This window comes from Rhododendron vialii, chromosome 2a (genome assembly GCF_030253575.1).
Source record: "Rhododendron vialii isolate Sample 1 chromosome 2a, ASM3025357v1".
Lineage (NCBI taxonomy): Eukaryota > Viridiplantae > Streptophyta > Magnoliopsida > Ericales > Ericaceae > Rhododendron > Rhododendron vialii.
Genome location: NC_080558.1, coordinates 25,620,827 through 25,765,005, shown reverse-complemented (window position 1 = coordinate 25,765,005; position 144,179 = coordinate 25,620,827). Strand labels below are relative to the sequence as shown.

General features: G+C 40.6%; 5 protein-coding genes, 3 long non-coding RNA genes and 2 pseudogenes across 13 annotated transcripts; 7 read left to right on the top strand and 3 right to left on the bottom strand.

Moving 5' to 3' along the window:
* The first annotated feature begins 49,853 nt into the window (after positions 1-49,853).
* Positions 49,854-51,768, top strand: LOC131316144 (putative G-type lectin S-receptor-like serine/threonine-protein kinase At1g61610; annotated as a pseudogene).
* On the top strand, positions 51,095-53,125 carry LOC131317360 (putative G-type lectin S-receptor-like serine/threonine-protein kinase At1g61610; annotated as a pseudogene).
* Positions 53,126-54,248: 1,123 nt separating this feature from the next.
* On the top strand, positions 54,249-57,332 carry LOC131316096 (uncharacterized). The gene is made up of 3 exons (XM_058345374.1): positions 54,249-54,445; positions 56,742-56,857; positions 56,971-57,332. Exons 1-3 carry the CDS (start codon positions 54,310-54,312, stop codon positions 57,322-57,324), a joined length of 606 nt encoding a protein of 201 aa, XP_058201357.1. The 5' UTR covers positions 54,249-54,309; the 3' UTR covers positions 57,325-57,332.
* A 7,748-nt stretch (positions 57,333-65,080) lies between these two features.
* On the top strand, positions 65,081-68,257 carry LOC131317359 (uncharacterized). Its single transcript, XM_058346917.1, has one exon. The coding sequence runs from the start codon at positions 65,081-65,083 to the stop codon at positions 68,255-68,257; it is 3,177 nt and encodes a 1,058-aa protein (XP_058202900.1).
* Positions 68,258-69,452: 1,195 nt separating this feature from the next.
* LOC131317358 (uncharacterized) lies at positions 69,453-69,910 on the top strand. The gene is made up of 2 exons (XM_058346916.1): positions 69,453-69,527; positions 69,599-69,910. Exons 1-2 carry the CDS (start codon positions 69,453-69,455, stop codon positions 69,908-69,910), a joined length of 387 nt encoding a protein of 128 aa, XP_058202899.1.
* A 9,962-nt stretch (positions 69,911-79,872) lies between these two features.
* On the top strand, positions 79,873-81,985 carry LOC131316528 (uncharacterized). The gene is made up of 2 exons (XR_009197155.1): positions 79,873-80,363; positions 81,235-81,985. It is a non-coding gene; the product is annotated as an uncharacterized LOC131316528 (long non-coding RNA).
* A 12,183-nt stretch (positions 81,986-94,168) lies between these two features.
* On the top strand, positions 94,169-95,208 carry LOC131316527 (uncharacterized). Of its 2 annotated transcripts, none has more exons than XR_009197154.1 (3): positions 94,169-94,294; positions 94,435-94,541; positions 94,630-95,208. It is a non-coding gene; the product is annotated as an uncharacterized LOC131316527 (long non-coding RNA). The 2 variants fall into 2 exon arrangements; XR_009197153.1 differs by having other exon boundaries at positions 94,435-94,706; positions 94,813-95,208.
* Positions 95,209-95,406: 198 nt separating this feature from the next.
* On the bottom strand, positions 95,407-97,103 carry LOC131316526 (transcription repressor OFP5). The gene has a single exon (XM_058345928.1). It carries the CDS (start codon positions 97,067-97,069, stop codon positions 95,657-95,659), a length of 1,413 nt encoding a protein of 470 aa, XP_058201911.1. The 5' UTR covers positions 97,070-97,103; the 3' UTR covers positions 95,407-95,656.
* Positions 97,104-123,219: 26,116 nt separating this feature from the next.
* LOC131316710 (uncharacterized) lies at positions 123,220-128,729 on the bottom strand. Of its 5 annotated transcripts, XR_009197243.1 has the most exons (5): positions 128,504-128,729; positions 127,387-127,600; positions 127,220-127,294; positions 125,500-125,577; positions 123,221-123,656 (listed from the first exon to the last, which is right to left on the bottom strand). It is a non-coding gene; the product is annotated as an uncharacterized LOC131316710 (long non-coding RNA). The 5 variants fall into 5 exon arrangements; XR_009197240.1 differs by having other exon boundaries at positions 123,220-123,656; positions 127,220-127,600; XR_009197242.1 differs by lacking the exon at positions 125,500-125,577 and having other exon boundaries at positions 123,224-123,656.
* A 2,348-nt stretch (positions 128,730-131,077) lies between these two features.
* On the bottom strand, positions 131,078-132,574 carry LOC131316070 (uncharacterized). The gene is made up of 3 exons (XM_058345346.1): positions 132,182-132,574; positions 132,004-132,099; positions 131,078-131,920 (listed from the first exon to the last, which is right to left on the bottom strand). The coding sequence occupies exons 1-3, from the start codon at positions 132,542-132,544 to the stop codon at positions 131,336-131,338; spliced, it is 1,044 nt and encodes a 347-aa protein (XP_058201329.1). The 5' UTR covers positions 132,545-132,574; the 3' UTR covers positions 131,078-131,335.
* Positions 132,575-144,179: the final 11,605 nt, after the last annotated feature.

Sequence of the window (144,179 nt, the reverse complement as noted above, 5' to 3'; positions counted from 1 at the left end):
CGCCTTGCTTCAATCCGAAGATTGTTTTTGACAGAATTCCACCCAATTTGGGACGGTAAACTTAAACTCAATTCACGTTTGTGCAACGGTCAAACTATCTCATGGTTCTACCCATTCTACCCATGGCCGAGGTTTTGAACCTAAAGCTTTGATACCAAGTTGTAACGCCCCGAATTTTGGGTACGTTAAAAAGACTTTTTATTCATAAAATCAAATGGAGTCTGGCGTTAAATAAGTAATTTTATTGAAAATAAACTGAGTCAAGCTCTTTATTACAACAGAAACTTAAAAGGAGTACTTTTATTACAAACGGAAGGGAACTAAGGTTCCTAACTACAGCTCCGCCTGCTCCTCCATCTGAGCCAGCTTTTCAGCACCAAATGCCTCCAAGGTGTAACGTTCACCCTGTTCATCTACAAAGTCTGACACATTATACCAGCGTCGCCACCGATATAATATGTCAGGGTCACCGAAAAGGCAACACCGTGAGCTACGAAAGCTCAATAGAAAAATCCTATACCCGCTAACCCATAACTAACAAACAACAGGTTATAACGTCACATCGATTTCCACATGATATGTGTATACACAGCTACAAAAGATAACATTAATAACACATCCGCAATTACTATATCACTATCGTTGGTGTCCAAGATTCTCTGAGTTTCTCCTACGCAACTCATCGTAGACCGTGTCAACATTTTCACATACCAATTCATCTTTTAAAAAAAACCATTTGTTTAACTCACACAATTTGCATTGGCTCCGTACCGCGGATAACCAAGCTACACACCCAACCTCGGTTCCGCCGCGCCGGTCTCCCGAGTATCCTCACAATGGTTCCGCCGCGCCGAGTTCCCATTGGCACACAAAACTTGCATTGGCTCCTCTCCGCGGATAACCAAGCCATATTACCAATGAGGCTACCACGTCCGGCCGCATTGGCAATCTTCACAATGGGCTACCAAGTCCGGCCACATTGTGGTTTTCACAATCCACGCAATGGGCTACCAAGTCCGGCCACATTACGAGTTTTCATACACACAACGGGCTACCAAGTCCGGCCACGTTGCGGTTTTCACAATCCACACGATGGGCTACCACGTCCGGCCGCGTTGTGGGTTTCCATACACACAATGGGCTACCAAGTCCGGCCACATTGCGGTTTCAAAACACATCTCATCATTATCCACACCCTAGGTGTCATGTTTCTACTTTCTTGATTTTCATGTCTCGTTTCTCATGCATAGACTCCGCGGTGAGACTTTTCACATACGATATCATTCATTATACTATTCCAACTAACAAGATCATCCATTTTAAAACTACTTGACATGCTTGAATCACTTAATAACAAACATCATGCATTTCATATACTTTCAACAAAAGATAACATTATCTACTTTAAATGACATTATTAAAGTTTCTTCCTAACGAACTTATAATTGGGTACAAGACTATATTTGGGAGAATAGGTAAAGATAACTACTTGGGATGGAAGATAAGGATATCCTACCTTGCTTCTTGGCGGTAGTCGGCTACGGAAAGTTAGTCGGCGGTCGGACGGAGTAACTTCCTACGGTATGCCTTCGGGAGCTTCGAAAGAGAAAGGTTTCTCTCGAAACTTCTACTTGACTATTACTACTACTACTACTACTTTTGGATCGAGGGGGTGGTCGAGTGGCGGTTTAGTGGCGGCCTAGGTTGAGTTTCTTGAAAAACTCAAGAACTACTCAAGAACATGAAGAACAAAAAGAAAGAACAAGAAAGAACACAATTTTTCTAGAGAGAGAAGTTGCTAGGTGAAGGTGTGAGTTGAATGAGAAGTATGGGGTGCTATTTATAGGCAAAACTTGGGCTCTCCCTCTCTCTCTAAGGCCGGCCCTCTCTCTCTCCAAATCCTCCATGGATTTGTTCCATTAAGTTGTCAAACCACATCACATGTCATGCCATGCTTTGTCCAAACATATCTTAGGCAAAATCTTAGGTGTAAGGCTAAGAAATCAAATAAGATCATTAGGCTTTTTAGGTGAATCTAGGTAATGAAAACCTAGGTCTAGCTTGTAGTCAAATCTTAGGCTAATAAAGGCTAGGATTATGGCCCATCATAGGTTGTCATTAGGCAAAATAGACTTGGGTCTAATGTGGTAGCTTACAAGGCTAGTTTAGTCCTTGGATTGGACTCTTGGAAGATTTGTTGCAATGGAGGAGACATGGGTACAAGATTCTTGGTTTAAACAAATGAAATTGGTACAAAGGAGGACATTGAAGGAAGATATGGAAGATATACATCTTCAATTTTTGAAAAGATGAAGAATCACCAAGTACAAGTCCCATCTTTCTTCTCCTTCCTTCTTCTTTCCTTCTCTCTCTCTCCCTCTCCCTCTTTCTCTCTCTCGGCCTCTCTCCTCTCTCTCCCTCATGGCTCTCTCTCTCTCTCTCTCTCTCTCTCTCTCTCATGTACTATCTATATATATATATGTACTACTAATGCAAGGCAAAAATAAATTAATAGGTACTTTTGTACAAATGATCAAACTAGCCTTTAAGGGTCAAGATTCTACTTAATAAACTAACAAATGGGTACAAGTGTACTAAGGCAATTTACATCATCCAAGTACTTATATACATACATACATATGTACAAATATATACTAGGGCTAAAAGGGTCAAGATTCTCCCAATAAACAATTAAAACGTACAAGTACTTTAATTAATATAATAATGTACTTTTGTACTCCCGGGAATCTTAACAAAATATTATTTTAATGGGATAAGTACTTTGTTTGAAAGATGAGCCTATTACCCAATGGTTAATAGAATCCCTAATGGTTATTATCCAAAGGATAATAAGGTACGGGTACTTAAATACTAAACTAATTTTTTGAAAATGACTACATGTCCTTTTTATTACACATGTGATATATATATATATATATATATATATATATGTACATATATATATATATATATATATGTACTTACCAAATAAAATAAAGAAAAGGCTTTTGTCCAATGGGTAAAAACTACCCTAATGGTTATTATCCAATGGTCCATAGTTACTTGGGTACTTTTATTAGTAATTTAATCGAAAAGTACTTTTCAAAAATAATTATAAATGTCAATCATAGTACTTTGTTTAAATCTTTCAAAAATCCTTTTAATATAAAGAAATGGGTTTCTTTTATCCAATGGGTAATAATTCCCCTAACATTTATTGTCCAATGGATAAAGAATAAAACTAAAACAATAAAAGAAAACAATTAAACCATTTCTAGTCTAGGGTTCAAAAGGTTCAAAAGGTTCAAGATGGGCAAAATGGTCCATCTTCGATTAGGGAAACGTAACTAGGTGACTTCCTAGTTTGGTTTCACCAACAAGTCGGTTAGAAGCTAACTAGGCTTGCTAGGTAGGGCTTAAAGTTCAAGAAACGATCCTTGAGGGGCTAAAGTGCAATTAGAGTTTCTAGTCGAGGAATACGGTGATACGGTGTTCAATTGCTTGAATACGAACTACTAGGAATCAAATAAGAAAATCATCGAGAAATTAAGAAATTTCGAATAACGACGAGATTTTTATTGAATGAAAAATCAGAGTTGTTACACTAAAAAGTCTAACTAGCAAGAAATCAAATAGCCACTCAAGAGAAAATAAGTAATTTAAATAAAATTCAAATATTTAACGAAAATTTTTATTGACCAAAATTGAGGGGCGTTACAATCTATCCCCCTTAAAACAATTTCGTCCCCGAAATTGGCGCGCGCTAGGTTTCGAATAGGCGAGGGGTAAGGTTAAGGAACGAATAAAACACCAAGGACAATTTGGCACTATACAGCTACTGCTTAGAGGTTTTGGCAAGTACTATAAGTACAACGTTTCAGGCATGATCCTTCTTTCTTCTTCACGAACAGCGTAGGCGCTCCCTCCTGATGACGTATTTGGCTTGATAAACACTTCATCCAATAGTTCTTGCAATTGAGTCTTTTAGTTCCACAAGGGCCATTTGGTATGGTGTCATAGAGATTGGTGCTGCTCCCAGTTGGAGTTCTATAGAGAAGTCTATCTCTCATTGGGTGTCAAGTCAGGAAGTTCTTCAGGGAAAATATCGGCGTACTCGCAAACGATATGTGGAAATCCCACTTCCATTCTATCGGCTTCTTCCAATTTAAGACTAGCGAGCCATCCAAATAGTTGATTCTACCACTCGGATCTTCTCGCCGTCGGGCTCACCGTTCGTCTATCCCCCTTAAAAGGAATCGAGTCCCTTCTAGGGTATAGGTTGTCATTATCCTTTGATGGTAGTCTATGACTGCTCGACGTGCAGATTGCCAATCCAATCCTAGAATTACGTCGAATTTCTCCATGCCGATCACTCTAAGATTGCGAGTTAGGCACAAGTTAGCTACCTTGAGTTCGCACTCTCCACACACTAGACTAACAGTTATACTCCCCCCAGATGGTGATGTTACTTTCGTATACGTACTTAGGGGTTCTGTTTCTAGTGCTAGTGCAGTTATGCAGGCAGTAGATGTAAATGAATGCGATGCTCAAGCTTGTACGCAGGTACTATACAATAGTAGCGTACCTTGGATCACAAAGGGATCCTGCTCCTGTGCCTCAGTTTGTAGCGCAAAGATACGCCCTCCAGTGCTTTGCTGGTATCCCATGGGCTGTTTTCCCTTGTTTTGCCCATTCTGCTGCTGTGATGAGCCTCCAGGGTTTTGCTTCACAAAACCTGTCTGTCCCAAGCCCCCATTATCCTCCTTCTGAGGTTGCGGGCATTGGCGACTGTAGTGGCCCATAGTGTAACGCCCCGAATTTTGGGTACGTTAAAAAGACAATTTCATTTAAAACCTCAAAATAGAGTCATAATTTATTGATAACCTCAAAATAGAGTCTGGCTCTTCTTACAACAAATACTCTCACAAGAGTTCAATATTTACACAAATGAAGGGGGTTCTAAGATTCCTATCTACAGCTCCTCCTTCTTCTCCATCCTAGCCAGCTCCTCAGCTCCAAAAGTCTCCACGGTGATCTGCTTACCCTGATCATCTACGAAATCTGACACATTATACCGGCGTCGCCACCCATATAATATGTCAGGGTCACCAAAAAGGCAACACCGTGAGCTACAAAGCTCAGCAGAGAAATCCTTACCCACTAACCCATAACTTAAAACAACAGGAAATAATAACACATCGATTTCCACATGATACATATATACGCAGTTAATCATTTACACATCCACATTCATTAATCATCTATCGTTGGTGTCCAAGATTTCAGAGTTTTCTCCTACGCAACTCCTCGTAGACCGTGTCAACATTTTTACTTACAAAACAATTTTTAAAAAATCATTTGTTTAACTCACACAATATTGCATTGGCTCCGTACCGCGGATAACCAAGCTACACACCCAATCTTTTTAAAATTGTTTGCATTGGCTCCGTACCGCGGATAACCAAGCTACACACCCAACCTTGGTTCCGCCGCGCCGGGTTCCCAAGTATCCTCACAATGGTTCCGCCGCGCCGGGTTCCCATTGGCACACAAAAATATTTGCATTGGCTCCGTACCGCGGATAACCAAGCTACACACCCAACCTCACAATGGTTCCGTTTTTTTCCCGGATCCCATTGGAACACACACAAAACACACTCCACACAATGGGCTACCACGTCCGGCCACATTGCGGTTTCCAAAATTTGTTTTTAACACACCCAACCTCGGTTCCGCCGCGCCGGTCTCCCGAGTATCCTCACAATGGTTCCGCCGCGCCGGGTTCCCATTGGCACACAATTGCATTGGCTCCTCTCCGCGGATAACCAAGCCATACCTCACCATGGTTCCGCCGGTCCGGGTTCCCATGGGAACGCACACAACCTCACAATGGTTCCGCTATTTCCGGATTCCCATTGGAACACACACAACCTCACAATGGTTCCGCTATTCCGGATCTCCATTGGAACACACACAACCTCACAATGGTTCCGCTATTCCGGATCTCCATTGGAACACAGGATCTCCATTGGAACACACACAACCTCACAATGGTTCCGCTATTCCGGATCTCCATTGGAACACACACAACCTCACAATGGTTCCGCTTTTCCCGGATTCCCATTGGAACGCACACAAAACACACACCACACAATGGACTACCACGTCCGGCCACATTGTGGTTTTCACAATCCACGCAATGGGCTACCAAGTCCGGCCACATTACGAGTTTTCATACACACAACGGGCTACCAAGTCCGGCCACGTTGCGGTTTTCAAAATCCACACGATGGGCTACCACGTCCGGCCACATCGCGGTTTCCAAAACATTTCAACCTTTTCAAATGTTTCTTTTACGCACGCACACAACTCACATAATGCCACCCAAAACCGGTCATTATGTTGTTTCAAAATATTTCCTTCCTCGGAAAACATTTCCTTTCATTAATCACACCCTATGTGTCATGTTTCTACATTCTCGGTTCTCGTGTCTCGTTTACATTCAAAGACTCCGCGGTAGGACACGTATCTTTCTAACAAGATCATCCAATTCTATATTACTTTAACACGCTCAATCACTACTTATAGCATAACGCCACATATACGGACGCCTTTGGAGTGTATCACTTATGCTTTATTCAAAGCACAACGCCACATGTACGGACGTCTTTGGAGTGAAATCACTTATGCTTTATCACATACCACAAGTAATACAAGCAACTCATATACGCATGTTCATAACTATCTTAAAGATCAAAATACGATTACTTCTAATCAAACGATAAGTACGTAAGGATGAACTACATATAATTAGGAGTAGTAGATAGGGATAATCTACCGTTCTTCTTGGCGGTAGTCGGCTACGGAAAGTACGTCGGTGGTCGGGCGGAGTAACTTCCTACGGTAGGCCTCCGGTAGCTTCGAAAGAGAAAGGTTTCTCTCGAAACTTCTACTTGACTATTACTACTACTACTTTTGGATCGAGAGGGTGGTCGAGTGGCGGCTTAGTGGCGGCCTAGGTTGAGTTTCTTGAAGAACTCAAGAAGGACTCAAGAACAAGAAGAACAAAAGGAAGAACAAAGAAAGAACAAGGAAATTTTAGAGAGAGAAGTTGTAGAATGGGAGGTGTGTGTTCAATGCTTGGAATGGGGTCCTATTTATAGGAAAAATCTTGGCTCCCTCTCCTCTCTCAAGGCCAGCCCCCCTCTCTCTCACCATACCTCACACTTTGACACTTGTCAAGCACTCATGGAAGGTCAAAGTCTAAACCCTAGGTTTGCATGGCTAGGTTAGGTTAAAAGGTAGGCTTGCATGGCTAGATTGTACCAAGGATGAGATTTATGGAAGATTTGTTTGGAGATTTGGAGACAAGAGTACAAGATTTTGTGCTAAACAAATATAGAAGTACAATGGAGGTTAATGGAGGGCTAGTTCCTTAGCTAGGAAGGAAGATTCACCAAGGATTTGAAAGATGTAGGAAAGTCAAGTCAAGGTACAACCCATCTTCTTCTCTCCTTCCTCTCTCTCTCTCTCTCTCTCTCTCTCTCTCTCGGGTCTCTCTCCCTCTCTCTCTCGGCAATTTCTCTCTCTCTCTCTCTCTCTCTCTCTCTCTCTCTCCTTAGTACATACACACACACACATATATATAGATATATAACAAGAAAGAATAAGAAAGTACAAAGTACAAAGATTCTCAAAATCAAATACCCAATAAAGAAATCCAATTAGGCACATGCCACAAAAAAATAAATAAACTAGGGTACTTTGTAATCTAGGAAGATCAACTCCCCAATAAATAAATCCAATTGGGTACAAAACCCCAATACAAAATAATAACAAAGTACTTAGGAGAATATTAGGCTTTTAAGGCTACAAGGCTACTAAGTACTTTTGTACTAAAATAAAAATACTTCATCACATGGGTTTTTAAGAAAAAGACTAGTTTAATAGATTCATGTACTTGGTTGAAAGTATAAGGCTATTACCCAATGGATAATAAAATCCCTAACGGTTAATAACCAAAGGATAATAAGGTAAGAGTACTTTAAATATTAAACTAAGTCTTTGAAAAAGACTACATGTCCTTTTTATTATTACACATGCTTATATATAAATGTACTTACCAAATAAAATAAAGGAAAGGCTTTTGTCTAATGGGTAAAGATTACCCTAACAATCATTGTCCAATGGACAATAGTTACTAGGGTACTTTTATTGGAAAAAATAATCAAAAGTACTTTTCAAAATAATTATAAAAGTCTATTCAAGTACTTTGCTCAAAACCCCTTTAATATAAAGAATTGGGTTTCTATTATCCAATGGATAATAGTTCCCCTAACTTTTATTGTCCAATGGACAAAGAATAAAACCAAATTAATAAAAAGAAATAAATAAGTAATTTCTAGGGTTTGAAAAGTTTGACTAGTCACATCAACTTTATTGGAAGGTTCCCTAGTCACATCGGTACTTTATTTGGTCAAAAGTCTCTATTATCCAATGGTCACTAACTTCCCTAATGGTTATTACCCAATGGATAATAGTTTCCCTTGCGGTTAATAACCATTGGACAAAAGAGTACAAGTACCTTTTATAAAAATAAAATTTTGAAAAGACTACATGTACTTTTATAATAAAAAGTTTTATTATCCAATGGACAAAATTTACCCTTGCGGTTATTAACCAATGGATAATGGAGGGGTGGAAGAATCCCCAATAAACAAAGAATAAATGTACTTTGCACATGTTTTTATAAACCATTAAAATACTATATCTTGTACTTTACCAAAATATTTAAATGGAAGCCTATTGTCCAATGGATAAAGATTACCCTAACCATTATGGACCAATGGGTAATGGCAAAGGTTCAAAAGGTCCAAAGGGTTCAAAAGGTCCCACTAGTAACTAGGTAAGTTGGTTGCTCGGTTCCTCCAAGTAGTCGGTTGGAAATTAACTAAATTGGTCACGTTGGATTTCTAGTCGAGAGCAAAATTTTAACTACGACGAAAATTAACAAGCAATCATATAGCAACTCAAGAGAAAATAAGTAATTCAAATAAAATTCAAATATTTAACGAAATTTTTTTACAGACCAAAATTCAGGGTCGTTACACATAGCCTGACAATTGTAGCACCGAACTGTCGTTAAGTCTCGACCATCTCTCTTCTGCTCGCCACTTCCGGAGATTGCAGTCTTCCAGGGTTGGTTGCTTTGAGACGGGGTAAAGGGTTTGGTGGAGTAGGGTCCACGGTTGCCATTGGATGGTTGGGTTCGGATTGGCCCGCCAGTGTTGCCCATTGCCTTCCTCCATCGGGTTTTGAAGTCAGCCTCCTCACTTTCCAAGCGAAGAGCACACTGGACCACACCATTATAGGTGGTAAAGGCCTGTGCCACTACGGCCCTTCGAGCGGTAGTCAGCCCCCACTCGAATCTTCTTGCCTTACTGCCTTCGGTTGCCACAGCGGTTGGGGCGTAACAGGATAGCTCTTCAAATTTGGCCTCGTACTGGGTCACGGTCATCGTCCCTTGTTTCAGGTTCATAAATTCCTACTCCTTGGCTAGGCGAAGGGGTGTAGGGAAGTATTTGTCGAGGAACAGAGTCTCGAACCCAGCAAAGGTCATGGTGGTAATATCATGGGTCGCCTCCATCAGATCCCACCAGTAACGGGCTTCTCCTTTCAGCTGGTAAGTGGCTAAGGCCACGCGGTCTCCGTTCCGGGTGATCTCCAAGGTGTCCAGGATCACCTTGGTTTCTTTCAGCCAAGCTTCAGCCACGGTGGGGTTAGTATCTCCATTGAAGGTTGGGGGTCGACGTTTGCAGAACTCGTTCATTGCTCGAGTTCGGGTCATAGGCTCGTTGTCGTGGTTTTGGTTTTGGCGGTTGGCGTTCAAGGCGGTTACGAGTGCTTGCATGATTTGTGCTAGGTCGGGGTTGGGATTAGGGTTAGAGGAGTCACCGGTCTCATATCCTATTCCGCTGCGTCGGTTCACCATCTACGAGTGGAAATTGAAAAAGGGGGAGGTTTAGTCTACCGAATCGATTTCCTTTTAGAAAAAAGGCGCTTCCTACTAAGGGTCAAAAAGTAGTTTAACAAATAGTATGCAACGGTGCTCTTTAAAAATAAAACAGGTTTTTCATAGATAAGAACATCATACAACATAGGCATAGATTTGCAAACATAAACATAGAGTTCTACTATAAACAAGTAGACTTAAAACAAGATTCCTAATACAAGTTGAAAACAATCCTAATCCTTAGCATCCTACATCCCGAAGGATTACAATCGGCCTAAGATATGCTTAATTGGCATCGTTGGTTTCGGGTCTTGCCCATCCTCGAGATTCTCTACCATCTCTCATCCAAAGCTTGGCGCAAACGGCGTTCATACTCCTTTATGGCTGCGGCGAGTGCGACGGTCACGGCGAGAGCCCAGTACCAAAAGGTGTTGAGACGGTTGTTCTCGGCGAACCACCGTGGCATGCCTATTGTGAGTACCGCACAAAACAAGACGAGGCCGAAGAGTTGCAACCATAGGGTTTGGATTGATATGGCTATTTCGGCTCGCTCGATTTCTCGGAATATGGCGTCTTCCGGAAATCCTCGTCGTCGGGTTGCCATGGCTCGGCTTGGTAGGATAGGATGGAGATTTTGGGGGAGTTATGATGGTGAGAGAGATGAAAAAAAATGGAAGTGGTGGTGGGGTATATATAGGGGCCGAAAAGGTGGGTGGAGGAGGGAAAAGGTTTGAAGTTTGAAATTTGAACTTTTGGAGGTTAAAATTTAAAATTTGAAGTTTAGGGGGGAGTGTGGGTTGCCGGCCTAGTGGGGCTATGCCCGGCACCCACTCGGTGCAAGGCTCCCACTCTCGTCCCTTAAAATATTTATTCAAGAACGGCTCCTCCACGAACTAGTAAATAAAATTTGCTCAATTAGCAACGTTTTTAGGCAAAGGTTTAATTACCAAATATATATATATATATATATATATATATATATATATATATATATATATATATATATTTTTTTTTTTTGAATTTCTAAATTCCACATTCGATCTTTGATTTAAGTCATCATCCAATTGTTCGGAAATTCCCAGCTCAGCGGTACTGCCAATTTCCGCGCCTTGCTTCAATCCGAAGATTGTTTTTGACAGAATTCCACCCAATTTGGGACGGTAAACTTAAACTCAATTCACGTTTGTGCAACGGTCAAACTATCTCATGGTTCTACCCATTCTACCCATGGCCGAGGTTTTGAACCTAAAGCTTTGATACCAAGTTGTAACGCCCCGAATTTTGGGTACGTTAAAAAGACTTTTTATTCATAAAATCAAATGGAGTCTGGCGTTAAATAAGTAATTTTATTGAAAATAAACTGAGTCAAGCTCTTTATTACAACAGAAACTTAAAAGGAGTACTTTTATTACAAACGGAAGGGAACTAAGGTTCCTAACTACAGCTCCGCCTGCTCCTCCATCTGAGCCAGCTTTTCAGCACCAAATGCCTCCAAGGTGTAACGTTCACCCTGTTCATCTACAAAGTCTGACACATTATACCAGCGTCGCCACCGATATAATATGTCAGGGTCACCGAAAAGGCAACACCGTGAGCTACGAAAGCTCAATAGAAAAATCCTATACCCGCTAACCCATAACTAACAAACAACAGGTTATAACGTCACATCGATTTCCACATGATATGTGTATACACAGCTACAAAAGATAACATTAATAACACATCCGCAATTACTATATCACTATCGTTGGTGTCCAAGATTCTCTGAGTTTCTCCTACGCAACTCATCGTAGACCGTGTCAACATTTTCACATACCAATTCATCTTTTAAAAAAAACCATTTGTTTAACTCACACAATTTGCATTGGCTCCGTACCGCGGATAACCAAGCTACACACCCAACCTCGGTTCCGCCGCGCCGGTCTCCCGAGTATCCTCACAATGGTTCCGCCGCGCCGAGTTCCCATTGGCACACAAAACTTGCATTGGCTCCTCTCCGCGGATAACCAAGCCATATTACCAATGAGGCTACCACGTCCGGCCGCATTGGCAATCTTCACAATGGGCTACCAAGTCCGGCCACATTGTGGTTTTCACAATCCACGCAATGGGCTACCAAGTCCGGCCACATTACGAGTTTTCATACACACAACGGGCTACCAAGTCCGGCCACGTTGCGGTTTTCACAATCCACACGATGGGCTACCACGTCCGGCCGCGTTGTGGGTTTCCATACACACAATGGGCTACCAAGTCCGGCCACATTGCGGTTTCAAAACACATCTCATCATTATCCACACCCTAGGTGTCATGTTTCTACTTTCTTGATTTTCATGTCTCGTTTCTCATGCATAGACTCCGCGGTGAGACTTTTCACATACGATATCATTCATTATACTATTCCAACTAACAAGATCATCCATTTTAAAACTACTTGACATGCTTGAATCACTTAATAACAAACATCATGCATTTCATATACTTTCAACAAAAGATAACATTATCTACTTTAAATGACATTATTAAAGTTTCTTCCTAACGAACTTATAATTGGGTACAAGACTATATTTGGGAGAATAGGTAAAGATAACTACTTGGGATGGAAGATAAGGATATCCTACCTTGCTTCTTGGCGGTAGTCGGCTACGGAAAGTTAGTCGGCGGTCGGACGGAGTAACTTCCTACGGTATGCCTTCGGGAGCTTCGAAAGAGAAAGGTTTCTCTCGAAACTTCTACTTGACTATTACTACTACTACTACTACTTTTGGATCGAGGGGGTGGTCGAGTGGCGGTTTAGTGGCGGCCTAGGTTGAGTTTCTTGAAAAACTCAAGAACTACTCAAGAACATGAAGAACAAAAAGAAAGAACAAGAAAGAACACAATTTTTCTAGAGAGAGAAGTTGCTAGGTGAAGGTGTGAGTTGAATGAGAAGTATGGGGTGCTATTTATAGGCAAAACTTGGGCTCTCCCTCTCTCTCTAAGGCCGGCCCTCTCTCTCTCCAAATCCTCCATGGATTTGTTCCATTAAGTTGTCAAACCACATCACATGTCATGCCATGCTTTGTCCAAACATATCTTAGGCAAAATCTTAGGTGTAAGGCTAAGAAATCAAATAAGATCATTAGGCTTTTTAGGTGAATCTAGGTAATGAAAACCTAGGTCTAGCTTGTAGTCAAATCTTAGGCTAATAAAGGCTAGGATTATGGCCCATCATAGGTTGTCATTAGGCAAAATAGACTTGGGTCTAATGTGGTAGCTTACAAGGCTAGTTTAGTCCTTGGATTGGACTCTTGGAAGATTTGTTGCAATGGAGGAGACATGGGTACAAGATTCTTGGTTTAAACAAATGAAATTGGTACAAAGGAGGACATTGAAGGAAGATATGGAAGATATACATCTTCAATTTTTGAAAAGATGAAGAATCACCAAGTACAAGTCCCATCTTTCTTCTCCTTCCTTCTTCTTTCCTTCTCTCTCTCTCCCTCTCCCTCTTTCTCTCTCTCGGCCTCTCTCCTCTCTCTCCCTCATGGCTCTCTCTCTCTCTCTCTCTCTCTCTCTCTCTCATGTACTATCTATATATATATATGTACTACTAATGCAAGGCAAAAATAAATTAATAGGTACTTTTGTACAAATGATCAAACTAGCCTTTAAGGGTCAAGATTCTACTTAATAAACTAACAAATGGGTACAAGTGTACTAAGGCAATTTACATCATCCAAGTACTTATATACATACATACATATGTACAAATATATACTAGGGCTAAAAGGGTCAAGATTCTCCCAATAAACAATTAAAACGTACAAGTACTTTAATTAATATAATAATGTACTTTTGTACTCCCGGGAATCTTAACAAAATATTATTTTAATGGGATAAGTACTTTGTTTGAAAGATGAGCCTATTACCCAATGGTTAATAGAATCCCTAATGGTTATTATCCAAAGGATAATAAGGTACGGGTACTTAAATACTAAACTAATTTTTTGAAAATGACTACATGTCCTTTTTATTACACATGTGATATATATATATATATATATATATATATATGTACATATATATATATATATATATATATGTACTTACCAAATAAAATAAAGAAAAGGCTTTTGTCCAATGGGTAAAAACTACCCTAATGGTTATTATCCAATGGTCCATAGTTACTTGGGTACTTTTATTAGTAATTTAATCGAAAAGTACTTTTCAAAAATAATTATAAATGTCAATCATAGTACTTTGTTTAAATCTTTCAAAAATCCTTTTAATATAAAGAAATGGGTTTCTTTTATCCAATGGGTAATAATTCCCCTAACATTTATTGTCCAATGGATAAAGAATAAAACTAAAACAATAAAAGAAAACAATTAAACCATTTCTAGTCTAGGGTTCAAAAGGTTCAAAAGGTTCAAGATGGGCAAAATGGTCCATCTTCGATTAGGGAAACGTAACTAGGTGACTTCCTAGTTTGGTTTCACCAACAAGTCGGTTAGAAGCTAACTAGGCTTGCTAGGTAGGGCTTAAAGTTCAAGAAACGATCCTTGAGGGGCTAAAGTGCAATTAGAGTTTCTAGTCGAGGAATACGGTGATACGGTGTTCAATTGCTTGAATACGAACTACTAGGAATCAAATAAGAAAATCATCGAGAAATTAAGAAATTTCGAATAACGACGAGATTTTTATTGAATGAAAAATCAGAGTTGTTACACTAAAAAGTCTAACTAGCAAGAAATCAAATAGCCACTCAAGAGAAAATAAGTAATTTAAATAAAATTCAAATATTTAACGAAAATTTTTATTGACCAAAATTGAGGGGCGTTACAATCTATCCCCCTTAAAACAATTTCGTCCCCGAAATTGGCGCGCGCTAGGTTTCGAATAGGCGAGGGGTAAGGTTAAGGAACGAATAAAACACCAAGGACAATTTGGCACTATACAGCTACTGCTTAGAGGTTTTGGCAAGTACTATAAGTACAACGTTTCAGGCATGATCCTTCTTTCTTCTTCACGAACAGCGTAGGCGCTCCCTCCTGATGACGTATTTGGCTTGATAAACACTTCATCCAATAGTTCTTGCAATTGAGTCTTTTAGTTCCACAAGGGCCATTTGGTATGGTGTCATAGAGATTGGTGCTGCTCCCAGTTGGAGTTCTATAGAGAAGTCTATCTCTCATTGGGTGTCAAGTCAGGAAGTTCTTCAGGGAAAATATCGGCGTACTCGCAAACGATATGTGGAAATCCCACTTCCATTCTATCGGCTTCTTCCAATTTAAGACTAGCGAGCCATCCAAATAGTTGATTCTACCACTCGGATCTTCTCGCCGTCGGGCTCACCGTTCGTCTATCCCCCTTAAAAGGAATCGAGTCCCTTCTAGGGTATAGGTTGTCATTATCCTTTGATGGTAGTCTATGACTGCTCGACGTGCAGATTGCCAATCCAATCCTAGAATTACGTCGAATTTCTCCATGCCGATCACTCTAAGATTGCGAGTTAGGCACAAGTTAGCTACCTTGAGTTCGCACTCTCCACACACTAGACTAACAGTTATACTCCCCCCAGATGGTGATGTTACTTTCGTATACGTACTTAGGGGTTCTGTTTCTAGTGCTAGTGCAGTTATGCAGGCAGTAGATGTAAATGAATGCGATGCTCAAGCTTGTACGCAGGTACTATACAATAGTAGCGTACCTTGGATCACAAAGGGATCCTGCTCCTGTGCCTCAGTTTGTAGCGCAAAGATACGCCCTCCAGTGCTTTGCTGGTATCCCATGGGCTGTTTTCCCTTGTTTTGCCCATTCTGCTGCTGTGATGAGCCTCCAGGGTTTTGCTTCACAAAACCTGTCTGTCCCAAGCCCCCATTATCCTCCTTCTGAGGTTGCGGGCATTGGCGACTGTAGTGGCCCATAGTGTAACGCCCCGAATTTTGGGTACGTTAAAAAGACAATTTCATTTAAAACCTCAAAATAGAGTCATAATTTATTGATAACCTCAAAATAGAGTCTGGCTCTTCTTACAACAAATACTCTCACAAGAGTTCAATATTTACACAAATGAAGGGGGTTCTAAGATTCCTATCTACAGCTCCTCCTTCTTCTCCATCCTAGCCAGCTCCTCAGCTCCAAAAGTCTCCACGGTGATCTGCTTACCCTGATCATCTACGAAATCTGACACATTATACCGGCGTCGCCACCCATATAATATGTCAGGGTCACCAAAAAGGCAACACCGTGAGCTACAAAGCTCAGCAGAGAAATCCTTACCCACTAACCCATAACTTAAAACAACAGGAAATAATAACACATCGATTTCCACATGATACATATATACGCAGTTAATCATTTACACATCCACATTCATTAATCATCTATCGTTGGTGTCCAAGATTTCAGAGTTTTCTCCTACGCAACTCCTCGTAGACCGTGTCAACATTTTTACTTACAAAACAATTTTTAAAAAATCATTTGTTTAACTCACACAATATTGCATTGGCTCCGTACCGCGGATAACCAAGCTACACACCCAATCTTTTTAAAATTGTTTGCATTGGCTCCGTACCGCGGATAACCAAGCTACACACCCAACCTTGGTTCCGCCGCGCCGGGTTCCCAAGTATCCTCACAATGGTTCCGCCGCGCCGGGTTCCCATTGGCACACAAAAATATTTGCATTGGCTCCGTACCGCGGATAACCAAGCTACACACCCAACCTCACAATGGTTCCGTTTTTTTCCCGGATCCCATTGGAACACACACAAAACACACTCCACACAATGGGCTACCACGTCCGGCCACATTGCGGTTTCCAAAATTTGTTTTTAACACACCCAACCTCGGTTCCGCCGCGCCGGTCTCCCGAGTATCCTCACAATGGTTCCGCCGCGCCGGGTTCCCATTGGCACACAATTGCATTGGCTCCTCTCCGCGGATAACCAAGCCATACCTCACCATGGTTCCGCCGGTCCGGGTTCCCATGGGAACGCACACAACCTCACAATGGTTCCGCTATTTCCGGATTCCCATTGGAACACACACAACCTCACAATGGTTCCGCTATTCCGGATCTCCATTGGAACACACACAACCTCACAATGGTTCCGCTATTCCGGATCTCCATTGGAACACAGGATCTCCATTGGAACACACACAACCTCACAATGGTTCCGCTATTCCGGATCTCCATTGGAACACACACAACCTCACAATGGTTCCGCTTTTCCCGGATTCCCATTGGAACGCACACAAAACACACACCACACAATGGACTACCACGTCCGGCCACATTGTGGTTTTCACAATCCACGCAATGGGCTACCAAGTCCGGCCACATTACGAGTTTTCATACACACAACGGGCTACCAAGTCCGGCCACGTTGCGGTTTTCAAAATCCACACGATGGGCTACCACGTCCGGCCACATCGCGGTTTCCAAAACATTTCAACCTTTTCAAATGTTTCTTTTACGCACGCACACAACTCACATAATGCCACCCAAAACCGGTCATTATGTTGTTTCAAAATATTTCCTTCCTCGGAAAACATTTCCTTTCATTAATCACACCCTATGTGTCATGTTTCTACATTCTCGGTTCTCGTGTCTCGTTTACATTCAAAGACTCCGCGGTAGGACACGTATCTTTCTAACAAGATCATCCAATTCTATATTACTTTAACACGCTCAATCACTACTTATAGCATAACGCCACATATACGGACGCCTTTGGAGTGTATCACTTATGCTTTATTCAAAGCACAACGCCACATGTACGGACGTCTTTGGAGTGAAATCACTTATGCTTTATCACATACCACAAGTAATACAAGCAACTCATATACGCATGTTCATAACTATCTTAAAGATCAAAATACGATTACTTCTAATCAAACGATAAGTACGTAAGGATGAACTACATATAATTAGGAGTAGTAGATAGGGATAATCTACCGTTCTTCTTGGCGGTAGTCGGCTACGGAAAGTACGTCGGTGGTCGGGCGGAGTAACTTCCTACGGTAGGCCTCCGGTAGCTTCGAAAGAGAAAGGTTTCTCTCGAAACTTCTACTTGACTATTACTACTACTACTTTTGGATCGAGAGGGTGGTCGAGTGGCGGCTTAGTGGCGGCCTAGGTTGAGTTTCTTGAAGAACTCAAGAAGGACTCAAGAACAAGAAGAACAAAAGGAAGAACAAAGAAAGAACAAGGAAATTTTAGAGAGAGAAGTTGTAGAATGGGAGGTGTGTGTTCAATGCTTGGAATGGGGTCCTATTTATAGGAAAAATCTTGGCTCCCTCTCCTCTCTCAAGGCCAGCCCCCCTCTCTCTCACCATACCTCACACTTTGACACTTGTCAAGCACTCATGGAAGGTCAAAGTCTAAACCCTAGGTTTGCATGGCTAGGTTAGGTTAAAAGGTAGGCTTGCATGGCTAGATTGTACCAAGGATGAGATTTATGGAAGATTTGTTTGGAGATTTGGAGACAAGAGTACAAGATTTTGTGCTAAACAAATATAGAAGTACAATGGAGGTTAATGGAGGGCTAGTTCCTTAGCTAGGAAGGAAGATTCACCAAGGATTTGAAAGATGTAGGAAAGTCAAGTCAAGGTACAACCCATCTTCTTCTCTCCTTCCTCTCTCTCTCTCTCTCTCTCTCTCTCTCTCTCGGGTCTCTCTCCCTCTCTCTCTCGGCAATTTCTCTCTCTCTCTCTCTCTCTCTCTCTCTCTCTCTCCTTAGTACATACACACACACACATATATATAGATATATAACAAGAAAGAATAAGAAAGTACAAAGTACAAAGATTCTCAAAATCAAATACCCAATAAAGAAATCCAATTAGGCACATGCCACAAAAAAATAAATAAACTAGGGTACTTTGTAATCTAGGAAGATCAACTCCCCAATAAATAAATCCAATTGGGTACAAAACCCCAATACAAAATAATAACAAAGTACTTAGGAGAATATTAGGCTTTTAAGGCTACAAGGCTACTAAGTACTTTTGTACTAAAATAAAAATACTTCATCACATGGGTTTTTAAGAAAAAGACTAGTTTAATAGATTCATGTACTTGGTTGAAAGTATAAGGCTATTACCCAATGGATAATAAAATCCCTAACGGTTAATAACCAAAGGATAATAAGGTAAGAGTACTTTAAATATTAAACTAAGTCTTTGAAAAAGACTACATGTCCTTTTTATTATTACACATGCTTATATATAAATGTACTTACCAAATAAAATAAAGGAAAGGCTTTTGTCTAATGGGTAAAGATTACCCTAACAATCATTGTCCAATGGACAATAGTTACTAGGGTACTTTTATTGGAAAAAATAATCAAAAGTACTTTTCAAAATAATTATAAAAGTCTATTCAAGTACTTTGCTCAAAACCCCTTTAATATAAAGAATTGGGTTTCTATTATCCAATGGATAATAGTTCCCCTAACTTTTATTGTCCAATGGACAAAGAATAAAACCAAATTAATAAAAAGAAATAAATAAGTAATTTCTAGGGTTTGAAAAGTTTGACTAGTCACATCAACTTTATTGGAAGGTTCCCTAGTCACATCGGTACTTTATTTGGTCAAAAGTCTCTATTATCCAATGGTCACTAACTTCCCTAATGGTTATTACCCAATGGATAATAGTTTCCCTTGCGGTTAATAACCATTGGACAAAAGAGTACAAGTACCTTTTATAAAAATAAAATTTTGAAAAGACTACATGTACTTTTATAATAAAAAGTTTTATTATCCAATGGACAAAATTTACCCTTGCGGTTATTAACCAATGGATAATGGAGGGGTGGAAGAATCCCCAATAAACAAAGAATAAATGTACTTTGCACATGTTTTTATAAACCATTAAAATACTATATCTTGTACTTTACCAAAATATTTAAATGGAAGCCTATTGTCCAATGGATAAAGATTACCCTAACCATTATGGACCAATGGGTAATGGCAAAGGTTCAAAAGGTCCAAAGGGTTCAAAAGGTCCCACTAGTAACTAGGTAAGTTGGTTGCTCGGTTCCTCCAAGTAGTCGGTTGGAAATTAACTAAATTGGTCACGTTGGATTTCTAGTCGAGAGCAAAATTTTAACTACGACGAAAATTAACAAGCAATCATATAGCAACTCAAGAGAAAATAAGTAATTCAAATAAAATTCAAATATTTAACGAAATTTTTTTACAGACCAAAATTCAGGGTCGTTACACATAGCCTGACAATTGTAGCACCGAACTGTCGTTAAGTCTCGACCATCTCTCTTCTGCTCGCCACTTCCGGAGATTGCAGTCTTCCAGGGTTGGTTGCTTTGAGACGGGGTAAAGGGTTTGGTGGAGTAGGGTCCACGGTTGCCATTGGATGGTTGGGTTCGGATTGGCCCGCCAGTGTTGCCCATTGCCTTCCTCCATCGGGTTTTGAAGTCAGCCTCCTCACTTTCCAAGCGAAGAGCACACTGGACCACACCATTATAGGTGGTAAAGGCCTGTGCCACTACGGCCCTTCGAGCGGTAGTCAGCCCCCACTCGAATCTTCTTGCCTTACTGCCTTCGGTTGCCACAGCGGTTGGGGCGTAACAGGATAGCTCTTCAAATTTGGCCTCGTACTGGGTCACGGTCATCGTCCCTTGTTTCAGGTTCATAAATTCCTACTCCTTGGCTAGGCGAAGGGGTGTAGGGAAGTATTTGTCGAGGAACAGAGTCTCGAACCCAGCAAAGGTCATGGTGGTAATATCATGGGTCGCCTCCATCAGATCCCACCAGTAACGGGCTTCTCCTTTCAGCTGGTAAGTGGCTAAGGCCACGCGGTCTCCGTTCCGGGTGATCTCCAAGGTGTCCAGGATCACCTTGGTTTCTTTCAGCCAAGCTTCAGCCACGGTGGGGTTAGTATCTCCATTGAAGGTTGGGGGTCGACGTTTGCAGAACTCGTTCATTGCTCGAGTTCGGGTCATAGGCTCGTTGTCGTGGTTTTGGTTTTGGCGGTTGGCGTTCAAGGCGGTTACGAGTGCTTGCATGATTTGTGCTAGGTCGGGGTTGGGATTAGGGTTAGAGGAGTCACCGGTCTCATATCCTATTCCGCTGCGTCGGTTCACCATCTACGAGTGGAAATTGAAAAAGGGGGAGGTTTAGTCTACCGAATCGATTTCCTTTTAGAAAAAAGGCGCTTCCTACTAAGGGTCAAAAAGTAGTTTAACAAATAGTATGCAACGGTGCTCTTTAAAAATAAAACAGGTTTTTCATAGATAATAACATCATACAACATAGGCATAGATTTGCAAACATAAACATAGAGTTCTACTATAAACAAGTAGACTTAAAACAAGATTCCTAATACAAGTTGAAAACAATCCTAATCCTTAGCATCCTACATCCCGAAGGATTACAATCGGCCTAAGATATGCTTAATTGGCATCGTTGGTTTCGGGTCTTGCCCATCCTCGAGATTCTCTACCATCTCTCATCCAAAGCTTGGCGCAAACGGCGTTCATACTCCTTTATGGCTGCGGCGAGTGCGACGGTCACGGCGAGAGCCCAGTACCAAAAGGTGTTGAGACGGTTGTTCTCGGCGAACCACCGTGGCATGCCTATTGTGAGTACCGCACAAAACAAGACGAGGCCGAAGAGTTGCAACCATAGGGTTTGGATTGATATGGCTATTTCGGCTCGCTCGATTTCTCGGAATATGGCGTCTTCCGGAAATCCTCGTCGTCGGGTTGCCATGGCTCGGCTCGGTAGGATAGGATGGAGATTTTGGGGGAGTTATGATGGTGAGAGAGATGAAAAAAAATGGAAGTGGTGGTGGGGTATATATAGGGGCCGAAAAGGTGGGTGGAGGAGGGAAAAGGTTTGAAGTTTGAAATTTGAACTTTTGGAGGTTAAAATTTAAAATTTGAAGTTTAGGGGGGAGTGTGGGTTGCCGGCCTAGTGGGGCTATGCCCGGCACCCACTCGGTGCAAGGCTCCCACTCTCGTCCCTTAAAATATTTATTCAAGAACGGCTCCTCCACGAACTAGTAAATAAAATTTGCTCAATTAGCAACGTTTTTAGGCAAAGGTTTAATTACCAAATATATATATATATATATATTTTTTTTTTTTTTGAATTTCTAAATTCCACATTCGATCCTTGATTTAAGTCATCATCCAATTGTTCGGAAATTCCCAGCTCAGCGGTACTGCCAATTTCCGCGCCTTGCTTCAATCCGAAGATTGTTTTTGACAGAATTCCACCCAATTTGGGACGGTAAACTTAAACTCAATTCACGTTTGTGCAACGGTCAAACTATCTCATGGTTCTACCCATTCTACCCATGGCCGAGGTTTTGAACCTAAAGCTTTGATACCAAGTTGTAACGCCCCGAATTTTGGGTACGTTAAAAAGACATTTTATTCATAAAATCAAATGGAGTCTGGCGTTAAATAAGTAATTTTATTGAAAATAAACTGAGTCAAGCTCTTTATTACAACAGAAACTTAAAAGGAGTACTTTTATTACAAACGGAAGGGAACTAAGGTTCCTAACTACAGCTCCGCCTGCTCCTCCATCTGAGCCAGCTTTTCAGCTCCAAATGCCTCCAAGGTGTAACGTTCACCCTGTTCATCTACAAAGTCTGACACATTATACCAGCGTCGCCACCGATATAATATGTCAGGGTCACCGAAAAGGCAACACCGTGAGCTACGAAAGCTCAATAGAAAAATCCTATACCCGCTAACCCATAACTAACAAACAACAGGTTATAACGTCACATCGATTTCCACATGATATGTGTATACACAGCTACAAAAGATAACATTAATAACACATCCGCAATTACTATATCACTATCGTTGGTGTCCAAGATTCTCTGAGTTTCTCCTACGCAACTCATCGTAGACCGTGTCAACATTTTCACATACCAATTCATCTTTTAAAAAAAACCATTTGTTTAACTCACACAATTTGCATTGGCTCCGTACCGCGGATAACCAAGCTACACACCCAACCTCGGTTCCGCCGCGCCGGTCTCCCGAGTATCCTCACAATGGTTCCGCCGCGCCGAGTTCCCATTGGCACACAAAACTTGCATTGGCTCCTCTCCGCGGATAACCAAGCCATATTACCAATGAGGCTACCACGTCCGGCCGCATTGGCAATCTTCACAATGGGCTACCAAGTCCGGCCACATTGTGGTTTTCACAATCCACGCAATGGGCTACCAAGTCCGGCCACATTACGAGTTTTCATACACACAACGGGCTACCAAGTCCGGCCACGTTGCGGTTTTCACAATCCACACGATGGGCTACCACGTCCGGCCGCGTTGTGGGTTTCCATACACACAATGGGCTACCAAGTCCGGCCACATTGCGGTTTCAAAACACATCTCATCATTATCCACACCCTAGGTGTCATGTTTCTACTTTCTTGATTTTCATGTCTCGTTTCTCATGCATAGACTCCGCGGTGAGACTTTTCACATACGATATCATTCATTATACTATTCCAACTAACAAGATCATCCATTTTAAAACTACTTGACATGCTTGAATCACTTAATAACAAACATCATGCATTTCATATACTTTCAACAAAAGATAACATTATCTACTTTAAATGACATTATTAAAGTTTCTTCCTAACGAACTTATAATTGGGTACAAGACTATATTTGGGAGAATAGGTAAAGATAACTACTTGGGATGGAAGATAAGGATATCCTACCTTGCTTCTTGGCGGTAGTCGGCTACGGAAAGTTAGTCGGCGGTCGGACGGAGTAACTTCCTACGGTATGCCTTCGGGAGCTTCGAAAGAGAAAGGTTTCTCTCGAAACTTCTACTTGACTATTACTACTACTACTACTACTTTTGGATCGAGGGGGTGGTCGAGTGGCGGTTTAGTGGCGGCCTAGGTTGAGTTTCTTGAAAAACTCAAGAACTACTCAAGAACATGAAGAACAAAAAGAAAGAACAAGAAAGAACACAATTTTTCTAGAGAGAGAAGTTGCTAGGTGAAGGTGTGAGTTGAATGAGAAGTATGGGGTGCTATTTATAGGCAAAACTTGGGCTCTCCCTCTCTCTCTAAGGCCGGCCCTCTCTCTCTCCAAATCCTCCATGGATTTGTTCCATTAAGTTGTCAAACCACATCACATGTCATGCCATGCTTTGTCCAAACATATCTTAGGCAAAATCTTAGGTGTAAGGCTAAGAAATCAAATAAGATCATTAGGCTTTTTAGGTGAATCTAGGTAATGAAAACCTAGGTCTAGCTTGTAGTCAAATCTTAGGCTAATAAAGGCTAGGATTATGGCCCATCATAGGTTGTCATTAGGCAAAATAGACTTGGGTCTAATGTGGTAGCTTACAAGGCTAGTTTAGTCCTTGGATTGGACTCTTGGAAGATTTGTTGCAATGGAGGAGACATGGGTACAAGATTCTTGGTTTAAACAAATGAAATTGGTACAAAGGAGGACATTGAAGGAAGATATGGAAGATATACATCTTCAATTTTTGAAAAGATGAAGAATCACCAAGTACAAGTCCCATCTTTCTTCTCCTTCCTTCTTCTTTCCTTCTCTCTCTCTCCCTCTCCCTCTTTCTCTCTCTCGGCCTCTCTCCTCTCTCTCCCTCATGGCTCTCTCTCTCTCTCTCTCTCTCTCTCTCTCTCATGTACTATCTATATATATATATGTACTACTAATGCAAGGCAAAAATAAATTAATAGGTACTTTTGTACAAATGATCAAACTAGCCTTTAAGGGTCAAGATTCTACTTAATAAACTAACAAATGGGTACAAGTGTACTAAGGCAATTTACATCATCCAAGTACTTATATACATACATACATATGTACAAATATATACTAGGGCTAAAAGGGTCAAGATTCTCCCAATAAACAATTAAAAGGTACAAGTACTTTAATTAATATAATAATGTACTTTTGTACTCCCGGGAATCTTAACAAAATATTATTTTAATGGGATAAGTACTTTGTTTGAAAGATGAGCCTATTACCCAATGGTTAATAGAATCCCTAATGGTTATTATCCAAAGGATAATAAGGTACGGGTACTTTAAATACTAAACTAATTTTTTGAAAATGACTACATGTCCTTTTTATTACACATGTGATATATATATATATATATATATATATATATATATATATATATATATATATATATATATATATATATACATATATATATATATATATGTACATATATATATATATATATATATATGTACATATATATATATATATATATATGTACTTACCAAATAAAATAAAGAAAAGGCTTTTGTCCAATGGGTAAAAACTACCCTAATGGTTATTATCCAATGGTCCATAGTTACTTGGGTACTTTTATTAGTAATTTAATCGAAAAGTACTTTTCAAAAATAATTATAAATGTCAATCATAGTACTTTGTTTAAATCTTTCAAAAATCCTTTTAATATAAAGAAATGGGTTTCTTTTATCCAATGGGTAATAATTCCCCTAACATTTATTGTCCAATGGATAAAGAATAAAACTAAAACAATAAAAGAAAACAATTAAACCATTTCTAGTCTAGGGTTCAAAAGGTTCAAAAGGTTCAAGATGGGCAAAATGGTCCATCTTCGATTAGGGAAACGTAACTAGGTGACTTCCTAGTTTGGTTTCACCAACAAGTCGGTTAGAAGCTAACTAGGCTTGCTAGGTAGGGCTTAAAGTTCAAGAAACGATCCTTGAGGGGCTAAAGTGCAATTAGAGTTTCTAGTCGAGGAATACGGTGATACGGTGTTCAATTGCTTGAATACGAACTACTAGGAATCAAATAAGAAAATCATCGAGAAATTAAGAAATTTCGAATAACGACGAGATTTTTATTGAATGAAAAATCAGAGTTGTTACACTAAAAAGTCTAACTAGCAAGAAATCAAATGGCCACTCAAGAGAAAATAAGTAATTTAAATAAAATTCAAATATTTAACGAAAATTTTTATTGACCAAAATTGAGGGGCGTTACAATCTATCCCCCTTAAAACAATTTCGTCCCCGAAATTGGCGCGCGCTAGGTTTCGAATAGGCGAGGGGTAAGGTTAAGGAACGAATAAAACACCAAGGACAATTTGGCACTATACAGCTACTGCTTAGAGGTTTTGGCAAGTACTATAAGTACAACGTTTCAGGCATGATCCTTCTTTCTTCTTCACGAACAGCGTAGGCGCTCCCTCCTGATGACGTATTTGGCTTGATAAACACTTCATCCAATAGTTCTTGCAATTGAGTCTTTTAGTTCCACAAGGGCCATTTGGTATGGTGTCATAGAGATTGGTGCTGCTCCCAGTTGGAGTTCTATAGAGAAGTCTATCTCTCATTGGGTGTCAAGTCAGGAAGTTCTTCAGGGAAAATATCGGCGTACTCGCAAACGATATGTGGAAATCCCACTTCCATTCTATCGGCTTCTTCCAATTTAAGACTAGCGAGCCATCCAAATAGTTGATTCTACCACTCGGATCTTCTCGCCGTCGGGCTCACCGTTCGTCTATCCCCCTTAAAAGGAATCGAGTCCCTTCTAGGGTATAGGTTGTCATTATCCTTTGATGGTAGTCTATGACTGCTCGACGTGCAGATTGCCAATCCAATCCTAGAATTACGTCGAATTTCTCCATGCCGATCACTCTAAGATTGCGAGTTAGGCACAAGTTAGCTACCTTGAGTTCGCACTCTCCACACACTAGACTAACAGTTATACTCCCCCCAGATGGTGATGTTACTTTCGTATACGTACTTAGGGGTTCTGTTTCTAGTGCTAGTGCAGTTATGCAGGCAGTAGATGTAAATGAATGCGATGCTCAAGCTTGTACGCAGGTACTATACAATAGTAGCGTACCTTGGATCACAAAGGGATCCTGCTCCTGTGCCTCAGTTTGTAGCGCAAAGATACGCCCTCCAGTGCTTTGCTGGTATCCCATGGGCTGTTTTCCCTTGTTTTGCCCATTCTGCTGCTGTGATGAGCCTCCAGGGTTTTGCTTCACAAAACCTGTCTGTCCCAAGCCCCCATTATCCTCCTTCTGAGGTTGCGGGCATTGGCGACTGTAGTGGCCCATAGTGTAACGCCCCGAATTTTGGGTACGTTAAAAAGACAATTTCATTTAAAACCTCAAAATAGAGTCATAATTTATTGATAACCTCAAAATAGAGTCTGGCTCTTCTTACAACAAATACTCTCACAAGAGTTCAATATTTACACAAATGAAGGGGGTTCTAAGATTCCTATCTACAGCTCCTCCTTCTTCTCCATCCTAGCCAGCTCCTCAGCTCCAAAAGTCTCCACGGTGATCTGCTTACCCTGATCATCTACGAAATCTGACACATTATACCGGCGTCGCCACCCATATAATATGTCAGGGTCACCAAAAAGGCAACACCGTGAGCTACAAAGCTCAGCAGAGAAATCCTTACCCACTAACCCATAACTTAAAACAACAGGAAATAATAACACATCGATTTCCACATGATACATATATACGCAGTTAATCATTTACACATCCACATTCATTAATCATCTATCGTTGGTGTCCAAGATTTCAGAGTTTTCTCCTACGCAACTCCTCGTAGACCGTGTCAACATTTTTACTTACAAAACAATTTTTAAAAAATCATTTGTTTAACTCACACAATATTGCATTGGCTCCGTACCGCGGATAACCAAGCTACACACCCAATCTTTTTAAAATTGTTTGCATTGGCTCCGTACCGCGGATAACCAAGCTACACACCCAACCTTGGTTCCGCCGCGCCGGGTTCCCAAGTATCCTCACAATGGTTCCGCCGCGCCGGGTTCCCATTGGCACACAAAAATATTTGCATTGGCTCCGTACCGCGGATAACCAAGCTACACACCCAACCTCACAATGGTTCCGTTTTTTTCCCGGATCCCATTGGAACACACACAAAACACACTCCACACAATGGGCTACCACGTCCGGCCACATTGCGGTTTCCAAAATTTGTTTTTAACACACCCAACCTCGGTTCCGCCGCGCCGGTCTCCCGAGTATCCTCACAATGGTTCCGCCGCGCCGGGTTCCCATTGGCACACAATTGCATTGGCTCCTCTCCGCGGATAACCAAGCCATACCTCACCATGGTTCCGCCGGTCCGGGTTCCCATGGGAACGCACACAACCTCACAATGGTTCCGCTATTTCCGGATTCCCATTGGAACACACACAACCTCACAATGGTTCCGCTATTCCGGATCTCCATTGGAACACACACAACCTCACAATGGTTCCGCTATTCCGGATCTCCATTGGAACACAGGATCTCCATTGGAACACACACAACCTCACAATGGTTCCGCTATTCCGGATCTCCATTGGAACACACACAACCTCACAATGGTTCCGCTTTTCCCGGATTCCCATTGGAACGCACACAAAACACACACCACACAATGGACTACCACGTCCGGCCACATTGTGGTTTTCACAATCCACGCAATGGGCTACCAAGTCCGGCCACATTACGAGTTTTCATACACACAACGGGCTACCAAGTCCGGCCACGTTGCGGTTTTCAAAATCCACACGATGGGCTACCACGTCCGGCCACATCGCGGTTTCCAAAACATTTCAACCTTTTCAAATGTTTCTTTTACGCACGCACACAACTCACATAATGCCACCCAAAACCGGTCATTATGTTGTTTCAAAATATTTCCTTCCTCGGAAAACATTTCCTTTCATTAATCACACCCTATGTGTCATGTTTCTACATTCTCGGTTCTCGTGTCTCGTTTACATTCAAAGACTCCGCGGTAGGACACGTATCTTTCTAACAAGATCATCCAATTCTATATTACTTTAACACGCTCAATCACTACTTATAGCATAACGCCACATATACGGACGCCTTTGGAGTGTATCACTTATGCTTTATTCAAAGCACAACGCCACATGTACGGACGTCTTTGGAGTGAAATCACTTATGCTTTATCACATACCACAAGTAATACAAGCAACTCATATACGCATGTTCATAACTATCTTAAAGATCAAAATACGATTACTTCTAATCAAACGATAAGTACGTAAGGATGAACTACATATAATTAGGAGTAGTAGATAGGGATAATCTACCGTTCTTCTTGGCGGTAGTCGGCTACGGAAAGTACGTCGGTGGTCGGGCGGAGTAACTTCCTACGGTAGGCCTCCGGTAGCTTCGAAAGAGAAAGGTTTCTCTCGAAACTTCTACTTGACTATTACTACTACTACTTTTGGATCGAGAGGGTGGTCGAGTGGCGGCTTAGTGGCGGCCTAGGTTGAGTTTCTTGAAGAACTCAAGAAGGACTCAAGAACAAGAAGAACAAAAGGAAGAACAAAGAAAGAACAAGGAAATTTTAGAGAGAGAAGTTGTAGAATGGGAGGTGTGTGTTCAATGCTTGGAATGGGGTCCTATTTATAGGAAAAATCTTGGCTCCCTCTCCTCTCTCAAGGCCAGCCCCCCTCTCTCTCACCATACCTCACACTTTGACACTTGTCAAGCACTCATGGAAGGTCAAAGTCTAAACCCTAGGTTTGCATGGCTAGGTTAGGTTAAAAGGTAGGCTTGCATGGCTAGATTGTACCAAGGATGAGATTTATGGAAGATTTGTTTGGAGATTTGGAGACAAGAGTACAAGATTTTGTGCTAAACAAATATAGAAGTACAATGGAGGTTAATGGAGGGCTAGTTCCTTAGCTAGGAAGGAAGATTCACCAAGGATTTGAAAGATGTAGGAAAGTCAAGTCAAGGTACAACCCATCTTCTTCTCTCCTTCCTCTCTCTCTCTCTCTCTCTCTCTCTCTCTCGGGTCTCTCTCCCTCTCTCTCTCGGCAATCTCTCTCTCTCTCTCTCTCTCTCTCTCTCTCCCTAGTACATACACACACACACATATATATAGATATATAACAAGAAAGAATAAGAAAGTACAAAGTACAAAGATTCTCAAAATCAAATACCCAATAAAGAAATCCAATTAGGCACATGCCACAAAAAAATAAATAAACTAGGGTACTTTGTAATCTAGGAAGATCAACTCCCCAATAAATAAATCCAATTGGGTACAAAACCCCAATACAAAATAATAACAAAGTACTTAGGAGAATATTAGGCTTTTAAGGCTACAAGGCTACTAAGTACTTTTGTACTAAAATAAAAATACTTCATCACATGGGTTTTTAAGAAAAAGACTAGTTTAATAGATTCATGTACTTGGTTGAAAGTATAAGGCTATTACCCAATGGATAATAAAATCCCTAACGGTTAATAACCAAAGGATAATAAGGTAAGAGTACTTTAAATATTAAACTAAGTCTTTGAAAAAGACTACATGTCCTTTTTATTATTACACATGCTTATATATAAATGTACTTACCAAATAAAATAAAGGAAAGGCTTTTGTCTAATGGGTAAAGATTACCCTAACAATCATTGTCCAATGGACAATAGTTACTAGGGTACTTTTATTGGAAAAAATAATCAAAAGTACTTTTCAAAATAATTATAAAAGTCTATTCAAGTACTTTGCTCAAAACCCCTTTAATATAAAGAATTGGGTTTCTATTATCCAATGGATAATAGTTCCCCTAACTTTTATTGTCCAATGGACAAAGAATAAAACCAAATTAATAAAAAGAAATAAATAAGTAATTTCTAGGGTTTGAAAAGTTTGACTAGTCACATCAACTTTATTGGAAGGTTCCCTAGTCACATCGGTACTTTATTTGGTCAAAAGTCTCTATTATCCAATGATCACTAACTTCCCTAATGGTTATTACCCAATGGATAATAGTTTCCCTTGCGGTTAATAACCATTGGACAAAAGAGTACAAGTACCTTTTATAAAAATAAAATTTTGAAAAGACTACATGTACTTTTATAATAAAAAGTTTTATTATCCAATGGACAAAATTTACCCTTGCGGTTATTAACCAATGGATAATGGAGGGGTGGAAGAATCCCCAATAAACAAAGAATAAATGTACTTTGCACATGTTTTTATAAACCATTAAAATACTATATCTTGTACTTTACCAAAATATTTAAATGGAAGCCTATTGTCCAATGGATAAAGATTACCCTAACCATTATGGACCAATGGGTAATGGCAAAGGTTCAAAAGGTCCAAAGGGTTCAAAAGGTCCCACTAGTAACTAGGTAAGTTGGTTGCTCGGTTCCTCCAAGTAGTCGGTTGGAAATTAACTAAATTGGTCACGTTGGATTTCTAGTCGAGAGCAAAATTTTAACTACGACGAAAATTAACAAGCAATCATATAGCAACTCAAGAGAAAATAAGTAATTCAAATAAAATTCAAATATTTAACGAAATTTTTTTACAGACCAAAATTCAGGGTCGTTACACATAGCCTGACAATTGTAGCACCGAACTGTCGTTAAGTCTCGACCATCTCTCTTCTGCTCGCCACTTCCGGAGATTGCAGTCTTCCAGGGTTGGTTGCTTTGAGACGGGGTAAAGGGTTTGGTGGAGTAGGGTCCACGGTTGCCATTGGATGGTTGGGTTCAGATTGGCCCGCCAGTGTTGCCCATTGCCTTCCTCCATCGGGTTTTGAAGTCAGCCTCCTCACTTTCCAAGCGAAGAGCACACTGGACCACACCATTATAGGTGGTAAAGGCCTGTGCCACTACGGCCCTTCGAGCGGTAGTCAGCCCCCACTCGAATCTTCTTGCCTTACTGCCTTCGGTTGCCACAGCGGTTGGGGCGTAACAGGATAGCTCTTCAAATTTGGCCTCGTACTGGGTCACGGTCATCGTCCCTTGTTTCAGGTTCATAAATTCCTACTCCTTGGCTAGGCGAAGGGGTGTAGGGAAGTATTTGTCGAGGAACAGAGTCTCGAACCCAGCAAAGGTCATGGTGGTAATATCATGGGTCGCCTCCATCAGATCCCACCAGTAACGGGCTTCTCCTTTCAGCTGGTAAGTGGCTAAGGCCACGCGGTCTCCGTTCCGGGTGATCTCCAAGGTGTCCAGGATCACCTTGGTTTCTTTCAGCCAAGCTTCAGCCACGGTGGGGTTAGTATCTCCATTGAAGGTTGGGGGTCGACGTTTGCAGAACTCGTTCATTGCTCGAGTTCGGGTCATAGGCTCGTTGTCGTGGTTTTGGTTTTGGCGGTTGGCGTTCAAGGCGGTTACGAGTGCTTGCATGATTTGTGCTAGGTCGGGGTTGGGATTAGGGTTAGAGGAGTCACCGGTCTCATATCCTATTCCGCTGCGTCGGTTCACCATCTACGAGTGGAAATTGAAAAAGGGGGAGGTTTAGTCTACCGAATCGATTTCCTTTTAGAAAAAAGGCGCTTCCTACTAAGGGTCAAAAAGTAGTTTAACAAATAGTATGCAACGGTGCTCTTTAAAAATAAAACAGGTTTTTCATAGATAATAACATCATACAACATAGGCATAGATTTGCAAACATAAACATAGAGTTCTACTATAAACAAGTAGACTTAAAACAAGATTCCTAATACAAGTTGAAAACAATCCTAATCCTTAGCATCCTACATCCCGAAGGATTACAATCGGCCTAAGATATGCTTAATTGGCATCGTTGGTTTCGGGTCTTGCCCATCCTCGAGATTCTCTACCATCTCTCATCCAAAGCTTGGCGCAAACGGCGTTCATACTCCTTTATGGCTGCGGCGAGTGCGACGGTCACGGCGAGAGCCCAGTACCAAAAGGTGTTGAGACGGTTGTTCTCGGCGAACCACCGTGGCATGCCTATTGTGAGTACCGCACAAAACAAGACGAGGCCGAAGAGTTGCAACCATAGGGTTTGGATTGATATGGCTATTTCGGCTCGCTCGATTTCTCGGAATATGGCGTCTTCCGGAAATCCTCGTCGTCGGGTTGCCATGGCTCGGCTCGGTAGGATAGGATGGAGATTTTGGGGGAGTTATGATGGTGAGAGAGATGAAAAAAAATGGAAGTGGTGGTGGGGTATATATAGGGGCCGAAAAGGTGGGTGGAGGAGGGAAAAGGTTTGAAGTTTGAAATTTGAACTTTTGGAGGTTAAAATTTAAAATTTGAAGTTTAGGGGGGAGTGTGGGTTGCCGGCCTAGTGGGGCTATGCCCGGCACCCACTCAGTGCAAGGCTCCCACTCTCGTCCCTTAAAATATTTATTCAAGAACGGCTCCTCCACGAACTAGTAAATAAAATTTGCTCAATTAGCAACGTTTTTAGGCAAAGGTTTAATTACCAAATATATATATATATATATATATATATATATATATATATATATATATTTTTTTTTTTTTTTGAATTTCTAAATTCCACATTCGATCCTTGATTTAAGTCATCATCCAATTGTTCGGAAATTCCCAGCTCAGCGGTACTGCCAATTTCCGCGCCTTGCTTCAATCCGAAGATTGTTTTTGACAGAATTCCACCCAATTTGGGACGGTAAACTTAAACTCAATTCACGTTTGTGCAACGGTCAAACTATCTCATGGTTCTACCCATTCTACCCATGGCCGAGGTTTTGAACCTAAAGCTTTGATACCAAGTTGTAACGCCCCGAATTTTGGGTACGTTAAAAAGACATTTTATTCATAAAATCAAATGGAGTCTGGCGTTAAATAAGTAATTTTATTGAAAATAAACTGAGTCAAGCTCTTTATTACAACAGAAACTTAAAAGGAGTACTTTTATTACAAACGGAAGGGAACTAAGGTTCCTAACTACAGCTCCGCCTGCTCCTCCATTTGAGCCAGCTTTTCAGCTCCAAATGCCTCCAAGGTGTAACGTTCACCCTGTTCATCTACAAAGTCTGACACATTATACCAGCGTCGCCACCGATATAATATGTCAGGGTCACCGAAAAGGCAACACCGTGAGCTACGAAAGCTCAATAGAAAAATCCTATACCCGCTAACCCATAACTAACAAACAACAGGTTATAACGTCACATCGATTTCCACATGATATGTGTATACACAGCTACAAAAGATAACATTAATAACACATCCGCAATTACTATATCACTATCGTTGGTGTCCAAGATTCTCTGAGTTTCTCCTACGCAACTCATCGTAGACCGTGTCAACATTTTCACATACCAATTCATCTTTTAAAAAAAACCATTTGTTTAACTCACACAATTTGCATTGGCTCCGTACCGCGGATAACCAAGCTACACACCCAACCTCGGTTCCGCCGCGCCGGTCTCCCGAGTATCCTCACAATGGTTCCGCCGCGCCGAGTTCCCATTGGCACACAAAACTTGCATTGGCTCCTCTCCGCGGATAACCAAGCCATATTACCAATGAGGCTACCACGTCCGGCCGCATTGGCAATCTTCACAATGGGCTACCAAGTCCGGCCACATTGTGGTTTTCACAATCCACGCAATGGGCTACCAAGTCCGGCCACATTACGAGTTTTCATACACACAACGGGCTACCAAGTCCGGCCACGTTGCGGTTTTCACAATCCACACGATGGGCTACCACGTCCGGCCGCGTTGTGGGTTTCCATACACACAATGGGCTACCAAGTCCGGCCACATTGCGGTTTCAAAACACATCTCATCATTATCCACACCCTAGGTGTCATGTTTCTACTTTCTTGATTTTCATGTCTCGTTTCTCATGCATAGACTCCGCGGTGAGACTTTTCACATACGATATCATTCATTATACTATTCCAACTAACAAGATCATCCATTTTAAAACTACTTGACATGCTTGAATCACTTAATAACAAACATCATGCATTTCATATACTTTCAACAAAAGATAACATTATCTACTTTAAATGACATTATTAAAGTTTCTTCCTAACGAACTTATAATTGGGTACAAGACTATATTTGGGAGAATAGGTAAAGATAACTACTTGGGATGGAAGATAAGGATATCCTACCTTGCTTCTTGGCGGTAGTCGGCTACGGAAAGTTAGTCGGCGGTCGGACGGAGTAACTTCCTACGGTATGCCTTCGGGAGCTTCGAAAGAGAAAGGTTTCTCTCGAAACTTCTACTTGACTATTACTACTACTACTACTACTTTTGGATCGAGGGGGTGGTCGAGTGGCGGTTTAGTGGCGGCCTAGGTTGAGTTTCTTGAAAAACTCAAGAACTACTCAAGAACATGAAGAACAAAAAGAAAGAACAAGAAAGAACACAATTTTTCTAGAGAGAGAAGTTGCTAGGTGAAGGTGTGAGTTGAATGAGAAGTATGGGGTGCTATTTATAGGCAAAACTTGGGCTCTCCCTCTCTCTCTAAGGCCGGCCCTCTCTCTCTCCAAATCCTCCATGGATTTGTTCCATTAAGTTGTCAAACCACATCACATGTCATGCCATGCTTTGTCCAAACATATCTTAGGCAAAATCTTAGGTGTAAGGCTAAGAAATCAAATAAGATCATTAGGCTTTTTAGGTGAATCTAGGTAATGAAAACCTAGGTCTAGCTTGTAGTCAAATCTTAGGCTAATAAAGGCTAGGATTATGGCCCATCATAGGTTGTCATTAGGCAAAATAGACTTGGGTCTAATGTGGTAGCTTACAAGGCTAGTTTAGTCCTTGGATTGGACTCTTGGAAGATTTGTTGCAATGGAGGAGACATGGGTACAAGATTCTTGGTTTAAACAAATGAAATTGGTACAAAGGAGGACATTGAAGGAAGATATGGAAGATATACATCTTCAATTTTTGAAAAGATGAAGAATCACCAAGTACAAGTCCCATCTTTCTTCTCCTTCCTTCTTCTTTCCTTCTCTCTCTCTCCCTCTCCCTCTTTCTCTCTCTCGGCCTCTCTCCTCTCTCTCCCTCATGGCTCTCTCTCTCTCTCTCTCTCTCTCTCTCATGTACTATCTATATATATATATGTACTACTAATGCAAGGCAAAAATAAATTAATAGGTACTTTTGTACAAATGATCAAACTAGCCTTTAAGGGTCAAGATTCTACTTAATAAACTAACAAATGGGTACAAGTGTACTAAGGCAATTTACATCATCCAAGTACTTATATACATACATACATATGTACAAATATATACTAGGGCTAAAAGGGTCAAGATTCTCCCAATAAACAATTAAAAGGTACAAGTACTTTAATTAATATAATAATGTACTTTTGTACTCCCGGGAATCTTAACAAAATATTATTTTAATGGGATAAGTACTTTGTTTGAAAGATGAGCCTATTACCCAATGGTTAATAGAATCCCTAATGGTTATTATCCAAAGGATAATAAGGTACGGGTACTTTAAATACTAAACTAATTTTTTGAAAATGACTACATGTCCTTTTTATTACACATGTGATATATATATATATATATATATATGTACATATATATATATATATGTATATATATATATATGTACATATATATATATATATATATGTACATATATATATATATATATATGTACTTACCAAATAAAATAAAGAAAAGGCTTTTGTCCAATGGGTAAAAACTACCCTAATGGTTATTATCCAATGGTCCATAGTTACTTGGGTACTTTTATTAGTAATTTAATCGAAAAGTACTTTTCAAAAATAATTATAAATGTCAATCATAGTACTTTGTTTAAATCTTTCAAAAATCCTTTTAATATAAAGAAATGGGTTTCTTTTATCCAATGGGTAATAATTCCCCTAACATTTATTGTCCAATGGATAAAGAATAAAACTAAAACAATAAAAGAAAACAATTAAACCATTTCTAGTCTAGGGTTCAAAAGGTTCAAAAGGTTCAAGATGGGCAAAATGGTCCATCTTCGATTAGGGAAACGTAACTAGGTGACTTCCTAGTTTGGTTTCACCAACAAGTCGGTTAGAAGCTAACTAGGCTTGCTAGGTAGGGCTTAAAGTTCAAGAAACGATCCTTGAGGGGCTAAAGTGCAATTAGAGTTTCTAGTCGAGGAATACGGTGATACGGTGTTCAATTGCTTGAATACGAACTACTAGGAATCAAATAAGAAAATCATCGAGAAATTAAGAAATTTCGAATAACGACGAGATTTTTATTGAATGAAAAATCAGAGTTGTTACACTAAAAAGTCTAACTAGCAAGAAATCAAATAGCCACTCAAGAGAAAATAAGTAATTTAAATAAAATTCAAATATTTAACGAAAATTTTTATTGACCAAAATTGAGGGGCGTTACAATCTATCCCCCTTAAAACAATTTCGTCCCCGAAATTGGCGCGCGCTAGGTTTCGAATAGGCGAGGGGTAAGGTTAAGGAACGAATAAAACACCAAGGACAATTTGGCACTATACAGCTACTGCTTAGAGGTTTTGGCAAGTACTATAAGTACAACGTTTCAGGCATGATCCTTCTTTCTTCTTCACGAACAGCGTAGGCGCTCCCTCCTGATGACGTATTTGGCTTGATAAACACTTCATCCAATAGTTCTTGCAATTGAGTCTTTTAGTTCCACAAGGGCCATTTGGTATGGTGTCATAGAGATTGGTGCTGCTCCCAGTTGGAGTTCTATAGAGAAGTCTATCTCTCATTGGGTGTCAAGTCAGGAAGTTCTTCAGGGAAAATATCGGCGTACTCGCAAACGATATGTGGAAATCCCACTTCCATTCTATCGGCTTCTTCCAATTTAAGACTAGCGAGCCATCCAAATAGTTGATTCTACCACTCGGATCTTCTCGCCGTCGGGCTCACCGTTCGTCTATCCCCCTTAAAAGGAATCGAGTCCCTTCTAGGGTATAGGTTGTCATTATCCTTTGATGGTAGTCTATGACTGCTCGACGTGCAGATTGCCAATCCAATCCTAGAATTACGTCGAATTTCTCCATGCCGATCACTCTAAGATTGCGAGTTAGGCACAAGTTAGCTACCTTGAGTTCGCACTCTCCACACACTAGACTAACAGTTATACTCCCCCCAGATGGTGATGTTACTTTCGTATACGTACTTAGGGGTTCTGTTTCTAGTGCTAGTGCAGTTATGCAGGCAGTAGATGTAAATGAATGCGATGCTCAAGCTTGTACGCAGGTACTATACAATAGTAGCGTACCTTGGATCACAAAGGGATCCTGCTCCTGTGCCTCAGTTTGTAGCGCAAAGATACGCCCTCCAGTGCTTTGCTGGTATCCCATGGGCTGTTTTCCCTTGTTTTGCCCATTCTGCTGCTGTGATGAGCCTCCAGGGTTTTGCTTCACAAAACCTGTCTGTCCCAAGCCCCCATTATCCTCCTTCTGAGGTTGCGGGCATTGGCGACTGTAGTGGCCCATAGTGTAACGCCCCGAATTTTGGGTACGTTAAAAAGACAATTTCATTTAAAACCTCAAAATAGAGTCATAATTTATTGATAACCTCAAAATAGAGTCTGGCTCTTCTTACAACAAATACTCTCACAAGAGTTCAATATTTACACAAATGAAGGGGGTTCTAAGATTCCTATCTACAGCTCCTCCTTCTTCTCCATCCTAGCCAGCTCCTCAGCTCCAAAAGTCTCCACGGTGATCTGCTTACCCTGATCATCTACGAAATCTGACACATTATACCGGCGTCGCCACCCATATAATATGTCAGGGTCACCAAAAAGGCAACACCGTGAGCTACAAAGCTCAGCAGAGAAATCCTTACCCACTAACCCATAACTTAAAACAACAGGAAATAATAACACATCGATTTCCACATGATACATATATACGCAGTTAATCATTTACACATCCACATTCATTAATCATCTATCGTTGGTGTCCAAGATTTCAGAGTTTTCTCCTACGCAACTCCTCGTAGACCGTGTCAACATTTTTACTTACAAAACAATTTTTAAAAAATCATTTGTTTAACTCACACAATATTGCATTGGCTCCGTACCGCGGATAACCAAGCTACACACCCAATCTTTTTAAAATTGTTTGCATTGGCTCCGTACCGCGGATAACCAAGCTACACACCCAACCTTGGTTCCGCCGCGCCGGGTTCCCAAGTATCCTCACAATGGTTCCGCCGCGAGTTAGGCACAAGTTAGCCACCCAGTTTATAAAAAAAACTAGGAAAAACAAATAGAGATTCTAGGTACGGGAGCTAAAGGTACAATAAGGGGAAGGTGTTAGGCACCCCTCTTTGCCCAGCCATGAGATTGGCTCATAATTGTTCAACATACGATTAACACATGCCTTATTTAATTCTAACACATAGATTTGATTAATTAGCCTTTACACAGTTAATGGTGAGCCGAGACGATAATTGAAACGTGCATCGGAAAGACAAAATAAGACAAGATGTCCTAAGGAGATGGATCTCGCGGTCGGTGAATTGATGTCACGGCCAAGAGATCCTCTTGGTTCAATGTACCGGCCAATGGATCGAAGATCTAGCCGATGTTCTTCCTCACACCAGACTAAATTATTAATAGAGAATCAAAACGCTACAGTTAGTATGCATAAACTGTAAATAAAATGAACCAAAGGCCCCTGAGCCTCACCACCTTGATCCCTCAATGGCTTGATTGCTTCAGATTTGGTGGGATTGACTGATTTGCTTCACGAAAATCCTAGGGTTAGGGTTTGTACTTCGGGATTTGATCGTCGAATCGCGGCTGCCTTCGGGAGGTTAGGGCTTTTGTAGATGGGATATGAGAGAGTATATTGGCAGGGTTTCGTGGCTAGAGAGGGTGTATGAGCATATTAATTTCTGAACCCTAAGGGCTCTTTATATAGGCAATTAGTGACTCACTCTAGCCAATCAAATGGCGTGAATCAATAAGGAATTCTAGGGCAATCCGATCTCTAGACGATTCTGCTTTCGTAGCCCGAACGCATCGGAGAAAGGCTGCTAAGGTTTTGATGATCAGATCAAACGTATGACAAAATAGATCTGGCGGCCGAGCAATGGATCTGGTGGCCGAAGGATAGATATGGCGGCCGAAGAATAGATCTGGCTGCCGTGGAATCAATCTCTCAGGGAGATTTTCAAGCAACATGTTTCACGGGTGAAAGAATGAAGTTGAGGCCGTAAGATCAATGTTATGGCCGAAAGATAGATTTTCCTAGGATACTATATTTTTGTCTGAAAAGCTATTTGGCTCTGGATTGGGTCCTCTAAGTGGCTAAAAGTATTCACCATAAGTCCATGGGTTCACGAGAAGTCAATCAGCAATCACTATATCCATTCATCATCGGGATGGTCCCAAAGTGGGACTTGAAATAATCGTTAGGCCAAATTGGGGTATCTACACATGTGGTTTTCTAAACTGTTCAAATATGAATTATGGGCTGTTGGACAGGCTTTTATTCCTCACAATCATTCCAGCCTAGAGAATGTTCTTTGAGTATGAACTGTGGACCGCATCAAGCTATTCATGACCAATGGAGCCAAGTCGAAGAAGCTGGAAGGAAAGCCTCATTCTGAGCAGATTCTACAACACGAGGCAAATGCACGTCAACATTTCAAGTGGTAGCTAATGTTTTACAGTTTTAGTTTAACGCTCGCAGTAGCACCATACCAGCGGCTCCAAGTTTGCATCTTAAGAGGTTTCAGTAGCCCCTTACACATACAGCTTTGCGCTCAGCAATTCAATTCCCTTAGAAGACTACAGCCTCCACTCAATGCACTGAGCAAGCATTTCTAAAGTTTTGGGGCAACAATTATCAAGAAGCGAAGCCTTAAGCAGAAAATCTAAAATACTAGGTGAGGAACCCAGTGTTTAATATGGGGTACACACATCATTGTGATTCTGGCTAAGCGGAGAAGGAGTTTTGGCCTCAATAGGTTGTTCTTGTCATCAACAAGCAAGCTCAGTGTTGTGGTCCGAGTAAGTCAACTCTTTTGGCTTCTTGGTTTTAAAAAGCTCATACCCGTGGAAACCACATCATGCCTCGGGCACTTTAACCCACAAATGGAAAAGCATGCTCCATGCACAAGCTGTTGGATATTTCTCGGTCGCTTTATTGAGGAGAATGCAAGGCGTGAGGCGTTAAAATAAGGACCATCCTGTGGGCCCCTTCTCGTTCAAATGCCATCCGCTTCGTCTTAGCAGCTCCATGCCATGCTCAGGTCTTGCGGTGTTCATAGCCCGATGCTTTCATAAGCTATCTCTTGATTCATTAGGTCTCTCGACCACTATGCCTCTTGGCATTACATCTCTCAATGTATTGGGTCTCTTGACCACTATGCTTCTTGGCATTACATCTCTTGATGTACTAGGTCTCTTGACCTATTCACATCAAACTGTTGCTCTTCAGCAATGTTGTTCTTACATCTAAGTATAGCCATGCGCATACTCCGGCAGCTTTGTGCCCCTGTTCTTTGTTCTTATCCGACAAACTTTGAGTGGATCATTTGAAGCTTCACCCCGAGTTTAGAAGCGCTCTAAGAATCCAAGCCCTAAAAGGCTCAGACCCATACCAATGAAGCAAGATCAGTTCGTTGAATTCTGGCAAGTTCGTGATCGACCTGAGGAGAAAGGGAGAGGAATGGGAGAAGAGATGGCAATCAAAGTCAACAGTGGCCACCAACAGTGGCAAGGGGAATAACTAATCAAGAAAAGGAGGGATGAGGAATGAAGTCTTTGAGAATCATGTGGAGTACTGCTGATAGGTGGATGCTGCTAGTTGTTATCTGTTTGAGAATCAACAAACGAATTTGCTACTGCTACTGCTATGATTGATGCCAAGTCCAATGCAACTATCCAGTACATATACTCATCCCGTAATGAAGCTTTCTACCATTTGATATTGTCTTTTGAATGTAAAGTGCTGAAGGCGCATGGATTCAGTTGCTGCAAGTTGGCTTTCAATTCGTGTGATCTTTAGTTGGACTATTAGTTGTTAATGCTCGATGTAATCAGGTCTGCAATTATCATTTTGTCGTGTGTTTCCTTTCCCTCTACCTAGAGGGAATTGAAACATTCGTTAAGTAGATTTTTAGTGCTATGATTGCCTTTTGGCCTTTGCATAATCAATTTAAATGTAAATTTTATTTATTTTGTTTCCTCTTGGGGTATGCCCTTTGTAGGCTGTATATTTGCTTAGCCTCTTTTCTATTTCAAGCTGGTTTATCCAAAAAAAAAGTCTCTGAGGAAGAGAGTCATAACCTAGAGAATCGAAACCCTCAGTTTTAGGTCTATAATGGCTGGTGCTTCTATCAACCAGCCAACAGATCCATTCCTAAAAGCTGTGATAGATTTCACTCGATCTACTGCTTGCAAGCAATTATGATGTTCTGGGTTCGTGACCGATAAAACCAATAACGGAGGATGATCAAAATAGCCTTGGGGGCATCCATAAGCATGAGGAATTTCAAACACTAGTATTGGACGCACTTCGGGTTCCTCTTTATAGTCTCCATGTTGAAAAATTTACAACGGCCCTGCGCCCCACCTTTGAGGATTTTTGAACTCCGAATCCACATTCAACCTAAGGATCTTTTGGCACCCCACATTCAGGCTTTGTGCCTCAATCATTGTATTTCGGAAGTACGACAGCTATCACAACTCAACATTGTAGGTCCAAGGCCCCATGCATCATAATGGAAGATGGAAAGTGGAAAGAAGAAGATGGAAGCTGAAAAGGCCATCAAATGTTAGCAGCCCTGCTCTCTTATCTCAAGTCACTCTGTAGCTCGATGCTCACTATCTTGGTCACTTAGCAGCCCGACACTCACTTTGTAGCTTCGTGCTTCTATAAATCAAGACTAGCCTTGGGGGATCCCGAGCACATGAAATCTAGCCTTGGGGACACTTCTGAGCAAGTGGAATATGGGGACATCCTGAGCATGTGGAAAATAGCCTTGGGGGCATCCCTGAGCATATGGAATGTCAAGCACCAATGTTGAACCCACTTCAGAACTTCTTCTGAGCTCTCAGCAGCAAGCTCACCAGTTAACTGTTCGCTTGACCATCAAGGATTGTTAATTCTGAGCTCTTGATCGCAAACCCAAGAACCCTCGATATCTCATATTCAAGCTTCCTGCGCCCTAATTACTATACTCCGAAAGTATGATATCCGTCGCATCATATGCTAAAGCTCCATGCTATCCAGTGGCTCCACGCCTGCAAATTCACTATTTCAAGCTCCGTAACTCCATGCTTATCATCACTCGGCAACCCTAGGCTCATCACTATTTAGCAGCTCCACGCTCTCCGTATTGACCACTTAGTAGCTCTGTGCTTCAATCATTCAACAAGCTCCATGCTCAACAGCTCCGTACTCACTATCATCAAGCTACTCACCGGCTACACGCCCATAAGCTCACTACCATCAAGCTACTAAGCTGCTCCATGCCCATAAGCTCACAACCGTCAAGCTACTCAGTAGCTCTACGCCCATAAACTCAGTGGCTCCACGCCTATAAACCCAGCAACTCTGCGCCCACAAGTTCAATGGCTCTATGAGCAGCTCTACGCCCATGCTCACTATCTCAGCGGCTCTACGCCCATGCTCACTATCTCAGTGGCTCTAAGCCCACTACTCAGCGGCTCTATGCCCACTTTCTCAACTGGCTCTATGCCGCAATATCCAACAAGATATCATATGTTCTCAAGCTCTATGCTTGAATGCTCAAAGTCCAACACTTTGAATGCTCGAAGCTCTTTGAATGCCCAACCACTGTGTACTGGATGCTCAAGTTCTACACTTGAATGCCCAAGCTTTACACTTGAATGCCCAACCACTGTGTACTAGATGCTCGAACTCTATGTTCGAATGCTTAAGGTTTATACTTTAAATGCTCGAGCTCTACGCTCTGAATGCTCGAGTCCAGAACTTGAAAGAAGCTCTACGCTTAAAACAAACACACACGCACGGGCCCGTGCACATAAGCATCAATTGCATCACCATTGTCATCATCGAGTCTGCATTACCATCATATCTAACCAGCATCATCATATACTATGTCCTGCATCTTTCTCTCACTCATGAAACAGGTCATTCTTGCATGCAACCGGCTCTGCGCCTCGGTTCTATCACTTCAAGCTCTATGCTTTGACTCTCAACCGACTCTATGCCCCAGTTCTTCCACTTCAAGCTCCAAGCTCTTAGCCGGTTTCGCGCCTCGGTTCTATCACCTCAAGCTCAAAGCTCTGACCCTTAGGCTCTTGCCTTATGACTGCAATCGGCTTCGTGCCTCGAATCTCTCATCTCAACCTCCATGCTTCAGTCATTGGCCTTGTGCCACCATGTCTTACACCGGCGTCCGATCGTCTCCAGAAGATGGTTTGGATTCCACCCAATTACATCAATTCCATCAAACTCATTCGCAAGGAAACACTACCCAACCAAGCTCCCCTCAGTTAAAGTAAGGATGATCATGAAAAGCAATCGACTCACCCGTTGTGTACTAATCTACCCCAAAATACTGAGGATGCTCTCCGCAAAACTTCCCCAGCAGCTTTGCGCTTCTTCAACTACTCTCTGCCAAAATCCTAGCATAGCTCAGGTACATCGCTTGAAAGCTTGGTATGGCCCGATGGCAAATTTCTCCTCTAAAGCTTCGCGCTTTTGTTTTTGGTTGCCTCAAACTACGATTGGTCTGAATTTCCCTTGTGGAATACATAGGCAGCATCCCGGCCTGACCATAACTAAAACCTTTTTCAAAAACCCTTGGAATAGTTGTTCGACCAAATTGAAGTTGTTTTACAGCTTTGACTTTTACTTGAATACTCCTCGCTGTCTATCCAAGTTTAGTCAAAGAGGGGTATCTGTAGACACCCCAATTTGGCTCAACGATTATTACAATTCCCACCTTGGGGACCATCCCGATGATGAATAGGACATATGGTTGTTGTGGTTGACTTCATGAAAGCCTTAGAAACTTTGTGGAACTCTTAAGGAATTAAGGAACACTTTGGAATAGGTGATAGGAGTGCCAAACGACGCTTAGAATGGATAGAAATGTGTTGACACATGTTTTAGCCTTGGTAGCATTGTCGATCTTCAATTAAATCTACTTTCAGCCCATTTTTCATAAATTAAACTTCCTTATTTTTGTGGTTGGATTCCACCATCTTGTAGTACTTTCAAAACCCTCTTTATAGATACTCCCTCCATCCCGGTTTGTTTGTCCCCTTTTTGACTTTTTTTTTTTGACTTTTTGAGAGCATTTGACCTCTCAAAGAATTGGCTATAATTTTCAATTCGTAATGTTTTTAATAGGCAATATGGATCTTGTTTGATAGATCTCATTAGTTTTATTATACAAAATCTCCAAAAAAAAAATTATAAAATGTAAGATATAAGTATATTTTTGAAAGACACGTATTTCAATAATTAGACTAACAAATTGGGACGGAGGGAGTATATAATAAGCCTTAAACCAATTTGAAACGAGGGAGATACGAGAATTTTACAAAAAACAATCCGTTTTCTGACCCACTAAGGGTAAAATCATCATATCTTTTGATGTACTAAATATATTTGATCCAAACTACTTGGGTTAGAAAGTAGACTTAACAAGCTTTCCAACGGTTCAAAGAACACGCAAAACCGAGTTTTGGGAGTGTTTGAAGCGAGCCCGCGAAGTTTGGCCTTTTGCTGAAGAATCCTTTTTACGGCCGCGACATCCATTAAGCAGCCGAGACATCCATTTGGCGGCCAGCAGATCGTTGTTTTTCAAATTCTGGAATGTTCAACAGCTTTTCGATCTGTTCGCCCAAACCCTAGCAGCCACGAACCATTACTTTGGGGCTACGAATACACTTACCATAGAGGTCTTGAAGCACTAAACTTCCATATCAATTGGGTTAATCTCGTCCGTTTGATCGGTCCTTTGAAACCCTATATATAGGGGTCCTCTAGAGCTTCGAAATACACATCTCTCCACTCCATGATCTACCCCTAAACTCTACAGAAATTGTCTCCTATCAATCTTCTCCAAAAGCCCTAAGCTCTCATGAGTAGCCGCATCCAAGAGTGAAAACCCCCAAAGAACTCACTTTGTTCTAGGGTTTTGTGATGTTGACCACCACAATCAACCACTATTATCTACAATCGATCACAATCCGAGCAATCAATTTCTGAGGGATCAAGGTGGTGAGGCCCAGGGGCCTATGGTTTGATTGTATTTCTATTTTTCTGCTTTAAATCGTAGTTTTTCTGCTATCTATTCGTATTCTGGTGCGAGGAAGAACATCGGCTGAGACTTTGTTTCGTCGGCCGGTACATTAATCCAGCAGGATACCACAGCCGTGACATCCATTCACCGGCCGTGGAATCTATCGACTGGAACAATCTGCTATTTTGTTTTATTCTGATGCATAAGGTTTACTTATTTGTCCTACCTCACCGTATTAACTGTTTAAAGGCTTAAATAACCGATTTATTTGTATGGGATTAAATAAAGCAGATATTGGTCTTATGTTGAATGATTATGGGCCAGTCTCAGGACTAGGTGAAGAGGGGTGCCTAACACCTTCCTCTTATAATACTTTTGGCTCCCGTACCCGGAATCTCTACCTGTTTTTCCTAGTTTTTATAAACTAGGTGGCGACTCTATTTTGATGATAACCGCTATCGTGTGGTGATGTTTCTAGCCATGGGAATGTCCACGATCTTGGTTTATGAAGTGGAATTAGCAAAGAGGATATCTGTATGGCGATACCCTGCTTGGGAGGTGTCTACAAGCTTGCTTGAGGGCCCCTTTTGCCGAGCTTGGTATCTGGGCGATCGAGTGACTAGTTAGCGGCGCCCACACGCTGAGGCTCTTCAGTTTGTTCCTCCCCTACCTTCGACGTCGATGAGTTCTACTTCCTCAATGTCTAAGGAAGACTTAAGGAATGCTCGGATTAAAGATTGGGCAGGCTTGCTTCTTCAAGCAGGTGACTACATGGAGTATTGCCGCCTTTTCTTGACTCCACCTTTATGTTCCTTCAGTTGCTCCTGTTTGGCTACGAGCCCCTTCCTTCGTCCCCTTCCACTCTACTGATGGAGAGGAGGAGCGTTTGGCGCTTACTCCTTGCTCGACTCAGCTCTACACATTGTCGGCCGAGGTTATTTAGGTATTTCAATTTCCACTGCTTTATCATTGCACCCTATGTTCAAATGCTTGAAATGTTGATTATCCCACAGGTACCTGCTGAGATAGTGCAAGAATGGCTGCATGCTTATCAGAGTGCGGAGGCTTTGGTTCGGAGGCAACGCCGTCGAATCCTTGAGGTATGGCTTTCCCATACATTCCTTTGCTTTGTGTTCTTTCTTGAATCTGAAAGCCTGTATCCTTTTTTACAGCTTGAGGCTGAACGGGCTCCTGCTGCTAGTGGGGAGGATATAGGGACTAGTGAGCAATCCCCTTCTTCATCTCAGAGACGCTGTCATGACTAGCTTTAGGATTTTCCTTTTTCTTTCCTGTCCATAGTTAGAAAAAAGATAGGCAGAAACTATATTTATGTAGTGAAAGCAACCACAGTGATGATTTTGTAATCAAGATTTTGTTCATGAAATGAGAAATGCTTTCTATGCCCCTAAATGTCTTGAGTTTGCATGTAGTAGTGTAAACATGGCTTTTTTAAATCTATTGTGCAATAGGTATGAAACTAAATAGCGGCCGTGAAATTGATAAAGAGGTTGAGGAACCGATATCTCGGCCGTTACTTCCATTTTCCAATAGAAGCTAGATTTTGTTTTAGACACGTGGCATCCTCTTTTCTCTTCCTTCTTATGCTTGTCTTTGATTTGTGTCTTTCATTTACGTTTGCTATGTTCCATAATCTCTTTGCCAAATTCGGGAATTTTCGAGGCATCCTGTCTATTGCATCGATGACCATCAGGTTAGAGGGATGAACAATAATTCTCGTGTCCTTTGTTGTTGTCAATTCCTTGAGAAAAGCATACTCATCTTTTACGAGCTCAATACGCAAGGTTAGCTATACCTATCATTGAGTACAAACCTCTTGATATTTCTTCTTCTCTCCACATGTTTGGGCAGCATCTCAATGTGAGATTGCCTACGTATCCCAATCAGGGAATCAGACCTTTTACGTAATTACAAAGTCATAACCTTTGAGGTTAGATTTCCACTCTTGGTTTTTCTCCTCACATGCTCTAAATTTTGCCTAGGGCGAGCTTTTCTTCGAATGCCTTAACTTTTGCCTAAGTTTTGCTTTTGCAGTTTCTTGTCCTAGCAGGCTTTGCTCTTACTTTTGCTTGGGTTCTTGGGTTACCCAACGAGCATTTCTCACAAGAGGGTTTCTGTATTTTGGAGAGGAATTTGGTGGAGATATTTTTCTGAATCTTCCTTGTGTTTGTACTTTCATAATGAGCAAGCTAACTCTTAAGTGTTCTCGCGGAGATAGCATCTTCTTTCTAAGTTTTGACAAAAACCTAGTTTCTTAAGCAACTAAAGTTCATCCTTACTTTCTCTTCTGTCAGCGACACAAAGAACTTGATTCCTTAAAGTTTCCCTTGTTTGGCAAAGAGACTGTAGTGTATGGCAATTGCAATATAAGAACCAAATCATTGGATAAGCATAGTTTTAGAAGATAAAATAGGAATTCATTCAGCGGAAATAAAATGCCCAAACAAGGACCCAAATATGTCTTAGCTTGATTTAGAAAATAAAAGTAATGTTCTATCGCTTTTTGCCAAGTTATGACTTCTCAGCTACTATAGCATTTCGGAGCTATCTTCTTTTCCTTTGCCTTTCACAGTTTTATACTCTTTTCCACCCTCTTCTTTGCCAAACAGAACCTTTGAATCGGATCCATCTTCCAAGCTTGCCTAGTGACATCTTCGAGACATGGTCACATGAGTAGTCCCCAAATAAAAATATCAGCCTGGATTTCCACCTCATCTTTCTTAGTTTCTACCCCTTGATTATCAAGAAAATAGTTGCACCAGTGGGTTCGCTGCAAGTTCATTATATTAATGATAATGAATTTCTTGCCATATTCTAAAATAATGGTGCTATTGACATTGACAATGCACGCACAGTTCTGCACAGATTTCAATGTGGGACCCACCACGGGTCCCACACAAACGATCCAAATCGTTCATTAAATGTAAAACATTTTTTCAAAGGATCTGGCAAAAAATCAGCTCAATCCGATACCTATAGGTGCTCGATCCAATCATTTAACTTTTCATTCAAATTTCATGATAATGAAAAGTTAAATGATTGGATCGAGCACCTATAAATATCGGATTGAGCTGGTTTTTTAAGAGAGCCCTTCAAAAAATATTTTACATTTAATGAACGGCTCGAATCGTTTCTTTGGGACCTGTAGTGGGTCCCCACATTGAAATCTGTGCAGAATTAATGTGTGCATTGTCTGTGTAAACAGACTTAGTGATTCTAAAAACAAGTAGTCAATCATCATTTCCTTAGTTTGAAACGGTTCAAAGCCATCGAAATGTCAATGTCACATTGAACCACTAAAGGAGATTAACTAGTATTACAATGATCTAACTGGGATTTCCCATTTACTACTAACCTCCATCGTAAAGTTAGGTACAAATGATTTTTATTGTTCCAGCTCATTATTCACGTTGGGTGGCATTATCATGTCATAAATGCCAAGTCAACTAAACTTGCAAAGACAATCTGACCTAAAATCAACCAAAATTAAATTGATATCTATCTCCAAGTGCTACAGATTACACTGAGTTGCCAAGCATATGAGAACCAGTATTATTTCAAATCAACCAGTATTATTTTCTTCCAAATTCAGTAAAATATTATTTCCACCTACATTCGAAAAATTAAATGCTTTCAGACTATGCTAATAACATATGAGAACCAGTATTCTTTTCTGGACCCATCAAAGTCAGCCTCTCATTTTGTTTCTATTGGTTTCATTTTCCTTTTTAAATAAGAGACAAGAAATGCAACAATGACAAAGTGGGGCTAGTCAAATGGAGTAAGAATCTTCAACACAAAATCCAAGTCATTTTTTTAGTCTTTGAATTAAATTCACTGAAAACGATGCCCCCTTCAAATTCATTTCTGTTTTCCAGATGAAATGTCTAGAAATCCAGTGTTTGGGAAAATGGGAATTGGACCCAGAAGTACCCATAACAATGTCTTTTTCTACTCTTTGATTTCTGTTTTCTATTCTTTTTCATCGTTCTGTTATGGGGCTAACAGTATAACACGGGGCCTGATTATTAGAGATGGTGAAACAATTACCTCTCCAAGCCAAAAATTTGTGCTTGGTTTCTTTAGTCCTGGGAATTCGATAACCCGGTATGCTAGAATTTGGTATAACGAAACTGAAATCCAATCAGTTGTTTGGGTGGCAAACAGAAAAAGTCCCATTTCGAGCGAGTTTGGAATTTTAATGGTTGGAAACGCCGGTAATCTAATGGTTCTAGACGGATATGGGAATCAAATATGGTCTACAAAATTCCCGGCTGTACCAGGGAATTCAACTTCCACTGCGATTCTCATGGACATTGGGAACCTAATTCTCTCGAGCAGCGAAATCGTCGGTGATCAAGGAAAGGCCATTTGGCAGAGTTTTGATGATCCAACGGATACGTTTCTCCCTGATATGAAAGTCTACATCGATGTCCAATCGGATGAGGGTGTTTTCACTTCTTGGAAAAGTGAAAATGATCCTTCGATTGAAAAATACTCAATGGGGATCGATCCACGTGGGTCGCCACAGATAGTGATATGGGACGGTTTAAACCGGCATTGGAGAAGCGGCCACTGGAATGGAATAACTTTCACCGGTGTTCCAACGGAGGACTCTCTATTCATATGGTTTTAAGCTTATTAAGGAAAGCAGCGGTACGTTCTATTTCAAATACACATTGCCGAACGCCTCTGATCTAACGAGGTTTCGAATATGTCAAGATGGGATTGAAGAGCAGTTGAGGTGGGATGAAGGTACAAGCAAATGGAGCATTGTGCAATTGCAGCCGAGTAACGATTGCGAAGTGTACAATAGGTGTGGTGCATACGGGATGTGTAATGTGATGGAAAAACCCATATGCAGCTGCCTAAAAGGGTTTGTACCTAAGTATGAGAGTGAATGGGAGGGAGAAAATTGGTCAGGTGGGTGTGTTAGAAGAACAAACTTAGGGTGTGGAATTATTAGTAGTAGAAATACTAGTACTGAAATTGGCGTGGCGGAGGGGAATCGGTAGACGGGTTTTTGAAGATTGAGGGGGCGAAGTTACCAGCTTTCGCGAGCTTGGTGATGGTAGAGAAAATCGACGAATGCAGACAGAATCGTTTGAAGAATTGTTCGTGTCACACGTATCCGTTTGTTAGCGGAATCAATTGCATAGTGTGGAGCGGGGATTTGGTCGACATGCAGTGCTTTGTTGATGGCGGAAACGATCTATACATTCGCGTCGCTCATTCCGAATTACGTAACACGAATTTTGAATTTTGATTGCTGTTAATGTAATTTTAGAAAATGTTTTGAAGTTTTAGAACTTATGTATTTTTTCTTAGATGGAAAAATTTGAGAAAAGTAAACTATGAAATCTCCGATCATGGATTCTAGCGGTAGATTTTGTTTCTAACAATGTTCCTGTTCCTCTCCAAATTTAGGTAACAAAAGGAAGATTTCCAAGCTGTTGATAGTTTTACTCGCGGTGATAGGAATATTCTTCATTAGCGTATCTATTTGGATACTTTGGAGGTTCAAAACAAACTCAAAACGTAGAATTTCAAGCAATCGGATCCCAACAATTGGCTCAAGAAGTAGAGAATATTCGACGAATTTTTCAAGGTCGAATGAGCTTGGAATTAAAGGGCAGTAACGAACTGGACAAGAGTTATCGCTATACAGCTTTAGTTATGTAGCCGCTGCTACTAACAACTTTTCTGATGAAAACAAGCTTGGACAAGGGGGATTTGGCCCTGTTTACAAGATAAATTTTTTTCGTCCGAGGATTAATTTATCCGAAGTGCCAAACACCCTCGCCATCAAAATCAATATTCTAATTAAAAAAGTTTCCTATGTTGAGAATTATAAATAATAAAAATAAAAAAAACCTACTCCGTACTACTAACTTTTTATGACAAAAATAGCTTGCTTGTACGTTTTTTAATTTTTGCAGGGAAAACTATCAGGGAGAGAAGAAATAGTAGCAGTAAAGAGGCTTTCAAGGAAGTCAGGACAAGGTTTGGAGGAGTTTAAAAATGAGATCATTTTAATTAAAAAACTGCAGCACAGAAATCTAGTCAGGATTGTAGGCTGCTGCATAGAGGGTGAAGAAGGAATGTTGCTCTATGAACACATGCCTAACAAAAGCTTGGATAAATTCCTCTTTGGTTAGTTAATTTCACCATGATCTCTTCTTCTTCTTTTTCCTTGTTAATCCTAAGGGCCTGTTTGGAAGCCAAATTATTTTTGCATTTTTCATTTTGGATTGTGAGTTATTGATTTTGGATTGTGGCCAGAATAAATTATGAATCTGGTAGAGTGTTTGGGAGATATGTGTAGAATAAATTTTTCAACAGAGTAGTGTTTGGGAGGATAATGTTCAAAATAGATTATAAATCGGTATTTTAAGGATAAATGCCCAAAATAGATTATAAATTGAGGAAGATAATCCAAAATGAGAATGAAAAAGCTGGCTGATTCTCAGATCGTGCCTCTAAAGCATAGTTTTCATAATGCATTTTGAGATTGAGAATCCATTCTCACACTACACTCCCAAACAAAAAAAGTAGGAAAATGCACAATCACAATGCACAATCTGCCTCCCAAACAGGTCCCAAATATGAGATGTAATTAAGCTCTACCATTTTGACAGATCAGACTAGGCAAGCGGAATTAGACTGAAGAAAGCGCTATAGAATTATTGAAGGGATTGCACACGGACTCCTTTATCTTCACCGGGATTCAAGACTTCGGATAATTCATAGAGATTTAAAAGCTAGTAATATTTTGCTGGATGAAGAAATGAATCCAAAAATCTCTGATTTTGGTATGGCCAAAATGTTTGGGAGAAACAAAAATGAAGCAAGTACAAGCCAAGTTGTTGGCACATAGTAAGTTAAATATTTTTTTTTTTGTACATACTAAGGTTTATTGATTTCACTACATAAATTTTCACTTGGATTTTGCATATTATTTTCTAAATGCAGCGGTTATATGGCTCTTGAGTATGCAATGGAAGGCCTGTTTTCTATCAAATCCGATGTCTATAGTTTCGGGATACTACTATTAGAGATTGTATGCGGCCGGCGGAATAGTAGCTTTCATTCACCTTAATACTCAAACATCATTGGATACGTAAGTTCAAAGACTATGCTCTCTGATTTTATTGTTGATTTTTAGTTTCTATCTTCGTTTTAGTAACATTAAGAGTGAAAAGTTCCTCTAACAACTTTTTATTTCATTCATGTCTGAAAATAAATCTTCAGATCATTTACATCATGTATATATATAATGCAAAATACAGACCATGGGATACTACATAAACTGTGTGAGGGTCAACAAGATAACGAAGTCCAACAACTCAACTAACACGAGAAATGAGTCCATCAAAGGGGAGAAACAAAGAAAGCGAAGAAGAGCCCTTCTAAGGGGAAAAATTATCGATTCTTGCCTTTTGCCAAAATTTGACCCCTTGACCTCTAAATTAGGAATGTACAAGAGTGGCCAACTGACCTAGACCCAATTGATTAATAAATCTTTAGAATTTGAAAACATCTCGTCAGTGTTTATTAATAAACGGGTTGTTCTCAGAAAATTTGCCCCAACAATTTGCGAAACAAGTCCTTTTTGAATAAAATTTTTCTCTCTTGAAGTCAACTCAACCTATAATTATGAAGGGATGGGATCCTCTTCCATTACTGTTCCTATCAGTTCACATTTTTCTCACAATACAATATAGTTTTATCGGCAAGAATATCCTTGTGGGATCTACATTTGTAAGATACGTCCAACAACTGTTCCTGATAATTACCGGAGAGGATTTGGCAAATAGTAGTTTCGAATCATTTGTAATGTCGGCTTTGTTCGGATGCAAGTTTTGGACTTTTCAAAAACAGAAATGGGTGTTCGGATCCCAGTTTGGGGGAAATTATCCCCTGCGACTCACTACCTCATTTACTCCCCTCCCTCCAACGTTAACCTGCCCTCCAACCTCCCTGTCCTCTCCATCTTTCTCCTTTTACAGAGTCATAGTAGAGATTCCCGATTCCCCTTTACTCCTCTCTCTCTCTCTCTCTCTCTCTCTCTCTCTCTCTCTCTCCCTCCCTCTCTCTCTCTCTCTCGCTATCTCCGTGAAAGAGTAGGACGATTCCCCATCTCTGGTATCAGACCCTAGCCCTCTCTCTCTAGCCGTGGTCTTCGAGAAATCTCGAAGGACAAACCATAGTCTCCATAGCATCGGTAGATACAGCTGGTATTTGACTGATTCCTGGTCATTACAAGACATTTGTTGTATAAAGATGGATAAGGGGCGTCCAACGCATTTGTCTCCCTCTTTACTGACCTCCTACTCCAACAGAATGGAAGGCCCAAGCGAAGACGGCATTCGGTGTGGTAAATGGCTTCTCCGACCAACCTGTGTTCGAAGACGTAGAGGTGTGGTTCAATTTTGTTCATGGGTTCTGAGTTCGAATTTTCCTAATATATGATTTGATTTTGTTCATGGGTTCTGGGTTCTGCGTTCTGAGTTCGATTTTTCGTTGGGTTATGTGTGTTCTGGATCTGTCCAAATGTATTTCAATACATGTGTGTTTTACATAAGTACGAAATTGTGTGTTTTACACAAGGAAGAACACTCGGTTCTTAGTTGAAAATTTCCGTATGGCACACTTAAATCGAGTAAGTAACCTCATTTATTCTTGAGTTGTATGTAGCCTAGCCATTGTATTTTTGTTTGTGGTTTCGATTTGCGGTTTGAAGGCCTAATCTCGGCTTAGGGTTTTGCTATGCACGAGTTGATTTCTGGAAAATTTGGGGAAATCTGGAAAATTAGGGCAAAACCCCATTTTTGTATAGGGTAAATTAGGGCAAAACCCTGAAGTTGAATTTTTTGATTTCACAAACAAAAGTTGCTCTTAATCGATTACATAAAGATATTTGGATGAGGTTAATAGGGTCTAGTTTCATGAGGTGGTTCGAATGGTTAACTAAATGGGATGTGGACCGTTAGCTTTTCACTTAATGCTCTGATATTGGCTTGGTTATGCTCATTTGATGGCAAAATTTCCTAAAGTCTTTTTTCAAGTCTTCATTTTTTTTTTTATAGAAAATTCATTCACAGTAACAATTGCACTGTTATACATTGTAGTCTAAGTTCCTAATGATGAATAGTTGTGTTTATTGTCAGTGTAGTTTGGTAAACCATGCAAATATTTAGATGGTGTGCATATGTTATTTAGCAGTTGTCGTCCGAAGTTTGGAGTTTGATTTTTCCATGCAGCATTATTTGTTTTGCTTTATGTTGACTGCCATCTCCACTATGGAGGATTATCATTTGCCTAGATGTTCGCGGACAGAAAGTCCAATGGTCGAGAACTTATATTTTGTCTTGGAAAAAAATTACGATACACTATATAGTAAGTATGTGCATATTTATGGCGCTCTCGTTTTCGGAAAAAAAATATAGAAAAATGGAACAAGACTCGAAGACCACTACAAGAAGAGTATGTGACATATCAAATAAGCCAAGCATGATGTTTGTATGCTAGCTTGTAATCATTCCTCCGTTAGCCAAAAGATATACTTACAACTCACACAAACGAAATATCACATGGAAAAGAACATATTAATATAGCAAACCAACTACCTTACATATATCTTAACATAGATCAAATACTCATCAACAGCAAAAAATATTTCTGTTGCCTTGGAAAGCTGTACGGAATAACTTCTTTTCATTATGGGGTGAGTTTTTTGTGAAGACAATCAAAAGGCAAAAAAGAAGTTTTGTTCTGTAACTGAATGTCTTCTGGTTTGCTTTGAAATGTGATATGAGGTTATGGTTGTGATATGAGGTTATAGTTGTCTACTGGTTTGCTTTGTGGTTGCTGAAAACTCTTGTGGTTGTGTGCTGTTGTGACTAGCTAGTACTGCTACTTGGTAGTATATAGAAATGTAAAATACTATTTGCACCTTGTGGCTGCATGCTGAGGTTCTTTAACGACATTTTCTATTACTTATTCGACAATTCGCTCTGCTAATCTTTATAACTGCAGCTCAAGTTCTTTTACAATAGCTAGGAACCTTACTCAACTACCAGGCATTGAAACACAAGTTTAGAATGGAGTGTTATTCTTCTCTGTGTTCTTGTTATAGACTGAACTGTTCCAAATGATGTTTACTTTACTGATGTTTCTATCCTTAGTTTACTCTGCTATGACCTCATCTCTATTTTAATGAACCCTATTGGAAATTGCTTGTAAGTGCTGAATAAAAGCCTATAAGTGCTGAAACTGGAAATAGGTGCAGGAAATATGATATAGAGATGCTGAATCTATTAATTGGTTGCTGAAAATTGCCATTTGCACGCCGAAATTGTTTGTCATTGCTGGAAATCACTGATATGTGCATGAATTATGGGCTAGAAAAAACATTTTTTGGCTGCTTGAAGGCACAAATACTGAAAATGGATACTTGTTCACAGTTGCAGAGTTTGGACTTAATAATCAATGGTACACCAAAGATAATTTGACTGGGAAAGATCCCTCAAGAATAGCCATTATATCCTGCACAATAGTCTTCTCAGTTCTGTTTGGATAGTTGGTTCAAATAGAACTTCAAACACCTTACTGTAAATCCTTTCTAGCTGTTTTTTTTTATAGTTGGTTCACAGTTCGGTAATTTCTTTCAACTACTTGTGGGTAATTTGTTTGAACTTGTTTGTTGTTGTTAGGCCAACCACTGTCACTGAAATTCGAACCCTCAACTCCAACTTCGGAGAGGAAAAGACGTGCTTCATCTCCTACGCCCTCGGCAAACTCATTCACCGGCGAGCACTGTGTCCAAGTGGTACTCCTCTTACTCCTTAAGTAATGATGACTTCGTTAAGCATGACATGAACTTGCATATGTCATCTCACTTTAGTAATGTGTAACATGCGTTAATTGTTTCCCACATGTTAGCCTATGATGAGTCGTAAAAAACTCGATGCCAACAATTGGAGCTATGAGAACACCAAAATTTTCCTCCAAATTATGCTAGAAGAGGCGAGGAAAGACCATTCAACAAACTCAAAGAAAACTCTCAAGTTTAATCCCCTAGAATGGGCGGCAATCCTAGAGGAGTTAAAGAAGAGGACACATAAGACTGACTACACCCTTATTAAGATCCATCAGAAATTTGACCACCTGAATAAAGACTATAGGCTATTCAAAGACCTGACCGAGCGAAGTGGGTTGGGTTGGGACCCGGTTAGTCAAACCGTCACTGCATCGGCGGAATTGTGGGTAACGAATTTGCAGATAAACCCTAGATAACCATGATTTGACTTATACCTGCACCATTCCACCTTATAGGACGCTAATTTACAATTTTCCTATTTGTTGTTGGCAAATAAGGATGCCAGAAAATTTATTGGTAAAGGGCTTGACCATTATGACCTTTTGCACGAGCTTGTGGACGGCTCGTTGGCCACAGGCATCTTTGGACAACCCAGCCCCCTAGGGGCCCCTTGTTAGAGCAAGAGCAAGCTTTGAAGAATCAAGGAAAGGCCATAAAGTTTAGTGATAGCACATTCTCTGATGGAAGAAAGCGAATGTTGGATGGAAGTGGTGGAACAAGCAGTAAGTCAATACGATGTGAGAAAAAAGAGGTGTATGATAGGGTGGCTTTCGCAAACCAAAAAAGGGGAGAGTATTTTGAGACCTTGACACAGCAACGTCTTGAGGCCAAAAATTACTCTATTGAGGCGTGTCTTGAAGCAATGAACCCACTAAAGCCCTTTGTTAGTGACACTGCCTTCTATGCGGCATATGACAAGCTTGTCAAGGGAGTCAATTTTAGGGAAGGCTTCATAAAGCTGACTCCAGATGGAAGGCTGGGTTGGATCAACCGATTTGGATCCGAAAACTGATGAGAAGAGATGGGGAGGTCAAGTAATGGTTTGCGAACCTAGGGAGCCCATAACTTTATTTTAAAATTCCATGGTAGGCTGTGTTCTGACTGTTTTTTATTAGCATTTTGTCTATTTTTTCACTTAAGGAACAATTTCTATTGTGACTTGAAATGTCCAGTACTAGGTTGTGGTGTAACAACATTTCGTGATCCATTCATGGTTCGAATTTGAAATCGTTGCGATAAGTTTATTGGTGTTCAGATATGTTTTTTTTTTATAAGGTTTGAACGTGTGACCTTGATATGGCTGCCACCTTGATATGGCCGCCAACTCATATCAACTAAAAATCTGCACAACTAATCCACAGCATAAAAATATGCAGAACATAATCCACTTCCCGTAAACAGCTTTGTCCATTCACATTTTTCATCTTAATCACATCACTCCTATGTTTTATCCCGTGTACTTGTCCATTCATTTCAAGTCTGGACCCACCTATGTAGCATGAGGATTATGGGCAGGAATTTACATTGAAGATATAGATTTAAAAAAAAAACCAGAAAGGTTAAAAGAGTACAAAGATTAGCTTCGATGTCTCTCTGTATTTGACTGCTTTCTTTTTCTCTCCTCCTCCTTTGCTTTTTTCCAAGCAAAGAAGACAAGGGAGGAAAGCTGTTGTACATACTTTCGACATTCATAAAAAAGGTGGCTTGTGTTTGTTAAACTAATTGGTGAGGAAGATGTTGATTGCCAACAATTTTGATCTATGACTTTGGATACCTTCTTTGCAGCAGCCGAGGAGGTTCACCAGTCTTCAGATATGTATGTCAAGCTCGGCCTCAAAGATGTCCTCATCCTCAACAAACTCCTTGTAATCCAAGAGAGTGACCAGCTGGGTCGACTCCGCTCCCGTACCCCTCACCAGCCTATCAAAAATGGGGACCGGCATTTCAGCATCTTCCATGACCATCGGGGCCTTTCCTGTCTCTTCTCATGATCGCCTCAACATCCCCGTTGCCTCAACGGCATCGACCTCCATCTCGGTCACCATTTCATCACCACCCTCATTGGTGATTATTTTCTCCGTATCACCACTACCACAGACACCGCTGTCACTCTTCCGCGCTGCAATTTCGTCCAAAATATCTTCAATCGGGATCCCAGGGGAATTGATCATGAGACGCCACGGAAGCCACTCACCGCTAACGAAACTGGACCCAACAGCTATGCTTGGCTAGGCCTCGTGACCCTCTGTTGCTGTCACCGATGGAGTCGATAGCCCTTCCCCTGCTGCCACCGCTGCAACTATTGGGACCCCACTGGGCTCCGACACCTCTGAAATCGAGAGGGGTGCCATGCCCATACATGCAACCATCGTTGGAGCCCCAGGACCGTCTCCTGCCGTCGCCAGAGCGACGGGCTCCTGCCCTGTCGTTTCCTCCCTTGCCGCCATACCAGTCGCAGCCCCCATTGGTTTTGACACCCTTGTAACAATGCCGAGGTCCGTACCCGAACCATGAGACTCGTCCAATAGCTCCATAATCGAAAAATTGGTGAAAAACGGTTGGTAGAGATGGGAAAATGAGAGAGAGAGAAATGTCTTTCGAAATTCAAGTGTTTTGTGCAGAAATTGGAAGCCCTAGCTTGAGGGTGAATAAAAGAGGAGGAAGAGAAAAGAAAATCGTTCGATTGGACCGGGCCTAGGGCAAAAGTCCCCAGCGCAAAGGACTTACTGTCCAGTGCTGGGCACGATCTAACAAGGGACATGAAATTTCTCGAACACTCTAGCACAAGGGAGTTCGAGTTTAGCACAAAGCACTTCTCTGATGTTCAGAGAATTTCAAAAGGCCTTCAAGTAGTCATGTTTGTTTGGATTGATTAAATGAAGAAAAAAAATGGCGATTGCTCGATACTAGCAATAAGATAACTTTTTATTTCAAACCGTTCCGATTTTACAAAAACCAGGCACTAAGGACCACCTACGTTCCTGGGCACAGAGGCCCGGAGCAACAAACAAAAAAAAAGGAAATAGGAAACAAAAAAAGGAGGAGGGAGCGGCCATCCCCTCTCACCATCCCCTAGTAGCTCTCGGGGTGGTCAAACACTGCAAAGGCGGAGTCATCAACATTGTCACTGTCTCTGGAGTTCACCCCTGTCACTTGGGTCATTGGCAACATCGGAACGATCATCCGAGTCCTTGTCACCATCCCCCTTAGCGTCATCGTCCTCCTTTGTAGGCTTGTGACTCCCAAACTCTGGGTTGAGAGCCTCCATTTTTGCCTCGAAGACGTCATCTTGAAGAGACGAGACCGCCTTTTGAAGCATGTGCGTGGTGGATTGTAGGGAGGAGAGTTGGGCTGGGAGTAGCGTAACCACCTCTCGAAGGTGGGCTACCTTATCCTCCAAAATCTGCACTCGAGCTTTGAGGTCCGCCTTTAGAAGTGAGAGAATTGGAAAAATCTTCTCTTGAGAAAATATTGATGGATATTGAAAAGGGGATTTACCCCTTTGCTTTTAAAGGTGTTTTCAGGCCCCTAAAGCGCCATAACTGTGCACAGGAAGTGAAAAGGCACTTTTGGAAAGTGGGTAGTTGGGAGTTAAAAAGTCTGGAAAACTGAAACGACTCCCCAATGCTAAAGACTATGCCCCCAGCGCTGAAAACATTCTCCAGAAGATAATGGGCTTTTGTTGGGCCTCGGCTTGTTCTTCGTTCCTTTTGGGCCACCATGGTTTGAAAATTATTTTCAAAGGTCCAATTGACTCTTGGGCTAGTTTCAAAACCCCATTTCTAAAAATTCAAGGGTTCGTCCCATTTTTGAAAAATTCAAGGGTCCATCCCATTTTTGAAAAATCAAGGGCATTTCTAAAAATTCAAGAGTCCATCCCGTTTCTGAAAATTCTGAAAATTTAAGGGTCCATCCCATTTCTGAAAGATCAAGGGTCCATCCCATTTCTGAAAAATCAAGGATCCGTCCCATTTCTGAAAATTCAAGGGTCCATCCCATTTCTAAAAAAAAAATATTCAAGGGTCCGTCCCATTTTCAAAAATTCAAGGGTTCGTCCCATATCCAAAAATTCAAGGGTCCGTCCCATTTCAAAAATTCAAGGGTCTATCCCATTCAAGAGTCCGTCCCATTTCAAAAAGTCTAGGGTCCATCCCATTTCAAAAGTTCAAGGGTCCGTCCCATCTACTTGCTTGCATCATAAACATCGTCATGAGCATGATTTTGTTTATCTTTGCATTTGCTCCTGAAACGCCCCCAATTTTCGGGTACGTTAATAAGGCATTTTATTACATAAATAAAGAGAGTCTGGCTCATTATTACATCATAACCTCCATGAGAGTCCTTTCATTACAAAAGGGAGGGAAACTAGGGTTTTTAACTACAGCTCTGCTTGCTCCTCCATCCTAGCCAGCTCTTCTGCTCCAAAAGCCTCCAAGGTGTACAGCTCACCTTGATCATCTACAAAGTTTGACACATTATACCAGCGTCGCCATCAGTATAATATGTCAGGGTCACCAAAGGTAACACCATGAGCTACGAGAGCTCAATAGAATAATCCATACCCACTAACCCTTAACTTACAAGCAGTAGATCATAATACTAACGATTTCCACATAATACATGTATATTAAACAAAACAGTTCACAATGACACATCCACATCCGCTAATCAACTATCATTTGTGTCCATAGTTTTCTGAGTTTCTCCTACGCGACTCGTCATGGACCGTGTCACCATTTTTCCATTTTTCATTTTCCAAATCATCATTTTCAAAATCGTTTTTACACACCTAACCTTGATTCCGCTGCTTCGGGTTCCCGAGTATCCACACAATGGTTCCGCCGCTCCGGGTTCCCATTGGCACACAAAATTTGCATTGGCTCCTCTCCACGGATAACCAAGCCATACCTCGGTTCCGTCGCTCCGGGTTCCCGAGGATCCTCACCATGGTTCCGCCACTCCGGGTTCCCATGGGAACGCACACAATCTCACAATGGTTCCGCTGCTCCGGGTTCCCTTTGGCACACAAAATCATTGAATTTGGCATTGGCTCCTCTCCATGGATAACCAATCCATAATTCAAAACTCTCGGTTCCGCCGCTACGGGTTCCCGAGTATCCCACAATGGTTCTGCCGCTCCGGGTTTCCATTGGGTTTTCGAAAAACACACCCACACAATGGCTACTACGTCCGGCCATTATGTAGTTTCAAAAATATTTTATCCAAGTCAAAACACACCTTTCCGTTAACCACATCCTAGGTGTCATGTTTCTACTTTCTCGATTTTCGTGTCTCGTTTCATGCATTGACTCCGCGGTAGGACTTTTCAAGTATACATAAATCATTCAATGTAATCTTGAAACATAACTAGCAAGATCATCAAACTCAATATTATACCACAAGTAATACAAGCAATTCATGTATGCATGTTCCTAACCATTTTAAAGATCAAAATACGAATACTTCCGGTCAAGCGATAATATTCCAATCTTTAAAAATCCGTACTTTCTTCCTTTGTGGAGAGTTCTAAACAACATATGTTTAATAGAGTAACAATCGTTTATTCATCATGTTCATACTTTCTTTAGCGAAAATAAGTCGTTGCAAACACAAAGATAGATAACCTTATCTACTTAGACATATTCCATGTTATACTTTGAACTAAAGAGTAAGAACATTCTACTTTCTAACATACGGTTTTATACATAGAATTAGGGGACAAGGGGTTCTACATATACTTAGAGATAGCGTATATGGGGACTCTACAAGATCGTAATTTCATTTCAAGATTTTAGTAAAATGAACTTGCTAATTATTTCTAATACTTTAACTTGCCATAGCATAAGCAAAAATAACTAAAGTTATACAAGGGAGAATGACTAGAGATTAATCTACCTTGATCCGAAACTAGTCGGGGCCGAATAAGCTAGTTGGAAAATTCTACAGGTGGTGAAACTCGCTAATTTGGACCAAACTTTGGATGGCAGTAACTCGGTCAATCTTTGGCCGAATATGAGATCGTTCTTGGGTCGAAATCAAAGCTCTAGAAGCGCTCTACAACTTTTGTGAAGGAAGTTGATCCAAGAAACTATTTTAGGTAGGAGAAAAATGGTGATAAAGGAAGAGACAATATGCTGCTTGGAACTGGAAATCCGATGTAAGGACCCATATTTTTATAAGTTAATGAAAAGGTTTATTCGATATTATAATTAAGAAAAAAATTTGGGTTTTATTAAGTTTAAATGAATTGGGGTGAATGCGATGGGATTGTTTGTAGGAGGGTGCATGTGCAAATTTGAAGTGAGTAATGTGTGGGTGTGTATGTAGAGGAGTATTATACCCCTCACCCTCTCTCTCTAACTCCCGATCTCTCTCTCCCTCTCGGCACTCTCTCTCTCTCCTCCTCCAACACCCAAAACTTCACTCCTCACTCAAAACCAATGACAAATAACCTTCAACCCTTCATCCATTCTTGGTATTGAACCCGTATTTCGTTGGAGCAAGCTCGGGGAGGAATAATCTCGGAGGATTTCAAATTTCAAAGCTAGGGCTCGATCAATCTCGTTGAGTTTCGTTCTCCAAGTCGAGGTAGGGAATTCTTACTCTCTTTATATGTTTATGAGTGGATTCAATGTCCAAAACTTGCCTTGGATCGCTATTTGGAGGCCTTGGGTTTGCCCTTGAAATCTGTCAAAATCGTGCCGAAAAACCCAGGTGCTACATGTACCAGTGTTTACCCCGGTACATGTAGCAAACCCAGATTTCTTTGATTTTTCGTTCATTGGCTACATGTAGCACCCTTAACTGCTACATGTAGCAAACTCAAATTATACCTTCTGTTCGCTGGCTACATGTAGCGCCTTAATCTTGCTACATGTACCAAACTGGAAATTTTTGAAAAGTTTCTCCTTCCATGGTTTGGACCTCCGATCACTTCTAATATCTTTTAAACACCTTCAAATCATCTCTAAGGTTGATCGCTCGTATTCCAATGATTCGTAGATCATACTCATTCATTTGGCTCTCGTTGTAGTTAAAGAAAGTGTAGAATTTAAATGAATATCATACTTGTGCGTTTGTCTAGGCATTCGGGTTATTGTGTGAGTAGTGTGACTTGTTTTATGAATAATACGGACTTGACATACGTCATGCTTTACCATATTGAGGCCTGTAAAATTGAAGAATCACGACTTAGAATGATAGAACGAAATGAAGAAAGCCACGGATCCATTATGAGGTGGGATGCCGGAAATGGGACGCACGGGGTCCTAAATGCCCGAACTTGCACAAGAAAGCCACGGATCCACCAAATGGTGCGATGCCGGAACAAATTCGGGACGCACGGGGTCCCAAATGCCCGGAAAGGGAATCGAAAACACTTGCTACTATGAAAACAGAGAATTTAGAGATCATTAAGTGACGTGAATATGAATGGGGTTGATTATCAAGTATTATTCTCTTGCTCTTGTTCACGTGGGAAACTATCTTGTATCAATGTTCATCTCGGTGCATTGTCCATTTCATATGCATATAGTTTGAGCAAAGATTTTTCTACTGGGCTAGTGTAGCTCAACCTATTATTATTTTCAGGTACACCTCAAAGCCATTGATTTGGAGCGCTTGTCGTGCATATGACTCCATTCTTTTGAAAGCTAACACCGAGGAATTATCATGGCATCTTTTGTAAAATCCTTTTGAAGATGTAATCGTAATTCCTATCATATTCTTTTGACTTACTCTTTTGGGATTATTGTCTAAGTATTTGGGGCCGGAGTGCCATAAATTGTAAACTTTAACTTAATGGTTCTTTTGAACGGATTATGGGAGATAATTTGGGGTATTATGAAGTACTACCGTGATGGACTATTATCGGAAATACAATCAGTAATATGTTAAAAATCCAGGGTGTGACAAATTGGTATCAGAGCATAGGTTTAGAATACCTCGAGACCGTGGGGAGACTTCATCTCATGGGTTCAAAAAAAAAAATTTGCATCTTTTTACATGACATGTGTTTGCTTGTGTGATTGACATTCATAGAATTATGTGGCATTGCATTTATTTTATCGTGAAGTGGCGTAGAGTTGTTAACTCGTGTTGAGAAGTTGTGGGTTTGACCTCATGGTAAATATGTTGCGGTTGATAGTTTTCTCTCTTAATCCTTGTAGCAAAATGCCTCCGAAGCGTAGTAATAGGCGGGGTGGAGCCGGAAATAGGGGTGGTCGTGGCCGTGGCTGTGTGGAGCCATTAGAAGATGAGGCTAGCCAACATGGGGAAGCTTCGCACGGAGGTGGGGAATTGGGGGCCAGGCCAAATCCAAGGGTGCGGAATGTTCAGAACCCTCTTGCTAGGGATATTGTCGCGGCACTTGCAGCCGCTAACCTCTTGCAACCTCCTCCTAGGGATAATGCGGACAGTCGGGCCTTAGTTGCCATGCGAGAATTCAGCCGTCTAAATCCACCTTTGTTTGATGGGGCAAGTAGTGACCCCCTCATGGCCGACCACTGGTTGGCTCAGATTCGTAAGAACTTCACCGCTCTTAAGATTACCGAAGATGACTTGCGTGTGAGTATCGTGGCCGTTCAACTTATCGGAGAGGCCGGTGAATGGTGGGAATCTATCTTAGAAAGTAGGAAGGACACGAGGAGGGCAGCTAGGACCGCAGCTCAGGCGAATGAGCCCGATGTTGAAAATTTGACGTGGGCCGAATTCGAGGATCTATTTGCGAGTCAGTATTTTCCAGACTCATCTCGTGACCAATTGAGGGATCAATTTGAGAAGCTTGAGCAAGGTAATATGACCGTTTCTGAATACGCATTGAGGTTTCAGTCCTTGTCACGATTTGCTCCCGAGCTAGTAGCAACCGAGGATAGGAAGTGTCGACGCTTCGAGAGGGGTTTGCATTCTTCCGTAAAGAGATTGGTAGTGGCTCAGCATAAGATGAGATATTTCGAGATTGTTGAATGCGCGAGGAGTGTCGAAATACCAAAGGAGTCTCAGAGAAATAGGGGAGTTTGGGAACCTAGGCAACCGACCGTTACCGCTAGTTCTTCGGGGACTTTTGGGAGCCAGGGGAGGAAAAGGCTAAGGGAGTCGTCTTCTGCAACTCAAAGCCAACCGAATGTTAGGGCGTCTACCAATTCTTCTGGTGTTCGAGGAGCTCATTCTAGGTCAGCGGTTACGTGTCACCGTTGCGGTCAGCCGGGCCACTTTCGCGCAGATTGTAGGTCGAAGGAGTGTTATGTGTGTGGGGAGTTTAGCCATCTAGCCAGGGATTGTCCTCGTAGAGTGAGAAGTGCTCGTAGTGAGTCGGGTTCCGTGCAGCAGCCGGGGTCAGGGCATGGGTTTAGCCAGCAGTCATTCAGGGGTACACAGAGACAGCAACAACCACATTTCCGTCAGACCACTATCGTTCAGGGCTCTCAGAACGAAAGGGGTGCGACTTCTTCTTCCCCTTCTCAGGCTTTAGGACAGCGGGGAGGATTTGTGCAGAATCAGACTACTCAGGGAAGGGCTTTCGCCATCACTTCTACTATTCCACCACCTCAAGTTACTTCTCATGCTCCAGAGGCTTCGGTTGTGAGGGGTACATTTCTATTGTTCAATTCCTTTGCTAAAGTACTCTTTGATTCTGGAGCATCTCATTCATTTATTGCTGCATCCTTTGTGTGTACTTTGGAGTTGGAAACTGAAAGTATGAGTCCACCGTTGTTTGTTGAAACACCCTTAGGGGGTAGGACACCCTTGGATCGTATTTGTCGAAACTGCGAACTTCTTATTCATGACCGCCGCTTCACCTTTGATTTCATTGTATTGGGAATGTCGGGTTTTGATCTTATTTTGGGAATGGATTGGTTATCTACGTTTCATGCCACCATTGATTGTTTCAAGCGTCGAGTTCGTATTTGTCCGCCTGAGGGTGTTTGTTTTGAGTTCTTTGGGGAGCGTCGGGAACCGTTGGAGCCGTACCTTTGTGGGTCTCGAGAGCGGGAGTCCATTTATCCTTTGTTGGCGAGTTTGACTCTAGATGAGGATGTGTCCGCGCGTGGGGAGTTGCCTCTTGTTGTTTGCAATTTCCCGGATGTGTTTCCGGAGGAGTTACCCGGTTTACCTCCCGAGAGAGAAGTCGAGTTTACTATCGAGTTGCTTCCCGGTACCACACCAATCTCTGTGCCACCTTATCGTTTTGCTCCCGCCGAACTTAGGGAATTAAAGGTCCAGTTGCAGGAATTGGAAAATTTAGGGTTTATTCGCCCAAGTACATCTCCGTGGGGAGCACCGGCACTTTTTGCGCAAAAGAAGGATGGCTCACTTCGTTTGTGTATTGATTACCGTAAGCTCAACCGTGTCACCATTAAGAATAAGTATCCAATGCCTAGAATTGACGACCTGTTTGATCAACTTCGGGGTGCGTCTTATTTCTCTAAAATCGATTTGAGGTCCGGTTATCATCAATTAAGGGTCGGAAGAGAGGATGTTCCAACCGCTTTTCGTACGCGTTATGGTCATTATGAGTTTGTAGTTATGCCTTTTGGGTTGACGAATGCGCCGGCTACTTTCATGGACTTAATGAACAGTATCTTTCGTGCCTACCTTGATCGCTTCGTGGTCGTTTTTGTAGACGACATTCTCATATACTCACCATCGGAGGTGGAACACCAATCTCATCTCACTATCGTTCTTGAACTCTTGAGAGAGCACCGTTTGTATGCGAAGCTTAGTAAATGCGAGTTTTGGTTATCCGAGGTTAAATTCTTGGGTCACGTGGTTTCCAATGGTGGAGTGTCTGTAGATCCAGAGAAGATACAGTCCGTTATGAATTGGCATCGACCGAAAAATGTGTTCGAGATTCATAGTTTCTTGGGTTTGGCAGGGTATTATTGCCGTTTCGTCCTAGACTTTTCACGCTTAGCGGCACCTATGACTAGGTTGACACGGAAAGGGACACGTTTTGTTTGGGGTGATGCATGTGAGACAGCTTTTGAGGAATTGAAGAAAAGATTGACGACCGCGCCGATTTTGATTGTGCCCGAACGTGGAATTGGCTATTCTGTTTATTGCGATGCTTCAAAAGAGGGGCTTGGGTGCGTTTTGATGCAATTGGGGCGAGTAGTGGCGTATGGGTCGCGGCAATTGAAAACTCATGAGCGGAATTATCCTACGCATGACTTAGAACTTGCGGCCGTTGTATTTGCGTTGAAGAGTTGGCGTCATTACTTGTACGGTGAGAGATTTGAGGTCTTTTCTGATCACAAGAGTTTGAAATACCTATTCTCCCAAAAAGAGCTTAACTTGCGACAACGACGTTGGATGGAACACTTGGAGGACTATGACTTTGACTTGCAATAACACCTGGGGAAGGCGAATGTAGTGGCCGATGCATTGAGTAGAAAACCGACACACCTTGCGAGTCTAGTGATTCATGAGTGGAAAATGATGAATGATCTGGGATTCTACGCATTGCACTTCGAGGAAGTCTGGGATGGGGTGACCTTATGCAATTTGACCGTCCAATCTTGTTTATCAAATCGAGTCATTGAAGCACAACAACACGACAAGGAAGCGGAGGAACTTCGTACCAAATTTCTAAGTGGGAAGGCCCGAGAAGGGTGGATGATTCATACCGATAGGGGCCTACGTTATCAAGGAAAGTTGTTCGTACCCATTTCGTGTCGGGAAGAAATTTTGCGAGAGTTTCACCATTCTGCGTTAGCCGTTCATCTGGGAGGAACGAAAATGTATCAGGATTTGCATAGACAATTTTGGTGGTCCGGAATGAAGAGGGATGTCGTTATTTTCGTGTCTAAGTGTCTCACATGCCAGCAAGTGAAAGCCGAACATCAACGACCCGCGGGAGAGTTACAACCGTTGCCAGTGGCTGAGTGGAAATGGGAGAACGTGACCATGGATTTTGTTACAGGTTTACCGAAGTCGCCGAGGGGACACGATGCTATATGGGTGATTGTGGATCGTTTGACCAAAACTGCTCATTGCTTACCTATCCAAGTTACCGATTCGATTGACACGCTTAGCGGATTGTACATTCGAGAGATTGTTCGTCTTCATGGAATTCCTGTTTCTATCGTATCCGACCGAGATCCGAGATTTACTGCGCGCTTTTGGCAGAGCTTACAAGCCGCTCTTGGCACCAATCTTTTGTTTAGCACCGCGTATCATCCTCAAACCGATGGTCAATCCGAGCGGACGATTCAAATTTTGGAGGACATGCTTCGAGCTTGCGTCATGGATTTTCGGGGTAGTTGGGAGGATCACTTGCCGTTAGTTGAATTTGCGTACAACAACAGTTATCAATCGAGTATCGAGATGGCACCATATGAGGCTTTGTATGGGAGGCCGTGTCGATCACCTGTGTGTTGGACCGAGTTAGGCGAGGCCACATTAGTAGGGCCGGATATGATTAAAGAGACCTCTGAGAGCATGAAAACAATTCGCCAACGCCTTTTGAAAGCTCAAGAGAGAACGACTGAACAAGTCAAAGTAATTCGCCAAAGATTGTTGACAGCGCAAAGTAGGCAAAAGAACTATGCCGATCGTCGCCGCCGACAGTTATTGTTTGAGGAGGGGGATCACGTATTTCTTAAAGTGTCACCACGTCGAGGTTTGTCACGTTTTGGGAAGAAAGGAAAACTTTCACCGCGTTATATCGGGCCGTTTGACATCATTGAGAAGATTGGGGAAGTAGCGTATCGCTTGGCTTTGCCACCGAAGCTTTCGGGAGTGCACGACGTGTTTCACGTGTCCATGTTGAGAAAATACGAGCCAGATCCATCTCATGTCTTAGAATGGTCCGAACTTGAGTTAGAAGCCGACGCGTCATATGGAGAAAAACCGATTCGTATCCTTGATTCGCGCGATCAAGTGTTGAGGGGTAAGACAATACCGTTAGTGCGAGTCTTGTGGAGTAACCAAGGCAAGGAAGAGTCGACTTGGGAACGTGAAGATGAAGTTAGGAAGAAGTATCTGAACTTATTTCCGGTTTGAATCGATGTGAGTCTTCGAACTACGGCTTATGATTATGACAGTGTTGCATGGTGTTTAGTATTACAATTGGTGCATATCTAAATGTTGCATACCTTATTGATTATGGTTATAAATTTCGAGGACGAAATTTCTTTAAGGAGGATAGGGTGTAAGGACCCGTATTTTTATAAGTTAATGAAAAGGTTTATTCGATATTATAATTAAGAAAAAAATTTGGGTTTTATTAAGTTTAAATGAATTGGGGTGAATGCGATGGGATTGTTTGTAGGAGGGTGCATGTGCAAATTTGAAGTGTGAGTAATGTGTGGGTGTGTATGTAGAGGAGTATTATACCCCTCACCCTCTCTCTCTAACTCCCGATCTCTCTCTCCCTCTCGGCACTCTCTTTCTCTCCTCCTCCAACACCCAAAACTTCACTCCTCACTCAAAACCAATGACAAATAACCTTCAACCCTTCATCCATTCTTGGTATTGAACCCGTATTTCGTTGGAGCAAGCTCGGGGAGGAATAATCTCGGAGGATTTCAAATTTCAAAGCTAGGGCTCGATCAATCTCGTTGAGTTTCGTTCTCCAAGTCGAGGTAGGGAATTCTTACTCTCTTTATATGTTTATGAGTGGATTCAATGTCCAAAACTTGCCTTGGATCGCTATTTGGAGGCCTTGGGTTTGCCCTTGAAATCTGTCAAAATCGTGCTGAAAAACCCAGGTGCTACATGTACCAGTGTTTACCCCGGTACATGTAGCAAACCCAGATTTCTTTGATTTTTCGTTCATTGGCTACATGTAGCACCCTTAACCGCTACATGTAGCAAACTCAAATTATACCTTCTGTTCGCTGGCTACATGTAGCGCCTTAATCTTGCTACATGTACCAAACTGGAAATTTTTGAAAAGTTTCTCCTTCCATGGTTTGGACCTCCGATCACTTCTAATATCTTTTAAACACCTTCAAATCATCTCTAAGGTTGATCGCTCGTATTCCAATGATTCGTAGATCATACTCATTCATTTGGCTCTCGTTGTAGTTAAAAAAAGTGAAGAATTTAAATGAATATCATACTTGTGCGTTTGTCTATGCATTCAGGTTATTGCGTGAGTAGTGTGACTTGTTTTATGAATAATACGGACTTGGCATACGTCATGCTTTACCATATTGAGGCCTGTAAAATTGAAGAATCACGACTTAGAATGATAGAACGAAATGAAGAAAGCCACGGATCCATTATGAGGTGGGATGCCGGAAATGGGACGCACGGGGTCCTAAATGCCCGGACGTGCACAAGAAAGCCACGGATCCACCAAATGGTGCGATGCCGGAACAAATTCGGGACGCACGGGGTCCCAAATGCCCGGAAAGGGAATCGAAAACACTTGCTACTATGAAAACAGAGAATTTAGAGATCATTAAGTGACGTGAATATGAATGGGGTTGATTATCAAGTATTATTCTCTTGCTCTTGTCCACGTGGGAAACTATCTTGTATCAATGTTCATCTCGGTGAATTGTCCATTTCATATGCATATAGTTTGAGCAAAGATTTCTCTACTGGGCTAGTGTAGCTCAACCTATTATTATTTTCAGGTTTGAGCAAAGATTTCTCTACTGGGCTAGTGTAGCTCAACCTATTATTATTTTCAGGTACACCTCAAAGCCATTGATTTGGAGCGCTTGTCGTGCATATGACTCCATTCTTTTGAAAGCTAACACCGAGGAATTATCATGGCATCTTTTGTAAAATCCTTTTGAAGATGTAATCGTAATTCCTATCATATTCTTTTGACTTACTCTTTTGGGATTATTGTCTAAGTATTTGGGGCCGGAGTGCCATAAATTGTAAACTTTAACTTAATGGTTCTTTTGAACGGATTATGGGAGATAATTTGGGGTATTATGAAGTACTACCGTGATGGACTATTATCGGAAATACAATCAGTAATATGTTAAAAATCCAGGGTGTGACATCCGAGATTTTTACTGAACTTCGGATGTCAGTATCTTTGTCATTTCTTGACCGATTAGGGTGGTTCTTGGGTCTAACTTGAAGGTCTCAAAGTGCTCTACAACTTTCCTAAGGGAGTTGGTTCTAAGAACTACTTTAAGTAGGAGAACAATGAGGATTTGCGAAGGGCAGTAGACTGTCTGGAAAACGAATATGGTTTCTAGAGAGAAGTTGGAGCAAGGAGTGAAGGTGTGAGTTTAAGCTTGGAATGACTTGCTATTTATAGGCCAAGGCTCCTTCCTCTCTCTCTCCCATCCGAATCTCTCTCTCTCTCTCCTATCTTTGATTTCTTTCACTTGTCAAGCTTGATTGAAAGCTTGATAGGTTAGGTTATGGGTTGCTTGTACAACTCCTACCTAGTTCTTAGGCATGCAAGGCTAGATTTGGTACTTTGGATTGGATTATGGAAAGATTGGTGGAGAAAGCAGGATGGTACAAGGTTTTATATTGGTAGATGTACAAATAAGGACAATGTGAAGGGATTTTGCTTGAAGAAGTATACAACCCAAGATTGGAAGGATGTAAGAAGATTATGGTGAGTACAATCCCATCTTTCTTCCTTTTCCTCTTTCTCCCTCCCTTTCTCTCTCTCCTCCTCCTCTCTCTCTCGGCCCTCCTTTCTCTCTCTCTCTCTCTCTTTCTTGTACAACATATATGAGTATGTATATAAATATGACTAAGTATATAAAAGTACACAAGTACTAGATTTCCAAACCAAGATCTCTTATTAAAATAATCCAATTTGGCACATGTTCTATTAAACTAATAAATTATGTACTTTAGAAAATCTAGGCTTTTATATATATATTTACCCATGTAATCTAGGTAGATTTCCAATATCCAATAAAAAATTATAAGATCTAAATTCCCTATTAAAATAGTCCTATTAGGCACATGCTCCATTAAAATATTAGATTATGTACCTAGGATATCTTAGGGTAATATATTATATAGTACATACATATATATACATAAGTATATCATCTCATGAGAAATCTAGGAAATGATTTAACTAAATAACCCTTGTACTTGTTGGCAAGACTAATGCTATTATCCAACGGGTAATAATTTCCCTAGCGGTTATTGACCAATGGATAAAAGGGTGAAAAACTATATACACTAGAATAATACCATATGTCCTTTAGGCATGTGTATATATACCTATATATAACTATATCTTTGTACTTACCAATCTAGCATAGATATCTTTTTAACAGAAGGTCTATTGTCCAATGGATAAAAGTTTTCTTAACTTTTATCGTCCAATGGGTAAAGATCCAAGATGACAAGTATGACTTGATTGACTAGTCATATATATATGTGTTGTGTGTGTATGCATATGTATATAATAATAACCTAGGTCCAAAAGGTTTCATTAGGGTTTGAGAGGTTCAAAAGGTTCAAGGAGCTTCAAAAGCCTTATCTAGGGTTAGGAGAAAGTAACTAGATGAATTGGTAGTTAGGTTCTTCTAACTAATTGGTCAGAATCTAACTATACTTGCCAAGTAGAATCTCTAGCCGAGAAATATAATTTTAAAAGACTAAAATCTAATTATGACGGATTATTAGAATTAAAAGGGAGTTTTTAGAAGCAAATCCAAGTATTGAAATAAAATTCAAATTTTTAACGAAATTTTTACTAACTAAAAATCAGGGTTGTTACAATCTATTCCCCTTAAAACAATTTCATCCCCGAAATTGGCGCGTGACTACGGATTAGACATAGTTGCTATGCCGATTAGCGATATAAACAGGATTCGAATATTCTTGCGACCTACAAAAATGGTTTGGCACTACACGGTCACTATCTAAAGGCTCTGGCAGGTCTAGAAGTATCTCGGAGTATGACGACAGCGTTTCAGGCATTCATCACAATCCTTTGCATATTTGGTTAATCAAATTAAGCCTCATCACCTGCCTAACAAAGTGGGAGTGAAGTTGCTTCTACTGTCGCACAATTTTCCTCGTCGTACGCCTTTGGTAAGGTTTCTACCGTAAACGCCAACGTCAAATGCAAAACCTCTACCAAATCATCACGTGGACCCGTATCCTACAAATGTTCCACATCACGTCCCTATCGAATCAGTATGCTTCCCCACCTAACGATATTAAACCCATTTCCAAAAGTTCCTTCAATTGGGTCTTGAGCTCTATTAGTTCGGCAGGGGCCATTCGGTACGGTGCCATAGAGATTGGTGCCATTTCCTGGTTGGAATTCTATAGAGAAGTCTATCTCTCTTTTGGGTGGTAAGCCAGGAAGTTCTTCAGGGAAAACATCGGCGTACTCGCTCACGATGTGTGGTAATCCCACTTCCATTATGTCGGCTTCTTCCAATTGGAGACTAGCTAGCCATCCAAACAATTGATTCTGCCACATGGATCTTCATGTCGTCGAGCTCACCGTCTGTCTATCCCCCTTAAATTGGAAACGAGTCCCTTCAGGGGTATACGCGGTCACCATAGTCTGATGGCAGTCTATGACCGCTCGATGTGCTGATAGCCAGTCCATCCCTGGGATTATGTTGAAATCCAACATGTTGATTACTCTTAAGATCGTAGGTCAAACGTAGGTTGGCTATTTCTAGCTTGCACCCTTTACACACTAGACTAACAGCTATACTCCCCCTAAGCGGTGACATTACTCTCATACTCGTACTTAGGGGTTCTGTTTCTAGTGCTAGAGCAGTTACGCAGGCAGTAGATGTAACTGAATGCGATGCACTAGAGTCTAACAATGTTTTGTACGCAGGTACTATATAATAGCAGCGTACCTTGGATCACAGAGGTATCCTACTCTTGTTCCTCAGTCTACAGAGCAAAGATGCGCCCTCCAGCGCCTTGCTGTGTTCCCATGGGCTGCTTTCCCTTGTTTTGCTGCTGAAATGGGCCTCCAGGGTTTTGCTTCTCAAAATCGGCCTGTTCAGGTTGTTGAGCCTTCTGATTTCCAAAGCTTACATTCCTCTCTCTTTGAAGTTGGGGGCTGTCGCACTTATAGTGACCCATAGCCTGACAGTTGAAGCACTGAACTGTCGCTATGTCTCGACCACCTCTCTTCTGCTCACCACTTCCGGGGATTGCAGTCTTCCAGGGTTGGTTGCTTTGAGGCGGGATAGAGGGTTTGGTGGGGTAGGGTCCACGGTTGTTGTTGGGGGGTTGGGTTCGGATCGGTCCACCGGTGCCGCTTGTCGCCTTCCTCCATCGGGTTTTGAAGTCAGTCTCCTCACTCTCTAGCCGGAGTGCACACTTCACGACTTCGGCATAGGTGGTAAAAGCTTGAGCCACCACAGCCTTTTGAGCAGTGGTCAGTCCCCACTCGAATCTCCTAGCCTTCTTATCCTCGGTTGGTATGGAGGTTAGGGCGTAACGGGACAGTTCCTCAAATTTGGCCGCGTACTGGGTAACGGTCATTGTTCCTTGTTTCAGATTCAGGAACTCTTGTTTCTTGGCTAGGCGAAGAGGCGTGGAAAAATATTTGTCGAGGAACAGAGTCTCGAACTCGGCAAATGTCATGGTGGCTATGGTATGGGTTGCTTCCATCAGGTCCCACCAATAGCGGGCTTCTCCCTTTAGCTGGTAGGTGGTCAAGGCCACACGATCTCCATCTTGGGTGATCCCTAAGGTTCTAACGATCATCTTGACCTCGTTCAGCCATGTCTCGGCCACGACGGGGTTGGTGTCTCCGTGAAAGGTCGGGGGTCGACGTTTGCAGAACTCGTTCATTGCTCGAGTTCTAGTCATGGGTCCATCGTTATGGTTTTGGATTTGGCGGTTGGCGTTCAAAGCTGTTATGAATGCTTGCATGATTTGGGCTAAGTAGGGGTTTGCGTTTGAGGGTCCTCCGTTATCGTGTCCTACCCCGTTGCGTCGGTTCACCATCTACGAGTGGAATTCGAAAGGGGCGGTTTTAGTCTACTTAAATAATTTTCCTTTTGTAAATGGTATATCTTCCTAAAGGTCACAAGCAATTTATCACGTGGTATGCAGTAATACTTTTTTAAAGCAAGCTTTTCATAGATAAAAGAAACATACAATACAAGCATAAAATTCTACTACAATGGCAAGCAGAGATCTTAGGATAAGATTCTTCCTAATACAAGTTATGACGATTCTATCCTACATCTCGAAGGATTACAATTACTCCTAGGTCGGCCTAAGAGATGCCTACTCCTTGCGATTCCCTACCATCTTTCATCGAAAGCTTGGCGTAAATGACGTTCGTATTCTTTTATGATTGCTGCGAGTGCGACGGCCACGACGAGAGCCCAGTACCAGAAAGTGTTGAGATGGTTATTCCCGGCGAACTACCGTGGCATGCTTATTGTAAGTACCGCACAAAACAAAATGAGGATGAAGAGTTGCATCCATAGGGTTTGGATTGTTATGGTTAGTTCGGCTCGATCGATTTCTTGGAACACGGCATCTTCCGGAAATCCTTGTCGTCGGCTTGCCATGGCTCGGTACGATAGGCTAGCGATTTGGAGGGGTTAAGATGGTGAGGGAGATAAAGAGATGGAAGTGGTGGTGGAATATACAGGGGCGGAAGAGGTGTGTTGAGGAGGGAAAAGATTTGAAATTTAAATTTGAAATTTTGAAATTTGAAGTTTAGAAGGTGCGGTTTGCCGCGCCTAGTGGGATTGTGCTCGGCACTCGGTACTAGGTTTTGCTCTCGTCCCTTAAGAGGCGTGGGAAAATATTTATCCAAGAACGGCTCCTCAACGAACTAGTAAATAAAAATTGCTTAACTGGTAGTAACACCAAAAATATTTTCGAGTTTCTAAGTTCCACATTGGATTCTTGATTTAAGTCATCATCCAATTGTTCGGGAATTCCCAGCTCGGTGGTACTGCCAATTTCCAACACCTTGCTTCAATCCGAAGATTGTTTTGTCTGAATTCCACCCAATTTGGGACGGTAAACTTAAACTCAATTCACGTTTTTGCAACGGTCAAACTATCTTATGGTTCTACCCATTCTACCCATGGCCGAGGGTTGAACCTAAAACTCTGATACCAAGTTGTAACGCCCCCAATTTCCAGGTACGTTAATAAGGCATTTTATTACATAAATAAAGAGAGTTTGGCTCATTATTACATCATAACCTCCATGAGAGTACTTTCATTACGAAAGGGAGGGAAACTATGGTTCCTAACTACAGCTCTACCTGCTCCTCCATCCTAGCCAGCTCTTCTGCTCCAAAAGCCTCCAAGGTGTACAGCTCACCTTGATCATCTACAAAGTCTGACACATTATACTAGCATCGCCACCAGTATAATATGTCAGGGTCACCAAAGGTAACACCATGAGCTACGAGAGCTCAATAAAATAATCCATACCCACTAACCCTTAACTTACAAGCAGTAGATCATAATACTAACGATTTTCACATAATACATGCATATTTAACAAAACAGTTCACAATGACACATCCACATTCACTAATCAACTATCGTTTGTGTCCATGGTTTTCTGAGTTTCTCCTACGCGACTCGTCGTGGACCGTGTCACCATTTTTCATTTTCCAAATCATTATTTTCAAAATCGTTTTTACACACCCAACCTCGGTTCCGCCGCTCCGGGTTTTCGAGTATCCACACAATAGTTCTGCCGCTCCGGGTTCCCATTGGCACACAAAATTTGCATTGGTTCCTCTCCACGGATAACCAAGCCATACCTCGGTTCCGCCGCTCCGGGTTCCCATGGGAACGCACACAACCTCACAATGGTTCTGCTGCTCCAGGTTCCCATTGGCTCACAAAATCATTGAATTTGGCATTGGCTTCTCTCCACAGATAACCAACCCATAATTCAAAACCCTCGGTTCCGCTGCTCCGGGTTCCCGAGTATCCCACAATGGTTCCGTCGCTTCGGGTTCCCATTGGGTTTTCGAAAAACACACCCACACAATGGCTACTACGTCCGGCCATTATGTAGTTTCAAAAATATTTTATCCAAGTCAAAACACACCTTTCCGTTACATAAATGCTAGGGACAAAGAAAATTTACCCCGAAAGTACCCTGAAAACAGCAATCAATGGTTGAGATTCACTTTGATGTGTGTGACCCAATCATCAAAGTGGTTCTCAACCATTAATTGCTATTTTCGGGGTACTTTCGGGATAAGTTTTCTTTGTACGTAGCATTCCCCTTTCCGTTAACCACACCCTAGGTGTCATGTTTCTACTTTCTCGATTTCCATGTCTCGTTTCATGCATTGACTCCGCGGTAGGACTTTTCAAGTATACATAAATCATTCAATATAATCTTGAAACATAACTAGCAAGATCATCCAACTCAATATTATACCACAAGTAATACAAGCACACTACAACAAAAATTACATTTTACAGCGTTCAAAAAACGCTATTGAATGTCATAGATAGCGTTCCGGAGAATACTGTATTAGCCGATGTTAAAAGTCAAGACTTTTAATAGCGTTTTTTAAACATTGTCTTAGATAAACTTTTAATAGCGTTTTTGGAATGCTATCTTGAATAAACTTTTAATAGCGTTTTTTGAACGCTGTCTTTAGATAAACTTTTAATAACGTTTTTTTAACGCTATCTTACATAAACTTTTAATAGCGTTTTTGGAACGCTGTCTTAGATAAATTTTTAATGCTTTTAATAACATTTTTTATATGCTAATTTTGAGATTCTTTTAATAGCGTTTTTGTCATTGCACCACTCATTTAATATTATTTTTTATTAAATTCAACACCAATTGTAAAACAATTATTAGAAAAACATGAATATAATCTAAAACTTCAATGTTGCCAATGTAATTAACCAAATTCATTCAATAGGGCGAGTATTCATTACACCAGCTTTCGAAACAACTCGAAAACACAAATTACATGAAAGTGTTGCAAAAATTACAATGGATTCATATAGTACCCAGGTGTCCAATGTTAACAAAGGTAGCCATAAACAAGCCAACCAACATATTACTTGAAAATTTCCTATACTGCAAGCTTGTTGAAATTGATGCAATCTTCGAGCAATTTGGTCTCTCTTTCCTCCCAAAGCCAAGCACGTGGAATTGATGCTATCTTCTTTGATTCCCTGTGGTACAAAATTTGGGATCAATATATGAATGTAGAATAAGCTCATGATTCGCGAAAGTAATCATACTATAAAAGCAAAAACATTATTAAATAAGTGGATCACTACGGAAGTGCATCATCAAGATGCATAAGGGCCCGTTTCAGAACCGAAATAAGAACTTATTTTTTGTCTAATAAGAAGCATTGTTCCGGAAAATAAGAAGGTTGGTACTTATTTTGGAAGAATTTATATAGGTACCGATCGGCCGGAGAGGGAAATCGTACCGACGGCAGCGCCGGGCCGTCTCCGGCCACCGGACGGCGGATCTGAGCCGTCCAAAAATTCTATAAAAAAAAACCAAGGGGGCCTACTCGGGAATTAATAGCATCTGAGATGTGTAGGGTGCTTGATCCAAGTACCCCTTTTTCGTGTGAAATCATATACACGAAAAAGGGGTGCTCGGATCAAGTACCCTACACACCTCGAATGCTGTTAATTCCCGCGTTAGCCCCCTCGGTTTTTTTTATAAAATTTTTGGACTACTCGGATCGGCCGTCCGATAGCCGGAGACTGCCCGGCGCGGCCGTCGGTACGATTTTCCTCCGCCGGCGCCCATTCTCATAGCAACAGTCTTATTTTTTGTCTAAGGCAACTTTAAGCTCAAAAATCATGTGTTTACGCAAATAATTTTCTTATCACTATGAATCTTGTTTGATAGATCTCATTGAGATCTTTAATACGGTGCAAAAAAATTTAAATTTTTTTTTTTCATTTACATTATTTTTGAGTTTGAAAATGTGAAATGAACTTTTTATTTAGGTTTTGTGGAATGACCCTTCTTATTTTTGAATGAGAAGTTCCAAAATAAGTACTTATTTTTTAAGAAGGTTTCCGGAACGGAGCCTAATATAACTTAGAATTACCTAAGATAACTGCTAAGTACCTACGTATAAGCCGTCAAAGAGAAGTTCAATAAAAAAAAACCCTCACAAAGCTGTGTAACTAAGCAATCGGTAAGCAAAAAAGGTAGGTCGCAATCCAACACACATACATAGGAGGAGGGCTTAAGGATTCGACCAAGTGTACATGTCTCTGGTCAGTAGATCTTTTTAGGGTACTTGCAGCAGTGTTGATTCCCCCTTTCAACAGTCAACTCAATATCACTGAATTCGCTGATGAATCTAGTGTTAACAATGCATTTGCATGATATGGAGAACTAAAGTATTTCTTCGGAACATACCAGATTCAGTGAATCACAAGGAAGAAAACTAGCTAGTTCTAAAATAACTCAAAAGCTACAAGACATTTGGCACTACCAGGGATCTTTCTGGCGATAGAAGTGGATACAACTTTTGGTTGACGTGTGACTCTTCGTGAGTTGCTCCTACTAGGAGGACCATCACTGACTAGTGAATGGTCAGGCAGGTCAAATGCTTTCAAAAGGGCATTGAGGGGAACGATGAGGAGAAACCTAAATCCACTTAACACTTTAACAGCCACAGGCACTGTGCGCGAGGCAAGAGAACAAAACATGACACTTAGTTAAATGCGCGTGACTTGATTCAATTGCATTTCATATAATAGAACAATGAACCAAGCAAGCAAACAAAAGTATGTTAATAGCACATTCTAATTGCTTATCTATATTATTAGCAAACAAAAGTATCTTTCAGCATCTAATAGCAATTACTGCAACTAATCCATATAAGAAAATCATTTTTAGCATTGAACATCAATTTCCTGCACTTAATTCCTACTAGTTAAAGGACAAATGCGATGTACGTGGAAGCTCATCCACTATATGTATCACAGAATACTCTTCGTAATAGTGATAGTGGTCTTTTCAGTAATTATAATCAGTAATACGCACACTAATTATGATGAGAAGATTCAATATATGAGTAAGACATTATGGTTGGCCTTTAAATGTGGAAAGATGAAAAGATAAGTCTCATCATAAGAATAACTCAAATTCAACCTTTGTAACTGTTTGTGGTAAAAATACTCAGCCTACTAACCTCTAAGTAGTGAGTTCGAGTTCGAGGATACCCACTTAGTACGATGAATGCCAAAGTTTAAGTCTTACGCAATGAACCTGTTCCAAACACCCATCAAGGATATACTAATTGGGGTACTTAATTACACACCAATTCACAATTAGCCCTCAGAGGTGAACTTAAATTCTCCTAGGAATAAAAGATTTGTACTTGAGGTATAAGGATAGAGATCTACCATTGGTTATTCAGTAACCAACGTCCAAATACCTGTGTGTGCTCATAGTTTGACTATGCTTATCTTTGACAATCACCAATTCTGTGAGAATTTAACATACAAAGCTTTCATGTAAACCTCCATAATGTAGGAAAAAGCTTGTGGTACACTTTACACAGTTGTCCAATGCCTATAGAATATCTGTTCGGCTCAATACCCCTTTTACCTCCATCCAGACTCAAGCCTATGTTTGCAGATTTTAATGCTTAAATCCAGAATAGAGCATGCTCCTCTACGTGGGTGATATTAAATATAGACTGTAGACATGCATTTTTACATGTTTAGAATTCAGGGAAAAGTGTCGGACCTTTAATTTTCTTGGCAATAAAAAGATAGTGCTTCTTATTTCCATACACCAAAATCCAATTCCAAAGATTCCAAACGTTTATGTATCATCAAATTTGAAAAGGACAAGCAGACGAGATGTTAAAGTTCATTCATATACTGAAAGCTCTGCAACATTCTAACCAATCCCTATTGGGACATTATTATGAATACCAACTCATTGAAAGTTTATCATTTTCTCTAAATATCTCCAGCACCACATTAGCAAAATCCACTACCACACCATAGTAAATTTCTGCTTCCCTGAAGAGGTTATATCTGGAGAATGCTCAAGCTAGCTTCCCAAGCAAGACACGTACCTTATCAAGCATATTGACTTATACCCTTCTTGGCAGTCTCCATATATCCGAATCATCAGAGATGGAAGCTCCAAGATTCTACTATCTAGCTTTGATATTCGTGGGGTTTATGGTATCACTACAAGAAAAATGAAAATTAGTGACGAAAAAGTGGCGACGAAATTTAATTTTGTCACTAAATGAGTATATTTGGCGGCGAAAAAATAAATTCGTCACTATTTTGATAACTTTCGTGACGAAATAATTTCGTCACCAATTATGCCTGTTTAGCGACGAAAAAAATATTTTCGTCCCTAAAGGTACCCTTTTGGCGATAAAATACATTTTTCGTCGCCAAAAGCTTAAAAAAGGTGACAAAATTATTTTTTGTCGCCAAAGATAATCATTTGGTGACAAAAAATATATTTTGTCGCCAAATGTGAGCAATTTAGTAACGAAATATTTTTTTCGTCACCAAATGCTTAAACTTTGGTGACGAAAAATAATTTCGTCACCATTTTAACGCTTTCAGCGACAAAAAATATATTTCGTTGTCAAATGGGTACCTTTCGTGACGAAATTTATGAATTGCGCTTTGTCACTAAATGTATTTCGGACATAACTCTTTACTAAAATCTCCGATAGAGATAAATCAAATTGGGTTTGAACAATAACTCAATTGCCTACGACTTTCATGTTTATCAAAATTGCTAATCTTAATGTTTAAAGGTCCAAAATTATATTCGAAATATATTTTCATTTTAAACATATGCGTTATATATTAGATATTTCAAATATTTACTGAAAAGTGTGTGTAGTGCAGTTGGTTGGAGCTTGCGCGAAAAACTCAAGGGACTCGGGTTCGAAACCCAGCAGGAGCAAGAAAGATGGATTTCTTTTCCCATATGAAAACATCTTTCGCAACGAAAAATTTCGTCACCGATTTCTTATATTAGTGACAAAAAATTTCGTCACCAATGTGACCCATCGGTGACGAATTTTTTCGTCGTAAAAAAGCACAATAAGTGAGGAAAAAAATTTCGTCACCAATTATTCACTTTTTGGTGACGAAATATTTCGTCATCAAAAGGCACTATAGGTGACGAAAAATAGATTTCGTCACCAGGTAGGAATCCTCGACAACCTTTAGTCGACAAATTTTTTTTCGTCACCAATATTATTTGTGACGAAAAACATGCAATTTGTGACGATTTTCATTCGTCACCCAATTGAATTTTTCTTGTAGTGTATGCTCCCTTAAATGGAAAGATAAATACCAAACCACATGTCATTTGGGAGATGCTGCAAGAGAAAATATCACAAATTTAATCAGTTTTGAATGCTTGACAAAAACCTGCCTGATCAAGGCCTTAACTGTCACCAATGGGTGTTACCAAATTTGAACCATGCATCTACAAAAACATAATGCATGTAATTAGGTATGGGGGCAAATAGTAGCGACAGCACAAGACGACCGAGCCAAAGTTCAAATGGGCAACTCAGTTCACCTTCTTAGCAACAATATGTATGTAACACCCACAAATGAATAGGAATAATACCCACATATACACACACACACACACACACACACACAGAGGCAGAGTCAGAGAGAAATTGAGCGAGAGACAAAGATAGATGCTATGTTGCCACTTTTGGCCAACGGTTAGAAGATTTTAGTTGCATGGGCTGAGTTGACTATAAGTAGAAGACGATCCAGTAAAAACAATGGGACAAGTCATAGACAAACTTAGAAAGAAGGCAAAACTATTGGTGTGTATCCATGTCCTTCTACTTACTCTATATTATAGAATGTAGATTAGTTTTTCCTTTTTCCTTTTTTGTTTCACAAAAGTACTGTCCTCACATCGGAGGTAAAACTTATTTTCCCAAGGCATAAAAAAATGTGCTTGAACTTCACTATATTGCCATCCATGCGTTCGACGAATAATAGAGCAATACTTATAACAATCTGAATTAGCATCTAAGCTAGCAAACTTCTTTAAGTTCGGCTCAAGTCGAACTGAACCTGCATCACAAACCATTAGTAGTCTCATGTTCACCGAATCTTTCACCACCAAAGTTCACTTTATTATTCTGCTATGAAGAGTCTAGGGTCCAAGGAAAATATAATGATCACTAAGATTTCAAATACTGCTATTGAGGGACCAAAACTGAACAGGGGAAAAATGGCGGTACTGTATGGTATCTAAATATACACATCATTCTTCACGGAATATTAACCATAATTTCAATGACACCACAAGGAAAAATTCGACACATGTAAATCGAAAGAAGAATATCTATTTGTTGAAGCGTACCCACTTAATACTTAATTTACAGTTAAGTGAAAACCATAACAAGTTTTGAGTTCATTTTTGAGCTTTTAATCATATGAAGTCCTTAACAATACACAATCATTTTGCTTATACCGCTCAGTGCTCAACGACCAAAGGCAAAAAGGTGAAAATATACAGACAAATGCAAACAAGTTCAAGCAATTGACCTTGACCTATAAGTATTCCTCACTTGTAGGAAGAACTGAATGGGCATCGACATTATGTACCTTTTGACTCCTAGGAACAACTCACAACTAAACCTGCAAAATGGCTAGAAGAAATTGTATGTATAGCAAAATGGCATATTAAACTGCACATATTGGATGTTTTGGAACTCTGATTTCTTTATCCAATTCCCGCGCAAAAAAAAAAAAAACTGCATCACCATAAGCACGCGGTGTGGAAAAAATTAGCTATAGATTCTGCTCACATGTACTAGGTATACCTAAATAATAGACTTTTTAGAACTCTGATGTAGCCCACAGCTAACGTTCATAAACTGAATTATAAGGTACAGATTTATGTTGATCAAAAGAGAATAAAAAATTAACTCATACTCTTGAATGAAATGAGCCATGTCAATCATGCTGAACTTGGAATATGGTAACAAATATAGACACTTATGTGAGCAAGGAAGTATATTCCATCTAACTACTATTCCGAAAAAGTAAAAGCATAGATGGTTACAGAATTAATAAGAGAACAAATTCAGTGATGTAACGTGTAAACAATCAGAAAAATCCAAACAATTTTCAGCATAACAAATCCAAACAATTTCAAACCCTCGAAACTCAACTCAAGGAAAACTACAGACTTAGGGTTAGAACTCTAATTTTAGGGTCCACATGGTTGATTTCAGAACTTACCAAAACAACGGACTTGGATTACAGCGTCCATGAAGTACATCACTTCAAGTTTCAAGTAGCAATTGATTCAGTCTCCAAAAACGAGTCAAAATAATTTAAACAATGACATCTCTAATCTGAAACAAATTAAGACAATGACAGAGAGGAAGAGACGCAGATTCAGTCTCCAATCGCGCAGTCAACATACTGAGAGCATGTAGATGAGAAAGAGACATCACAACTGCCGACATATCAAAAGCATGTAGATCTGATTTGATTTGTAGCGAGAGTTCACGATTCAGTCTCCAAAGGGATCGATTTCATTGCAGATCTGAAAATCTTGCCATAGTTTGAATGAATTGAAAGGGGGATCTGGCTGCCTATATTTTAGCGGATCAATGGCTATGTTTTCGTGGAACACTACGAAAACTCTGACGGAACACTATGCTTAATTGGGCGCGAGCGTTTCCACGTTTTATGACAATTGAACACTATAGTTGCTTCTTTTTAATAGCATTGCTGAAAGAATGCTATTAAATGACTCTATAAAACCCATATTTGTTGTAGTGACAGAAACATAAAGCCCCAGTTACTTATCGAAAATAGAAACGTAAAGCCCCAATTATCACCACCATTCACTGTCCCGCTACCACGCGATTACCACAGGTTCCATCCTCCCTATAAGCGCAATATTCTTGTATTTGGCCACACAAGTGCATAATCCTAGAATCACGCATGCTAATGATTGAAACGTTAAGCCCCAAAAAGGATTATTATACCATATTAGTGCATAATAAGTGTAAAACCTAAAATGATATCACATGCTAATGAATGAATATTAAAACCCTAGCCTTGTATTTGGCCAAGAATTAAGAAAACTACTGAATCAACCCTGGTTAAGGCTTTTCAAATACGGCTTCATTCTTGTCCGAGTAGGGAGCGAGGGAGCATAAAAACGATCAAGGTTGGTCATTAATAATGATTGAAGAGTACCCAATAGCTATTAGGAAAAATAGAGAAAAACAATTAAGAAGAGACAGGTGCAGAGAAATTTGATTCAGAGAGATACGATCGAGAAAAATGGACAAACCTGAAAGGAACAAAACCCTAGAATCACAGTAGATCCATCCAAACTAGTTTGCACAACAATGACTGAGAAAATTTCAGAGGCATATGTGAAGCGCCAAGGTTTTTCGCCGAATGTTACAGAAAATGATGGACTACATCCGCTCAATCCATCGGTCCCTGGTCTTCAAGCCTTCCGTCGGCGACAGAAACCTCGGCGGCGGCGGCGACTTCGGAGAGCAGTCGAGAATCGGACTCTTCTGGAAGCCTCAAGAGAGATGATGAGGAAAATGCGCCGACGATCTGGTGGAGGGTTCGAAAATTTCAGAGCTGTCTGTGAGGCGCCAAGGTTTTCGCCCAATATTTAGGTTGAACGCGCGCTGTAGTCTGTAGATGAGGTTTAATGAAAATGCTATAAATTCCTTCCGTGTTTTTGAAAAGCTATTATTGGTCCTTCTAGTTTAAGGAATGCTATTGTTGGTCCTTTACAATAGCATTTTTTTAAAAACGCTATTGAATTATGCTATTGAAAGTTGTATTTGTTGTAGTGGCAATTCATGTATGCATGTTCCTAACCATTTTAAAGATCAAAATACGAATACTTCCGGTCAAGCGATAATATTCCAATCTTTAAAAATCCGTACTTTCTTCCTTTGTGGAGAGTTCTAAACAACATATGTTTAATAGAGTAACAATCGATTATTCATCATGTTCATACTTTCTTTAGCGAAAATAAGTCGTTGCAAACACAAAGATAGATAACCTAATCTACTTAGACATATTCCATGTTATACTTTGTACTAAAGAGTAAGAACATTCTACTTTCTAACATACGGTTCTATACGTAGAGTTAGGGGACAAGGGGTTCTACGTATACTTAGAGATAGCGTATATGGGACTCTACAAGATCGTAATTTCATTTCAAGATTTTAGTAAAACGAACTTGCTAATTATTTCTAATACTTTAACTTGCCATATCATAAGCAAAAATAACTAAAGTTATACTAGGGAGAATGACTAGAGATTAATCTACCTTGATCCGAAACTAGTCGGGGCCGAATAAGCTAGTTGGAAAATTCTACGAGTGGTGAAACTCGCTAATTTGGACCAAACTTTGGATGGCAGTAACTCGGTCAATCTTTGGCCGAATATGATCGTTCTTGGGTCGAAATCGAAGCTCTAGAAGCGCTCTACAACTTTTGTGAAGGAAGTTGATCGAATAAAACTATTTTAGGTAGGAGAAAAATGGTGATAAAGGAAGAGACAGTATGCTGTCTGGAACTGGAAATCCGAGATTTTTACTGAACTTCGGATGTCAGTATCTTTGTCATTTCTTGACCGATTAGAGTGGTTCTTGGGTCTAACTTGAAGGTCTCAAAGTGCTCTACAACTTTCCCAAAGGGAGTTGGTTCTAAGAACTACTTTAAGCAGGAGAAAAATGAGGATTTGCGAATGGCAGTAGGCTGTCTGGAAAACGAATATGGTTTCTAGAGAGAAGTTGGAGCAAGGAGTGAAGGTGTGAGTTTAAGCTTGGAATGACTTGCTATTTATAGGACAAGGCTCCTTCCTCTCTCTCTCCCATCCGAATCTCTCTCTCTTTCTCCTATCTTTGATTTCTTTCACTTGTCAAACTTGATTGAAAGCTTGATAGGTTAGGTTATGGGTTGCTTGTACAACTCCTACCTAGTTCTTAGGCATGCAAGGCTAGATTTGGTACTTTGGATTAGATTATGGAAAGATTGGTGGAGAAAGTAGGATGGTACAAGGTTTTATATTGGTAGATGTACAAATAAGGACAATGTGAAGGGATTTTGCTTGAAGAAGTATACAACCCAAGATTGAAAGGATGTAAGAAGATTATGGTGAGTACAATCCCATCTTTCTTCCTTTTCCTCTCTCTTTCTCCCTCCCTTTCTCTCTCTCTCGGCCAACTCTCTCTCTCTCTCCCCTCCTCTCTCTCTCTCGGCCCTCCTTTCTCTCTCTCTCTTTCTTGTACAACATATATGAGTATGTATAGAAATATGACTAAGTATATAAAAGTACACAAGTACTAGATTTCCAAATCAAGATCTCTTATTAAAATAATCCAATTTGGCACATGTTCCATTAAACTAATAAATTATGTACTTTAGGAAATCTAGGCTTTTATATAATATGATATATATATGTACCCATGTAATCTAGGTAGATTTCCAATATCCAATAAAAAATTATAAGATCTAAATTCCCTATTAAAATAGTCCTATTAGGCACATGCTCCATTAAAATATTAGATTATGTACCTAGGATATCTTAGGGTAATATATTATATAGTACATACATATATATACATAAGCATATCATCCCATGAGAAATCTAGGAAATGATTTAATTAAATAACCCTTGTACTTGTTGGCAAGACTAATGCTATTATCCAACGGGTAATAATTTCCTTAGCGGTTATTGACCAATGGATAAAAGGGTGAGGTACTATATACACTAGAATAGTACCATATGTCATTTAGGCATGTGTATATATACCTATATATAACTATATCTTCGTACTTAACAATCTCGCATAGATATCTTTTTAATGGAAGGTCTATTGTCTAATGGATAAAAGTTTCCCTAACTTTTATCGTCCAATGGGTAAAGATCCAAGATGACAAGTATGATTTGATTGACTAGTCATATATATATATATATATATATATATGTGTGTGTGTGTGTGTGTGTGTGTGTGTGTGTGTGTGTGTGTGTGTGTGTGTATATGTATATAATAATAACCTAGGTCCAAAAGGTTTCATTAGGGTTTGAGAGGTTCAAAAGGTTCAAGGAGCTTCAAAAGGCTTATGTAGGGTTAGGAGAAAGTAACTAGATGAATTGATAGTTAGGTTCTTCTAACTAATTGGTTAGAATCTAACTATACTTGCCAAGTAGAATCTCTAGCCAAGAAATATAATTTTAAAAGACTAAAATCTAATTATGACGGATTATTAGAATTAAAAGGGAGTTTTTGGAAGCAAATCCAAGTATTGAAATAAAATTCAAATTTTTAACTAAATTTTTACTTACTAAAAATCAGGGTTGTTATAGCCCCAATGAACTACGCAGGTCTAATCCCTACAATGGGGTACGTAGGCAGCTCCTTGAGCGCGACCTCATGTTTACTTACTTGCTACTTGGTCTAAGGGTTTCCAGGATGCTCTATTGGGGTGTCCTGATCTTTTACGCTTACTCATATTCCGCTGTGGCACCAGAGTATTCGCCAAAGAGGGGCAACTGTGGACACCCCAAATTGAGACTCCCCGAACTACCTTAGATCTCCAATGATGATACGGGACAAAACCATGAAATTGAAGGCTTGATCAATGAATTTTGAGCATCCCAGAACCTGAATCCATCAAATGCCCAGCACAAGGCATCATGTGCCCAACACAAAGAACCAATTGCCCAACGCAAAAGAGCCTGGTACACTCCTAGCGCCCAAACACTCAATCCCCAGCGCTGGGAATCAAATTTTGTTACTGACAGCTCTGACTACTGCAAAAATCTCATCATGACTCTATAAAGCATCTAGCCGACTCTAAGCCTGCACAGATGTCCCCCTCCGTTTTTCCCCTATAAATAGAGGTGCTTAGAGCCATTTCAACACACCCACATAGACACATACACATAGAGATATATACAACACCCATATACTCCCTCCCCATTCCATAGCATTTTCTCTCTCTAAGGATATACACATTTTCTAGGTTTTCCTTCAAGGAAAAATCAGAAATGTCTTATATTTGAAGAGAAAAACCTCATTTTCCTTCTACAAAAAGCCTATATTTCACCAATACTCTACCACAATAATTCCTGCTCACTACTTTCCAACCCAAAACACTCCTCAAACAATCTAACAACAAGCCTCGAAGTCTCGATCAAGCACTCAAAAGTAGTAAGCTACCTACATTCTGGTTTCCGCCCATCTGAGGAAAACAGGAACTCAAAGCCGAGATATTAGCTAGCTAATACAATCATGGGTTGCTGGTACGAAAAAAATGTGATCGTGCGTGTCTTGCACTAGGCACTCACTACCCAACGCAAAGCACCTACTCCTGGACTTGCTAATTATGTCAATATCAGTGGAGTCTAAGGGCTTTTATGTCTATTTCTAACATTTATCAGTCGTTTCCAATATTTTTCAATACTATCTCTTTACTACTTCATCTAGAAATACCTTAAGATAATATCAAAAAGCTATTATCCATGCATTATACCAATTAATCCATTGTTCAGATAAAAAAATGTAACATTTTCAGAAATCAATCTAAATAATTGTTTTGCGCTAGGTACTGAGCCCCCAACGCAAAGGAGTTGTCCCAGAGGGTGCTTGGCACCGGGCATTAACTTCCCAACGCAAAGAAGGTACTCTCCATCTTTTGCAGGTTTCTCGACAGTTTGCATTCATTTCACTCATAACATGCCATCTTCTGTTCCATTCTTGTATATATATTGTACACTTTAGCACATGTCTACACCTCATATTCAACTTGCTACATGTTTAAAAAGTTAAAATATAAGCATTTTTCAAAATCCCCCAAGTATTTAGTAGAGACCGATCTTCATATCGGGCGAGAAGGGTGCCGAATAAAAGCCTTCCCTTCTCGTAACTCGGCTTCCCAATCTAATATCTCTGTATTTATTTTCAAACTCAAATATCATTTTCAAGTTTCAGGTTTCTCGGGTGGCAAACCATTTCTTACAAAAAAAAAAAAAAAAACTGGGTGGCGACTCTTTCGATTTTCAATAAATCCGGCAGCACGCGCGAGGAGCCCCCTCCAAAAAGTGGACTCTCGGGCTCTGGTAGCCCACACATGACTTGTAGCCTGGATTCAAAGTTATCTTTGCGCGCTAGCGTATGTGCTTTTTCCATACTATAATTCTGGAAAAAAATGAGCGAGAGCTGGTCTTTCGTTGGTTAGGTCCAAATCTGGAGCGCTGACATCTTTTTTTACAAGTTCCAGTCTTGTAATCTCGGTATGTCTTTAATAGGTTTGGTTGATTTTTGGCAAAGTAAATTCTAATCCATTCTTTTCCTTTGTCAGCAATTTTCTCCATGTGAAAAGTCTTCTTTGCAATTATCTCTTTCCCTAATTTATAGTAGCTATTTCCATAAGGTTTGCTCTCCAAATCATCCATAGTAACTGTATGCTTAGGTACCTTTGGTCCAATTCAACCTACTATAGAATTCAGAAAAGTATCTAGACCAAGTACTATATAATTTAATATATATTGTTTGATTTTCTTTCTTTTCTAAAATGTCCTATATCAGCACATTTTCCAACAGTGCTTGTATGTGGAAATGGCGGTCAATGTTCTATTTCGACATTGGGTTTGTGCAAGATTATCGGAATATTTTACCCTTTGGCCATGTTCTCATGTGGAATTACAGCTTTCAGCTAAATGCATGGTTGGATGACATTGTCTACCATTCGTTTGTTCGCTACAACAACGAAGGTATTACCAAACCCTCGGACATTATTCTATTTGTTTTATCACACTATCCACTATATTGCCCACCGTTCTTATGTGTTCTCTTCTGTTTAAACGATTTATCCTGTAAAGGAAGTTAAGCGTCCACAAATCCCTGAGGATCTTAATACTTCTATTAAGAGTGGAAAAGTCCGAGCGCCAACTCATTATTTCTACAATTTCTAATGGCAAAGGTATGATTTGGACCTTTATATTTGTTTCGTCTAGGCTACTTGAGCAACCAATCCTGAATTTCACTTTTAACTAAAAAAATAAGTCTATTAGATTTGTCTTTTTCTCGCTATTTACAGTTGAAGAGCCATGATACGCTGGTATCTGTAAAGACCCGTATTTTTCGAATATTATTTAAAAGTTTTATAAATGTTAGAGATTGAGGAAAATGTAAAATTCATTGAGTTTATTTGATTTGGGATTAATGTGTTAGGATTGCTATTTGAGGGAGTGCAAGTGTGATTTGTGTGGGTGCTAGTATATAAGTGTGGGTGTGTGTAGGAGAACAAAGTTCTCATCTCCTACTCTCTCTCTATCTCCCGACGCCTCTCTCTCTCTCTCTCTCGGCTCCCTCTCACTCTTTTCCTCTTTCACTCAAAAAATCCACAAAACCCACTTGAAACCCATACAAACAAACCTCCGATTTAACCTTCTATCCACGTTGTTGAGCTTAAATTTCGTGGGTTTCACTCGAAGGAGGAGGATTCCGTTGATTTTGAAGTTTTCAGAGTCTAGGGCTTGATCAATCGCTTGGGTTTCGATCGAATCATTTGAGGTAGGAATTTCTTACTCTTGTTATGAGTTTATGTGATGATTATGTGCCTAAATCGAGCTTTAGTTCGTTGGATTTCAAATTTGTGCTCATTCTTGATTTTCTACAAAATTGCCTACTGTAATGCATTGGTACCGGTACCTACTTTTTGAGGTATCGGTACCTTGACCTCTTATTACTCTTTGGATTGGTTTGCTACCAATACCTATATTTTGTGGTATCGGTACCCAGTGGTCAGAAAACAGTTTTGAGAATGTTGAATCCCCTTTGAATGAATTGACTTCCAATCACTTCTAACACACTCTAAACATAGTTAAACCATCCCTAAACTTGATTACTCGGGTTCCAATGATTCATTGATCGTTCCAATCCCTACGATACTCGTTAAACGTAATCTTAGTAAGGTTGTTTAGGTGTACTGTAGGTTATATGAGGCGTTGTGACGAGTGTGATGAGTAGTCGTGAGTTTGGCTAGTGATCCGAAAGGTAACATAGTAACTTGTATCCTCGTGCTTTGTCTCATTGTTTTTCCTAGGTTCCTTTGGCATTCGTTCTATAAGATTCTCATTTAAAACCTAGCGGGTTGTGGAGTCATTTCTGGGTTCGGTACGTGACGAAGGGCGTCGTGATAAACTTGAGGAATAACGTGAATTTAAGGTATTTATCAATATACAATGGTGCATATTTATGAGTTTATATTCCATTATGTGAACTTGGGAATTGTTGTCTTCTTGCATACGGGTTGAATGCATGTGTGTATGTGTGAGTTAAGAATTTTGAATTGAGGGTCCTGCAACGCAAGGTGTGGTAATGCGGAAACCCAAGTGGAGAGAATTCACTGAAACGCAAGGTGTGGTAATACAGTTGAATGTCTCGCATGATGAAGGGAATTATGATTGACTTTAGAAGTTCATGTCGTTGTTTGGACTGTTTACTGCTTGAGATTGTGACCATTAAAGAAAGAGATAAACGATTGATTCTATCAAAGTTTTTGAAAAGAAAGGAATATGATTTTGGAAAAAGGATTTTTATTAAAAATCCTCTGGTATTCCTGAGCGAATCAACGGTTCCGGTATTTAGGCACAAATCAACGGATTCCGGCTATTCAAACTCAAATCAATGGAGTTTGAGCATTAAAGGTCATATATTTCTCTACATTACATCTATTTGAAAACAAAAGGAACTTTTTATTATGAAGGATTATGATGATGGATGAAACGGATTTTGATGACAGTGATAAAGAAGTGAGAAATGATTGTGGAAGCATGTGCGGTGTGGTAAAATGGTTGTGAACTTGTTATTTAGTCTATTATGATTGATGTGAGAAGGTTAATGTTTTGAGTTAGACATATGAGTTGATGAGTATTGCACATAGGATTGCTAGAGTCCTTTGGCCATAGCATGCTGTACTTTGATAGTCATACGCACCTTGGGCATATCCGTCGTAGTTCACTCACTCAAGATATGCCTAATTCATTATATTTTCTTATAACTTGTGTATAGATTTCTCTATTGAGCTAGTGTAGCTCAACCTATCATTTTCAGGTACATTGCAGGTTACTGTCATGGAGCGCTTGGAGTGCATGCTGTTGTTATCAATTAAAGTTATTTTCAGAAAATACTTGATAATCTTTGTATAACAAACCGCATTGTATTATTATTTTTATTCTACTTTGAAACCCTATAATTTATTGGGCAAGTTTCTGAACTTGGGGACTGAATTATCTTTGGGGCTATTAATTGTAACTCCTGTGGGGATTCAAATTATCAAATGTTATAATTATTTATGTTTAAAATCGAGGGCATGACAGTATCCCTATGTATTCCGTCGTTGAATAGGGGTATAGGGTGGGTAGTGTTATTTTCTTGTTGTGGTTCAAGCGCAGCCTCCCCCGTTACTGCACAAACTTTATTGACGTCTGATTTTTATCCTTCTAATAACATGTGCCGTAAAGAAAATCCTACTAATTGCTTTTTAAAATTTTGAATTAGTTCGTGGGCTTGTAAAAGAGATTTTGTAGACTACTATTTCTCACTCTCACATGTGACCTTGCCAGATTTGCATAATGTTTTGTGCCGACCATCATCCATGTGTGTTTGGTGCTCATAACACTATAGCAGCTGCAAGGGCGGGAAAAGATCTTTGTATCTAGCCTTGTTGCAGGTAAGCAATGAAGATGTGTTGGCCAAAATATGTTTTCTCAGGGCGCTGTTTTCAAAACGGGCACTACTGAAATATCTTTTCGAAACAGATTTGCCAACAATTAGTCCCCAATTTGGTGAGGCTATTGATGATGCTGCCCGATCCTTTAACGACGCTTATGACAAGGTTAGTTTGGTTGAGTGTTTTACCGTGCACAAGAGAATACACATGCCGTTTGATTAGCTAATGGTTTCTGTATCTAATATGTTATCACATTGTTCTGCTTTGGCAGGGCCTTTCTCCATAGGAGTTTCTAGAGAATATGAAAAAGAAAGGCATTTGTATGCCCAAAATTGGCCACAAGTATATAGCTTCTTCACTTAGCTACTCTTATCCTCCGATTGCGCCACTGTAAAATTTCTGATCTCTCCGTCCCACTATGTTGGCCAGTTTATCACTATTTCGGACATCTCAGAAAAATATGTACTCTATTTTATTGGTTTCCAGATGATTTTGAAAAATTATAAGTTGACTTCTTTTAATTAATGGAAAAAAAAGAAACAAAATCTCAGGAAGTACGTTTCTTGATTGGATTGAATGGGGCTTTGCTTCAATTAGATGGCTTCTATTGTTGGTGTTTAGATTTGTTTCTTACTAAAAGTCAAAAATAGGTCAATATAGTATAAAAACCCACGTGCTATGCCTGTGTATCTTGGATTGGTATTTTTTATTCTGTCAATTCAATTATTGGAGTCACATTGTCAACGAATTTGCCTTTAGGTAAAAAGGGTATAAAGATTGAACTACATTGATTCAACATGCCAGTATTCCAATGTATGCAATACAGCAACGCAACGGGCATGATAGTTGCACTTAGCACGACGCTCTTCAAATTCAACTCAACTCTTTCATACATTACTAAGTCAAAATAATATACCTACATCGCTTAACCATCAAAAGCAGCATTAATCTCCAGCCAAAAAAAAAAAGGTTCTCTTCAAAGGGCATGACATTCGTGCCTTGCACGAAGACCGGACCTAGTAAAAGTAGTATTATCATACAAGTAGCAAGTGAAACTATTTACAATGACTACAAATTTTTCAGATCAAGCATAATTTCAACCATACTACTAATAACTATGTTAATTCATTCTGTGACTCAGGACTAAAAATAAAGTACTCTTGATTGAGCTCAAACCATACCTGCCGAAACACCTTGATTATAACATCATGATATTCATCGGCATTCAACGTCAGATAACAAGCCAGAAGCTCCTCGAGCTCCTCCGATCTCCTTATCCCTTTCTCAGTAATCATTTCAATCATCGAACATCTAAAATCCCGTTGAGGATCGACCGAGCTTCTCACCACAGCAAAACTATCGAAACCCGTTGTACTTCTTCCAACAGCTTCCGTTTTCCTCTTCGTTTTCATTTTCGCTCTTTTCATGTCTTCGATCGCTTTGATTTTGCATTCGATTCTTGCAACCGTTCTTGGCGAATAAGTCCTGACCCTTCCTCCTTTCCTGCTTGTGTGAAAAGATTTCCTGTGCTTCCCATTCTTTGATAAAACCTCTTGGATTTTAATTTCCTTCAATTTTCGCCTCTCTGAACCCATTTCCTCTTCCTTTTCCTCCATATTCAGAGGCTTAAATCCACAATCTTCATCAATTGTTTTTAAACCGGAAATCCCCGAGTTTAACGAAGACACATTGCAATCTTTTCCAAAGTCAGAAGTTAGTACCTTATGATTTATCCTCATCGATTCGAGTAGTTCAAATACATCTCCCTCTTTCAGAATTTTTCCTATCTCTTCTGCTTTATCTGGCTTCCTTTCGAGTCCCTCCCGCTTCTCTTCCAAAACCCGTCGGCTTGTTTTTCGCGATTTTTCACCTCTCACAGACTTTCTCCTTGGTTCTTCGAATTCTTTCCACTTCTCTTCCTTTTCCACTTCAACAATTTCAGGCAATTCCCTTGCCTTTCTGATATCCGACACCATGTCATTGAACTTCCATAACCCTTCTCCTCCTCTGCAACTCTGGCAACTCGATGATGCGAAATCGAGCTCATCGTTCGAATTATGCCGAACGGATCGCAACCCACCTCTGCTTTTCGTTTCTCCATTGACTCTTTCATCTCCAAACGAAAGCCTCGAGTGAGACTCATCATCCTTTCCATAGAACCGACCGTCCCTCCAATTAGAAGGCGTGTTTGTGTTCGCCTTTTGCTTTTCCTTTACGGGTTTTGGCTCGGAATTCTTGCTCCCTTTTTGCTTGAATTTCGAAATCCAGGACATTGGAAAAACATGAGAAATGGAAGAATTATGCGACGGCGAAGACGAAGGTTCGGCTTTTTTTCTGCCCCACTTCATCATTTTTCTATTAGGAAAGATTCTCTCTTTTCCCCCTACATGGGTTTGAGGTTTGAAGGATGGATTTTGCAGAGAGAGAAAGAGAGAGAGAGAGAGAGATGAAAATGGGAAGAAGTTGGGGATTGAAAGAAGCAGTTGGGAGGGACAGTTATGGGTGATTATTGGGGACGTGGGTTTCATATTGGGTTAGTGCCTGTTTTTTGGCTGTGTTTTCTGTTTTTTTTCAAAAGAAAGGCCCGCCCTTGTAAGATCTTGTGACCACTCCACCCACTTTTTCCTACTTTGTTGTGGCCACTTTTCCTTTGTAGAATAGCTGTTCTTCAGTCGTGTGGGGTCCACCATTGCCTTGCACAAGAAAAAATCCTCTAAATTTGTGTTGTGTGTGAGATAAGATTGTGAACCATGTTGTCCCTCTCTCTCTCAGTACTAGGTCATTGACTTTGGATCAACTCATGTAATGGAAATGTAATTGTATCAACTATCAAGGCTATTGCAGCATTATGACTGAGATTTGAATTCAGTTGAATCACAACTATAAGTATATAACCCCGGAATAGCTCAAGTGGCAATAGGAATGAACTATATACACAAACACTCAAACATTCTGAGTTTGAAACTTAGCAACTTCTTAGGTCAAGCCGCAAGAGAGAATTTTTTTGTGGGTCTCTTAGTCTAGGCGTGAATGGTTTGTCTTCGACTACACCGAAAAAAGGAATAGTCGAGGTGTGCATAAAATACACACAAAATATGCACAGAGAAAAAGGACGGGGCAACTCGAAAGTGGTTAATGCCAAATATACCTTGGAGTAAAAAAAAAGTGGTCAAGTTTCAAACATGTTATTCCAAATTGGAGACACTTTTGTTGGAAATTCAATAAAATAATGGATACCGATGCAGCACAACCTCCTTTTATGAAACTATTTGCAAGAAGAGATGACGAACTTGCATATGTTAAAGATTCTCTCTTTGAAACATAGACACAAATAGGTATGAACTAGAGGTACTCCATCTTCAAACACACAATTATGAGAAAACTCTCAATTTTTCATTAATTCAATACACAACCACTTAGCCCTAAGGCTTACAACTCAATTTATAATAAACTAGAAATACTAAAAAGAAAACCTAAATAATGAAAAACTAAATCCACGTCTTAGAGAACAAGAAACAATAAAGAGGAAATAGAATCAACCTAATTAAGAAAACCCAATATCGATCCTAAGCAATTTATGTTAAAACAGAAAGATTCCTAATAAAATACTAATTGCAAAATAATAAACTAAAATTCCTATATTTCTTAAAAAATTAAAATATCGGCCTGCATCATTCTCCCCAACTTGAAGAAACTCGTCCTCAAGTTTACATAGTTGAATTCACCGAAACTTGTCTGCATCAAGTTTGGTCTTCAAATTAATTTTTTCAACCGCAAACTGTAGAGATGGGTCTTGAAAAATAAAAACAATATTGTTCATCACAACTTGCACTCAGTACGCAATCCAACCATTTTTCTTTATAGTAGCTTCAATAAATCCCAAAACGGATCAACAAATTCATTACTCTGGTCAACTTCACCCTCTTCAAGCTTGGTAATAACTTCTTTTTGCAATATTTTCTAATTTTTTCTTTTTGTAATTTTCTTCACCGATTCTTTATCAAAAATTGGTGGTTTACTCTAGTCCACCACTGGATCTGGAATAATATTTGATGTAAATGGCCACTCAATGGTAACTTCATCCACCCTTGTCCTCCTCCTCAACTTGATAGAAATATCATCCGACACCTCCTCCTTTTTCGGAAACCAAGGTTGAACCGGACGACGGTGAGGCGGGTTTCCACCAATAGACAAGGCAGTAATCTGATCGGTTAGTGCTCCAAACGCCTCCTCCATCTGCTGCTCAAGTTGTTGAAATCTCTCTTCCATTCGAGCATCTCAAGCAACATCATCTCGCTCATAGACTTCATCAACATAAGCTGTATGACCTCCTCTTCCACCTTGACCTCTAGCACATCCTCTGGCCACCATAGTCAGGATTGGAACCTGGCTCTGATACCAACTGATGCAGCGCAGCCTCTTTTTACGAAACTATTTGCAAGAAAAGATCACGAACTTATGTTAAAGATTCTCTCTTTGAAACATAAACACAAATAGGTATGTACAAGACGTACTCCCTCTTCGAACACACAATTATGAGAAAACTCTCAATTTTTCGTTAATTCAATAAACAACCACTTAGCCCTAAGGCTTAGAAATCAATTTATATAATAAACTAAAAATACTAAAAAGGAAACGAAAATAAGGAAAAACTAAATCTATGTCTTAGAGAACAAGAAAACAATAAAGAGGAAATAGAATCAACCTAATTAAGAAAACCCAATATCCTAGGCAATTTATGCTAAAACAAAAAGATTCCTAATAAAATACTAATTGCAAAATAATAAACTAAAATTTCTATATTTTTTAAATAATTAAAATATTGGCCTGCATCAGATACAGAGATTTGACATCGTAGTTGGAGGTTGAATGCATGATTTTTTAAATGGCAAATTCAAAAATGTCAACGCAAGTCTTTCAACGAAAATTAAAATCCCTAAATTTGAGCCAGGGTTGGAGATGCTCTAATGGATTGGTCATGTGATTTTTCACTTTTAAGGAAAATAAGGAAGTTATAATAGAAAATCATGAGAAAGTAATCAATACATGTAAATATTGCAGTTTTGAACAGATAGCCCTTGATTGAGCTCAATGAAAAAATAGGATTCATGTAGCCGACTACAATTGCTTAAGACACAATGCTCAATTTAGTTTGGTTTGGTTCACGTAAGCATTGAAATTCCCATTTGTAGAACTTAAAAAAGGACTTAATATTTTCGTTGTAAATATGTTTACTTCACGGGAAGCTTCGGAAAGAGAAATAAGCTGTAATTTTTATTTCCAAAAAGGAGTTCTAGACAGCAAACTGTAGTAGTCACATCGTGTATAAATTAATTTTGAAAAAATGTGTCGTTTTATGAGTAATTTCCCCATTTTTAAGGAGTACAATTTATTTTGCTGAATGAAAAAAGTTAGAAGTGACTACTAGCTAGCTGTTACCAACCCTCCGTAGATGAGACCAAAAGGAGCCTCCATTTTTATGGGTAACGAAGGAGAGACTTTCACCACATTGCGATCCACAGGCGCTCTTTGAGCATGGCTTAAGTCATAGCATTTCAAATAATGTGTCCCTTCGTACATGCCATTTGACATTAGGAATGAAATTATCGATGTTAAAATAGCATATTATTCTTTTTCCTTTTGAAAAAACTGATTCCCTTAAATTTGTTGACACTAGAATCGAACAGTTTGCTAATTTTCATAAATATATTTATTCCCCTCCAATTTTGTACACATGATAAGTTTCAAGTATTTTAGTTTGATAGATAAAACCCGAAATCAATAACAAAAAAGTTACATTTAAGTGTTAAAGTTGAATAATAATTTTTTAAGTTTAAAACCAGTACTGTATTTTTTTTTAAAGGCTATTATTTGCCACGTAAAGGATATTATTTTATTGTCTCAAAGTGGGATAATACAACAATTCTGCAATACTAATTAGGCTGCGAATTGTTTTGGTCTGAATGCGATTCTAGGCCCAATTGTCGAGACTTTAGGCCCGGCTCAGCCCAATCCTCAGGTTCAATTTTATACATTCTGGAGTAAATGCGATAGTAGTCCAAGGGCCTGGCCCACCCAATACTACGCAGAAAGAAAATTGTCGAGAGTCCCGGCTTTAAAAGCATCCGCATCAAGCTCTTTAGATTTTAGACCAAATTACACCATAAAAAATCACTTTATTACTTCAGAAAATTACCAGCCGGTCTAAAAAAAGGCACTTCTTATTCCCGTTAAGGATAAAGCGGAAATTTAATTACCGCAAGATCTGGTTATAAGTCGAAACTACTTTTTTGCCCCATTCCCACATCGCTCATCTAAGCTATCCAAACTTGGATAATATATTTTAGAGGCTACTCCACCTATAGGCAATTGGTTTTAGGTTGGAACCCTCTAAGAAATCTAACAATTCCATTCCACCTTTCCTCCCACTTTTGCTTCTACAAATTCCCGCCACTGCAAATTCTAACCTCCACTCTCTTCCTATCCAAACAAAATCAGAAACACTACAGTCGTAACTGACATTCTCTCTCTCTCTCTCTCTCTCTCTCTCTCTCTCCATATCTATCTATCTATATATATATATATCTCCACCCACCAAGCACTTCCAGCCGGTGACTTGGAGCTCGTGAATTTCTCTAGCTTTTGAACTTGTGAATTTCACGAGTTCCAACCTCGTGAATTTCACTAACTTGGAGCTTGTGAATTTCACAAGCTTTCGAAATCATAAATTTCACTAACTTTGAAGTCGTGAATTTTACTAACTTGGAACTCGTGATATTCATTAGCTTTCGAACTAGTGAATTTCACTAGCTTTAAGCTCGTGAATTTTACTAGCTTTGAGCTCGTGAATTTTTTTTAGTTTCAAGCTTGTGAATTTTACTGGATTTCTAAACACAACAATCACTTAGTGAATTTAACAAAGTTGGTGAATTTTACTAGTTTGGAGCCTCTGAATTTCACTAACTTTGAGCTCATGAATTTCACTGTGTTTCATTAACTAGCGAAATTCACTAGATTTGAAAAACTAAAGTTCCACTCATACTGTAGGGGTTTAGTTTATCGGGATCTTGACTGTGGGACGATTCCTGTTCCTTCTTCCATTGCTCCGCGCGCCCTCCACCGAACCTGCAACAAGTCACTAGGGCTATGGAAGCCTAGTGACCCTCCAACGATCAAGTTAGATGTAGGGAGAAGTGTATAGGTCTTGGGTTAGGGTAGAACGGTGTAAAGACCCGTAAATTTATAAAATCTATTTAAATGTTTTATAAGGAATAAAAGGAGGAAATTGATTTGAGTTATTGAGAATTGGGGCTAATGTGATAAGGTGTTGCAATGGAGGGGTGAAAGTGTGATGTGTGTGTAGTGTGTATATTGTGAGGGTGTAGGGAATAACTTTCCCATTCTCCACTCTCTCACTCTCCCGACTCCTCCCTCTCTCGGCTCTCATCTCTCACTCTCACTCTCATCCAAATTCCACCTAAATCATCCAAAATCCTTACAAACCAGCCTTTAATCCTTCATTCCTACGCGGATTGTGGCCTGTCCTTCGCTGGTCCGAGCTTGGTGGAGGCGTATTCCATTCGGTTTCAAACCTTGAGGCTAGGGCTTGGAAATTCTTTGAATTCGTTCTTCAATCTTTGAGGTAGGGAGTTCTAACTATCAACATATGTTTATAACTTGTTTCTTGTAACTTGATTCTTGCCATTGATCGTTGTTGATATTGTTGTGGTTGTTGTTGTTGAGAAACCCATTGAAATCTGCAGAAAATCTGCTCGAACAGCTATGTAATCGATACCTTTGGTAATTGTTATCGATACCTTTGAACCCCAAAACCCAGAAAACCTATTGTTATCGATACCTTTGGCCCTTGTAATCGATACCCTTGCGTCTGGAATGATTCTGGACCAAATGGTATCGATACCATTTCCCTTGGTATCGATACCTGTTGCCTATCTCCAGCATTTTCTGTTTTGCTTCGTACTTCACCGTTTTGGGTTCCAATCGCTTCCAACCCATTCTAATACTCCCCGAATGATCCCTTAACTTGATTACTCGTACCTAATGACTTCGTTGGACGTATCCATGACCTTTAAGCTCATTTGAACTTGATTTTACGAAAGTCGTTTTATAAATCAAAGTTGGATTTGAACGATACGAACGTGTTGATAAAAGGATTTTGAAACTTACGAACACGACGAGAACATATCAGGACATCCCGAAAGGGTAAAGTGCCTGGCAGAGGACATCGGGGTCCTTTAATTGGCCTGGTAAGAGTTATAAGCTCATAATTGATATTTCAGGACATCCCGAAAGGGTAAAGAGCCTGGCAGAGGACATTGGGGTCCTTTAATTGGCCCAGTTAGAGCTTCGGCTCATGACACATGTACGAGACACGTTTTGACATATGGTGTTTTTCAAAGTTTGTTCAGTAAGACTCACGATTGGTTTTGAAATTGGAGTGTTGGATTCAAATTGCTATTATCGTCCATCCGTTTGATCTTGCAGCCATTGTTCATCTCGTGACTATTCCTACATTTCATTTGCATACATTGTTAGATTAGAGCTTTCTACTGGGCTAGTGTAGCTCAGACCCTCCATCATTTTCAGGTACTAACACAGGGCAATAGCAACATGTTTGGAGTGCTTGGATGTGGACGCGGTTTTGAAAGCTAACATTGAAGAGTTACTTAGCCATCTTTGTAAACCTATTTTTGGAAGATGTATTTGTAACTCCATTTGATACTTTTGTATATTTTGGGGGCCGTTGAGCCGATGATGTACTTTCCGTAAACATTTGGACAAAGAAATGTAATTTATGAGAATGGAAACGTTAAACCCTTTTTAGGGCATGGTACGGTTAATCGTGAGGTTTTATAGTGGAAAACCCCTTTATATTTATGTTGAAAATCGAGGGTGTGACAAACGGCGTCCCTTGTTAGGTTGGAGTCCCTTTGCTTTTTATAGACCTTGCTTGACTTGGTCCCCAAGTAAGCGTGTGGGGGGTACGCTCAGGTAACCACCTCGGGTGACGTCTGACGCACCGGATAAGGCAGTTACGAAGCACATGGCCAGGTCAGCCCGCAATGACGATCCTCGTGCTATAACTGCCTTGGCCTACGTCATGATGATGCACGTGATTGAGTGTCCGGGTGCACGAGGACAAGACTTTCCCTTCGGATCACATAAGCTACAATTGTAGGATTCGGGTCGACTGTTTCCGAACGGCTTCATTAGAATCCCGAGCTATGTCTACCGAAGGGTCCAGAATATGACTTTCGAGGAAGCCCAGTTGCACCGATGAATAATTCGAATGTCATGTTTGTAGAGACCCGTATTTTCAAAAAATCGTTTAAAGGTTTTATTAATGTTAGAATATCGAATAAATGTGAAATTTGTTGAATTTATTTGATTTGGGGTCAATGTGATAGGGTTGAAAGTGGAAGGAGTGCAAGTGTGGTTGGTGTGTGCCCTAGTATATATATGTGTGTGAGCGTGTAGAGGATAAAAAAAATCCCCAATCCTCTCTCTCTTCCCGATCTCTCTCTCGGCTCCTCTCGCTCTCTCTCTCTCTCAAACTCTCACACTCCAACACCTCAAAATACTTCGAACCCACCTCAATCCGCCGTAAGGTTTTCACATTCAAGTGTTCTAGAGCTTGGAGATTCGTGGGCTTGAGCTCGAAGAGGAGTATTCGGTTGATTCAAGGTTTTCAGAGCTAGGGCTTGCTTGATTGAGCTTGGGTTTCGTTCTTCGACTTCGAGGTAGGGATTTCTCACTTCTATTATATGTTTATGTGTTGATTTGGTGTTTGAATCGTGCCCTAAATCGTTGGTTTCGTTGTTAGAATTGTTCTCGTGAAATCTGAAAATCGTGCATTGGAAACCCATGTCCTACCAGTAGGAGTTTTGACCCTACCGGTAGAAACGCTATCCAGTAGTGTATTTTGGTGAAATTCTGGTCTCCTATGGAAAATCTGCATTTTGGCAAAACTTCAGAAGGGCATAACTTTTTCATCCGAAATCCGTTTTGGACAAATTTTATATCGAAATTGATGTACGGAGGTCTACTTTCCAATGGTGGTGGACTCATAGCCTAATTCGAAGCTGATAAGATTTGATAGGCAAAATAAGGTGAATATGTTTGTATAAGTTGGGTAATCCCTTTCCTTAGAATCGTTTGGGTGAGACATGGACGTTCTTAGGTTCTCCTGAGTACTTAAGTGAATGGTTTGACAACGCTAGTGGTATACTCAAGGCTTTGTAGTGGTCATTGGATTCCATATGAGTCTTTGACATCGAAACAAGGGTTTAGAGGACACAAGGAATATTGGTGGGCGAAAGTTGTATGTGTTGACATACTATGTGAAAAATGAACACGTAGGGCACTCCTTTGAGTTAAGCAATGCTAGGCATGGGTACATGAGACATTTTCCTTATGTTTGATATGCGATACATCTTTTGCATAACTTGTACGGTTTTATGAGGTGCAAGGTGAAAATCTATGAACTGTTGTGAGAGAATATCCTTTGATATGTGAATGCTTATATGAAGAATTAATGGTGTAATGATTATGAGTTGACTAAAGTAGAATTATCCTTATTACTACTACTGCTACTACTATGTGAATTAGTCTTTGTTGTGAGTTCGCTATATGTGATTGAGATAAATGACTAAATGGTAAAGTGTATCGAAGGAATTGTGGTATGGTGATCTATGATGAGTGATTTGAATTAGCTACATTAGTGAGGGAGGTACTAGCAGGGGGTATCGGGATCCCTTAAATTAGCCGGCTGGAGCTTTTTTGCTCATGACACAGAATGATAAGGAAATTGTGACACGATGTGAATAAAAAGGGCTACCTTTGTGAAAATGTGAGTGGTATGAAAGACATTGGCATTGCGATTCTTTGATTATGATAGTTTCATAAGTCAAGATATCGGATTGGTGATTCGAAATAAGATGAAAGGCAGTGGTAGTCATGAGAAAATCGTATGGATAGTAATTCCTCGTGGTTGAACTTGAGATTGGGTGGGTAGTCACGGTACTTTTTTTATGTTGTCGACGTTGGGACAATCACTAGTCATGCTATGTTTTTCCTTTGAGATATCATACATTGCTTCTGTTATACATTCTACTTGTCATCTCATTTGCATAAAATGGCTGTGCAGATTTCTCTATTGAGCTAGTGTAGCTCAACCTATCATTTTTCAGGTGAGATCCCGAAGCAGTAGCATGGAGTGAAGTGCATGCATTCTAGTACATATTTTCGGAAGAGGTGGTAATGGAGACTCATGGATGTGTTGGTAAAACATATTTTAGGAATGTAATAGAACCATAACTCTGTTTCTTTTAATGATGTAATATGTTCAAACTCTTAGAGTTGGATCTGTAATTTAATGGCTAGGGCATGGTGAACTCTTTTGGGATATTATGTAAGATAACGTGAGCATTTTTATTTATGAAAAGCTATCTTTATTTATGTTGAAAATCGATGCCGTGATAACTTAGTATCAGAGCATAGGTTTAGAACACCTCGAGACCGTGGGGAGACTTCGAGTCTCATCGGTTCAAAAATTATTACATTTTGACATGACTTGTGTGCTACTGAGTGATTGACATGCATCCAACTATGTGGCATTGCATTTATGTTACCGTATAGTGGCGTAGAGTTGTTAGATGGGATTGGTGGAGTTGGAGATTCGCAGTGTATTCTTTTGTTGATGATCTTTTCATTGTTTCTTTGTAGTGAGATGCCTCCGAGACCTGAGAATAGACGGGGTAGGATTGGGAATCCGAGAATGGGGGCAGGACAGAATCAGCTTGCTAGGGAAATTGTAGCAGCACTTGCAGCAACAAATCTTTTACAACCACCTCCTAGGGATAATGAATGCGGACAGTCAGGCCATAGTAGCCATGTGAGAGTTTAGTCGTAGAAATCAACCTCAGTTCGATGGGGAGAGTAGCGACCCCTTTGTGGCCGACCATTGGCTTGCACAAATTCATAAGATCTTCAATGCACTTAAGATTACAGAGGACGACCTACGGGTGAGTATAGTCACTTGTCAACTTACCGGTGAGGCGAGCGAGTGGTGGGAATCTATTTTAGGAGTAAAGAGAGACGCTAGGAGGGCGGCTAGAGTTGCAAATCAGGAAATCGAACCGGTTGAGGAGAGTTTGACTTGGGCTGAATTTGAGACACTTTTCGAAAACCAATACTTTCCGGAGTCGTATCGTGAATAGCTTAGAAACCAATTCGAGAGGTTAGATCAAGGTGACATGACCGTTTCCGAAAATGCTACAAGGTTCCAAACCTTGTCCCGTTTTGCGTCAGAGTTAGTCGCAACAGAGGATAGAAAGTGTAGGCGATTTGAGAAAGGTTTATGTCCGTCTATTAAGAAGTTTGTGGTAGGTCAACGAATTGGAAGGTTTTCTGACATTGTCGAGTGTGCTAGAAGTATTGAGTATACAAAGGAGATACCAAAGGAAGTGAGAGTGTGGGAGTCGAGGCAACAAACCACTAGCAAGAGCATATCTATAGAAACATCTGCCAAGGGAGGAAGAGACAGAGAGATCAATTTTGGTCCACCTCGGGCCAACATAGTTCAGAACCACCTAATCTTTCCAGAACGTCAGGAGTTTCGTCGGGATCAACGATTGTGTGTTATCGGTGCCGCCAGTCAGGCCATTGTGTAGTAGACTGTCCTCAGGAGATGGAATATCATGGTCAGAGACCACCTCAGGTTTGCGATCGGTGTCATCATTCGAGGCATTTAGCGGTAGATTGTCCACAACCGACAAGCAGGGGGAGCATGCAGAGACCTACGGAGTCGGGTCATACATCTCATACTGAATTGCGAGGTAGCGTGAACCTACATGTTTGTGTTGCGATTACTTGTGCATATTTGATAAGCTTCATTGTTGAATGACTACTATAATGAAAGTCTGTGGTCCATACTAGCATCGATTAACACTGTGGAATGACCTATGTGATTTTGTTTGATAGAGACCTAAATAGATATGGCGACTAAAGTAGCTGAATGAGAGTACTCAAGGTTGATAAAATGGATAGAAATCGTGTAAAATCTTACGAGATTGCAATGAACTTAATTACTGTTGAATTTTTGGGAACCATGAGTTACGAAGTACAGGACACTATGTGAGCCTGTGGTTATATGGGGTACTGTGTGAACTCGTGATTGTATTGGGTACTGTGTGAACCCGTGATGGTCTTGGGGCACTGTGTGAGCCTGTCGTATATTGGGCACTGTGTGAGCCTGTTGTCGTATAGGGCACTGTGTGAGCCTGTTGTTATATAGGGCACTGTGTGAGCTTATTGTCGTATTGGGCACTATGTGAGCCCATAGTGTATAGGGCACTATGTGAGCCTGTAATGTGCAGGGTACTGTGTGAGCCCGTACTATATTGGGTACTATGTGAACTCGTTGATGTGTTGGACACTGTGTGGGCCCGTGGTTGCATTGGGTACTGTGTGAGCCTGTCCAATGATGTGATGGGTACTGTGTGAGCCCGCTGGGTACTGTGTAAACCCGTTGACGTGTAGATGTATTCAGTGCAGTGTAATTTCAATAAATTGTGCGGTGAGTCTGTAGTTGGTTAACTTATTACGGTATTTGGTGTATAAAATGTGTTGCTATTTAGTTTCAACTTGCATGTTAGAACTAGTGTGCAATGTTATCGTGTGAGTTTCGTCCTTAGAATGTGGTGCTGGATAGATAATGATGTAATGTGTTGGTACTTGTTACATGCTAAATAGATAATTGATTGAAGGTGTTTGTGTGGGCAATTTAACCACTTAGTTAGATGTAACGTCATATGATAATTGGAATCTCTTGTCTCAACCACTTATTTTGTCGTAGCTTGTGAATTGATGATAGTTTTGCATGTTTTTCAATTTCTATATTATGGTTTCGTTGAGACCACTACTAGTTTGGTTAATCCTTCGTGAAGTTATTGAATAAGCAAGACTATTTTGGCTGTCATAGACATATGCGAAACATGAATTGAGTTCTTCACTTGGGGCGCCGTGTAAGTATAGTGAAATGTGTGGAGTGTTGGGTCTTGGTTTAGAAAGTTGTTACACTTATGGATGTACACATTTTGAACTCAAAATTTTCTGAAAGGGATAATGCTTTGTGAAAATTGAATCTTTGCATAGTTCATTTTCAAAAATGATAACGGTACAGATGTGGAGTCAGTTACATCATAGTTCATTTCTATGTTGTCAAAATTGTCATTATTTTCAAATGACCAAGTGAGGTGTTCATAATTGATTGTTGATAATGTCTTTCCAAAATGAATATTTCCTTTCAAATTCTATAGAATTTTGCCCCACATGGGCCTGTTTCAATGGCTTTGCAACTACTCGAACAAGAGCTTTCAAGGGGACAAAATTTTCGTCAAAACGAACACTTCACCATTGCTTTGGAAAATGTAAGTTGGAAATTCATGATCATTGTTTAGTTTAGACTTTATCATGTTAGACACTTTAACATCTGCCCGGCGTTTGTCTTTTGAGGGAGTTTGTCTTGAGTTAGCATTAAGAACTATTAGGGCTCTACTTGTGTGAGTCTTGGTATTATGAGTACGTCGGGAAGTAAAAAAAAAAAAACTAGGTGAAAATGATATGTATGAAAACTGGTTTCCCGGTAAGCGTACGTGAAGAATTTAGTAAATCTTGGGATGGATGAGTTAATCTTAGAACTTGTTGATTATGTATTGCTTGACAAGGTTGTTGAATTACGACGTTATGAAATTCTCCTTTGTGTTTGAACACGGTCCATAGAACCGGAATTAGTTAGTCGGAAGTAATGAGAATGGATATGGTTTGTGAGACTGGAATTAGTTGGTAACATGATTATGATTTGTACGAATACAAATAACTTTGTAATTTGACGTGTATGAACATCGGAACTTGGCGATCGTTTGGTAAGAAGTTAAGCTAGTTAGTAGTGGCATTATAGAGTTTTCTTGCGTTTTGGACACAGAATTGGCGAATACGAAGCGTTGGGTGGTGGGCACGGCCCTTAGGACTAGAAATTCATTGGTGGTATTCCTTCGTCTATTCTATGCAAATTTCGGGATGAAATTTCTTTAAGGAGGGTAGGATGTAGAGACCCGTATTTTCAAAAAAATCATTTAAAGATTTTATTAATGTTAGAATATCGAATAAATGTGAAATTTGTTGAATTTATTTGACTTGGGGTCAATGTGATAGGGTTGAAAGTGGAGGGAGTGCAAGTGTGGTTGGTGTGTGCCCGAGTATATATATGTGTGTGAGGGTGTAAAGGATAAAAAAAAGTCCACAATCCTCTCTCTCTTCCTGATCTCTCTCTCGGCTCCTCTCTCTCTCTCTCTCTCTCTCTCTCTCTCAAACTCTCACACTCCAACACCCAAAAATACTTCGAACCCACCTCAATCCGCCATAAGGTTTTCGCATTCAAGTGTTCTAGAGCTTGGAAATTCGTGGGCTTGAGCTCGAAGAGGAGTATTCGGTTGATTCAAGGTTTTTGGAGCTAGGGCTTGCTTGATTGAGCTTGGGTTTCATTCTTCGACTTCATGGTAGGCATTTCTCACTTTTATTATATGTTTATGTGTTGATTTGGTGTTTGAATCGTGCCCTAAATCGTTGGTTTCGTTGTTGGAATTGTTCTCGTGAAATCTGAAAATCGTGCATTGGAAACCCATGTGCTACCGATAAGAGTTTTGACCCTGCCGGTAGAAGCGCTGTCCAGTAGTGTATTTTGGTGAAATTCTGGTCTCCTACCGGTCGGAGATTGTGTCCTACAGGTAGGAAATGGAAAATCTGCATTTTGGCAAAACTTCAGAAGGGCATAACTTTTTCATCCGAACTCCGTTTTGGACAAATTTTATATCGAAATTGATGTACGGAAGGTCTACTTTCCAATGGTGGTAGTCTCATAGCCTAATTCCAAGCCAATAAGATTTGATAGCCAAAATAAGGTGAACATGTTTGTATACGTTGGGTAATCCCTTTCCTTAGAATCGTTTGGGTAAGACATGGACGTTCTTAGGTTCTCCTGAGTACTTAAATGAATGGTTTGATGACGCTAGTGGTATACTCAAGGCTTTGTAGTGGTCGTTGGGTTCCATATGAGTCTTTGACACCGAAACGAGGGTTTAGAGAACACAAGGAATATTGATGGGCGAAAGTTGTATGTGTTGACATACTATGTGAAAAATGAACACGTAGGACACTCCTTTGAGTTAAGCAACACTAGGCGTGGGTACGTGAGACATTTTCCTTATGTTTGATATCTGATACATCTTTTGCATAACTTGTACCGTTTTATGAGGTGCAAGGTGAAAATCTATGAACCGTTGTGCGAGAATATCCTTTGATATGTGAATGCTTATATGAAGAATTAATGGTGTAATGATTATGAGTTGACTGAAGTAGAATTATCCTTATTACTACTACTGCTACTATTATGTGAATTAGTCTTCGTTGTGAGTTTGCTATATGTGATTGAGATAAATGACTAAATGATAAAGTGTATCGGAGGAATTGTGGTATGGTGATCTATGATGAGTGATTTGAATTAGCTACATCAGTGAGGGAGGTACTACCAGGGTGTATCAGGATCCCTTAAATGGCCCGGCTGGAGCTTTTGCTCATGACACAGAATGATAAGAAAATTGTGACATGATGTGAATAAAAAGGGCTACCTTTGTGAAAATGTGAGTGGTATGAAAGACATTGGTGTTGTTACTACTACTGCTACTACTATGTGAATTAGTCTTCGTTGTGAGTTTGCTATATGTGATTGAGATAAATGACTAAATGGTAAAGTGTATCGGAGGAATTGTGGTATGGTGATCTATGATGAGTGATTTGAATTACCTACATCAGTGAGGGAGGTACTAGCAGGGGGTATCAGGATCCCTTAAATGGCCCAACTGGAGCTTTTGCTCATGACACAGAATGATAAGAAAATTGTGACATGATGTGAATAAAAAGGGCTACCTTTGTGAAAATGTGAGTGGTATGAAAGACATTGGTGTTGCGATTCTTTGATTATGATAGTTTCATAAGTCAAGATATCGGATTGGTGATTCAAAATTAGATGAAAGGCAGTGGTAGTCATGAGAAAATCGTATGGATAGTAATTCCTCATGTTTGAACTTGAGACTGGGTGGGTAGTCACAGTACTTCTTTTATGTCGTCGACGTTGGGACAATCACTAGTCGTGCTATGTTTCTCGTTTGAGATATCGTACCTTGCTTCTGTTATACATTCTACATGTCATCCCATTTGCATATAATGGCTGTGCAGATTTCTCTATTGGGCTAGTATAGCTCAACCTATCATTTTTCAGGTGAGATATCGGAGCAGTAGCATGGAGTGAAGTGCATGCATTCTAGTACATATTTTCGGAAGAGGTGGTAATGGAGACTCATGGATGTGTTGGTAAAACATATTTTAGAAATGTAATAGAACCATAACTCTATTTCTTTTAATGATGTAATATGTTCAAACTCTTGGTGTTGGATCTGTAATTTAATGGCTAGCGCATGGTGAACTCTTTTGGGATATTATGTAAGATAATGTGAGCAGTTTTATTATTTATGAAAAGCTATCTTTATTTATGTTGAAGTACGAGGAGAGTAATGTATATGTTAAGGAGTAAATCCTGTGAGACATGAGTTGTGTTAAGTATAAGTATGAGGAGAGTAACGTATATGTTAGGAGATGAGCTAGAAAGTGTCTTGAGGTGTTAGCGGTTGGGATAACATATGTGGTTGGTTATATTGTGGGTAATCGTTATCGTGACAGTTAGAGCCTTGCATTAGATAGCGAAGTGATTCATGTTAGTGATCTTCTCTCTTATGCTTTCGTAGTAAGATGTTTTTGAGACGTGGAGTTAGGTGGGGTGAGATCGAGGATCATGATCATCAGGGGCATAGTGCATACAGGGAGGATGTGGTGAGTCACCGTACTAGGGCTGAGGTAATGTTTTCTGAGATTGTTGAGTGTCCGTAAGGAGTTAAAATTATAGAGGGTGCGCAGGGCGGTGTGAATGTGGAGGAAGCTAGGCATCGAGTCATTAGCGCGAGATCATCTTCCGAGAGTATTACGAGTTCAGGAAGTAAGAAACCGAGGGGACCAGAGCAGTCTATGTAGGGCCAACAGAGCCTTAACCTACCTTTTCATTCCAAAACTCCAAAGGGTTCTTCTTAAATGTTATATTGTGTATCATCGATATGGTCAACCTGGTCATATTCGTTCTTAATGTCAAAGGGGTCAAAAATTTTGTTTTACTTACCGGGAGTTTGACCATGTTACGTAGAACTGTCCTCAGGGTAAGATAATGCAGGATGAGTTGGGTTTAGTACAGCAACCAGGAACTAGGCTAATTGTTAGTAAGCCACAACCACAGAGTGCACAAAGGCAACCAACCGTTAGAGTAAGTACGTCGCCAAGAAATGTTAGAAGTCAAGGGAGGAAAAGGCAAAGGGAACCAAATCAGCTATCACCGAATCAGATTCGTCTTGGGCCATCTACTTCATTTGGACAATAAGGAGTTCCACAACTTAATAGGATTTGTTATGTTTGCCGCAAGCCTAACCACTTTGTGAGAAATTGTCCTCAGGGATCCGGAGTACATGGAGAATCAAGCTCAGTGCAGCACCATAAACGTACACTGAAACAACAGATGTAGTTCCATAGCTAGACCATTTCCTCCTACCACTCTCTAGCTCTTAGAAACGTCACTTGTTTGAGGTATCATCTTTTCCTAGTTGTTCTACTCATTCGCTACAATACTTTTGATTCGAAAGCATTTCACTCATTGAGAATCCCATTCTTGTCCATGTTTGGAATCGAAAATAAGAAATCTAAATCCACGTTTGTTGAGAAATATCGATAGATCATGTTTGCCGAGAGTAGGGGTAAATCGTTCCACATGGAAGTGTTGTCTTTGACTTCTTTAATTTAAGCATGGTGAGGATTGATATGATTTGGGAAGAGAAGGGTTGTATCCATGATAGTAGGTGGTATTCCAAATGCGATTTTGTAAGCATTGTTTCTTTAAGTACCCTTGTTCGTTGGCCTAATTGAGTCTTATTAGAATTGTATCGCAATTTGCATTTCGTGAAAGCCATTAATTTCTTGATATTTAAGTTAATTGTTACGCAATCCGTTCCTAACTTTTCTTGGGTATATTCAAAATTTTGTGGCGAAATATCCTGTAACAGCTTTGCTATTGATGTTGACGAATGTTCCTCGTATCCCATTCGGAGTCTTATTGTTAACATTATCTTGCTTGAGATAAGTTTTCAATTCGTTGGTCAATTTAAATCCCTTTGTTGCAATTACCAGTTTTGTCATTTTCTTGTAACTATTATCCTACTCAAGTTCTTATGTTGCAACTTAACCTATTAAACCCAATCTGTGGTCACATACTTTATGATATACAAATTTGTTGGTGCCGTTAAATTTGAACTTTGATGCTGTTGTCATTTGCTTTACTGCCATTATTTATTCTGATTTCTTGACTATGAAGTCACATGATTTGAACTTGTTTTTGCCTTGTATCCATTTGCTTGCCTAGACCTATTCGGTTGGTTTGGATTTCATTGTTGCGACTACTAGTCCGTTTGTTGGAAATTGTTACCCTACTCAAATTCTCATGTCTTAAGTGGAGTCAAATCTTATGGCGACATGTTTATCGAAACCCATTTGTTGGTGCCGGTCAATTTGAATTCACTTGTTGTAGTTGCTCACAATGGTACTCAACTCTATTGTGGTTCCTCAACTCTGGAGGCACATGATGATTCGTTCTGTAATGCTTAGCCTTAACTTGTTGGAAGTTCTTATCATTTTTGGTATTGGACAATTTATGATCTCATATCAATTAGTTTATCAGAGATCTGTTTCACTACCTTATAAGTATCCCTAGTATCAACATCTTTCAGTCGCCAAAAGGTTGTCCTCTGACTTCGTTGACTTGTAGAGCAATAAGAAGGTTATGATCGGCCATTTCAAACTTCTTGGGTTATCATAAAAAGGTACTTTGAGTTTGTTGTCTAACCGCCTAAAAGATTTCATGTGTTCTTCGAATTTCGAATGCGCTGTTACTGTTCCTTGAATTCTTGATTGGTGTTGCTTGAGTTTTACAGCTTGCTTGTTTCGTTTGAGATAACAAATTGAATTCTTCTCGTAATCTAGAACTATCCAACCGGGAGCGAGAATTTGGTGAGACTTTTAGAAGAATTGGCACGTGTTCTAGGCTCGCTAGATTTAATATTAAGGGGTACGATGGAATTTATTCGCTAACAAACTTTGGAAGCTTGAGGGAGAATGACTGAACAGACCAAAGAATTCATTGAAGATTGCAAACTGCGTAAGGCTGACTAAAGGATTATGTTGACCATTGTCGTCACCTGAACTCATCATTAGAAGAGGGGGAATCAGATGTTTCATAACGCATCACCACATTGGAGTTTGTCTCGTCTTGAGCAGAAAGGAGCTTTCATCGCTAGAAATATAGTTTAAGTGTCGGATACTGTGTGTGTGTTTTGGATACCCAAGCGACAACCGATGAAATCCAGTTGGAAGAGGCACCTGATCACCGCACCTTCTAGATGGAAGTCTCGAAAAGTTAATTGGACTATCAGGTTACGTTTAGAGGCAGGATCTTTGTGCTAGAATAGAAAATCATATTTAGAAACTTCACGATAAAGGGGAAACTTGGAAATTGCATACCGTTTGGCATTGCCGTTGAAACTTTCAGGCATTCGTGAAGCACCGTATGTATAGATATTAAGGAAGTACGAACTGAATCCATTGCATGTGTTAGAAAGGTCCGAACGTGAGTCAGAAGCCAACGTGTCCTATGGTGAGAATCCGAGTGTATCCTAGACTTGCGTAGTCAAATGTTGAGAGGTAAGTCGATGTCGTTAGTGCGAGGTTACGTGGAAATGGGAGGAAGAAGTTAGAAAGATATACTTACGTCTGTTGTGGTTTGATTGATATGAAAATTTGACATTGATTTTGATGGTTATTGAATTGTTGTATGATGGATAATATTATAGTTGGAGTATATTGATATGTTGCTTGGCATGGTTGGATTTGGTTTATCAAATTTTGAGGACAAAATTTCTTTAAGGAGGGAAGGGTGTAAGGACCCGTATTTTTTAGATATTATTTAAAAGTTTTATAAATGCCAGAAATCGAGGAAAATATGAAATATGTCGAATTTATGTAATTAGGGGTTTATGTGATAGGATTATTACTTGAGGGAGTGTAAGTGTGTTTTGTGTGTGTACTAGTATAAAAGGGTGTTTGTGTGTGTAGGAGATCAAATTCTCCCATCCCATTCTCTCTCTACCCAACGTCTCTCTCTCTCTCGGCCATCTCTCAATCTCTTCCTCTCTCACTCAAAAATCCACCAAAAACCCACACTAACCCACACTAACCCACCTCCAATTTGTCTTCTATACGTGATTCCAACCTTGAATCTCGTGGGATTTGGTTGGAGGAGGAGTGCTCGGTTGATTTCAAAGTTCGGAAAGCTAGGGCTCGCTCAAATCAAGTGGGTTTCGATCCTTGACTCGAGGTAGAGATTTCTAACTTTCTCTATATGTTTATGAGTTGATTCGGTGTCTAATACTTGCTTTAGATCATTGTTTGGAAGCTTTGTGTTTGCCCTTGAAAGCTGTCAAATCGTGCTGAAAAATCCAGGTGCTACATGTACCAGTGTTTACCTCGGTACATGTAGCAAACCCAGATTTCTCTGATTTCGTTCATTGGGTACATGTAGCACCCTTAATTGCTACATGTACCAAACTCAGATTGTATCTTCTGTTCGCTGGGTACATGTAGGCCCTTAACTGCTACATGTACCAAAACCCAGATTTTATATTCTGCTCGCAGGGTACATGTAGCGCCCATAACTGCTACATGTACCAAACTAGAAATTTCTGAAAAGTTTATCCTTTCATGGTTTGGACCCCCGATCGCTTCTAATACCTTTTAAACATCTTCAAATCACTTTTAAGCTTGATTGTTCGTATTCCAATGATTCGTTGATCATACTCACTCCTTTGGCTCTCATTGTAGTAAAAGAAAGTATAGAATTGAATGAATGTGCTACTCGTACATTCATTATGCATTTGGTTGATTGTAGTAGATGTTATGTCATGTCTCAATAAATGATATAGACTAGTTAAGTGCTATGACGTGACGTGGTGATTGGTGAAATGGAAATGTACCGTAGAATCGTTATTGAACATCGTAGGCTATACAAGGTATAACTTGGGGCGTATAGTTGGTTGATGTGAGCCTGTCAAATAGTCTGAATGATAATAGGGTAACTTGTGTCATCATGATTCATCTCGTTGATCTTCCTAAATTACTTTGGCGCTCATTCTATAGGATTCACGTATAGGACCTAGTAGGTGGTGAGTTGTAAAGTTATTTGTGGGTTTGGCACGTTACGTTGGGCATGGTGTTGTACTCAGGAAAAAGGTGTGAACTTATGTATTTGTTGATTTATGACTATGGACTTGATTGAATGGCACGATATTTGTGAAATGGAAACAGGGAATAAATGTGATTGTTGATGTGTGTTTGACCTATAAGTCGGTTTGATTGACGTGCTTTATTAAGTGTCATGAGATTAGAGAAGTATTTGTTGAAGGAGTTGTATGATTATTGGGATTCGAGTGGCGGTAATTGAGAATTGGAATGAGGAGGAGACTGCAATGCAAGGGGTGGAAATGCAGACTGCAACGCATGGGGTGGTAATGCAGGGATATGGGTGATGTTGACTGTAACGCAAGGGGTGGAAATGCAGAGTGGTTGAGATTACGAGAAGTATCGAAATGGTTGCGAACCTATTGTGAGTACGTTGATTAATGGGAGTATACTAATGTTTCTACATGATATGCGAACTATTAGGAATACTTACAAGATGTCTGGAACCCTTTGGCCATAGTCTGCCTTCTGTTGTGATAAACCCATGTTCCTCCTATTCACTTATCGAATTGTTTCACCCTTGGCGCATATTTCTTCGCATTTTCATATAGTTTGAGTTTAGAATTCTTTACTGGGCTAGTGTAGCTCAACCTATCATTTTCAGGTACATTGCAGGTCATGATCAAGATGTGCTTGGAGTGCATGCTGTTATTATCGATTAAAGCTATTTTCAGAGAATACTTGATAACCTTTGTATAACGAACCGCATTGTACTGTTTTTATCTACTTTGAAACTCTATAATTTACTGGGCATGTTTGAGGATTTGGGGACCGAACTGTCTTTTGGGATATTATTTGTATTATTGTGAGGATTTTTAATTGTCTAAAGTTATTATTATTTATGTCAAAAATCGAGGGCGAGACAGAATCTCTCCCGAAATATGAATTTTCTTAGACATGAACTACGAGCCTGATTCTCTTTAGAGATACATAGGCACCTTAGGTTTGGCTGCATTTTTGAAAATGTTTTCTCTTGTGCTAATTTGCTGCAATTGAATACTCATGATAACATTAAAGTGTTGAAAACAATCCTCAAGGGTTTCAAAGTAATCTCATGATATCACTTGAAACACATCATAAATCACTCAAGTTGTCAAATGCAAAGAATGAGTTATGGCCCATGTCATTCATGTTGAGTTGAAGGGGAGTTGAAAATATTTGTGTGGTCTCATGGAGCCGCTCATAGGAGAAATATGTTGTTGAAGATAGAAGGGAAAAAAATGAGCTCGCTAGATTGAAAACCCTTAAGGGCGGTCTAGGCAAAAGCTAGAACATAAAAAAAATGAAATGAAGATTTAGCCATGTCTCCATGCACCCACTTTGAGTCTTAAGACTTGTCCTCGATTTTGAAGAACCACTTCGTAAAACATCAAAGCCTCTTAATCCCTTGGTTAGGATTCTAGTTGCTCTGTCGCGTAATTCAAAATGAAGAAAGGCCATCATTTCTCTATCCAAACACTTATCCCTTGCTAGCCACATTGAGCCTCTAAAATAGTTTCTTTCAAATAAAGCCTGCTAGACAGCCATCCTCCACACTGGGGTAGATAAAAATGTAATGAGAGATGACTACAAAACGGAAAGTAAGCATCCCAGGGGTTTTGAAAGAAGAAAAGAAAAACATCATCCCTCCCAATCCAAAACAGGGGGCATTTTGAAGAAACATATCTCTCTCGTACAAAATAGAGCGATTAGATGGCTGCTAGCTTTTGGAACCCAAGCATGAGTAGAAAGTAGGTTTGAGCCGTTATATCCCTTCCTTTCTTAAGCCAACCCCCTAATCTACAATATGGTCCATAATAAAGTCCACTTGGATTGAAGAACACGACTTAGCAACAAGGTCCTAGATACTAGGGGCATAACCAATGTGAAAGTTATGAACAAGGAAAAGTGATATGAAGCAAAGGGGCACAACTGCATCCCCCTTTTGGAAGCACGCAATCTCCCATGAGGCGCACAGTGGTCACTTATTAATTCAACTCAAAGTAGTCAATTCACTCTAAAGCAGTAAACTCGCTAGGGTCATGGGTTCGTAGAACAGTTTTGCCTCCCTTGACGACTGAGTGGTTTGAATGTGAATCATGTAGATAAAATGATGTGGTTTTGAAATCCTCAAGGAGAAATTTTCAAAATTGATTTTATCCTAAGCATTCTTGACACAACAATACAAGCACAATTACTTATTTGCAAATTTTCACGGAGATAACATGGGTTTCCCATTTCATGAGGAGTGTAGCTAGAAGGTCCCTTGGCCATATAGTGTGTTAGCAGGGTTGCTAGAGTATTACAATCTTTCAAGTTTCTTGGATCTCATCGTCTTCTTTGTCATAGCCATTTGGCTAGTATAGAGTTTGCTGCCATCTCATGGTGTAGGAGAAGCACTAGCTTGAGTACGCAAAAGTTGAGATGTCCCAAAACACTTATTTGCATATCACCACGTGATTGCTTGATGTGTAGTTTAGACAGTTGCATTGGCCTCTTGGCCCACACAGTTGATTTGTCTACATGAGCACCTCATTGTTTAGTCTTATCTAGACATTTCCCCGGGCCTCTTTGGCTCGCGCATTTGATTCACTTTCATGTCTTTATGGTTGTTGTGGTTATTTGGTCTTGCATTGGTCTCTTGATCTAATACTTGATTTTTGTCTTCACTACTTCTTGTTGCTTGCATTATGAATGTGTTTGATTATCTATTGGTGTGATGCCTCTTGGCTCTAAAGAGAAAAAAATAGGCGATATCTCTTGATACATTAGGTCTCTCGACCACTATGCCTCGCATCTCTCGCTGTATTGGATCTCTTGACCACTATGCCTCTTGGCATTTGCATTTCTCGATCTATTGGATCTCTCGCCACTATGTCTCTTGGCATTGCATCTCTTAATGTATTAGGTCTCTTGACCTATACACCTCTCGGTGTTGTGTCGCTTGACGCCTGAGTCTCTTGACCTACATGCCTCATGGCTTTGCATCTCTTGATATGTTGCGTCTCTTGACATGTTGCAACTCTTGGCCCCTAAATGATGTGATATTGTGGTGTACTGTGTCTCTTGACATATTTTGCCCCATGGCATCCCTTATTGTTGTATGACCTATTTTACTCTAAGCATTCTATTAACAAAACAATGTGCACATACCTCTTACACCGTTGTGTCTTGAATAATGTGGCTTGCAGTGGTTGATGTCTTTGTTGCATGTCACTTGACATAAACTAATCATATGTCCAACGATTTGAAGCATGAGGTGTAATAGAATAAGTGTTACATTCTAAATTCCAAATAGAGTGCACATAAGTCAAAATTACGTCTCTCGCCTTGTATGCCTCATGGCGTTATGCATTATGATGATGTTTGTGAGTCACTAGACTTATTTTGCCTAAGCATTCCCTTGAATGAAACCTAGTGCTGCACTCATAGGATTCACTAGCTGAGTGCATTTTTCTATCAAATATACCTTGTGTTTGCATTTGAAACAGGTTACAACCAGCTCTACGCCTCGATTCTATCACTTCAAGCTCCAAGCTCTGACTCCTCAGGCTCTTGCCTTATGATTGATACCGGTTCTGCACCTCGGTTCCATCACGTCAAACTCCAAGCTTCAACTCCTCAGGCTTTTGCCTCATGACTATAACCGACTCTGCACCTCGGTTCTCTCACCTCCAGCTACTGGCCTTGTACCCCCCATATCTCAAAACCGGTGTCTTATTGTCTTTAGCAGATGGTTAGGATTCCACCCAATTACATCAATTCCTTCAAGCTCATTTGCAAGGATAAGCTACTCTACCAAGCTCCCTTCAGTGATGATCAAGAAAAGTAAACGATTCACCTGTTGTGTATTGATCTACCCAAAAATACTAAGGATGCTTTCTGCAAAAAATTTCCCGGCAGCCCCGCGCTCCTTCAACTACTCCTCGCCAAAATTCTGGCATTGCCCAGGTACGTTGCACTATTGCTTTTAAAGCCCGAAGGTACATCTTCTGTTTCTAACCCTCCAAACTTTTTTATTTTTCTTTAGTGCCTCCGAACTACGGTTGGTCTGAATTTCCCTTGTGGAATACCTAGGCAGCCTCCCGGCCCGACCATAACTAAAACCTTTTTCAAAAACCCCATGGAATAGTGGTTGGACCAAATTGTGTTACTTTTTACAGCGTTGACTCTTACTTAAACATGTCTCGTGATCCGTCTAAGTTCAGTCAAAGAGGGACATCTAGTCAATTTGGCCTAACGATTATTTCAAGTCCCACCCTGGAGACCATCTCGATGATGATATGGATACAGTGATTGCTGATTGACTTCTTGTACACCTTAGGACTTATGGTGAGAACTTCTAACCACTAGAGGACCCAATCCAGAGCCATATAGCCTTTCAGACAGAAATATAGTATCCTAGGAAAATCCATCTTTCGGCCATAACATCGATCTCACGGCCTCAACATCATTTCTTCACCCGTGAAACTTGTTGCTTGAAAATCTCCCTGAGAGATTGATCTTTCAGTTGCCAGGTCTATCCTTCGGCCGCTTAATCATTTACTCAACCACCAGATCTATTGTTCAGCCGCCAGATCGTCTATTTTCCATATTCTGGAATGTTCTGTCAATCATTTGATCCGATCCCCAAAACCCTAACAGCCTTTTTTTGATGCATTTAGGCTACGCAACAGATCGCATCTAGAGATCTTAATACCCTAGAATTCCTTTTTGATTCACGCCATTTGATTGGCCGGAGTGAGTCACCAATTGCCTATATAAAGAGGCACTTAGGGTTCCGAAATATACACAGTTCCTATCATTAATTCATCCCTTCTAGCCACAAAGCTCTGCCAATATACACTCTCATATCCCCTCTACAAAAGCCCTAACCTTCCGAAGGCATCCATTAATTTGACGATCATACCCAGAAGTTCAAACCCTAACCCCAAAGTTCTGAGAAGCAATTTAGTGAAATCACCCTCAATCCGAAGCAATCAAGTCACTGAGGGATCAAGGTGGTGAGGCTTGGGGGCCTTTAGTTCATTTTACTTTCTGATTATGCATGCTAATCGTAGGTTTTTAACTCTTTGGTAGTTGTTTAATCTGGTGTGAGGAAGAACATCGGCTGGGTCTTCGATCCATCGGCCTATACATCAAACCAGGAGGATCCCTCGGCCATGACATCTATTCACCGGCCACGAGATCCATCTCCCTAGAACAGATTTGTTTTATTCTACTTTCTGATGCATGTTTCAATTATCACTCTGGCTCACCATATCAATTGTTAAAGCCTAATAATCAGTTTATATGTTTAGAGTTAAATAAAGCTTGTGCTAATCATATGTCGAACAACTATGGGCCTGTCCAATGACTGGGCGAAGAGGGGTGCCTAACATGTTCCCCTTATTGTACCCATGGCTCCCGTACTTGGAATCTCTATCTGTCTTTTCTAGTTTTTATAAACTAGGTGGCGACTCTGTTTTGATGATAACCGTTATCGTGTGGCGATGTTCCTAGCCATGGGAATATCCACGATCTTGGTTTATGAAGAAAGTAACCAAACAAATAGCAACAATCAATCTGTATGGCAATGCCCCGCTTCCGGGAGGTGTCTACAATGACTTTTAGTTTAGTTCCAGTACCCCACTTGTGAATGCCCTTAGCACTACCTCGACCACACTTCTTCATAGAAGTCTCAGGAGTTGAAAAATCAATTGGTGGTAACTTGTAATAATTAAGGGGCACAGCATTGAATAATCAAGGGGCAAAGCATTGAATTTGATTTCCATGTCATTCACTTTCAATAGGCACTACAAGAAAAAACACCATTCCCGACTAACGGTTTAGTCGGCAATTGTAGGAATTTTAGTCGGCAAAAGCCTTCCCCGACTAAAAATTTTGGTCGGCACATTAGTCGGTGGAAGAGGGTCGGCAAAGGTTGTTGCCGACTAAAAAAAGTTTAGTCGGTAAATATTGGACCATTTGCCGACTAACTGTTTAGTTGGCGAATGTATTATTATTGGCCGACTAACTGTTTAGTCGGCAAATGTATTATTATTGGCCGACTTATTGTTTAGTCGGGGAATGTTTAACCTATTGGCCGACTAATTAATTAGTCAGGAAATGTGTTTTAATTATCACCGACTAACAGTTTAGTCGGCAAATGTCTTTTCGAATCAACTAATTGTGGCTTATTGGCGACTAAACTTTAGTCGGTAAATGTTCCATACCATTTTGTCATTCCAGTATTTTCTACAAATTTTTTCCACATTATTATTCCCTGTAAATTTCAACCAACAATCATTACATCCACAAAATTGCCAACCTAATGCAATTAATACAAAATAAAAATTCCAAGAAATAAATACAAACTTTCATAAATAGAGATGTCCACCAAATAATTAAAAAACAACTTGTATCCAAATTCCTAGAGTGCAAAATAACAACACGTCCACCATGGGGGGAAAATAAAAAAAACCCAAGCTTAGTAACAAAATGTATCCAAACCCCGTGGACCGCAAAATACAAGCACGTCCAAGCACATGTTCCAAGCATGTCCATAACCAAAATCCAACTTCGATCTTCATAGTCAATAGCCAACATCTTGTGCGATACTCCATTAAAATGCCGTCCCTGTAAAAAAACCAAAAAAAAAGAACAATCTATCATTAGTATTTATGAACTAATGTATCCCATTGCACAAAGCATGAATATGGTAAATATTAACTAATTAGAAGCCAAAACGAAAAATTATCTTGACATAATTATGCATACAGAAATAACTATAAGATTTGAGCCACACAACCTACAACACGTGTAATGCAGCAGTAAAAAAGAAGTATGTTGTACATGTTGATGGCAGTATGTATAATATATTCGAAGTTCACAAAACATATGCATACTCCATTTGAGCAGACTATGGTGAGGCCAACACCACTCTAGTAATGACATGAACCAAGTGTGCACTTGGTTAGCCAAAAGGTTCATCTGAACTTCACATAGCAGGTGAAGAATACATCTACTGTAACATAAATGAAACCAAAAAGATCCTCTAATGCTTTATCAGTCAGCTTGATGGAAACATAATTCAGACAAAGAATCAATTAACCTATGTGGATGACTTATGAGGCTACCGTGAAACACTAGCAGCTCAAATTGGACAATCTGTATTTGTTTATGAAAACTCTTACGAGGCTCACTGGTCAAGTAGCTTTGTTTTTTCCACATTGAATATAACAAGAAACCAATCAATGGATAAACACAACTTGGTTTGCATACTTTATCACAACTAGATGACCGGCTCGTGCTAGAACGAGGTGTCTTATGCCTGGTATTGGGACAAGGTGTTTCATGTCTGGTATTCTTTTGTTTCGAGTAATCGTATTGTAATAATAGAATATGTTTTGTGAGCAGTCTGGATATAGATTGAAGTCATAGTTAAGTTAATTACACAAAAGATAGAGTGCTAGAGTTCCAAAGCAAATGATAGAAACCAAAACATTTGACCTTAGTTTTGGGAAGCAATGGAGCTATAATGGTAGACATGGCTGCAAATCATGCAGTCCATTTCCAGCTTCCAGTCCTCATCATGAACCGAATGCAGCAGATTTTTTAAAATTTCCCTCAATATTTTGGAAATGTTTAAGGCTACAACAAACCATAACTTAGCAATTCAGAGTGACTTTGCAAAAATAAGACACCAAAAAAGTTCCTGATTTGTGCACTTAATTTTAACATCTACTCACATCAATATGAATTGTATTAGGCATACATATAGCGGATTATCAGTCGTCATCACGACTGAATGTGGCCCACTATCTTTTAAAATTTCCCTCAATATTTTGGACATGTCTAAGGCTACAACAAGCTATAACTTAGCAATTCAGAGTAACTTTGCAAAAATAAGACACCGAAAAAGTTCCTTATGAGAACATTGTTCGTGCACTTAATTTTAACATTTACTCACAACAATATGAATTGTATTAGACATACATATCACAAAATAATCCGTGAGGGTAAGATCTTTGTGCTACCATTACAAGAAAAATTGATTCAGGGTGAATTTTGCTGGTAAACCATCCTACAAAATTCATGCGAACAACTCATAAGACACGATGAAAATTGCAACAACAGCTTAGGGAACTTGAAATAAGTGTAAGTTGACATTCCATTCCTATGTAGCTTGTTATCATCAGATTAAGTTGAAAAGTGAGGCATTTTTTCAGGTACATATACACATTTAGCGGAACGGTTAATCTGTGATGAGATCTTACACAAAATATTGAGGAATTCAAAAAAGAAAATTGTATGATACATCTACCAGGTATATTGCATCTTTCCAAGGGATCAATGGCTTTCATAAGGGATTGATTATACACAAAAGTATGCAGCACAAATATCTATGTTTAAACTTCTCACAAATATATGTATTCTCCTAGCTACTTAATGAATATTTTAATCAAACAAACAACTTTACCTCCACTCGAAACTTTCTGATATCAAACACTCCGACATTAGCATTAAACCACCCGATGGCCCAAAATAGAAGACTTGCCTGAATATACAAAACCCTATTAGTCAAAAGTTCAATAGGAAAATCTGTACATTTTATGTATCAAAAGCACATCAATTATAAAGGTAACCGTTCCTTTTTAGCTTGGCTCCTATAAGTAAGCCCAACACCTCAGTCAACAAGTTGACCAGACACTAAAGTTCAATACCGAACACTACGAAACTACATATAAAAAAGGTAAAAGCCAATACTTTAAGGAAAACAGTTCCGAAATAACCTAAAACTACTTTTGAAGGTTTGCCTCCCTGAAATAGATGCTTAAAATCAAGCAGATGGGGATTAATCTTTGCACGGCCTTATACTTAAAACCAATGATATAAATCCCATCTGACGTTGAACTAACTGCACGTTTTTTACATCGACCTTAACAAGTAGCTGCTTCAAAAATATAAACATTAAGTTTCTTCTATCCACAAGATCACACCTGTATTTACCACATTGAGATTTTTGTCATACTTTGAAGACCTCAATGCAACTTCTGATTTCTGTCGTTTGGGAAAGGACTACAAAAACAGTGCACAATAAATTCTAGATATACAGTTTTTCAAAAATAAGGCGGCCTATGGATGCTTCCACTTAATACCTTCACTGCATCATATAAAACAAAGGCAATACCAATGCCACAGTTTTCAATTACTTCACCAATACAGAGCAACTAAATTACCTTTATTAACTTCCCATTTTTCTGTCAAAAGCTTCAAGGAGAGCGCGAAGAGCCTATCCAACTTTTCGGGTGGCAGTAGTGTTCCTACAAAGTGAATGATGATAATGTCAAAGAGTTATAGAATGAAGTGGAGCTCGCCAAAACTATCTATCTATTAGAGCATCTCCAACCAAGATGTCAAAAAGGTTTCCTAGAAGGCTTATTTGCAATTTAGCACGTTAAAAACTGACATCCTTAAAAATGCGCACTACCACCATTATACCCAATATTTAATTTAATCATTCTTTTAACCATGGCACCAAGAAAGCTACTTTTCACTCTTTCTGACGATTGATTCCAATAAGCAAGGAGTTGTAATAGATCGTGAATTTAAAAAGAAGAAAACAATATTGAAACAAGTAAGCAACATAATGGAAAACCAAAAAGCATAAAGAAATAGGACCAAAAAATATACAAGAGAGAACAACAATCTATAAAATACCGACAATGCCTATCATTGCTATCGATCCTAGAAAACTCCAACCAACAAAAGAACCACCTCCTAAAGTCAGCAAAAAGCTACACCAATTCATATAGCAAAACGCCCAATTTATAAGATCAAAACGTCAAAATTAAAGTTTTATAATAAGAAATATACTTGCAAAGTTCGTAGGCGTAGCCAACTAAAGTGAATAAACAATAAGAAAGAGGCAAATCTTTCCACAAACCAAAAATCCTCCTTCTTGATCCATTATTTACCCATTTCTTGTTGTGCACTTATAAAGGATCAAACCCAATTACAGTTCTCATGTAGCAGAACAACCACAAAATTAAAATATATATATATGAAGAACCCCAGTTTACTTCTTTCTCACTTTTTTCTTTATCAGATAATTGACTTTACGTCCTTCTCACTTTTTTCAACCCCCTTCAAAAGAGGATTGTCCAATTTAGACGAGAAAAGGAGAATTTCACTTATACCTGTGTTATAAGCCATTAAACTGAAATTCCCGTAAGCCAACCAAGACACATCAACGTCTTGAAGCACCAAAGTAACTGAAATGAACAAAAAGATGGATTAGTAAGAATATATCACACAATTAAAACCAATCGCACCAAGAACAAAAAATTAACCTCCCATATCATACATTTTATAAGCTGAACTAAACGGGACTCAGGGTCACTTTAGTGTTACCTGCAAACAAAAGAAAATAATCTAAAGGATAAATCAAGGATGCATCCGCTGTAAAAAATGTGACAACAAGCAACAGGTTAAAGAACTCTCGCCTAATATCCCCATTATCGGCATTCCATTATGCCTTTTTTGTTCCATCAAGCAAGACCCCATCACAAAAGTTTCTCCTGAGACAGAGACAATTTTGTAACCATGACACTCAATTATGGAAGAACATATGCCAAGTCTTTACTCTTGCACATAAATTAAAATAAAGAAATCACAAACCTTCGTGGTCAATTGGGGTCGGCTACACAATATGCAAATAACAGAACTTTCTTGTCAGATCATGTTAAGTAATGAGCATTTGCAAATATAATTATTTTATGGGTAACTTTTATAAGAGAACTTTGGAGGCATATATATGTGCATATACCTACCAAACAGAAAAAGAGGAAAACATGAACTTCTACTTCCTTCTGTTTTCCCGTCATTTTCTCTTCTTTTTTATTTTTCATTTACAACCCCGGAGTCGAACACAACCCTAATTGCATGTCCTTTAGTAACTTAACTCTGAAAACCCAACAACAGAATTAACCCCAAAAGCCAGAAGAGAATAATTCCAGGATTGATAAAACCCAGTTCATCAAAAGATATAGAAACTCTAGTTTAACAAAAAACAGAGAACACATCAAACGTATGGGGGAAAAAATGGCAAATAAACAGAGGACACAAACCACACAATTATCCACCAAGAAAATACAAGAACTCAACTACATCAACCAATAAAGAAGAAATATTTAGCTTCACAAAACCCTAGTCTTTCCTGTTCAAAAATCCAATGTCCAAACAAAAACCATTTACGAATTTTCGCTAAATCCCGATGGTAAACAATCAGTAAAACAAAGCTTAGTTATTGGGATTTCTTACATGCATACTATAAATTTCTATTCGGCCGAGCATAATATAGATATAGAAATCTTCTTAATTAAGAAAACAACAGATTTCAATATCTCAAGCAATCCATTCCAAGACACAGTCAAATAAACCCTAGACTATAGAATCATCAAGGTAAATATGATTTCTCTCACCTGAATGCGAAGAGGACGGAGGCGGAGGGCGGCGTCCGATAAGATTCGGTGGATGAAACTCGATTTCAAGGAGAAAGGCCGCATGTTTCGATTGATGAAAAGCAAGTATGAGAAGCTTGAGAACTAGGTGGAGGGCGGCGTAAATCAGAACCCATGGCGCAGAGAGAGAGAGAGAGAGAGAGAGAGAGAGAGAGAGAGAGAGAAAGAGTGTGTGTGTGTGTGTGTGTGTGTGTGTGTGTGTGTGTTTGCAGTAGGCGGCGTGAGCTGAAGTGACGAAGAGAAGAAAGAGGACCTATACTTTGGGGATGGGATTTAGATCAGGTTTACACTACACGGTGCCGTTTCACTTGGAAAAAAATACATTGCCAACTAAAACTTGGTCGGGAATTACAAAAATGCCGCCTAGTTTTTCCGCGAAAATTTCAATTGCCGCTTAAAAATTTATATTCCCTGACTAAATTTATATTTAGTTTAGTTGGCACATTTCTGATTTTAGATTTTGGGGAAAATATTTGGTGGGCTTTAATTGCTGGTTAATAAAATGATATTCTTCATCTGATCAAATGTCTAACAATACACGATTAACTTCATATTGGTACAAATTAATCTAATTCATATTGTGTAAAAGATAGACGGTTCGGATAGCAAAAAAAAAGACCTCAATGTGGGTTCGGGTGATGCACCATAAGACTAGTGCCTCCGAACGTATTAATGCTTTTCGATAATGTGATTGTCGATATCCAATGATCTCCAAGTTTCGTAGAAATGAGGGAATAAGTTAATCTCTGCATACTAATGGTTCAGATCGACCATTATAAAAATGGACTCGACAACTACCTTTATAACATATACGTTCAACATAACTTGATATTAAACTAAATCTTGTGCAGTAGTTGAATGTATTGTAGCCACACGATCGTGACACAATTATAATGATCGAGATTGTTGATTTCATTATGCTTGTTGGTTAAAGCATTCCGATGAAATTTTGGCTCAATCGAGTTTAGAAAGCACGTTCATCGGGATGCAATTGATAGTACACTAAAGGGATATTCTAAACCTGATCGAGCCGCAAATTTATGGGAATAAATAATTCAACAAGTGCAAGAAAATCAACGATCTTGATCATCAAGATTTTCTCGCTATCTTGTGGCTACTGTAATAACAAGTACAACATAAGAATTAGTTAACTATCAAATACATCAAACATATATATAGTTAAGGTAACTGCCAAGTCATTTTTTATAATGATCAATCTGAATCGTTAGGATTTCACGTCTTACTTATTATAGCATTGTCACTAAAATCGGAGAACATTTGGTATTGACGACCACATTATTGAAAAACATTTAATGCATTCGAAGACGTTTAACTGTTATAGTGAATTCACCGAGCCTCGCCTGAGGTATATTTTCACGATCGAAATCATCTATCTTTGACGTAATACGAATTTAAACATTCATACCAAAAAATGAAGTTAATCGCATATGGATAGGCACTTAATCGGACAACAAAATTCTTTACATTTAAGAATTTTTGTGTCGATAAAGGGACTTCCTTGGCCCGCTCGAGCCAAAATTTTACGAGAATCTTATGATTAAGAAGGAAAAAAAATTGAGTGGTAGTGATCGAAAAGGTTGCATCGTGATCAATGTCGTTGGATCAAATATTTCCTTTCTTTGAAATTTTTAAAAAGGGGGAAAAGTTGATATTCCATGACTAAATCTATTAGTTGGGAAATTTATTTGATTTTTTAATTCGGATTAAATGATATTACCCCACTTAAATATATTTGGTCGGAAAATGTAATGTCGTTTTCTATTTTATTAAATTTGAAAAAATGATATTTCCTGACTAAATTTAACTTTAGTCGGCAAAAAAAGAAATTACCGACTAAATTTGTTTAGTCGGAATTAATTTTATATTTTATTAAATTCGAAAAAATTATATTTCCCGACTAAATTTAACTTTAGTCGGCAAAATATATGTTTTGGCCGACCAAAATAATTTAGTCGGCAATTGTCTTATATTTTACCGACTACAAATTATTTAGTCGGTGATTTGCTTATATTTTCCGACTAAACATTGTTTAGTCGGGAAATTTTAGTCGGGAATTGTGTATTTTGTTGTAGTGAGGTTAAAGAACAAAAAACAATTGAGCCTATCATGTGCTTCCATTCTAAAAAAAATATTACGTACCCGTTTCATTTGAAGGCGGTTGTATTGGCTGAGGCAGATGTGGAGCCTGAGATGGTTGCGTTACTTGAGATGATTGTGTATCCTCCAACGATCATGGTGTTGGATCCTCCTGTACCACCTCGGATAAACTTATTTATATTGCCTTAGCCATTGTGCAATGTCGTTTACTAGCCTTTCTCTTAGCCATGGCTACCTTTCCACAATATCTTGTCTTGACAACGAAGTTAGAATTTTGTCCAATGCAAATGATAATTGATTACATAGACACAATGGTGCAAGGCAAACATACTCTCCAAAAAAAAAACACCAATAACATGTACATGCATGAAATATAACACAATATAATTTGATTTTCATACCAACACTGCAGCCCTCTTCAAAATCAATACTCCAAAAGTCAAGTCATTTGAATTCAAGTTTGAGGCATGCTCATATCAAAGCAAATAGTAGACAAAAAAAGATACCATAAGCTTAAAGGTCTACAAGAAAGGTAGCTTGTTCAAAAAAAGAGAAATGATAAGGAGATGAATAAACATACATCCCTACGTCCAAAATCATTACCCTCTAAGCCTAAACATCTTCATCAGTGATGTCACCTTCTTCTCCTTCCCTCACCCAACCAATATCTTCATCTTAGCGCCCTATGTTCTCTTCCAATTGCTGGCTCAAATAGGGATCTACTTGGGGATCATCGGAATGCATATCATACAGCCCTCTTTGAGACATCTTTATAACGACTTGCCAATCAGGTTTGATCGAATTTGGAACATACCAAACTTGTTCTGCTTGGGAAGCCAAGATGTAAGGTTCATTGGTAGCTTGATCCTCTCGGTACAACAAATGGTTGAAATTGACCAATGTAAATTTGAAGGCGTCTTCTTTCTTCCCATGAATATTATCAAACCAGTCACACTTGAACATCACGTATTTTGTATCATTAGTGTATCGAATTTCCACAATGTCAGTGAGCCATCCATAGTAGTATACTGGTCCTACCCGAGGATTTTTGTCTTTCCTACTCGCATAACTCAATGTATTTGCTTTCAAAGCTACACCACTATTTTGAGTCAAACGATTGTCATCAATAGATTTCACACGAAAATGAAACCCATTAATAACATAGCCACTAAATCTCCTTGCGATGGTATGAGGACCAATAGCCAACTTATGGATTTCTTCAGAAAATGTGACGTTGCTTGTTCTCAGCAAAAGTTGGACCTATTGAAAATCATGTTGAAGTCAAAAAATTATGATATAGGGGTGCAATTATGTTTGATTGTGACTTATAGAAAAATAAATACATGGTCCTTGAACCAAGCATGAAATGTTTCAAAATGCTCCCGTTGAATTTGATGATCATCAGCTCGAGGCATCTTACTTTTGAGAAATTCAATGTGCTTCCTATGTAAAGTTAAAATACACATTAAAAACTACCAAAAGTAAATAACTTAAAACAAAGGATTAAGGGGGTAGTTAAACATATGCAATGAAAGGTGCAACTGAACTGGTGTTGAGCAAAATATATCGACAAGCTTGTATCCATTCTCTATCATCAAGGTGAAATATCATGTTTTCCCCCACACCCCGACCCATACTGTCACCGCCATCATAGTTCCTCGCTGGACGATTCAATTTTGTTTCCACATCATTCAAATACTGTGCACAAAAATTCATACAATCATACATCAAGTAACCTTTAACTATTGAAGCCTCGGGATGAGCTTTATTCCACCCATATTGTTTCAGCGTAAGAAGGAATCTCTCGATTGGATACATCCATCGAAATTGAACCGGTCCAGCAATTAATGCTTCTTCAGCTAAATGTACAGCAAAGTGTTCCATTATATCAAAAAAGGATGGTGGAAATATTTTCTCAAGAAGGCACAACATCACTGCAAAACGATCTTCAAGATATTCCAAGTCTGAAGCACGATTAACTTTGGAGCACAATTGTCTAAAACAATTTCCCAATTCAATCAAGGGTTCAACCACCTTCTTAGGCAATGCTTTTCGAATGGCAATAGGTATAAGTTGTTGCATTAGAATATGGTTGTCGTGACTCTTAAGTCCCCCAATACTTGTATCGTCCAGGCACACACGTCTTGAGATATTCTATGCATAACCGTCTAGCACTCGAACTTCCTTTAATACTTTGAGAAATATCCTATTTTCTTCTTTGCTCATTGTAAATTGTGCTAGTGGCATATATGCTTTCTTGGACTCTCTTGACTGCAAATGGAACGACTTTCTAATATGTAGAAATTCTAGATCACGCCTGGCACTAGGATTATCCTTAGATTTTCCTACAACTCCAATTATTGTCCATAATATATTGTCACAAAAGTTCTTCTCCCCATGCATTAGATCAATGTTGTGTCTGATTAAATTGAATTCCCAGTATGGCAGCTCAAAAAATATGCTCTTCTTTTTCCAATTGTGGTTTGAAGATGTAGCGGATTCCTTGGCTTTTAATCTTTCAAACCGTACCTTAAGATCAAATATCTTGTATTGGGTATGGATGCCTTCTGATTCGATTTGATTCAGCAACTTAGATCCAAACAACGGCTTAGGCTTGCTTCGCCATTCTCGTGTTCCATCAAATGACACTCTATCCTTTCGAAATTTATGATCACTTGGTAAGAATTGACGATGACCCCTGTAGGATTGTTTTTTACCATGTTTCAACCAGCAAGATACTGTGTTTTTATTGCATGAAGGACAATCAAATTTTCCTTTGGTACTCCATCCTGACAAGTTGGCATATGTGGGGAAATTGTTGATTGTCCACATCAAAGCTGCATGCATTTGAAACATTTGGTTGGTTGATGCATCAAACGTGAGTTCTCCTTCATTCCATAATTCCAATAGCTCCTCAATTAATGGCTGTAAATACGCATCAATCTTATCGCCTGGTCCCTTAGGGCCGTCAATAACCAAAGACAAATAAAAAATTGTTGTTTCATGCACATCCATGGCAGTAGATTGTACACTACCAACACGACAGGCCAAGTGCTATGAGTTATGCTCATTGTTCCATATGGATTGAATCCATCAGATGCTAACCCAAGTCTTATGTTTCGAATATCACCAACAAACCTAACATGTCGACGATCAAATTCCTTCCATGCAGGAGCGTCAGTAGGATGTCTACGAACACCATCATTGGTTCGTCCATCAGCATGCCAACTCATGAGCTTAGCTATTTCGGATGACGTAAAAAACCTTTGCAATTTTGACTTCAAAGGGATATACCTCATTTGTTTCGCAGCCCTTTTTTTACCATGTTTCTTGCCAGTTTTTGATTTAGTGATAGTCACTTTCCATCTAAATTCACCACATACGACACAAGCATCAAGATTTGCATGCTCGTTTCTAAACAACATACAACTTCTAGGACATGCATCCCACGTCTTGTACGTAAAGCCCAGATCATCAGTTATCTTTTGGGCTTCATAGTACGAATTCGGAAGATTCAAGGCCTCAGGGAAAGCCTCGTGATAAAACGCAAGAAACTTGTCAATTCTCTTGTTTGTCAACTTATTAAGCACCTTCATATGCAAAAGTCGAACAATAAAGGACAATGATGTGAAATTTTTTCAACCAGGATACAACTAGGTATTTGCATTCTCAAGAAGTTTGAGATACGCTGTTGTTGCTTCATCAGGCTCTTTTTGAGGATCATTTGGAATTCATTCATCATTCCCAACACTTGTACCTGTTTGTCGATTCCTTAAAGCATCACTTATCATTCCAACCATATCGTCCCCAACTGTTGAGTTTGCAAAAGTTCCATAAGCTTGCTCTCCACTAAGAAAAGCATATGATTCCCCATGGTTCGTCCTATTTTTGTACTTCTTAAAAAATCCACAAGAGTAAAGATGTTTCTTTACAGCTGCTCGAGGAAAACTATAGCGATTCTCACATTTTCTACAAGGACAACTGATGAATGAATCATCAAGCTTATCAGTTTATACAAACTCAAGAAATTTGTCAATCCCATCAAAGTAGTCCCTTGACATCCTCGGTAAATCAATCCAAGTCTTGTCCATGTTTCTACTAAATATGTACATTATGCATATACAGACACACAAATGCATACTAGCTACCTACTCCAAAAAATTCAAGTATGCTCTCGGTCGCTTGATTGAGGAAAGAAAAATAAAGAGAGATAATGCAACATGCGAAAAAAGGTCACACTTGAACGAAAAAGAAAAAGCCAAATAACCACTGGAAGGCGGGGCCGGCAAGGGTTTGCGGAAACTACTGAGCCATGTCGTCTTCCTCGATACCATGTAGCTTCATAGCACCATGATAAGCCAACAGGTGAGTTTTCGGATCTCCAGTCCGGTCGAACTTCGCGAAGTCGGGCATCTTGAATCGATCGGGCAACCTGGCGTTCGGGAATGGGCAAAGGCGATCCATGTCTAGCACTCCTGCCCCTTTCCTTTCGGACTTAGCGACTACTTCTTCCAATTTTGCCATTTTGGCGATCAACTCTGCCATTTCCGAGCTTGGAGCAGGATTTTCGATCAGAGGGACCTCTTCGGCAGCGATTTCCCATTCTCGCCTTTCACCGCCTTCCCCTCCTGTTGCAAGAGGAAGTCGTTCTTCGATTAGGGTGCGGAGATTGGCCATAGAGGCGTCGGCCTAGTCGGCCCTTTGCTGCATGATGGCTAGGTTGTGCTGGAGATCCGCCAATACACTAGCGAGATTCGGGGGTGGGACATCTGCCATGGCTAGAACCTCTGTCTTAACAATTTTTGGCGATGCAGGCGAAGACGGAGGGGACTCGTGCGGAGTAGTCGGTGGTGAATCCTCTCGCGACAAAGTGCAGTCCAGAGCTTCCGTTGTGACTGGCCGAAAGACGAACCCCAAATCAAACCTTCAAATGAACTCGGCGGACGGCCCCAAGTAGGTTTGGCTCTTGATTTCGGACCCCTGCTTTGATATCGGCATGACTAGACAGCAAAGTACAAGAACTCAGTGACAGCCTGCAATCATTTATTTTGAAAGAATCGAAAAGAATGGAAAATGAGCATGTCAACGTCGTCGGTGTCCTCCTAGACTCAAAAGCTAGAGAGAGCCTGCCTTACGACACTCGAACATTTGCCATAGAATCCTCGGATTTTCTTTTCGACGGTGTACCCTTGATTGAATCGACTGTTACTAAGAGATGCCAAAACAGCCTAAGCCTTTGACTTTTCCACTCTCAAAGTTTCAAAGTTTGAGTTCGGAACAACTCGGTGTAGATGACGTGCTACCGAAACTAAAGTGGCTTAAGCAGCACTGTGCCGGAGTTTGAGCGGTGTGTGGGCTACCACAGCCCCGGGTGAGATCGGGGCGGCCCGAAAAACACATACCGCTCCATCGAATCGATTTGAAAAATTTGAAGAGTCGCCACCCGGATTTATGGTTCGCCACCCGAGGAACCATTTTTGATTTGAAAATTGATTGATTTGAATTGAAAACCAGAGATCCTTCGAGGGTTCAGAAGCCATGTTACGAGGGGGGAAGGGTTTTACGGCACCTCCCTCCCTCGCCCGACGCGATGTCGGTCTCTACTGAACGTTCGTGGGATTTTTCAAATGGATTTTGTTTCGTTAAACATGTAGCAGGTATCCGTAGATATGGCAAATAGAAGGTGTATGCTGGTGCTTGTGTACAAGGAGTGATGAAATGATGATGGACACATGCATGATGGCAAAGCTGTATAAACTGCTACTGGATCAACTCTCGAGCTCTTGAGAGTACTCTCGAGCGCTTGGGAGTTCTACTGACCAAATCCTGCAGAGTTTGTTAGTCTCAAATAGGATGCCAAATAACGGTGTACACTGGTGCGTGTGTATGGGAGGGTAACTATGCGATGAAAGACAGCAAGATAGCAAGAAATGCAATACTGCTCACTGGCTTCACTCTCGAGCGCTCGAGAGCACTCTCGAGCACTTGGGAGTATCTGAACCCCCACCTGCACTTTCTGTTAGTACTGACAAAACATAATATAAAGACTGCAAAATGAAATACTATTAAACTGACCACTGACTCAGCAGAGGACTTGAAAGACTGAGATAGGGCCTCAAGTTTTCAAGTCATGTATCCTTGCCATTGCACGAATAGATCTACACTTTTAAAAGAGCAAATGTACACTTCTATGCATGCAGAAGCTCAGAAAATACAGAAAACTGGGAAAATGGAAGGCAATGGGATGCATGCACTCCCGAGCGCTCGGGAAAGGCTTCGAGCGCTTGGGAGTGAGCTGCATGCCAGTTTACTCTCAGATAGAAAATGGCACCACTTCATCATGCAAACACCCTTATCTAAGTTTTTAACAAAAGAAGATCTTATGTTTAACTTAGGAAAACTTTGTTTTTACTTGAGATTTGTGAGAAATATTTCTCTTTTAGGAAAAATGATCTTCTGTGTCTGCATGCCAGAATGAAACCATTTTATTTAAAAGTGCACGTCACCCCCAGTCTACTGCTTACCAAAATGCCATGCATGGGACTGGAAACAGTCCCGAGCGCTAGGGAGCACTCTTGAGCGCTCGAGAGTGTTTCCAGTAAGGGTTTTGGGAAAACATTATTCGTGGACTCTTTGCTCTTGCTTTTTCACTAAGATCTCCCAACCATGCACCCAGCATTAAGGACTGGGACAGGCTGAGAGACCCCCCTCAGAAGGGAGAACAGCCTCTTGATTTGAACCAAGGATAGAAATATTTCTACCTTTGCTTGACACTTTGCTCCTTGGATGGTTGTGAAAGATGGATGTAGAGTGAAAAAAAACCTTTGAAGAAGTTTGAGTTTTTGAGCCTTTTTCCTTTGAACAAGAGAGAGGAAAGAGGAGGAATTTAGAGAGAGAGAATTTTCGTCCCCCTTTCAGCTGCAAGACATGGTATATATATATAGGGGATATATCCCATGGTTTTGAAAATCAAGTGATTTTTGAAATAAATCCCCCTTTTTTTTTGAAGAAAGAAATCTTCAGCTGATCTCTTCTCTCACTGAGGTTGAGTGTTGACTCACCTCAGCCGGTGCAATGATGGCTTGCATGGATAGTGGGAATCTTCTTCACCCATTGGGCACTGGGAGAGGTCTCGAGCGCTCGGGAGTGGTTTCGAGCGCTTAGGACTTCACTCTCGAGCGCTTGAGAGTGAGTCAGGCCAGTGGTTTTTGGAAAACAGTTTGGAGCGCTTGGGATTGCTTCAAAGCGCTTGGGAATGATTTTGGTCATTTCCTCCAAGGAGCAACGTCTCAATTGGCACATGGCTTGTTCTGATCCATATTCATCATCGGGGAGCCCCAGGGCCACAAATTAAGGAAATTCGACAAGTCCAAATTGGGGTGTCCACAGTTGCCCCTCTTTGGATGGCGCTCGGCACCATGTTTGGATGCGAGTGTCGCCCAAAGATTGAGACAACCCAATTCGAGCCAAATCGACTCCTCAATTTACGAATAAAAAGCATATAAGCACTCAATGCACAGGGTCGTGTCTTTTCAGATTGCCTACGTACCCCGTTTGTAGGGATCAGACCAGCGTAGTTCTTTGGGGCAAATGTAAACACCCGTGATGCATGCATTGGAAAGAGATCGACAAATGCTTCGACAATGATAGAGGCAAGAAATGGGGCCCATCTGTTACTCTGTTCGGTGGACAAAAAGATGAAAGAAGTATTACGCGCCGGGTAAGACTTCTTGCGAATGCATCGACAATTGCAGAATTTAGAAAAATTTTATCGACCACTAAGCAGAACCTTTTGGGTAAACTAGGATGATTCAGAATAGATCACGAAACAAAATCCGCCATCGATTGCTCTGTCTCGACTCGGATTTAAACAGAACTGAGATTGATTTTGTAAAAAAAAATCTTGAAGGACAATGATCATTAGAATGTATGAGCTTGCGACAAGCACCGACAAGACTCAAGCACTGGTGACCCACTCCCGAGCGCTTGGGAGTGGTGTCGAGCGCTCGGGACCATCGCTGGGGTCCACCGACCCTTCATCTTCCTCTTTTGATTTGGGGGTTAAGACCCTGGTTCTCGAGCGCTCGAGAACCAGACCGACCGATCTCATTCTCTTGACCGCTCTCACTCTCTCGACTCTCTCACTCTCTCGACTCTCTCACTCTCGATCCAGTGATCCTTTCCCTCTCTCTCTCACTCATGAACCTTTCTCTCTCTCGATCTTACTATGGCGAAGGGGAATGAAGACAAGGTGGTCATCGGCGGCGAAGGGGTGGAGCCCGTCGGTCAGGAGGTCGGGGTTGGTGCCACAATGGTGGCAGCCGAGGGAGAAGGTGGTGGCACAGGGGCGGAGCCCAGCGGCGGGGATGCCACGGTCGGTGCCACGGTGGTGGCGGCTGCTGGTGACCAGGGAGCGGCGGCCATCGTCGGTGGTGGTGCAGAGGTGGCAGCAGCAGGGGGTTCCGGTAGCGGGGACGGAGGTTCGGACAGGCCTCTCACCCCTACCGTGGAGGAGTTGCTTGTGGCTGCCGAGCAGGCAAGTGAAGGGGGACCAGCTGACCTTGGGGGTGAGGAGGTTATTGTTGGGCAGTTCAGTGAGACGCCGGTGCTGAGGACGGCGACGGTGTTAGAGCCGAGGAGTGGGGATAGCGGGATCGGGTCCTCAAGCCCTGTTCCCTTCGCAGACGGGGACTTCCTAGAGGGCGCGGAGCCTCGAGGTGTCTTGGACGCGCTTGGTCTCGACTCCGTGGTTGCAGCTGTGTTGAGGGACGCTAGCACGCCTGAGGACCGGGCTTCGGCGTCGCTCTTAGGGGTTCTGCTGAGCAGAGCGGGCTCGGACGCCCAGGAGGTGGTTGTACCGGAGGCGGAAGAGCTGGGAGGGGATAGGGTGGATGCCGAGGCGGACACTGAGGTGCGGGTTACCGCGGTGGACGAGGCGAAAGCCTACTTGGAGGGGCGGCGAGCCTACTTGGCGAGGGAGCGGCCCGAGTTCACTCCGGCTACATATGCTCCTCGACTACACTTCTTTGAGCCTGTGGGGATGACGGCTTACGTCCCCGGCTACGCTGACTATCCCGAGGACAAGCTTCTCCGGGACCGGGCTTCACACATCTCCTCCGGATGGGTCACGGTGAGTTCCCGATCACCATATTTCTTCTTGAATTTCGCAAATTACTTTTAAATTTTACTTCCTGCTTAAGATTTGATGCTATTTCTTACTTTGTTGAAACAACGCACGACGGACGTGTACGGCCACGGGGGCTCAGCCAGCTCACTGGCGCACTTTAGGGCCTTGCCTGAGAGGGTGCGAGCACTGGTGGAGGCAGTAGGGTTCGGACCCTTCGTACAGCTGCTGACGGTGGTGAGGGTGGACCGGGCTGTGCTTACAGTGCTGGCGGAGAGGTGGTGGGACACCACCAATACCTTCCACTTCCAGTTCGGGGAGATGACGGTGACGCCCCTCGACTTCGCGGCGATCACAGGGCTCAGGGTCGGCGGAGACCCGATCCCTTACGACTCGAGCTTGGTGCTGGACGACGCGGCTCTGAGGTGGTTCCTGGGGCGAGTGCCATGCCACAGCGGAGGGATGGCAGCTTACGGGCAGTTCGTGGAGTATTGGGACCACGAGCCCGCGACTGACTAGGAGGCAGCCCAGATGGCCCGAGCGTACCTGCTATACTTGTTTGGGGCTTCTCTGTTCCTGAACAGGCGTAGCCGGGTGCACCTGTGCTATCTAGCGGACTTGGTCGACTTGGGACAGGCGGGACGCTTCGACTGGGGAGGTGCTGCTCTGTGCACGCTCTACTGTCTCCTTTGAGCTGCTTCTCACGGGGTTGGAGATACAATCGGAGAGTACTGGCGGGTGTTTGAGGTATGATTTCGAATTATTGCTTTTGAACTGCTTTCGACTGCTTTTTGACTTGAATTATGCATTTGAGATTGATCCGACTTGACTTATGAAATTTGCAGCTTTGGGCTTACGAGGTTCTCGGGATGTTCCCGCCCGAGAATACATGTACGGTCCCGAACCTACTTCCGCGTGGCTTAGCCTGGGGTAAGGCGTATCGGAGGGCGAAGGAGCGTCGAGGGGAGGTGATGACTTTCCGGCACTGGCTGGATAACCTGACAGGGGTTGTGGTACAATCGACATCTCTTGCTATTCTTTTATCAAAATTTTCGGCCAGTAGACTTATGAATGGATCCCGAAATTTTGAATTGCAGGTTCACTGGGACCGGTGGGCGGGGATGGAGGCTGACTTCCTCCCGACGAGTCGGGAGGTACGCGGAGCAGGGTCCTGCTGGAGTGCCCTCTGGGCTGGCAGTGGTACCTGGGGGATCGAGTGACTCGACAGTCACTCGGTCTTCCAGCTTTCGTGGTTCCCAGGCTGCTTCCTCCGCGCGTGCAGAAGACTGAGTCCTACACTCGTGCTGAGCTCGAGCTGTTCACCGTGCCGGACACGGATCTGGAGAGACACCTGCGACGCTCCTTGGACTACGCTGCTTATGCGGATCGGTACCTGGCGAGGAGCCTGGGGGTGGAGGAGGAGTTCGAGAGACGGGTAGCTGGAGTGGGGGCTTGGAGAGACGAGGGCAGAGCGCCGAGCCGTGGTGGTCGCTCTGCACGGGGTCGAGGACGAGGTGCCAGAGCCCCTGCTGGTGGGCGAGGTGCGGGCATTAGAGGTAGGGGAGAGGGGAGTACAAGGGTCCCAGAGACCGGGGAGACTTCAGCACCACCAGGGTTACCGACGCTGAAGTGGACTATAGGCGTGACGAGTTCGTTGGGCGCACGGGAGGTGATCGAGGTGCCGCGTCTCCCACAGCCGCCGATGCAGTTTCCTGCTCAGGTATAAACAATATTTCTGTTTGCTTTGTATATTGACCATTCCCTGTTTGCATATTCTGAATCTTGGGCCATTCTGCAGGTGCCGCGAGAGTGGGCTGAGCAGGCCGTGATGCTGATGGTGGGGATGCGCCACCTCTTGAAGGACTGCGCCAAGGGGAGAGTCCTTCAGACGAGACCTGCCCCTGTGACTGCTTCTTCTACTGCCACTCAGGTATGACATGCACACATATTCCATATTTCGATTTGAGCAAAGATACTTTCAAATATGCACAAAATGAGAAAATGTTTGTGATATGCAGGTGCAGCCACGACGTTCAGCTAGGACACGTCCACGGGGTACCACGAGCCCTCCCGTTCCTGCCAGCGCACGAGGTTGGGGTGCAGGGCGTGCGCCACGGCCTGCTGCGGGTGCGGGACGGTTCGAGGTTTTGCCCCGGGGGGCGTCTTAGCGAAGACCAGCTCGCGTGGAGCCGGACGAGTCGGAGGAGGATACAGATGAGGGGACAGAGGAGTCTTCCGAGTCACGTGTCTTAGGGACGTCGGACTCGAGTACTGCTTCTGGTTCTCCTGACGACGACGGTGATGACGAGCCCGAGAGTTCTGAGTCCGAGGGACCACGACAGAAGAGAATTCGACGGGTCTGAGCCTCGTGTTTTGCTTTGCTAGCTTTACCTTGTACATAGGCCTGCATGCCAGCGTAGTTGTAGATTCTGGGCTTGCGTGCCTCAGTTTTGTTCGGGCCTGCATGCCCCGGTAGTTAGGATTTGGGCGCGTGTTTGCCCCAGTTCTTTGTACTTCTTTCTCTGCTCATTGTAAATACCGTGTTCATTTATGAGAATTTGCACTTTATTCTTTTATTCGTTCGCACTGCTGTTACAGAATTGTATTTTATGAAATATGTTCGTCTAGCTTTGAAAGAATGTAAAGAGTACGCGAATTTCGACCGAGACTCTCAAAGTGGGGAATAAAACTCGACATTGACACCAAACGACAAACTTTCGAGCGATCGACCATGAAATTTAGACTTAAGGGCTTTTGATCGTAACCAAGTGCGCTGCGCGGTTGACAATGAGTGCCGTGACTCGACGGGACCGGGAGAATTATCAAAATGTCTTTGACAATCGACACTTGCATTTAAAATGATGATTTTGGTACGATTGAATGATGAAAGCTTGAACTAAGGGTGCTGACACATTTTTGGGGCGCGTCAAACAGTCATCGAGACCCGTCATGGCTCGAGCGCGTCGCTTTATTCGACCAAATGCCCTAAATACGGACCCCGACATGCTCAAGGAGTGAAAACTTTGGAAAACTTACGATTTTTCACGTAACACCCTTGAATACTCGACAAAACACATGGACAGAACTGTTGTACCCCTTAGACAACTGCTGGGAATTGTCAATCTTTCAATGTTGTATGGAAGCCAAAATGGGGGAATTAGAATCTGCTGAAAAACAGCCCCTTGCTGTTTCCCAATGCCACTTGTTGGCTGTCCTTGGTTGTTTTCATCTGCTCGCACGTTTTCAATGTAATTGAATGGCTTCATATTAGCTACTTCCCCAGAATAGAATGGCTTCCCAAAGCTTGACTAGTGGTTTTTCCAATATTTTCCAAGTTTCCAAAGTTTGAATTTTGAAAAGATTTTGAAAATGATAAACTTGATGAGTTTCAAGGCTGGTGGGGAAGTGGTGTTGCCCACTTTAAGCTTCTATAAATACCAGGCTCTCCTTTGGTAAGCCATTCACACTTCATTTCATCATTTCCCTTCAAAAATCCATTCTTTCCATCACCATGCTAAACCAAGCCTTACTTCGCCCTTGGTTGGACAGTCTTGAGGGCATCGACTAGCTGAACTTCCAAGGGCATCGGCTTCACGCCCTAAGATATCTCCGAGAGGTTACAATTCATCCCGTCTTGCTGCATGCGGCGGCGCGCTTCTGGGATCCAGAGGTGCGTGTCTTTCGCTTCGGCTTTCAAGAATTGTGCCCCACCATTGAGGAGTTTCATGCTTATCTCGGAAGCCATGACTCTGCTGAGCCAGTTGTTCCTATGATCAGGGAGAGCATGAAGAATATTCTGAAGGCCAAGCTGGGCGTCAGTGGCAACGTTGCTGAGTTTCTTACTCGGGGTAATGCCGTTAACATCGTGCAGTTGTACGAGAGGTTCAGCCCACCTGGAGACTTGACGGATTTCGAGCACCAAGGTCATAGGATGATGGCTTGTTGCATTTGCCTCCTGGCGGCCTTCTTGTTAGTTCCATCCGTTGGTCAGCCCAATTCCTTACTGGTGGGGGTTGCTGCTCAGATTGAGGCTAGCAAGGATGTTACGCCATTGGTTCTTGCCGAAACCTTGATGGGGTTAGATGCTATTCATGCCGGTCGCACAAGGGTTTTTGGTGGTAGTCCGCTGTTGCTGCAGGTCAGGGACCTCACTCAGCTCTCCTTTTTCTATTTCTCTCATTCATTTTACCTCAACACTCGGTTCAGGCTTTATCTGGCCCCTTACTTGTTTTCTCTCTTTTTGACAGATGTGGCTTTGCGACAAATTAAGTCTGTTGACATCCCCAGCCAATGATTGGTGGTATCGTGCAAGTGGATGGAACCGCCCCTTTCAAATGATGTATGGGAGTGAAGATGATTGGGCTGATTTCCTTGCTTCTGCAGAGGAAGATGACA

What these genes read in the sequence shown, in the direction of transcription:
- LOC131316096 (XM_058345374.1), top strand. Translation starts at nt 54,310, where the DNA reads ATGGATAAGGGGCGTCCAACGCATTTGTCTCCCTCTTTACTGACCTCC. An exon ending in CTGTGTTCGAAGACGTAGAG is followed by an intron (nt 54,446 to 56,741) that starts GTGTGGTTCAAT and finishes TGTTGTTGTTAG; the next exon opens with GCCAACCACTGTCACTGAAA. An exon ending in GCGAGCACTGTGTCCAAGTG is followed by an intron (nt 56,858 to 56,970) that starts GTACTCCTCTTA and finishes CCCACATGTTAG; the next exon opens with CCTATGATGAGTCGTAAAAA.
- LOC131317359 (XM_058346917.1), top strand. Translation starts at nt 65,081, where the DNA reads ATGCCTCCGAAGCGTAGTAATAGGCGGGGTGGAGCCGGAAATAGGGGT.
- LOC131317358 (XM_058346916.1), top strand. Translation starts at nt 69,453, where the DNA reads ATGCCGATCGTCGCCGCCGACAGTTATTGTTTGAGGAGGGGGATCACG. An exon ending in TAAAGTGTCACCACGTCGAG is followed by an intron (nt 69,528 to 69,598) that starts GTTTGTCACGTT and finishes ATCATTGAGAAG; the next exon opens with ATTGGGGAAGTAGCGTATCG.
- LOC131316526 (XM_058345928.1), bottom strand. Translation starts at nt 97,069, where the DNA reads ATGAAACCCACGTCCCCAATAATCACCCATAACTGTCCCTCCCAACTG.
- LOC131316070 (XM_058345346.1), bottom strand. Translation starts at nt 132,544, where the DNA reads ATGGAACACTTTGCTGTACATTTAGCTGAAGAAGCATTAATTGCTGGA. An exon ending in TTGCACCTTTCATTGCATAT is followed by an intron (nt 132,100 to 132,181) that starts GTTTAACTACCC and finishes TTACATAGGAAG; the next exon opens with CACATTGAATTTCTCAAAAG. An exon ending in ATGCTTGGTTCAAGGACCAT is followed by an intron (nt 131,921 to 132,003) that starts GTATTTATTTTT and finishes GATTTTCAATAG; the next exon opens with GTCCAACTTTTGCTGAGAAC.